The 144,179-nt window shown below is 43.2% G+C and overlaps 2 protein-coding genes across 2 annotated transcripts; one reads left to right on the top strand and one right to left on the bottom strand.

Annotated features, from left to right (window-relative positions):
- Window positions 1–3,560: 3,560 nt before the first annotated feature.
- On the top strand, window positions 3,561–64,601 carry LOC144719651 (unconventional myosin-Ic-like). The gene is made up of 20 exons (XM_078595789.1): window positions 3,561–3,593; window positions 5,932–6,084; window positions 8,076–8,191; window positions 11,236–11,434; window positions 12,540–12,620; window positions 24,443–24,616; window positions 31,268–31,366; window positions 35,784–35,897; window positions 36,605–36,676; window positions 43,678–43,797; window positions 44,623–44,690; window positions 45,543–45,648; window positions 46,099–46,179; window positions 47,421–47,512; window positions 48,956–49,050; window positions 50,462–50,508; window positions 51,825–51,905; window positions 52,069–52,174; window positions 59,716–59,833; window positions 64,508–64,601. The coding sequence occupies exons 1-20, from the start codon at window positions 3,561–3,563 to the stop codon at window positions 64,599–64,601; spliced, it is 2,049 nt and encodes a 682-aa protein (XP_078451915.1).
- Window positions 64,602–87,380: 22,779 nt separating this feature from the next.
- DAO (D-amino acid oxidase) lies at window positions 87,381–104,469 on the bottom strand. Its single transcript, XM_078595419.1, has 11 exons — window positions 104,176–104,469; window positions 99,573–99,810; window positions 98,573–98,687; window positions 97,119–97,195; window positions 95,738–95,803; window positions 93,386–93,440; window positions 91,453–91,554; window positions 90,832–90,914; window positions 90,598–90,718; window positions 89,743–89,844; window positions 87,381–87,909 (listed from the first exon to the last, which is right to left on the bottom strand). The coding sequence occupies exons 2-11, from the start codon at window positions 99,764–99,766 to the stop codon at window positions 87,784–87,786; spliced, it is 1,041 nt and encodes a 346-aa protein (XP_078451545.1). The 5' UTR covers window positions 99,767–99,810; window positions 104,176–104,469; the 3' UTR covers window positions 87,381–87,783.
- Between the last annotated feature and the right edge of the window lie 39,710 nt (window positions 104,470–144,179).

Raw genomic sequence — 144,179 nt, forward strand, 5'->3', positions numbered from 1 at the left:
GTCGTATTCTATTATTTAATTTATTTTCTTTCTACGTGACTTTACCGAAAGAACCAAAGAGTAATTCCTGCAGTCACGAAAGCTTCGAATCTAATATTAGGTACGTAAGTGCAGACGAACAAATAACACACTCATAAAAATGAGCAAAGTTTAGGCAAATTTTGTTTTGTTACTAACAATAGAATAATACCAATTATTTACTCATCAAAGCCTCAATGAGATTCAAGACACGTTTCGGGATGTCTCGCCATTCGCCATGAGTGAGAGTTGTGCAAGTTGGAGAAAATCGCAGTACCCGGAGGAAACCCACAAACATTTTGTGCGGTTCACACATATGGGATTCTACACTTTATATACTGCACTGACATCTGGTCATCTCGCAGCCCGAACAAGTTTGTGAGATTCACGTGGCCGTGATATTCACCAATCCGTGCCTCCAGAGTGCTGAACTACAAGTTTGTGCCAACTGCACCCTATTGCACACTCGTATGTCCAACGACAATCGCTTACAAAATACCTTTAGGCTATACATTTCACGCATATCGTTTACTAATTATTAGTACAGATATAGCAAAATCACCGAGAGCGGTGGTATACAATCTCTCTCAAGTCACGGACGAATTCTAACCCTTGAACAAACATGTTTTTCCAAATTAAAATTACCCTAAAAGCTCTGCGAGTCAATCACCCACCAATGTTGATGAGTCGTGAATACAATCTAAATCGTTGTGCAATGGGCGGTAATGTTTTTTTTTGCAACAGATCCGCAGGCCACTTTGCCGTGGATTTGTGGTCCGCACACCACAGGTTTGGGAGCCACTACTACAGAGAGCCTCCCAAAATGTTCTAAGTGAGCATTGAGTAATTTTTTTAAAATATATATATTTCAGATAGTCGGTAAATATTGTCTGCATTATGAATCTCCTAAATATTTACGTTCATGATTGCCGATGATTGATTTAATATGTATTTGTTACGTTTGATCCAAATGCTGTAATATGTACATATTGTAATACATTATAGCGGTGGCTGTTGATTGTAATGAGTTAAGTTATCTGACAAAAAAAGGTTCAACATTTCAGTCTAATGCCAAATACAAATCAAAATGTCACAATAACATGAGTCCAGTTGACAACTTTAAGGTACAGTATTTTGGACATAATAGCCAAATAACCATGAGGACATATACACATCCTGCACATGACATTATTGTACTTTTATATACATTAACTGTATGTATATTTTGCATTACATTGATGGGAATACAATTGTGCCAAATGTTTGCCCATGTCGACCATAACAGAAATGTTCATTATTTAGTCATTAGATGTAACGAAAAACACATTTATTGATGGACTGCGTGTTATCTTGGTGTGGTCTGGGACTCTGGTTTTGCTGTCTTGCCCAAGCTTGTTAAATCAGACCTATATGAATAACGTATTTTTATTATGTATTTATATTTAGTGAGTTGCTTACGATTTTCTATATTTCGTGCTCCTATCGTCTTTTTGTGTTGTTTGTTGTTGTAACTTCTTGATCCGCCCATACTGGGCATCTGTGGATAAAGAGCTTCATAGCTCATCGGATTCCCCCTACAGTTTCTGATTGTGACATGTGTCAATAACGTCGCCTTAAAACGAGATATATATCACAGGCGACAGTTCAGCCAATAGCCCTTCTTCATAACACATTAACAGAAAGCCCAGAGAGATAGTGGACAAGAGATGGAGACTTGCACTTTACACTGTTGGGCCTGATAACAATGAAACATGCTTCCTGATTAACAGTTTTAAATTTACATATGCATAGTTGCCTATTCGTGAAGTTAGCCACTAAAAATAGATATTACGCGTACGGTCTCAATTTCCAGAATAATCAGAAAAACTCGAAATTCAGGCCTGATTACGACAGTTGAGACGATATCAAAATCGCCCCGTTGTAGATTGACCCCAACCCCGTTGGTGATGGAGCTGATGTGACGCCACCTCTACACTTTCCCCGCCACAAGTTTTCACGTGGCATCGGGCGATGTCACTTTTGTTAGCATGAAGGAATTCTTAAATTTGTGCATCACGGAAGCCGTCCAAAAAATCTAAGAGTCGATACAAATGTCCGAAATTTCCTTTCGACATCTGAAACCATGTTGTTGTTTTTATCCCCACTTCAAAACGCATTCCAAACGGAGATAATAAACAAGTGTGTGGGAGATCAAACACGACACAACCTGGGAGTTCATCGGGAGCTCACAGTAAACATAACGTAGGGCTAAACCTCAATACCGGTATTAAAATAACATTTGCGACAATTGTAAATTATCCATTGTATGCAGATAACCAACACCATGAACAAAACCATGGTATCTGCAAACTGCAGCCACCAGCTGTTTACTGATGGCTATCTCTTCAACTCATGATGTGCCTACTACCCACCTTGCATGCACTTGTACTCAAGTTGCATAATCCCTTAAAACCATTGCTCTTTTTAACTACATCGTTCTTTTAATGTTTGTTTCTCCTGAACCATGTGAATGTTGAACAATATGGTATACATAATAATAGAGTAAATGCCTCCCTGTCTCTACCCAGCATTTCACTTATAGTTTGTAAACGGTTTTGTCATTTTCTTACACGCAGCTTCAACATAGAGAGCAACGTTTAAAGTTAAAGTGGCAAATGAATAACATTTGTACGGCGTTTCTCTTTTTTGTTGCATTTAAAAGACAATCTAAGAGATGCTCTCTTTATTCAATCGATGCGATCTGATGTGACGCGAAGCCATGACCTCGTTTGACCTGACGTGTGTGTGTGATGCGTGCATGCATTGCATCCACCCCTCAACATGGACTTGCATGAATCGCTGTGTGTGTGCGCGCAGTGTATGCCGACTTGTGCCCTTTGGCGGTGTACGTGTGTGTGAGTGGTTGGCACGTGAGTAAGTGGGGAGCGGCGTTGTAGTGGATAGCGCATTGCGCTACAAACATGGAGACCTTGCTTCAATTCCCTGCCATGGATCACATGAGTGATGAGTCATATTGGAACTAATCCTGAGCCCCCCCCCACCCCCCTAGGATGACTCAGGCTTAAATGAGTACCTAGTGCAGGGTGTAAATAAGTGATATTAAAAACTACTTTTTTTTAAACACGCTTTTATGAAATGTACGAGTAATGGAAGAACTCCACGACTCCAGGAAGTGGCCCCGAAGCTTGCCATAACGTAAGGGGCCGTGGCCAATTACAGCCAACGTCAGTTTACCGTGGACAATTAGGCCCAAGCCGAAATTTAACATATAAAAAATATTGTTTAAACATATTTTTTATTTTTTATGATAGAATATAGTATTGTCATCAGTATGACATAAGTATACCGAGTTTGCAGTCTATACCACATTGGGAAGTGGGGTAAAATTGAGTTACAAGATTTGAGGATACAACAACGACAACAACAACAACGTTAACAACAACAACAACAGACAGAGTAAGTTAAATGAAAGCGTGTAAATAAAACACTTGAACTGGCGACACAAAAATGGAGGGACGGCCTACTTCTGCATCATGTGCACTATGCCTGCTCCTACTCTGGCAGGTGGATCAGAGGTCAGAGCGCAGAGGTCATGGGTCTCAGCGCAGTCACCGATGACTGCGCACACAAAAAAAACCATCACGCTAAATTTGAATCTGTAATTAAAATTTGGCTACATTCTAGTAATGATGGGAAAGGGATTCCTGTATGGACGAGAGGTCATTTGAATGGATTTATTTCAGAAGTAGCCATAATGTGCACTTCCATGGGCCGTTTAGGTTTCCACTGCTCGGATGTGTTGTTATTTTCGTGACGCAACGTCGATAACACACGTGGGATGAAGCTGGGTAATAAGATCCGGTAGAATGTTTTAAGAGACGAGTTAGGAAAGTTCACGTATACGCATGGATTCTGTAAAAAAAACATCCAGATATAAATTCTGCCCTCGGAAGTATTTCTTCATCAATATGGAAGCTAATGGGGTGCTTGTCAGGGCAAAACACAGGTTGCATATTTGCAAATAGTAACTTTTGCTCTATATTCTTAGGTTTTTTCGGTAAAGTCACGTAGGTAAAAAATTTAAATTAATAAAAATACAATAAAAATAAAATAAAAATCACGACGTTTCGGAGGCAACACAAGCCTCCGTCTTCAGGTGGAACCGTCATAGCACGATAGCTGCCTCTCACTTGATACAGCTATCGTGCTGTGACAGTTCCACCTGCAGACGGAGGCTTGTGTTGCCTCCGAAACGTCGTGATTTTTACTTCATTTTTATTTTATTTTACTTTTATTAATTTTAATTAAATTTTTTTACCTACGTGACTTTACCGAAAAAAACCTAAGAATATGAATCCTTGCAGTCACGAAAGCTTCAAATCTAAAACTTTTGCTCTGGTTTGCGTGTCCAGGCGTTGGTAAATTCGGCAAGTTTTCAATGGAGAAATTCTTCAATAGTAACTTCTAACGCCGAAGGCTCGTTCACATTGGACCATCTTTACGACCACAGCTCGATCGCCCGTCCCCCTCATTACGGACGGATAGAGCTAACGAATTAACGCTTTCAACCTTCATTGGAAAGCGGACAAACAAAAAGCCCTCAGCTCCGACTCTGACAATGCATGGGCTCAAAGGAGCTCTTTGTGTGTGTGTTTGCCAGACATGGTGCCGATCACCCACCCCTCTCGTATGCTGTGCCAGCCTTCATAGGCTTCGCCCCAAAGTCTGTTAAGGCTATCAGAATCTGAATATTTATTGATACTGGACGAATCCGATTAGCTATAAAGCTCTTTTTCACAGATGTCCAGTAGGAGCGGGTCAGAACATTACAACAAGAAACAATACAAAAACACGATAGGAGTGCAATGTTTTTGTTATTTAAAAAAAAATATATAGGCAAATAAAATTAAACTTATTTTTTTCATCTTACCAGGTAAATCCCACTCAGCTCTTAGCTTCTTTTTAGAAGCCACCTCTGTCACACATGTGGAAATGTATAGCGGCAAAAGTATCTAAATAACACTGTGTAGCAAACATTTGTTGTTGTTGCTGGGTAGTAAGTGTTAGTTCCTAATTGCTTATGCCTAAAAAGTACAGAAAACGGCTATTATTCCCCACAAACTTTGCTTCTGTGACCAGGACAGTGATATTTTGAAATGTATTTCTAGATTTGAAGCTTTTGTGACTGCAAGGATTCATATTCTTAGGTTTTTTTGGTAAAGTCACGTACGTAAAAAATTAAAATTAATAAAAGTAAAATAAAAATAAAATAAAAATCACGACGTTTCGGAGACAACACAAGCTTCCGTCTTCAGGTGGAACCGTCACAGCACGATTGCTGTATCAAGTACTCAAGTACTGTCACAGCACGATTGCTGTATCAAGTACTCAAGTACTGTCACAGCACAATTGCTGTATCAAGTACTCAAGTACTGTCACAGAACGATTGCTGTATCAAGTACTCAAGTACTGTCACAGCACGATTGCTGTATCAAGTACTCAAGTACTGTCACAGCACGATTGCTGTATCAAGTACTCAAGTAATTGATACTCAAGTACTTGATACAGCTATCGTGCTGTGACGGTTCCACCTGAAGACGGAAGCTCGTGTTGCCTCCGAATCGTCGTGATTTTTATTTTATTTTTATTTGACTTTTATTCATTTTAATTTTTTTACCTACGTGATTTTGAAATGTACCCATTTTCAATGAGAAAACGGGCGAATTTGTGTCTTTTCGTTCACAAAAAAGTCCGGGAAAAACACAACATATGAATAAAAATTTACATGTATTGATACTAAAGTAAATACAAAAATGCGTTATCAATCGTGGTGTTTGGCGTGGGAGGAGCGGATGGGGGTGGGGAACGATGGCTGGCATCTTTTGTCTTTGCACAACGCTTTGACGACCGCAGGTGGTGGAGGGGGGCGTGCGAATCGACCCGAGCAGCCGGCTCACAGCCCGGGACCACGTGGGCGTGCAGGACCTCATCCTGCTCGAGGAGTTTTCCAGCGAGGAGGCCTTCCTCCACAACATCAGCCTGCGCTTTGCCAGCGATCTCGTCTACGTACGGGCCGACCACTCTGCACCTCGCCATGCGGCTAAAAGCCACCGCAAACCGGAATTTCGGGCACGAGGAAAAATAATGTGGCCACGTTTTTTGTTTGTTTTTGTTGTTGTTGAGAACGTTACGCCTTCCATGACAACGTGGCACCTGTGCGTTGCGAGCAGCCATTTTTTAATACAGATGATGATATGATGCTCATGGCTTTGTGACATTAATATAAACCCTTTTGAGGCAATTATCCCTTTTTTGAGAGAATGTTAAAACAATGTAGCTTTTTTGAGACGAAGGTTACCTTCACAACATCAGATTCCATTTTGGGTATGCCCCTCTGCATATTGGTCTGGGGTAAAATATGTATAAGTCCTGGCAGTTAAATTTCGATGTAAAGCTTTCGTGACTGCAGGGATTCATCTTCTTGGTTCTCAAATCCCAAATTTCTCAAATCATTCTCAAATCATTCAGACGCTGTCTTCCCGACAGACCTGTTCTTCACTTGAGGACGGCTGCTTGCGTTGTGGCCGAAGCGTCGTGAGAATTATTGTATCATGTTTTATTTTTATTATTTTATTATTTCCCTTCTACGCGACTTTACCGAAAGAACCAAGAATATAATCCTGGCAGTCACCCTGTTTTTAGTAAAGGTGTAGCCCTGGAAGTGCTAGCTAACACCACTACTGGAGTAAGGGCCTCGACTACAGGAAGCTCTACAGAGATCCACTAGAAGTCTTTGGTCTCCTCTTGCATGCTGGCCAGATGTCTTGGAAGAGGTGGGAGTAGCAACATTTTACTCCATCACACACCACCCTATTTGCATTGCTGGGGAGGGGAGTTTAAAACTGTGGAAATGTGTTTCAACTGTGTTGAGATAAATCTATCTAATCTGCGACCATGGGAGTCCATTGTGATAACCATTATTCTCCATTACATTTTTTTTGCTATATTGGCAATTTTATACGATGGGCCAAAAATAAACATTACACCATCATCATGGCATTGCTATGTAACATAAAAATAGCAGGCTTTTATTTCAAAGGAATGTTTTTTTAGAGTAGAAGAAAAAAATTATGTAACTATGCTTTAAGAATGATGCAGACTACTAATGTCTACCCACATCTCAAAGAGTACCAAGACTCAGTCACCATCATGAGGAGACCATCACTCAACAGCATATAGACAGTGGCTGATGATGATGACCACGTCGAAGACAACATTGCTGACTTTCACGAGTGTTTAGATCTTCATCAAGAAAACCCTAGAATAACCCTTTTATTTTGTGAGCAGCCACAAAATAGACCCAACTTCTACGCCACGTGGAGCTCATCAGCGCGACACTGCGTGTGGTTGGGCAAACAAGGGGGGCTCCCACGTGCCACTCACTCGAGAGGCCCAGAGGGCCAGCGACGAAACACCTGAGAGCCGGTCCCGTTCGCTCGGGTGGTGGCGAGCATCATGCGTAGGTCTGGGCAGCTTGCGGGCTATTGCGGTTAATGCCACGTGCAGATGAGTTGATGGGTGGGGTGGGGGCTGGCAGATCTCGTACTCCTCAGGCCCCGGCTTGACTCGCTTGACCGCAAAGCACACGCACGTGGAGGCGCAGCCCAGACACCTGCCACACGTGCGTAGAATGCACCACCAACCTTCCACGTAGCTGCGGGCTAATGCGATGATTAATTAAACGAACTAGAATGTATCAAAAACGTTATGTGTGTATATATATTAAAATAATAAAAGGTATTTGGGCAAGAGCATGTTCCAACCGATTAGGGTGCTGTGGAATTCCGTAACCTAATTTCGCCGAGAGAATATTTCGTTCGCGAGATGCAAATTGTCTGAACATTTTCTCGCACAGGTATTATTGTGCACGATTGTAAAAAAAAGACAATGTTAGAAATCCCGTGATTAATGTAACGTACGGTTTCGTGATGCTCTTAACTTTCATTGTCAGGGATTTCCATAAAAGTTGGCATGAATATATATTATTTCTCTTTCAGACATACATCGGTTCAGTGCTGATTTCTATAAATCCTTACAAGGACCTTGGACTGTATGGACCGGAATATATAAACCGATACCAAGGGGTTCATTTTTATGAACTTGCACCTCACATGTGAGTACAGTACTTTAATTGTGTTTGCTCAGACGAACAATGGTGATTCTATGACTTACAAGCCATCACGTAAATACTGCGTATCCGAGAGGATCAGTGAAGCAAATATAAAATGCACGTATGCAACGAAGCATCGATTCATTGTTCATTATCAATTATTATGCTCAAAATACATTAATTAAATTGTGGGCATGAGAATCAGTGTGGAAATTATTAAGGTAAACCGTGCAGCTATAGAGACCACAATAAAAAAAAAACATAATATAGCCCTGAATTACTTGCCTGAATTGTGGAAATTTATTGAATCACGAGGGGGTTGAATTGTGAAAGGCCTAATACAGAGAGCGTTTAAATCATGCGTTCAAACATTTCGCTTAGATGAAGAATATTAACTCCTGTCATAATTTCTCGTTATTTGTTTACTTATAAAATACAACTAATTAAATTCTGCATGAAAGAAATCCACACGTAGCAACAATGTTCTCAATAACTTTATAGTGTCGCTTTTTTGGAGTGTGTGCATATGCTATGAGACATCTCCTTTACCAGGGGCAAAATATAGTAGTAGGTTTTTACCCTTTCAACTGGTACAAAAACTCACACCTTTATACAAGGCATCATATTTGCAATAACCACAACACAAGCAGTCAAAATGCAAACAAAAGAAACAACTCTGATGATGGTAATGATATGCACTGTCCTTGAAGTTGATAAATAAAAAAAAAATATTTGCCCTTTACCGAGGAAAGCCTCACAGAGTCTCAAGACTATTTTTCAGGAGGGTTCTGCAATGGGATGTGGGGGCCACTACCATTAATTAAATAAATAAATCAAGAATCAGTTTCTGTCATGTCATCTCCTGCCCACCTTACAGCACGTTCATGCTATCTCGTTAGTTTCAAGTATAATATAGCTGCTATCATTCGATCATAAATCGGCATATGTGCAGGTGCTTGCAAGTTAGTAACATCGCAGAGCTGTGAGAGATGGCGACGCCTTGGGATAGGACTTTATCCAGCAGTGGATTGATCACAGCTGCTGCTAATGATGGCGTTATCAATGTGCAAGCCATCGGTTTCTGAAAATTCTGAAGCTCATTCCGTGTAATTTAAACATCTGCGCAATTTGCTTCCGGCATAACAGCGCGGCGATGTAGCCGTGCTGGTCAGGGACATTGTGATGATTTTTTTGTCATTATATGAAAAGAAAGTACAATGTCTTCAGGCCATGTCTTGGAGAGACAGTGTAATACAGTAGTTTCATTACGATGAAGTCTCACCGATCCGGTAAAGCTGCATGCTATGCAGCTTGACACCAAGCGGCTGAGTGTAGATCACGTTTCGAGTTTTCTATTATATTGGAGCATGTCAAGTTCAACTTTCATCATGGGTATCTACACTAGAAGAAGCTTCATTTGCCCATTAGTCAGAGCGCTTTCTTGGGTAATGTCCTTATTTTTTCTGTAGAGTCTTGAAAGGAATCTTGCTGACCAGATGTAACCAGAGACCTGTGTTTCTTGACCTTTTATCTCGGACCTTTTATTTAGGAGGTGTTCGTGGTTAGCTCACTGAGCTGTGAACCTGGCAACCCGTACTCGATTCCGGCTTACAGCCAAAAGCAGTAGCGAGTATCTGAACTAGTTCTAGACCTACCCTAGGTCGACTCAGCCTCGAATGACTACCTGGTGCAGTGTGTAAATATCAGTTTAGGAGCCGAGCGTGGTGTTGGACACCCACTCTCTCGTTTGTCTTCATATGTGCTGGCTAACAGCACTATTGGACATCAGTGAAAAATAGCTTTTATAGCTAATCTGATTCCTCCACTATAAATAAATACAGTATTCTGGTTCTGACTTACCCTGACAGTCAGTTAAAGGCTATACGTGAGCAATTTGTATTTTTCTACCCCGGCAAGAAAGTGACTAAATCGTGTCACACCAAGCTAATGTTACTGTGGTTTTTTTTTTGTTCGAAATTTCTTAACGCTCCTGCCATTTCTATCTTTTGTTTGAGTTGAGAGTTTGACACTTTCGGAAAATTAACAAAATCTGGATATTGTAAAAAAATAAAGTACAGGTAAAGATGCGACCTTGCAATTACTTGCTCATGCCACCTGCTGATAGAAGGCCCTCTACGATGAGAGAGCTCCTCCACTGGAGAGAGAACCTGTGTAATATTGAGAGTGTTTTCGAGTATCATATTCTCCTGCCACGGTTTGGCTTGCAGAAATTCCGTGACAGTCCAGCTCAGAGGTTGTTTGTCTATCCCACAATTGAGACACCGTGCAATTTAAATAGCAATTCTAGATTTGAAGCTTTCGTGACTGCAAGGATTCATATTCTTGGGTTTTTTCGGTAAAGTCACGCAGGTAAATAGCAATCCAAAATGCCGAGGTCCAGGCACGGCAGTTGTATGCTTCTTTAATTCGCCCCCCCCCATCCGTTCACCTCTCTCCTCACAGCAGTAAAACATGGGTTCAACACAATTAGTCGGCCTTCTGGAACGCTCTTCCTTTTGATATTAGGAAGCCGCTGGAGCTATGCACTTTTAAATTTCGATTGAAAATTTACGTCTTCAAAACTGCTTTTTGTGTCTAGTTGGTTGTCCTTCCCACACACCTCCGATTAGCACCGTTGGCTACGCACAACATACGGTACAATCAAAGTCAAATGTAAGATCGTGTGCGGTAGTTAAAGTGTGAGTACTCCCACCTCTTCCAAGACATCTGGCCGGCATGGAAGAGTAGGCCAAACACACCTTCTAGAGGGACTCTATAGAGCTCCCTCTAATCGAGGCCCTTCCACCAGCACAGGCACAAGCAAGCAATTGCAGGGCTGCACCTGCACCATGACAAATACGATGGTAATCGATCGAGACATTCCGTTTAAACGTCGATAGTGTTCCCGCGTTTGAGGATAGGGCATTTGTGGTGAGTGCTATGTTCTGTGGTTTCCAGTGCTCGCAAACCCATCGGCATCATTTACAATGAAGGTCCCACGCAAAGTGAAATCACACCGTGCCCACCTGGTGTTCCTTCCTCGACAGATATGCACTGTCGGACCACGTGTACAGGGCCATGCGCTCTGAGTACCGGGACCAGTGCATTCTGATCACAGGAGAGAGTGGAGCTGGCAAGACCGAGGCATCGAAGAAGGTTCTGCATTTTCTGTCCAACGTTTGTGAGGCCAGCCCCAGTGTGGACAGCCTGCGTAACCGCCTCGTACACTCCAACCCCATCCTGGAGGTCACTACCACCCATTACACCCCCCCCCCCCGCCAGCGCCATTGGATGTATTTGTATACTGCAATCATCAGCGTCACCGCCAGCACCAAACAATCACATTTCATCTTCTTGGTTCTTTCGGTAAAGTCACGTAGGAGGGAAATAATAAAATAATAAAAAATAAAACATAATAAAATAAGTTATATTATTTTATTCTATTATATTATTTTATAATGTTTTATTTTTATTATTTTATTATTTCCCTCCTACGTGACTTTACCGAAAGAACCAAGAAGATGAATCCCTGCAGTCACGAAAGCTTTAAATCAAAATCACATTTCACGTTTACTGTACAACATCATGTATATTGTAAGCACCTATACAGCCCTTTTTTGCCAATCCATTGCTGGATGAGGGGTGAGGGTTGTGGGGGTTATTTGACCATACTTCACCGTGCCGGTCAGTGCGGGTTGGTGAAGACTGGGGAGCATACATGTTGAAGCATAGTACAGCACAACAATGGATGTTGCTGCACTTCTCCCTGCTGACAACGTGGCCTTGCAGCAGCCTCTTTTATGCAAATTCTTAGGTTTTTTCGGTAAAGTCACGTAGGTAAATGTTTTTAATTAATTAAAGTAAAATTTAAATAAATTAAAAATCACGACGTTTCGGAGGCAACACAAGCTTCCGTCTTCAGGTGGAACCGTCACAGTACGATAGCTGTATCAAGTGAGAGAAATTCCAAGAAAACAGTCCTTGTATATATACTGGTTGAGGGTGGGAGGAGCCAAGGTAGGCCCTGAATATTATTTTTGTGAGGTTCGGTGCGGCTGAAGCACGCTTTTATGCATGGCGGTGTCCCATCCGGGCATTATCCAGCTTCTGGGATCTTAAGAGATTGAGTGACTTCTGGGGAATTTGGTTACGGACATTTCAACATTATAGCCACCTTCGTACCATCTGAATCAGCCCCATGATGAGAATAGGCTTAACCCTATCACCAGACATCAGCTTGTTTTTGTCATTGTCATGAACTCTCTACAATAGTAAAAGCACGCAAACCTCTCGTGTGATTTACAAATAAGCGAATGCTACCAATAACCTCCAGTGCTCTCTTTTTTAACAGGCCTTTGGGAATGCACTGACATTGTGCAATGACAATTCCAGTCGTTTTGGAAAGTACATGCACATCCAGTTTGACTTTACGGTAAGGTGTCCGTTGGTGTTTGTCTCCTTCTGCCACAGCATTTTGTAAACGTACCATGGGGTGGTGAGCCCGTGACTCGCCAGCCACATGGAGCTCCCGAGCAGTTCAGATGCGGTTCAAGAGAGACACAGCTCATTTACCCATATTCCATGTGTAGAGGTGTAATTGTGTATGGGAGCGGATGGCAAACAAACACAAGGGGCGTGGTTAGGGCCGTACACATAGGAGGTGGCCACACCGACGTCCGCACCTGCATCCCCCACGGGCCCCTCCCGGGGGGGCCGCGGACTATAAGAGGGGGTGAGCCGGAGGGCTCGAGGTCGAGGTATCAGCTTTAACCAGCGAAGACGGAAGACCAGCTAGAATAGGCCCCGGAGCTCCCCTGGCTCGCTGTCCTTATAAGGGCCGACCAGGGCAAGCCGGTGGCGTGGCCCCGAGAGCCCAGACTGACGAGCAGGTCTGGGAACTCAGGGGGTCGGATCCCAGCTTGACCAGGGCTGGGACAGGTAGCCTCCCCTAGCTCCCTAGTGGAGGACTTGGGCTTAGGTTAGCGGGGCTTAGATGTTGTGTCTCCCTGTTAGCCGAGTAAGGGGACGTTACCCCTTAGGTCCTGTGTATACTCGCTAACTGTATACAAGTTGTGTTAATAAATAAGTGTGCCTCCGATCCCGTCGTCAAGCCTCCTGAGTAATTACTACATCTGGTGTCAGAAGTAAAACGTCCAAAGATGGACACACGAGGGACGACACGTACCAGGGAGTCGGAGAGGGAGGACACCGCGGCCGAATCACCACCAGAGATGGCCGAGGTCGGATCGGAGCAGCCGGGGCCGAGTACACCCGCGCCGCTACGACAGGAGGGGGGGGATGCGTCGGCCGAGGGACTTCGGCTGGCTCACTCCCACCTGGCGGAGCTGCTCTACGCCGCGGCCGCCGTGTTGGAGGAGATCACGCGGCTGGGAGCTGGAGGGGCTGCGCGGGAAGACGGCAGCAGCCGACGCACGCCGGCATTTCCCGCCACCCCGACGCGGCTCGCGGTTAAATTTCCCGCCATCACTACAGTGCGAGCAGAGGGCGGGGCCGGCCTGCGTCAGGTGACTGCTGAGGGCCAAGCACGAGCCGTGACATCATCAACGCCGGCCAGCGCGTCAACAACGGAGCGACCGGCGATGCCATGCTCACAGCCCGCCCACACTGTAACGTCGGCTGGGAACGAGGGAGCGAGATCCGCAGCCACGGACGTCGCCTTACAACAGCGACTGCCGCCTCTCAAGGAGTTCGTGGGAGCGGCTGGAGATTGGGGCGGCTTCAAAAGGCGGTTCATCGCTCATCAAGAGATGGCGAACTGGACGGACGCCGAGGCACTATGCGCGCTGCCGGCGATGCTGGACGACGACGCCCTGGCTACCCTCACCTCGGCGCCTAAGGAGAAGCGCGCCACGCTGCACCTGGCGCTGCAGCTGCTGTCAGCCGTCTATGGGCCGCCTTCGGACTGCAGGCAGCTGTTCCACGATCGGCATCGGGGCGCCAACGAATCGCCCCTGGCCTTCCGAACGGCTCTCCTGGCCCTGGCAAAGGCAGCTTTCCCGCGGATGGACGAGGAGGGAGTGGACGCCATGGTGGCTGAAAAGCTGCTGCTACTCGCCGATGAGCTGGACATCGCCGTCTTGGCTCAAGACGACGGAGAGATGTCGTCCCTGCTGGTCGCGCGCCACATCCACGGGGGCTTGCGGTCCCTGCGTCGAAAGGCTGCCAAGGGGGTGGCCGGCCATGCCATGGCGGCCACCGCCCTCCCATCAGAGGAGGTCTGCGGGGTGGAGCGGCGGGGGGAATGGAGATCGGCGGCACCGCAGGCTCGGAATGGACCGAGCCGCCAGGAGCAGCCCAGGCCATCTGGGGCGCTCACACGCTGCTACAACTGTGGCCTGCAAGGCCACGTTGCGTCAGGATGCCGGGCTCCCCGTCAGCGCGGAGCGACACCTCGTCAGGACGCCACGCCGTCTCCACCCAAGCTCCAGCAGAGAAATACGGCGAGTCGTGGCACCTCACACGTTTGGCCCATGCACACATCCGACACACACTCACGCGCTCAACTGAACAGGGTTCGAAAATCGCCGCCCATCGCGCGCGATTGTTCTGAAATGCGGCAAGCGCTCCAACCGGGTCAGTGGTCGGAGCTCGCCCATCGTGTCGTTGCTGCGTCGGCGGGATCATCGGTTGTGGTCGGTCATATTGATGGGGTAGAGGTGCGGATTTTAATTGACACAGGGGCATCGGCGACCATTATATCTGATTTGATTTATAACATCCTTCCCGTTCAAAGTCGTCCCTTGCTCCCTGTTGACGTGCCATGCTATGCTGCTAACGGGGGCTCGCTGGGCATTATTGGGCAAATCCGCGCCAAAGTTTGCATTGGAGACATTAAATTATCCGGGCCTGTTTTGGTTTCCTCCTCACTCGCGGTTCCGTGCCTGTTGGGGACGGATTTCTTGGCCAAAATGCCCATCCGTATCTTGATTGACCAGGGGTGCATCGAGCTCCCATCGGGCCGACGTGTTACATTTTTGTCTTCCCCCACCACGGAGCGTCGGGCGTTTGCCACCGTGCAGGCGCTCGTGACAAAAACTGTGCGCGTACCCCCGGGGGCTCAGATGCTCGTCCCTCTTAGGTTGCGTCGGCCGTTTGCTAAAGGGGTTGCGGATCGGGGGGTCTTGTTGGGACCATCTCGGGCCGGGGTCAATGGACCCGATTTGCTAGCGGCTCAGACCATGGTGAAAGGGGATGGGGACCCCTTCATTGCAGTCCTTAATGTAGGATCGCGAACGGCCGTGGTTCCTCAAGGGACCGTGCTTGCACACGCAACGCCGGCGCCCTATGAGGAACCACTCGTGGGTCAGGTAACCACCGATCCTCCGTCGCGACCGCATTCGGACTGTGATGACGGATGGCTGGATGCACTTTGCGCGGGATCTGTGGATCTGTCCGACACGCAGCGTGCGCAGCTGCGAGTTCTCCTGAAAGAATTTGCCGACGTTTTTAGTAAACACAAATTTGATATTGGTTGTACTAAATTGCTGCGACACCATATTGACACGGGTGACAGCGCGCCAATCCGCCAAAATCCCTTTCGGCTCAGTCCCGCCGAAAAGGATCATGTCAAATCGGCTGTTGATGACATGCTTGCCGCCGATATCATTTCCCCTTCCAACAGCCCGTGGGGCGCACCGATCGTTTTGGTGAAAAAACACGACGGCTCACTGCGGTTTTGTGTCGACTTTCGGCGATTGAACAAAATTTCTGTGGCAGATGCGTACCCGCTTCCTCGAATGGATGAGTCGCTCGATGCCTTGGCGGGGGCGCGATTCTTTTCCACCCTCGATTTACTATCTGGATTCTGGCAGCTTCCTCTGGATGACGAATCAAAACCTAAAACTGCTTTTCGGACACCGCAAGGTCTCTTCCAATTTAACCGCTTGCCGATGGGCTTACATTCTGCGCCGGCAACTTTTCAGCGGTTAATGGAACTGGTCTTGGCAGGCTTACAATGGGATTCGTGTTTAATTTACTTGGACGATGTCATCGTCTTTAGCAAATCCTTCGAGGAACACCTCCAGAGGCTGCGTGCTGTTTTTCTCAAAATGCGGGCTGCCAATTTAAAATTTAAACCGCAGAAGTGCCATTTGCTCCGCGAATCGGTGCGGTATTTGGGTCACATTGTTGGGCGCTCGGGGATATCCACTGATCCCGCCAAAACGGAATGCGTCAGCTCCTGGCCGACTCCCACCTCGGTGGGAGAGGTCAGGAGTTTCATTGGGTTCGCGTCGTACTATCGACGGTTTGTGGCTGACTTCGCTACGATCGCGAAACCATTGCATGCCTTGACGTCCAAGGGAGTCAGGTTTCATTGGGGGCTGGAGGAGGAGGCTGCTTTTCACGCCCTCCGGAATGCCCTGGTGGGGGCTCCGCCGTTGAATTACCCCGACTTCTCACAACCCTTCTTGCTCGATACAGATGCAAGTAACACGGGCATCGGGGGCGTGCTGTCCCAACTCATTGGGGGCGTAGAGCATGTGGTGGCTTACGGTAGTCGGGTACTGTCTCCAGCGGAACAACGGTACTGCGTTACCCGTCGGGAATTATTGGCAATTGTTTATTTCATTCAGCAGTACCGCCCATATCTGTACGGTCGGCGTTTCACCGTCCGTACAGATCATGCGGCCCTACAGTACGCTCTGCGGGTTCAACAACCATCGGGCCAGTTGTCTCGATGGTTGGAGATTCTCCAGGACTACGACTTTGTCACCACATATCGTAAGGGCGTCCGCCACACGAACGCTGACGCCCTGTCACGGTTGCCACCCACTTCGGAGTGCGCTTGCCTCCTGGGTTCGGGGCGTTGTAGGCCCCCGAACGTCACCACCGATTCGGTCCTCGTGGCCGCCGCCGATGCGCCTTTGGCTTCGGGTCCTATCGAGCAAGAAGGGAGGGATTCGTTGCTGGGGTTGTCGGTCGCGGAATGGGGACGCCTCCAAATGGAGGACACCTCCCTCCTCGCTCTGCGCCGTCGCGCAGGGGGGGTTGGGCAGGGGGTGGCGAACATTGACTCGTGGGGGTTGTTCCAGGGTCTTTTAATGCACTGGGACGGAAAAACCCGCCGCCAGCAGCTCGTGGTGCCTGCAGCATTGAGGGGTAAGGTGGTATGGGCTGTTCATGAGCGGCTTCTGCACTTGGGGGTTCACAAGACCTTTGCCACGCTCCAGCTCGATTTCTTCTGGCCGGGCATGGCAAAGGACGTGGGGGATCTCCTGGGGTCGTGCACGCAATGCGCGCAGCGAAAGCCACCAGCTAGGGGGTCCAACCCTCCGCTGCAGTCCATAAAGGTTTCCCGGGTTAACGAGCTCGTTGCGCTAGACATACTCGGGCCATTTCCCGCTACACCCAGGGGGAATAGGTATTTATTGACAGGGGTCGAATACTTCACGAGATGGCCTATGGCCTGGCCCCTGGCCAACCAGTCGGCAGCAGCCATCGCGGAGGCCTTTGTCCAGGGCTATGTCCTCGACAAAGGTGCTCCGGAACGGCTGCTTACTGACCAGGGTAAGAATTTTTCGGGAAAACTCCTCCGCGAGGTGTGCGACCTCTTGGGTACGGAGAAAATTCGGACCTCCCCGTATCACCCTCAAACTGACGGGATGGTGGAACGGCTACATCGGACCATCACGTCTATGCTGTCCCAACAGGTGTCCGAATCCCAGACAGATTGGGACCTTCGCATAGCCGGTGTGTTGCAGGCCTACAGGATGGCTCCCCATGCGGCCACCGGATTTTCCCCTTTCTTTTTAATGTATGGCCGCGAGGCTAACCCCCCTGTGACGACCCAGCTGAAGCTCTCGGCGCCTCAGGCGAAGTCTACCTTGTCCGAACACGTTAAATTTAACATCAGCAAATTGTCTGAGGCGCGGGAAGCGGCCGTGCAAAATTCTGAACTCCGCCAGAAGGCGAACGAGAGGCTTCGGCTGGGGCGGGTACATGTGTTCAAATGGAAACCAGGGGACAGGGCATGGTTGCACTGTCCCCAGGTGCCACTGGCAACCTCGTCAAAGTTGGTACGGCCGTGGCGGGGGCCAGTGGAGGTCGTACAGGTCTTACGGCCGCAATGTGTTCGCGTCAAATGGGGGAGGCGTCGGTGGTACGTGCACCCCTCAAGGTTGAAACCGTTCATTGCGCCGGCCCGTGGTTCACACACACACACGCATGGCCAAACGTGTGAGGGGTCCGCCGACTCCCCGACGTCGCTGCTCTCGCCTGACATGACATCAACTGTTCCATCTCCAGGTGCAACAGGAGTGACGGGTCCACGCCCGCCAACCCCTCCCGGAGGGGTCGGGGGTCACTCGGCAGCGACGCCAGACTCTCTTGCACCCGGACCGTCACCAACCACCACTGAGCGTGCCGGGTCGAGCCCTTGTGACGGGCCCGCCGCGAGAACGCGCGCCAAAACGCGCAGACTATTGTGAGGTCGGCCGTTGGGGGGCCCTTGCGGACAGTGGGGGAGGGGCATCCGGAGCGCGTGTATATATGTTGGGTTTGCGGAATGGGGTATTTATTCGGGAGGGTGCGCCGGGTTATTTTTTTTTCTCTTTCTTCTTCTACCTGTTTCCTGTTGTTGTTGTTGTTATGACTGTTCTTGTTCTTGTTAAATTTACGCGAGGCACACACGGTTTTGGGGAGGCATGCACCTTTATTCTGGTTTTTTTTGCAGCCGGGGACGGCTGCGAGCTGTACAGGGGGGGGTGATGTAGAGGTGTAATTGTGTATGGGAGCGGATGGCAAACAAACACAAGGGGCGTGGTTAGGGCCGTACACATAGGAGGTGGCCACACCGACGTCCGCACCTGCATCCCCCACGGGCCCCTCCCGGGGGGGCCGCGGACTATAAGAGGGGGTGAGCCGGAGGGCTCGAGGTCGAGGTATCAGCTTTAACCAGCGAAGACGGAAGACCAGCTAGAATAGGCCCCGGAGCTCCCCTGGCTCGCTGTCCTTATAAGGGCCGACCAGGGCAAGCCGGTGGCGTGGCCCCGAGAGCCCAGACTGACGAGCAGGTCTGGGAACTCAGGGGGTCGGATCCCAGCTTGACCAGGGCTGGGACAGGTAGCCTCCCCTAGCTCCCTAGTGGAGGACTTGGGCTTAGGTTAGCGGGGCTTAGATGTTGTGTCTCCCTGTTAGCCGAGTAAGGGGACGTTACCCCTTAGGTCCTGTGTATACTCGCTAACTGTATACAAGTTGTGTTAATAAATAAGTGTGCCTCCGATCCCGTCGTCAAGCCTCCTGAGTAATTACTACACATGTACAGGGGCTCCTCTACTTACGAACGAGTTAGGTTCTGGAGGTCTGTTCGTAAGTCGATTTGTTCATTAGTCCAACTTTACTCATGTCGATTCCAAGCACACTAAACACGGGGAATGGCTTTAAAAGTTTTATAATCTCTTATAGATGTAGATGCCACTGGTTTTTCATGTTCGGCAGATTTAGATGCCACCACCGCCATTTATTGCGCGGTGGTTTAACTTATGACTCTCGGTCCGAACAGGCAACTGGACATATGGACAGATTTGTTCGTAGCTCTGAAAGTTAATGAGTCAAATGTTCGTAAGTAGAGGAGTCCCTATAACTTCATTTCTAGCAGGAAAAAAAATCTGCAAAAACGGGAGCGGCCCAGGGCACTTACCCCTGACAGTGGAGCCAGACATTAGTTCTCCCAGGGGCACTCCCGCTGATATCTCAATTAAAAACTGCATAGCCAACCGGCGCCAGCGAAGCCGATCATAGGGTCAGAAACTTGAGCCATGCCTCTACTATACATTGTGAAAAAAATGCCCTCAAAATAAGTCAAAAAAATTCATGCATTTTGTGTTCTTTAAAAATGTTTTCTTATTTCTAAGCATATATATTTTTCAAATTTCATAAATGCATTTATTTATTTGCTGTACCTGAACTTCAGAAAATAAGGAATGTCGATTGCAATGGTTTGGGAAAATATCGGGAATGGATGTTGGAAGGATACCACAGCATGGCGATGCTTACCAGAGTAGACCGAACAAGCAGTAGGGACGGAGCAAGAAAGCGCCGGTTAGACAAAATGAATAAGGACGTGGAGTAGAAAGGTTCAGACATTAACGATGCATTAGAATTAGTACAGAACGTACACCATTGGAGGGACTTTATTCAGTTCCACCATCGTGGAAGCTGACGCAAGGGATGGGAATAATATTTGTTTATCTGTGTGTGACTAATCCAACAAGACTTTGTGTGTGTTTTATAGTAAAATGTTGCCTTGTTTGGATTCAGAGGGAAAGCAAAAACGATCATTTGTGCAAAGCCGTCTCTAAATACAGAATGACAGGAAGGCAAACACAAATGAGAACTAATGCAGTTTTTATTGTGCAAGATAATGTCTTCTGCACTTACATAGTGCCCCTTGCATTTTTATTTCATGTAAAAGGCCATCAAATGCACAAGGTTTTGCAGCAATAAAGATACAACTTTGATTATGAGCATGTGAACCTTTAAAAGTATATAAACCTGTCCACCTAAGTACAGAATACTGGAATGGAATCAGAAAACAAAACTGCGTTGCGCAATTATTTTGAGGAAATGTGTTTATTTGCTTCAAAGGACAACCTTTATTCTTTACAGTAAAGATATTACAACATCCCACTCTATAATTATATTATCCGATCACGATATTGCTCACCATTGTATTATTATTAATGCATATCGTTTTCTCTTCTCAAATTTATAATTGAAAAGCCACAAATGAGTTTTTTTTTCCTGATCATGTATGTTTGTTTAAAAAAAAAGGTTGCTGTATCTTCAGCGACAGCTTCTTTTTTTCATGCCCGATTGAGATGATCAATTCATAATGAAAAAATATTACAATACTTCTAAAGTTTAATACTGTACATTCTTAATTGGGTGCCACTGAAACTTCAAGTTTGTTATCTTCAAGGCCACGCCTCCTGTTTTTTTTTATTTGCCTATTAAAAAAAGTTTTTTTTTTATTTTACAAGTTAAAACCCACTGAGATATATAGCTCTTTTTTCAGAAGCGACCTGGCCACAAATGGTAGCTGAACGAAGTGGCTTATGCCGTGGAAATGTATAGCAGACAAATATACGAAACCCATGTCGATTCTAAACGTGGAGGGGAAACCCAGAGAACCCGGAGAAAAATCCACGCGACCACGGGGAGAAAATGAAAACTCCACATATACAGCAGGTGTCAGGGTCGGGATCAAACCCACGACCTCCTGTGCACCGTGCGAGATAGTTAACATATCACCATGGCGAGTTTAAAGACAATCCCTCAATATTCACTAGTTGCTCAACGGAGTTAATGCATTACTGTCAATTACAGTCAATACATAGAGCCATGGTAGAGACAGAGACGCAGAGAAGAAGAGGAGGGTATTCTGAGCAACCTGTAAATATGAAAAGATTACAATGACATTCTCGTCCGTTGACTTTGAAATGAACAAGTTGATAGCAGACACTTACACCACAGTGCGTAGAGCAATAGAGCGTGACATAGGTTAATCCGCTATCATTAGACCTATCAATCAAATTCGCAAAAGTCTTCCTCTGCTCTTTGCGGTGTCATGCCAAAAGGCGTCATCTGGTCCAACCCATGTGAGACTAGACTCTAAGGAAAGCTGTCTCGGGTGTGGACCAATCAACTTCAAGGACAGTGCATATATTATCAGAGTTATGTTTTTTGTTTGTATTATGGCTGTAGGTATTGTGGTCTATGCAAACATGACTCCTTGTAAAAAAAAGGTGTCAGTTTTGTAGCCAGATAGAAAGGTAAAATAAACAATTATCATATTTTTTACTGGCAAATGAGGTTCCAATGGTGTAGAGGTGACTCTTTTTAAGCAGATGAACGTGTCCACAAAGTTCAGCCAACTCTCACGACCATTTGAACATTAGCATTGTGCACTTTTGAAAAACTAAATTCTTACTTTGTTTACATTTGTAAAGGACACTTTAGTTATTGTTTGATTATTATATGGCCATAATCATGTACTGCCTTGCGTTGCTGGATGAAGGCTGTGTTGTTATTCATGCGTGTGGCCACAAATCGCCGTTTTGGTCAATGCAGTTTGGTGAATGGGGTATGACCAAGACGGGGTCAGATTTCATTCCGCCCTAATGTTACTTGCTGCTGGAATTTTATCTCATATTGACCTGCATTGACCAATGTGGTGAAGTATGGTCAAACGACCCCATTCAGTGACACTGCATAGGGAGGTGATGCAACAGTGCAAAACCAACTCACCACTGCTGCCCGACTATATGGATGACATCTGATTGCATATTGGGTGGCCTTTAGAATATTGTAGTAATGTAAATGTACTCCCCAAAATCTCTTTTAATTGCGATAAATGTCTTACTATTATTATTTGGTTTTTATTCTCGCAATTTGATGCGTTAAATATAGCAAACATTGTCGAGGTGAATTGCAGTAAATTTACATCGTCTTTCACGACGATCTTTTAGCGAAACGTGAAGGTGAGTTTCAGAGGCGCTGCTGAGCCCGCTGTGTACGAGCTGGGCTGGCGATTATGCTGGCCCACTCCAGCTGCGCTGTTTGATGTGACTCACCCAGGCAATTACCCAGGCTGACGAGGGCTATTGGCACTCACAAAGGATTACCCCGGCTTCCAGAAACAATTTATGATTTGATCCTTCCCTATGGCAGAAGCAGCCTGAGAACTTGGCACAGATGGTTCTAAAGTAATTCCTTGACAACCCCCCCCCCCTCCGATAATTGTTTTAACAAAAGCATGTTTTGTTCACGCGGTTAAGTTTAAGATTTTGAATTTCACGTCGCATTGAATGCACGTCCTGTGCACGGAAAAATGGGTCGACATTTTTGTTTTACAAAACAGGTCATTGTAAGGTTTGAATTTCGTTTTTCAAAAGTGCACAATGCTAATGTTCAAATGGCCGTGAGAGTTTGCTGAACTTTGTGGACACGTGCATCTGCTGTCACAAAGCGAAAAAAAATCTTAAAACGAGTCACCTCTGTTAAGTGACACCGCTAAGAGCAGAGGAGGACTTTGCGAATTTACATGTTGATTGATAGGCCTAATGATAGCGGATTAACCTATGTCAGGCTCTATTGCTCTACGCACTGTGGTATAAGTGTCTGCTATCGACCGACGAAGGAAAGATGTTGGCAACTGTAATCGCAATGGAAGCCTCCAATTGTAGTATCCAACATACCTCAAGATTTGTACAGGTAACACATTTATTAAAATATCGGTCCTAGCGATAAGTTGGCAATTGCACAAACCTGCGGTAGAAGTTGGCAAATCCATCAAGAGACATTAATGAAAAGCATTCTTGGACTGAAGAATGCAACATGTTGGATGCCTACACCATTCGTGCTCTTGTGCAGTAATTCAAGAATATGACAAGATTATGCCTCGTAAAAAATCATGCTACATTACTCCAAATTTATTTTTTGCGCTTGCACTTCGGGTCAGCTTGGGCATGATACGTGATTTCTTTTACAGAAAGCCATCGCTGTTTAAACATTTAATGCAGGATTTGTGTTGCACACTATGGTGAATTAAAGAGTTTTATTCCTACACAAAATCCATATACAGTACAGTAACACAACACTATCTCAGAAAGTGTTTTTTTAAATTATATATTTTCAGAAATGTGTTAGTTGTCAACGTCCTGCTAACGTTGTGCTTATATTATATTTTATAATTGCGCGAGTTATTTACTTACTTCTTTTAGCTCTGTGCAGCGTCTTGCGACCTCTGGGTTCAGCACGCTTTATAAGTTTTCATTATTATGATTCGCTTGATTCCCCTACACTTGTAGTCGAGCTAGTGAGATGATGCTTCCCGTTTTTTTACGTTTGTCAAATTTGAATCAAGATGAAGATAACATTCTCACGACGTTATCGATGTTTCCAAAATTAAAGCCACCAATGAGATACTTATTGGTATGCCTGGTGGGAAATGCTACGTCTGTAACGAATTGGCATGTTCTGTTTACGTGACAACCCTTACTAATTGACTGTGTCGGGTATGGTGGCGGGTTTAACTACACATTTATATCAACGTAATCTAACCGCCCCAAAGAACCTGTATTATGTATGTCTGTCTTGTTTGCCTCTCACGTCTCAGACGTTTTTCCAACCAAGCAGACGGTGCGATGGGAATTTTAGCTGCGGCAACATCTCCCCCGGGGCTCGGCACGAGCAGCTCTTAATTGTCCTGTGTTCACGTGGTCACTGGTCCAGGGCACGCCCGTAGGAGGACACATCCTGAACTTCCTACTGGAGAAGTCACGGGTGGTGCTTCAGCACGGCGGGGAGAGAAACTTCCACATCTTCTACCAGTTGCTCGCTGGCGGACGAGAGAGCTTGCTCGACCGTCTGGGACTAGCGCGGGATCCAGCACGTTACCGATATTTGGTGAGCGTGCGGTGCATGGATGAGTGGATGGTGCGCGCGCCGCGGTGGTGAGATGTTCGCTGCCTCGCCTGGTATGAAGGAGGTTGTGGGTTCGATCCCGACCCTGACGCCTGCTGTGTATTTATAGTTTGCGTGTCTCTCTGTCTCTTCCCGCGGTCGCGTGGATTTTTCTCTGGGTTCTTCGTTTTTTTGCTCCACATTTAGAATCGACATGGGTTTAGAGTATTTGGCTGCTATAAATGTCCACGTCATAAGCCACTTCGTTGAGCTATCATTTGTGGCCAGGTCGCTTCTGAAAACGAGCTCGATAGCTCAGTAGGTCTTACCTGGTAAACATTCAATTAATTTAATTTAGTTAAATCAAACACACATTTTGTTGTGATATTTCCACTGCCCAGTGGTGCACAAGCAACAATAACTCAACACATTACATTTCGATTTAAAGCTTTCGTGACTGCAGGGATGCATCTTCTTGGTTCTTTCGGTAAAGTCACGTAGAAGGGTAATAATAAAATAATAAAAATAAAATACAATTCTCACGACGTTTCGGCCACAACGCAAGCAACCGTCCTCAGGTGAAGAACAGGTCTGTCGGAAAGACAGCGTCATTCATATTTTTATTATTTTATTATTTCCCTTCTACGTGACTTTACCGAAAGAACCAAGAATATGAACTAACCACATTGGTCAATTAACACTTGCTTATAATGAGGAATATATATATATATATATAGCACAGCTGATGTTTTGGGCAGTGACTGAGAGATGCTATGAAGAAAGGCCATTGTCTAAAATTTGCCTATGAAATATAGTCTCTATATTTCTTTAAGAGCGGTGTTAATGATGTATTGAGTATATGTAAATTACATACTTGTTCATTAAACATTTGATTACAGGAATGGTGTTACATTGTTTAAGACAACTGTTGTAAATAAATTTTCGCCATTGGCAATGATGTCCAATTGAATAAAATGTGTTTAAAGTTATAGGTAACTGGTAAAGGTGCAGCCCATAAATTACTTGCTCATGCCGCTACTTGGAGCACATGCCCTGTATACGTTGTCTGAAAGTGCATATCTGCCAAGGAAGGAGCACCAGTAGACTCGGTATGATTTTATTTCGCCTTGGACCTTCATTACCAATGATGCACATGGGAGTTTGCCAGCACTGGAAACCACAGAACATAGCACTCGCCACTAATGCACTATCCTCAAACGCAGGAACTGTATTGCAATTGAAACGGAATGTGTCGATCGATTTCCGTTTTATTTAGAAGGGTAAAGGGGCAACCCTTCAACTGCTTGCTAATGTCACTGCTGGTGGAGGGGCCTCCAGCAAATGGACCTCTATTGAGCTGTTTTACAGAGTTTTAGGCCTACTCTTTTCACTGGCCAGCCATCTTGGATTAGGTGGGAGTAACCCACACTTAATCAGTGTATCTAATTAAATGCTGTAAAGCGACATTTACAGTAAACGTGTTTACTGTGCATTGTAATAACCCAAATTAAAATACAATCTGTTTGATACTGTTAAACATTATTTTTTATTTCGAATTCACTTTTATAATATTGTTCTTTACATTGATTTAAAAAAAACCCATAATTCTTATCTTGACAGTCGCTCACACTGTTGAGGGAGATGATTCCATCAAAATGCTTGTGCTTGGCATAATGCATGCCAAGAAATGTCCCGTAACATTGTCTTGTCCAAACAAGCTTGCTAAATACCTCTCAACATTAAAGAACGTTGCGGGTAAGGCCGAGCAGTTAAATTCAAATTATGTAAACACCCATACATTATATTTGTCTGTAATCTCAAGAAATATTTGTTTTCCTTTAGCATTTGCACATTTTTGGACAACTAATATATTTTTCGATTCCCCACACTTTGTATTTATTGTAACACGAGAGCTTATGTCACATCTACATTTTAAACAGTGCCCTACGCTTAAGCAATTTTTATTTACAAGCAGAGGTGGTGTCCAGACGGCTCAGATTTCAGAGTGCTGAGCTGGCACAGCGGAGATCATCCTTCCTAGGATTCGAATCGGGGTTTCAGCCGCCCGTGATAAAACTAGATTCTCAGGTGTAGCGAGTTGATGATCTCAACCTGGTTTACCAATGCCGACATACAAAAAAGATAAAAATCCCTTTAAATTGTGTTAAGCATTTTTTTTAAACAAGTGTCATCATCATTACTTGCATTTGGCAGGGTGTGAACGTTCTGCCTCGCTACTGTGTGGAGCAGAGGCCATATGAACAATTTTCAGACGTCGTAGGGGAGAAGGCAGTGCGGGATTGGAGTTGGGAAGGGAAGCGGTCTTGCAGATACATTAGTCATCAAGTGTAGTGGAAATAGCGCGAAGCTCTGGTACTAATCCTGGGCTGTGACGGTACCACAGTCTTCACGACCTACAGTCCTTGACCTCCCAAGGTCCACCACTTTACGATTCAAAGCATATGCAGTCGCCTCGTGTTTTACGCACGCGTTCGATTAATTTGCACGTATTTTTGTTATGCGCGCACTATTGTTGAAATCACGTGCTCTTGCGCATTGGCCATGGTGTACGGAACACGCTGCGAGCTAATCGTTAGTCAGGCAACAAAGTTCAGTGGCGATGCTGCCTGAAGTGCAGTACGACAGCAACAAGCGTGGGCAGAATTGGCATCTCCTTCTCGCGCGCGTGCCGTTGTGAAGATCTTGTCCACGTGAATGTTGTCTTGTGCATGAATTTGCCTACCAATATGTCTGGTAAGCATTTCACTTCGTAAAAAAAAAACTATTTTTTTACTCGTCTTTTTTTCTTTAAATAGGCTGCTACTATCTTTAATACATGTATGGTAGTATTGTAAATATATCTCCTGTAACCGGTGAAATATGTAGACGTAAGAATAAGGTTCGATCGCGTGCTCTCCCTAACCCCAACCATTTACTTTATTTCATATGGGAAAATTATGTTTAACTTACACGATTTTGAGTTTCGCGCCGTTTTAAAAGAACACAAGCCCCGCATAAAACGAGAGGTAACGTATGAGCAAAACTCCATTCTGCGTCTTAAAATAGAAATGTTTTGTCCGGATATTTATTTTTCAAACCCTAAACATATGCTGCTAGATAATAATGGTTGGCAAGCCAGTGTGGATACACAGAAAGTCTATCTGCTCATACATACCTTTTCCCATAACGGTCTCCAACAAGGCATAAAGAGTTGTCATGATTGCCGATATTTCCCATGAATAAGCAAACGAAGCCACTACACGCTGCATTCACCTGATGGTGGGCAGTCACAGACCAAGGTGCCATGGGCGATTTGACGGCACCGGAGTTGAGAAGCACTGGTCTGAGCATTACGGTGAGCTTCCATACAATATACACCTGCTTTTACACGTGCAGCTTGCGTCAACAAAAAAAAATAGACATCCTGATTTACCACCGTGCCAGGTATCAATCAACAAAAAACTGCAGGTGTGCGTCAGTCAACATTGAGGCACCTCGATGGACAAAGTGAGGGCACGCCACAAGCTTTGCATGGCAGGGCAGAGCAGTCGTGGATTAAAGACCCGAATCCACAAAGCAGAGGTCGCAAACGGGTTTTGATTCCTTACCCGTACCCGTACCCGGCCACACCAGGGTCGCAAATGGGTACGGGTACCCGTACCCGGCCGGGTACGGGTACCCGTTCCCTACCCGTACCCTACCCGAAATGAGTGACAAACGGTGACTCACCAGTGACTCACGGCCTACCCGTACCCGTACCCGGCCGCACCAGGGTCGCAAACGGGTATCGGGTAGGGTACGGGTATCGGGTACCCGGTTGCGACCTCTGCCACAAAGCCTCCAGGCTGAGTTTCTCTGACAGAGGCCACACCCCCAGATAACACTCCCCCAGAGGCCACGCCCCCAGAGGCCACGCCCCCAGAGACTACACCCTCCTCAAGGTCAAGGACAAGAGCTGGGCACATGTCCTCAGGCCAGCATAGGGGTCAAGGATTGACCTCAGGGACCCGAGACTCTGGCGATTGCACCAACACCTCTGAGAAAGTGTGTTCATATATCACCGGAACACAGGTAGTGTGGTCTGTGACACAACCACGGAGGCGAGGGTTTCAAAATGAAGCTACGTACTCTTGGAGTGAGTGCTGTTCGTGAGCACCTACAAATGGGCAACATGTTTCACAATGAGGTAGTGCTGCAAGGACTATGCCTGGCTGCCACTGCCTCTACAGTATTTGGGTAAATTTCGATTTTAAGTTTTCGTGACTGCAGGGATTCATCTTCTTGGTTCTGTCGGTAAAGTCACGTAGAAGGGAAATAATAAAATAATAAAAATAAAACATAATAAAATAATATTTTAAAACATAATAAAATAATATTTTATTATGCTTTATTTTTATTATGTTATTAAAATAAAACATAATAAAATAATATTTTATTATGTTTTATTTTTATTATTTGATTATTTCCCTTCTACGTGACTTTACCGAAAGAACCAAGAAGAGGAGTATTTGGGTACCTTGTTGAAACAAGGTACCCAAATAACTTGCTAATCTCGTCGAGGAGCATAAACCATCGCGTGAATTCCGCTCATCCTCGCCGCGGCTACTGGCTGTCCATCGAACTAAGTGGTCACCGCATCGCGCGCTTTCAGATGCGCTTCTGCGGCCGTTTGGACTGGAGCTATGGACTTTAATACGTAGATTGAAAACGAATTTCTCCAGCACTGCTTTTTGTGTTTGGTTTGTTGTCCTTCCCCCATCACCTCCAATTAGCACGGTTGGCTACGTACGGTGTCAAAGAAGTTCAACATTCATACGTACAATTCTGTATGTATTTTCGGCTGAGTAGACCGAGAGGAAGTCCAGCACTTAATCCACGTGGCAGCGATGTGCATGGCACCAATACACTACCACTGCACCGATACTCCCCAGACGCTCACAAAGCCCTCCCCCCCTCCGCCTTTAGCCTTATAGGTAGACTCCACGCGAACACAGCTTTTGTAAATCTAGATTTGAAGCTTTCGTGACTGCAAGGATTCATACTCTTAGTTTTTTCGGTAAAGTCACGTAGATAATTTTTTTTAAATTTAAATAAAATAATAACAAAATTTTTTCAGATAATTTTTTATTTTATTTTTTATTAATTTTAATTTCAATTTTTTACCTACGTGACCGAAAAAACTAAGAGTATAGCTTTTGTAAATAATCTTCTGGTGACATCTTTGTTCAAGATGCCTACCTCGCCACGGTGTTCACTCCCATTACCCGCTTGTTTTGTCAAAACGAGTTCACATTACGTGTGCGTAATGGCGTAATGGTTCTGACATCATCTTACTTCAGCCACAAGGGTCAAACCGCACATTAAAGATGACATGATTTATGTTTCAGAGCGTTTTTTTGTGATGTATCGTAGATATTAATGCGGACAAATAGTATATATGAAATGTTTTTTTTTTACAAGATGTGGGATTTATGTGAGTTACTTTCTTAATGTTTCCCAGTCCTCTGTGTTTACGAATAAAGATGGAATTGTGCTCTCTATATATACACACACATTTTATGCATACACCCCTCTTTTAAATGTCTGTTCGAAAAATTGTGCTTTTTTGCAGCTACGAAAGAGATGCCTCGTTTGAATAGATGAACGGACCACGTTATCTCCGCGTTTATCCTACTGCCTGTAGAATTCACATTGTTTATTTCATCCACGTTTTTTTTTATTCTCCCAGGGTACATTGCAATTGAAATATTGCAGTTATGTAATGAGACGGAGAAATATATTTGTTGAACTTTCAGAGAGAGAGAGCGAGAGGGCGCAATGTTCCACCTTGTGGCAGTCGCTTTCACACTTGGAACATACACTTTTACACTTATTTCTTATTTTACTCGCTGAGCTATATGGCTCTTTAGTAGAAGCGACCTGGTCACAAATGCTGGCTCAAATAAGTGGCTTATTACGTGGAAATTCATAGACAAAACGCTCTAAAAGCGCGTGTTTATAAATGTGGAGGGAAAAACTGGAGGACCCGGAGAAAAATCCACGCGACCACGGGGACAGAGAGACACGCAAACTCCAAATATACAGGGGTCAGAGTTGGGATTGAACCCACGACCTCCTGTATACCAGGCGAGGTAGTGAACATCTCGCCACCACCATGGCACCCCGACGACATGCAGATCGCCTTTCTTGCACATTGATCCAATTGGCTTTAATTCTCACGTATAGAATACGCTCAATTAAGGGAATACTGAAATCGAATGTGAAGTTGTTGTACAGTCATGCAAGACGGTTCTGAGACCTACACTTGAACTCACTATACTTGAGAACCAGGGCTACACTATCAGGTGGCTGCTGGAATTTGAAACCAAGATTGCAGGGGGTGCTGGCTGGCTCCGTGCCCTGACTCCTGAGCCAGCTACTCAACTTCCCGCATCGGTGTTCATCTTCGATTGGTGGCAAGGGCACTGCCATAGCATTTCACTCTCGCTCGCTGTCGTTTCATCTTCATGCTTCAACGTTCATAAATGTGACGCTCGATGAATGTACGTCCGCGCGTAGAACTTCTTTCGCACCGTACGTAGCCAACCGCGCTAATCGGTGATGCGGGCTGGGTGGAGGAAGGACAACAAACTAAACACACATGTCTCTCAACAGGGCGAGGAGGCCAAGGTATCTCCGTTGAACGATGTCGAAAATTGGAGGGTTCTCCAGGAGGCCTTCCACACCGTTGGCTTTGATGAACCACAGATCGAGGTACAGTATAAGCATCACCCGTATTTATTTATTCATGCATGGGTACAGGTAACCTAGGAGGATGTTGCCGTCATGAAATGGCGACAACTCTGGACTTGCAGAGTTGTCGCTCGATCTCCCAGCGTGACAGCTGCAAACAATAGGCACGTCTCTTAACTCCCATGCCCACCAAAACTTCCGCGCACCTATGAGTATAAATCGGTACACCACAATCGATCGGCGGGTTGTGTGTGGTGGGGTAAAGTGTGGGGACTCCCACCTCTTTCAAGATGTTTTTCTTGCCCAGTGTGGAAGAGTCGGGGAAATAAACTCTCGAGGGGGGCTCTCTGGAGCCAGAGGCGTAGCTAGGGGGGGGGCAGGGGGGTACATATGTCCCCGGGCGCCAAGGTAAGTGGGCGCCAAAACGAGGCTTACAACGTTACATTATAACTTATTGCGGCAGCCTGAAACGACTGCACAAATTTCGATTTAAAGCTTTCGTGACTGCAGGGATTCATCTTCTTGGTTCTTTCGGTAAAGTCACGTAGAAGGGAAATAATAAAATAATATAAATAAATATTAAACTAAACATATTATATTATTTTATTATGTTTTCTTTTTATTATTTTATTACTTCCCTTCTACGTGACTTTACCGAAAGAACCAAGAAGATACTGCAAAAATCTACACCTCAACCTAAAAGTTTATATATCCCGCCACACACGTCTGGAGCTGTCTTTAGTGGAGATCCTTCCACCAGCGGTGACGGAAGCAAAGCAATTGCGCGGCTGCGCCTTTGACCTTTTACGCGTGCAGTGCTGTATACTCACGTATGCATATAATTGTATTGTGCTGACAAATGTATGTTGGTGCAGACGCATATGTGTTAGCCACCTGGTACACTACAATACGAACAGCCACGGTTTTATTTTTAAATCCTTTATATTAAGTTCACTTGCTTGCGTGCTTACGACCGTGCAAATCTTTCGGTCGTTTTTTAACCCACTTCCCGTGATCTAATCGAGCTGACATTTTGCACACAGACTCGTTGTGCGTGACAATTTATTTTCGTGAAAAAAAATTCCAAAATTTTCCACTTTTTAGGATTTTTTTTTTTTATATTTAATTTAAAATACCAATGTGATAAAAATTAAACTCTTACTCAAGAAAAACAGAAATGAATAATAAAATAAAACCGATGCCACGCATATTAAGGATTTATAGTGAAAAACTTTGTTTTTACGGGTACATTTTTTTTAATACCTTAAACCAAAGATCAAAATGGTGTGAAATGTCAACGGCCGCAGTTACAATTCAAGCAGACGCAAGTCAGTCGAACCATCAGTAGACGCGAGCATAGAGGGCCACATCGCGCTGTGGATACCTCGTTCCCTCTGTGTAGTAAAGGAAGGCGGCGAGGGCGTTGGACTGCCGTGGGTGGAATGGGATTGTTTAGTAAGGGACTCGGAGAAGAGAGAGAGAGTGCAGAAGAGTAGCTCGCGGAGCTAATGAGAATTCGGTAGAGCATGGGCTTCTTGCGTGACTCACCAGTTGCTGGCTCGCTGTGCGCACACACGGTGCATCACAACGAAGCCCGCGCCCCTCTGCACGCATGTACATGTTCTCCGATCCAGATGCTGGATGTGTGACACATGACACGGGCATAAATTTTCTTTTGGGACTAACTCACAGGGAACAGCTATCCATTTGTACTTTAATCGCGGGCGCGTGCGCGCGCGTGTGTGGGGGGGGGGGTAGAATGCCTGGACATGCGCCGGCACGCTGAGCTGATGACTCGTCAGTGCACCGATATTTAAAAGTGATGGGAAGCTCCGCCCGAGGGCTCCGTTTTGTTTTCGTGTATCCCGAAGAGCCTCTTGTGCCAAAAGAACCGTTTGCCATTTAAATCTGGAGGAGCGTTTTCTCTCCCAATGCGTTCAGATGGAACCTACATATTCATCTTTGGGTTATACGTTACGTTTCAAGCGTAAAAGTTGTAATTACAGTTTAAATAAAAACAACAACTTCATTATGAATACGGTAGCACGGACAACCTTGCAAAGGTGATGTTTCATCTCAAGGAATATTTCCAGGTAAATTATGCAATAAGACAACACAATGAGAAGCATCCACATGGGGTTTGTGCGTTAATTAAATGCTTGTATTGTTACGGTGGGGGAGCGATGGCCCATTGATTAGCGCAATGTACTTTGCACTGCACCCAGGTGATCCGAGTTAGATAATACGAGTGTTGAGTGATATCTAAACCGGTCTTCCCTTTAAAGCTTTCGTGACTGCAGGGATTTATCTTCTTGGTTCTTTCGGTAAAGTCATGCAGAAGGGAAGTAATAAAATAGTAAAAAAAAACATAATAAAATAATATTTTATTACGTTTTATTTTAATAAAATAATAAAAAGAAAACATAATAAAATATGATTTTATTATGTTTTATTTTCATTATTTTATTACTTCCCTTCTACGTGACTTTACCGAAAGAACCAAGAAGACGGTCTTCCCTTCACCAACACCCACTTAGCGGCATGGTGAAGTATGATCAGACCACCCCCATGACCAATATGGTCGGGAGAGACATTCATCCACAAGTGGAATTAGCATAGTGCTGTGGATGATTACACTGGTCAAAACATTTTTTTCTGGCATAAGGTATTCCAACAGTTTTAAAGGTAATTTTGGGGTGCTGATTCCAAATCTGTCATCAGTTTTTGTCTATCACATCAGGTTTTGAGATATCAAATATTGCATTTTCAATAAAAACTGGAGAAAAAATATATTAAATTAATGTGGATATCTACATAAAATGATATTATAAACACACTATCCTAAAAATACAGCACCATATTTTAACACTAAAGCAGTCACTGACTCGCAACAACTTGCAATCATAAGTGACAGAGTTAATTTCGGGTAAAATCAATGAAAATGGGGTATGCCGATAGCATAAAAATGAGATGTGATAGAGCAAATCTGAGATCAGATTTGGAATCAGCACCCTGAAATTAGTCTAAAACAGCTGCAACAATCCAAGCCAGAAAAAAATGTTTTTTTTGTTGTTGACCAGTGTTATTATTGTGAGTACGGCAGTTGGCTGTGAATTTGTTGAGATTAATATTGGTGGTACAGCTGTTGAACATAATAATAAAAATGGAGGTGTATTAGGGTGCTGGGACCATTTATACGTGTTCACTTTTATTTGGGGTCGTAAACCCTGGGGTGAACGCAACCCCCTGGGCATGCGAGATTCTCTTTCTGGGGGGTGCGAGACATGGGGGTATTTTTTTTTTAAGGTAAATTATCGAAACATAAATTAAGCACGCACGGGAACGTAGGTACAACTAGCTTGCTTAATCAAACCTATGTATTTATTAAAAAAAAATTTATATTCTTTGGATCTTTCGGTAAAAAAACTACGACGTTTCGATCGCAACGACCGCTTGTGTTGCGATCGAAACGTCGTAGTTTTTTGTTATTTTCTTTGAACCTATCTACGTGGCTTTACCGAAAGACCCAAAGAATATGAATTCCTGCAGTCACGAAAGCTTTAAGTCAAAAACATTTACTGATTGAGAACCAAAGGGGTGCAAGACTGCATTAAATCTTAAGAGCCACTGCCATAGATTAACTATGAACAACTGCATGTGTGTATCCTCCACAACCGCAAACACCTATCTGCCAGATCAAAAGCTAATTCATACTGACATGTTGGTCCTGGTTTAGACAAATTATAAATAAACAAATGACACTGACATTTGCAATGCATATCTTGAATGTATGGTTGTTGTTTTTTTTTATCTCAACAATATGCATCCAAAGTAAATTAATAGCTTGGTCATTGTGGTATCCTATGTTAGAAATAACGTATTTACTGGTAGGAACCTCTTGGTTGCACCAGCCCACAGGCGATTATTGTGTCCGTCGTGCAGGGAGGGGCTGGGTGGGGAGGGGAGGGTGGGGAGGGGCTGGGTGGGGAGGGCTGGGTGGGGAGGGGAGGGTGGGGAGGGGCTGGGTGGGGAGGGTGGGGAGGGGCTGGGTGGGGAGGGTGGGGAGGGGCTGGGTGGGGAGGGTGGGGAGGGGCTGGGTGGGGAGGGTGGGGCTGGGTGGGGGGTAGGAGGGGTGGGGCTGGGTGGGGAGGGGCTGGTCACCCCGTGGTGCCCTTATAAAACTCAACGTTTAACCTACTCACGCCGGCTTGTGCCCGCCCTCACAGTCGAGCATATTTGCGGAATACACCACGCCGCCGTTGACCCTGGCCATTGACCGAGCAACCCAACGTTCCTACCAGCTCCCTCCGCAGGAATGTGTTACACTGTGGGCTCTAGCGTATGTGTAGTCAAATTAACCATGAAGCATCTGCTACTCGTTTATTGCAGTGCTGCGGATGTTCTGGTTGTTGATGTTCTGGTTGTCCGGTGTCTGCAGACGCTATTTGATGTCATCGCCAGCGTGATTCACCTCGGCAACACGACGTACACCACGAGCACGACAGGTTACGCGCTGATTACTGACAGCACTGAAATCCACGTGATCAGCAAGGTAAGAACCACAACGTCCCTCTTCAAATAAAATATTACCGCTGGTGTAAAGTTACAACACGTGCATGCGGTACGTGTTCTTACAAGATAAAACAACTGCGCATGGCATTACTTCAGCTCTCTTTCGAAGTGAACCTAGCCTGGCGCAGGTGCTGTGGCAGACATCGCCATTCAGTGGCGTATTTGCTTCGTGAATTTACTTGATTCGTTTTTGATTTTGTCGTTTTGGTGACCCAGGTCACCCTGTCTCTTGTGTTCTCACCTGGTGACTCAAAATGAACGTGACCAGTAAAATGACAAATTCATCTCATGCGTTTTAAAATAGACCTAATGTAAATAAATAAGGACGCGTTTCAACCCGTTGTCAATCCACTGCTGGAGGAAGTCTTACACACGCACCGTGTCAGTCCTGGAAATTGTTTGACCGGACTTCACCCAGCTGGTCAGTGTGGGTTGATGTAGGGGAAAGGCCAGTTCACATGTCACCTCTAAGTGATGTTAGCTATAGCCAGGAATCAAACTCAGGTTAACGAGTTGATCACACAGTGCACTAACTGCTGTGCCACCGCTAATTGTTCATGTGCTTTATTAATTGATATAGATTTATTAGAATATATACTGTATTATTGCTGTGATGCTATATGGCACCGAGGTAGTTTTTTTGTGCATCAAGAATGTGTGGTTCGCTGTGTTTCATGTGGAATTCAGCTGTTGGACATTTCAGAGGAAACTCTCAAAAGTGCACTCACCAAAAAGACGATATCAGCGAGCGGAGAAGAAGTAAGAATCACTTTTAAACAAACCACCGGTTGAAGTGAATCTTAACATCTCGATTCGTATGTTCCATATTTAGCATTTATGTAAATGTTCAAATAAATGTCGGTGTCCTTTTCCAAGGTTGCTTCCCCATTTTTAGATAACAATCAAATTAGCGTATACAGTTTAAGCATTGCACGCGACTTCGTGAAATAACGGCCCTTCGTTAACGTGACGTCCAGTTACGATTGCACACTGTGTTAGGCTGCATCAGTATGTCAAGGGGCACAGTCAGGACAACGACCTTTCCATGTGTATCATAAAATAAAGTAAAATGTAAAAAGGTCTCATTTGCAGCATTTTGTTATGTAGGCTAGGCGTAGTCACAAACCGCACCTCTCCATAATAAAGGCTCAGTCATTTGTTATGTAGTCTATTCGTAGTCTCAAGCCGCACCTTACCATAATAATAAAAAGTGGGCCGTTCCTGGCCCCCCCCCTCAACCATTATATATACGCAGTGGTATCTCTTGTAATCTCTCATTTACTTGATACAGCTGTCGGGCTGTGACGGTTCCACCGGAAGACGGAAGCTTGTGTTACCTCCGAAACGTCGTGATTTTTATTTTTTATTTTACTTTTATAAAATTTAAATTTGAATGTTTTACCTACGTGACTTTACCGAAAAAACCTAAGAATATGAATATAAAATGTCCCCGTCATATATCGTTAAGTAGACATATACACACACCACTGCAGCTCTAAACACAATCGCTAATTATTAACTGTGCACGGCGTTGTGGTTTGCCTGCTGCATCATAACGGTGACTGTGGCATTTTTCCATTTTGGAAAAATCGCTACTAATTTGAACATTCCAAAACTAATAAGTTAACAAAACAGCACGCTCCTCGACATGATGGCGCACCTCAAAGTGGCCGACATGTCTGCAAGACTTGACGTGCATCAGATGAAATTAAATAACGATTAAAGGCACCCTTCTATCTTTAAGAAACGGCGTATTATGTGGCATGGCACGCGCGCGTGTGTGTACATTTTTGCGGTTTGATCCGCGCTGATCCATTTAATTCTTTAGCTGCACTAAATACCTGCACAACGTCTCTCTCTCTGCCTCTGTCCTGTATTAACCTGTACCTTCAACACCCCATTTGTTTAGATTTCTCCCTCAAACAATTCTCGGCTTTTACATTCGCATGAGTTGTCGCGTCTCACGGGCCACCCGTAGCTTTGTAAACGTTGCAGCTCTCTGGCCTGTCGCACCATTTTTCACTTTTCTGTTTTACTGACGTTACGGACCAGTTGGTGGAGCAATTTCTCCATTTAAAGGCGGTTGAGTCAGACAAAATGGACGAACTCATTTGACCCCCTTAGCTAACCACAATGTTCTGGCCAGCTCCCTCCAACTTTTGTGAAGCAGTATCTGTATCAATAACCTGCGTTTTTCACCAGTAAGTCAGTGGCGCATGGGATGTTGTCACAGTGCTCAACGGACAGCAAGCATTCTAATTATGGTTACATTTAGATGATGATTTCATGTTCATATTCTATACGTGAGTGCACAACACACATGTAATTGGTATATGCATATATGCAGTGTAGCCAGTCACAAAGTAGTACCCAGTAAACTTGCATTTGGTTGGAGCTTTTGGACTAACGTTGGCCCAATGTTCCATGTTTATTGGGTAGTGGATCGACTGGCCAGACTAACGGTACTTTTAGGATTTGTAGGGCTCATCGTTCATTGCAAAGGCTCAGAAATCCAAAGGCACTTTTAAAATTTACGGGGTTCAGTGTTAATGTGTGAGGCTCGGAGCCAAATATACGTTTGGGGGTTGTTATAAGCCACTTAATGCCTGAGGCTCAAAGAGACTATTCAGAGCAGCAATGCCATTGGAAACACCTAGTATATATTAACTTTGCATATATGCATTGTACGCTCAAAAAGTGATGTACGTACACAATTATGGGACCGTTTTTGCCAGGATCAAAATGATGAAGTAAGAAGAATAGGTTGTTCAAACACCATCTTGACGTTCAAACGCCATCTTAACTCCTGTGTTATTGACAGAAATGGTAAAGCCTATTATTCTTCTTCTTGGTTCTTTCGGTAAAGTCACGTAGAAGGGAAATAATAAAATAATAAAAATAAAACATAATAAAGAAGAAGAAGGGATATAATAAAATAATAAAAATAAAACATAATAAAATAATTCTCACGACGTTTCGGCCACAACGCAAGCAGCCGTCCTCAGGTGAAGAACAGGTCTGTCTGAAAGACAGAATCTGACAGACCTGTTCTTCACCTGAGGACGGCTGCTTGCATTGTGGCCGAAACGTCGTGAGAATTATTTTATTATGTTTTATTTTTCATTATTTTATTATTTCCCTTCTACGTGACGTTACCGAAAGAACCAAGAAGATGAATCCCTGCAGTCACGAAAGCTTTAAATCTAAACCTATTATTCTTTTTTCATCAATTTGTTCATTCATTTCTCAATCCGCTTGTCCTGGTGAGGGTCGCGTTGGCAGCATGTTGAGTAGGGTGGTCCAGACCTCCCTTTCCTTGGCGATGGACTCTAGTTCTTACTGAGGGGTTCCCAGTCGTTCCCAGGCCTGCCGAGTGATATAGTGTCCTGGGCTGGCCCCGGGATCTGGCAAAAATGTCCCGTATATATAACTGCTCAACCCGAGTTAGTTGTGGTTTAATATTCGCATTGCCCTTGTCCTGTTCGCTTTTTGGTGTTCTCTGGTCTAACACTGCAGGTGAGACAAGGTCATAATGAAGGTTGTCTCGAGTGTAGGCCAATCAGTTTCAAATACAATGCAGATATTATCAGAGCATGTCTGTTTGCATGTTTTGCCATAAGTATGTGAGGCAATGCAGACTTGATGCATTGCAATAGGTATCTATTTAGTGTTTGAACATCTTAACACCTGTTTTATTTCCCGAGCGACTAAATCCCATTCTTCTTACGTATAAGAAGATGTAAATGTAATAGTTAATAATACGGACAGAAAACGATTTTGAAATAGTGGAAAATATGTTTTTGTATTTTAATTTAGAAACTCTCTCGGGTTTGGGATGACAAGTTTTCCTGCAGTAGTATGTGCCATGTGTTTGCACGGTTCAAAGTAGCATTTCAGTAAAAATTTAAGGTTACGGGGTAATGCTTTGTCCATAAGTTAACAATGAACATTGTATATTATGTATTGACGTTACGCAATCTTTTAAGGTAATGTTGCATTTTGCCACTTGAACACACAGTTTGCTCGCATAGTGTCAAGATTGGAGTGTTATATCATGGGACCTCTTTTGCCAGTACCAAAATATACTAATAGGGGTTTTCCCCTTTTTTGGCGTCATCTGGTCGAACACCATATGAGACGAGGCTCCAAAGAAAGGTGTCTCTGGTGTGGACCAATCAGTTTCAAAGACAATGCGTAAATTATCAGAGTATTGTTTTTTGTTTGCATTTGACTGCAAGTATTGTGGTTAATGTAAACATGATTCCTTGCAAAAGGTATCAGTTTTGTTGCCAGAAAAAAGGGGAAAACCCCTATTAGTATTGGAGTGTTAATTAGTTAAAGACCCGAAACCTTGTCTTGAGTGCTGGTAGCAGGAATATCCAGCCAAGCCTATGGCCATGGGGCTGCCAGGGGAGCATGGTATCTCTAGAGAAAGCACTGGAGCTCATCCACACCCACTCATAGCCTGCTGCCATCAACTCCATCAAGTGCCTTGCTTTAGAGCATTACAAGCGAAAACAAATATAAGCGGGACTCTATTCTGTCTCCACGTATAGATATAAAATATATTCCTCAGTCCATTGGCCTATTGGCCATCTATACCAACATTATCAAAGAGCACTTGTCCATAATAGAGGTTTTTTGGGTTAGATCACGTAAATATATAAATGTGTCGTTAAAACCCGCCATCACCCGACAGAGCCAAGCCATAACATTTACAATGTTGTGGCTTGGCTCTCCAACGCACTGGTTAGTGCTGTACTATACACTACACTATACACTACACACTAGTGCTGTACTAGTGAAGAATTGGCATGTTCTGTTTACGTGACAACCCTTACTAGTTGGCTGTGTCGGGTGGTGGCGGGTTTTAACGACACGTATATTTACGTGCCCTAACCCAAAAAAACCTCTTTTGGATGATATTGGTCGCGAAAGCCTACGTGAGCACGTGTCCAAGCAACCAAACTCTAGACTGGTGTTAAAAATCATACGTGCTCCCACCTTGTGCCCCATGTGTAATTGTTCCTGTCAAATAGGATTTTTTTACGTGGGGCAAAGGTTGAATAATGACCACTGTCGTGATCAAAGTGCGTTTTACTCACCATGTAAAACCCAGTCAAAGCGAACTTCGATATCCACCTCAGTGATATCCACCTCAGTGGATTGAAAGAGGGCTGTATATTAGTATTAGAATGTAAGGGTATGTTTTTCTCATTGTTTTAGTTTGCTAGCGAAATCGATATTGGGAGGGACAGCGTCCTCGTGTTTTAAAAATGTTAAATTTCCATCGGCTATTTGTCCTATTAAAAATAATAATAATTGCGTGACCGGATAATCTCATAGTAAGTGTACTAACCACTTATCTGCTTTGCATTGGGGTAAACAATTTGATTGCAGAAACATATCGAGGCATTCTCAAAGCAGAAAATCTGAGCAATGATAATAATTACTCTTTGGTTCTTTCGGTAAAGTCACGTAGGTGAAAATAAAAATGAAAATAAGAATAACAATTTAAAAATATAAATAACTAAATTAAATCACGACGTTTCGTAAGCAACACAAGCTTCCGTCATCAGGTGGGACAACCACAGCAAGAAAACAAAATTACTTGCTGTGGTTGTTGCAACTGATGACGGAAGCTTGTGTTGCTTCCGAAACGTCGTGATTTAATTTAGTTATTTATATTTTTAAATTGTTATTCTTATGTTTATTCTTTTTTTCACTTACGTGACTTTACCGAAAGAACCAAAGAGTATGGATCATTGCAGTCACGAAAACTTAAAATCTAGAATGATAATGATTCTGAAGAGAAGGGCACTTGTTTAATATCCAAGTCTCAAAATTCCACAATGAAGTTCCGATTCTTGTCTGGTCCCCAGACTGCTAATCAAAATGGTTACTGCACATGAATTAAGATTGGGTGACCAACCACTAATTAAACATTAAAACATCGCACGATTACACCATTGGTACCTCATTTGCCAGTAAAAAACATGATAATTGGTTCTTTATCCTTTTATCTGGCAACAAAACTGACACCTTTTTTGTGGTCTATGCAAACATGACTTCTCGTAAAAAAGGTGTCAGTTTTGTTGCCAGATAAAAGGGTAAATAACCAATTATCATATTTTTTACTGGCAAATGAGGTACCAATGGTGTAAATGCTTACCCCGAGCTCTCATACTCTGATGGTGCATTGTCTTTGAGTTGTGCACCTTTTGGCGTCATCTGGTCCCACCCATATGAGACTAGGCTCTAAGGAAAGCTGTCTCGGGTGTGGACCAATCAACTTCAAGGACAGTGCATACATTATCAGAGTTATGTTTTTTGTTTGCATTATGACTGCAGGTATTGTGGTCTATGGTAACATGGCTCCTCGTAAAAAAGGTGTCAGTTTTGTTGCCAGATAAAAGAGTAAAGAACCAATTATCATCGCACGATTACATAATACGAATATCTGAAATGAATTTGCTAAAATACAGGGCGACTCACTGTTAATCTAAACATTTACTGCTACTGTTATTTGGTTATCATCTGCAGTTAGCATATTTACGTATGTCAGCACTATAACAGATAGGTCGTAAATTGCATCGGCAGACACGACAGTGTATTAAATCTTAATTTGGAGCTTTCGTGACTGCAGGAATTATTCTTTGGTTCTTTCGGTTAAGTCACGTCTAAAAATAAAATAATAAATTAAAATAATAGCGACGTTAATCTAAACATTTACTGCTACTGTTATTTGGTTATCATCTGCAGTTAGCATATTTACTTATGTCAGCACTATAACAGATAGGTCGTAAATTGCATCGGCAGACACGACAGTGTATTAAATCTTAATTTGGAGCTTTCGTGACTGCAGGAATTATTCTTTGGTTCTAAAAATAAAATAATAAATTAAAATAATAGCGACGTTTCGATTGCAACACAAGCAATCATCATCAGGCATAAAAGAAATAGCAATAAAAATCTAACTAGAAAACTATAGACAGACATAAGCAGACAGACATCACAAGGACACACAGAGAGAGGACACATATCGGCACAGAGAGAGGGGTCGTTTCTGTGACGGTCCCTTAAATATAGAGAGGGGGGGGCGGGGACGGAGAGAGGGAGGGGGCAGAGAAAATTATCATATCAATGAGTGTACGGCAACGTGTTGCTGCTGCGCAAGCAAGATGACGACGTGGCACGTGACTTAACCGAAAGAACCAAAGAATAACGACAGTGTATTGCCACTTGTCGGGACTTGCCCAGTAGGCAATACCCATGTTTGATACCTGCGGATATTTACGCAGGTGTGGCTGGTCTTGAGGGCTTGGATTTGTACCAAGGCAGACTATGCCTCGCAAATAAAATGAATTTGATTTTTCAAGAAGCATTATTCAGGCGTTGTTACTGACCAGTCGTTAAAGTATTACCTCGAGGTTTTCACGTGCATCGATAGCAGTTTAGCTAATGGGGAAGGTTATAGGGCAAAACTTTACGTGATATTATTACTAATGAAGGTGGGGTGGCTTTTTTGCACACTGCTTTCGTAATCTTCGCAGCTTGTCAAATCAAAATACCATAACCTCCAAAATTATTCCCTTTGATGCAACTTTCAAACAAATCGGTTTTCCTGGACCAGGTGATTGCCTTCTGGAACAGTGGCACCTGGTGATTTACCGAAGCTAATTTTAAATCTCAGCTGGGTGTAGCAATGTTGTCCATTGATGGACTCGTGGTGATTGATTGAAGAGCGGAATATCTTGCAGGTGGTGAGTCCACTGGAGCCGGTACAAGCTGCCCATGCCCGGGATGCTCTGGCAAAGGCAATATATGAGCGAGCTTTCTCCTGGCTGGTGGGCCAGCTCAACAATTCACTGGCAAGCAAGGTAATCACAGAACACTTGTTCTGTCCCCTCAGAGATGCGTCAAGGCGATTGAGCCATTTATAAAGCACATCAGCAGCGTGCTGTGAGACTAAATGATCATGATTTGCAGACCTTTGTCAACACACTGTTGGATGGAGGCCTCCCCCATGCCATGTCTATCATGAGGATTGTTTGACCATACTTTGCCGTGCTGGTCAGCGCGAATTGGTGGAAAAAGGGAGCAGGAGTCGTTCAGATTTCACTTGCCACTGATGTTGCTGGGTGAATGTGCGCGGTGTGCGGACAGCTGCACGACTGCTCCACCGCACATTCACTCGGTCTGCAGTCAGAATATTTAATTCTGAATTAGAAGTTTGCCCTTTTGTACACCACGAGAAAGGGGGCAGGCGGGGCAAATTAACCGGGAAAGGGAAGGGATGCCACGTCGGGGAGAAGGAAAATGACCGGACCAAGAAGTCGGGGATGAGAGGGTGATGATGAGCGGGGAGGTCAGAGAGGGGGGAGAAGGAGCAGCTGCTTTCACGGGGAGGGTGAGCGGCGGGGGATTGAAGGGGGATTGAAAATGGGGGGTGACACAAGTTGCGTGACTTACAGAAGGCTTGAGTTGTAGGGTATTCTCAATGCTCGGTTTAACCCATTTTCTGTTTAACAGAGAGTCATCAACACAGTATTTTGTGTATGGTTACATGCACATGATTGAATACATTCGCCACAAATGTGCTGTAGCAGTGGGCTGTATACGGCACTGGTTTCTGTACTGTTGATTAGGTTTGATTTTTTACTATAACTGTAAATGCAAAAAAATCTGACCTTGCGGTTTTGCAGGAAGGAGGGAGACATGCGGTCATTGGTTTTCTAGACATTTATGGATTCGAAGTGTTTCAACATAACAGGTGAATAATCCTTTCTTTAGCTTTTGCACAATAATAACAATCGTCATCACAGACCTAAAGTGACATTGACAGACTTGTTCTATAAATACAGAATCTGTTTCATAGAAATACAATCGGCTGGTCAATTTTTTGGAGGAAAGTGTCCAGAAAAGTGCTGTACGTACGATTTTAGCTGGGGGGGCAGCCTTTATACCGTGCCCCCTAAATAATATCTTTGATGAGCTACTTGGCTGGTGGACACAAGCCCCCCGGGTCATGCATTCTCCAAAATACTACACAATTGTTCACATGTGTTTTCAAATGTTTCAGCAACAACAGCCCCCGGAGTCAAAAATAAATGCATCCGTACATTTTGCAGGAGTGGCTTGAAACTAAAACGTGTGGTTTGCTCAGTTTAAAGAATTTTGAAAGTAGTTTCCCATTCTCAAAACACATGACCACTAATTAGGTGTATGGCTTTGTCTTCATAGTGTATGTGTGGCTTGATAATGTGACGCACGGTATTTGTGCTTGTGTGTCATGCATAGCCAAAGTCACATTGATTTTAAAATTGATCCCTGAGGCGGTGCTCGTATCTTGTTGACAGCCCTCAACTGGTCGTGGAATTTCCACATTCCTATGGCTGGGGCATGTCTGTCCGTAGAACAACCACTCTTAACTTCGCCACAAAGTGGTGGTTATTTTATCGATCCTGGCGGGATGATGGGCTGAGTCAATCCAACCAGGATTTCATCTCGTAACCTTCTGATTGCGAGGCCGCTCACTTTTTTAAATCAGCTGCGTTATATTGTGGTTTAAGGGGCAATTAGTAAGCCAGCATTAATCTGCTTTATTGTCTGACCCTCTTTTAAGTTTTGAGCAGTTGTGTATTAACTACTGCAACGAGAAGCTTCAGCAACTTTTCATAACTCACACGCTGGGTACGGAGCAAGTCGAGTATGAGGCAGAGGGCATTGAGGTGAGAGACACATTTTTATCCATACTCTTAGGTTTTTCGGTAAAATCACGTAGGTAAAAATTGTATAAAAATAAATAATAGAAATAATAGAAATAAAATAATAAATGGTGATTTCTTATTTTATTTCTATTATTATTTCTATTACTTAATATTATTTATGTTTTACCTACGTGATTTTAATAAAATAATAAAATAATAAATATTGCTTTTTTATTTTATTTCTATTATTATTTCTATTATTAATTATTATTGATTTTTTACCTACGTGATTTTACCGAAAAACCTAAGAGTGTGAATCCTTGCAGTCACGAAAGCTTCAAATCTAGAATACATTTTATCCAGTCAATGTGTTTTTTTTAAACCTCAACTCCACCTTTGATTCGTGATATTTTCCTTGTGTAGATAATAACAATGTTGATAATGTGCTCTCCGGTTTTGTGCGTGGTGAAGTGGGAGAGCATTTTATATTTCGACAACAAAATCATTTGTGACCTGGTGGAGCAGAAACACGAAGGCATCTTGGCCATTCTGGTAAGTGTCCTGGTGGTCTCCATTGGTCGATGTAGCCGGAAGTGCCCAACGGCTAAAGTGACTGCGATATGGCGATGTAAATAATTACAATATAAGCAATCATTGCAATCAATTAATTGTTAGACTTATTCCGCAGTAATTGACAGCATGGTGATTATTACGTCATGTTCGTAACTTGTGTGGTTAATGGACTGTTCCTCGTGTAACTGACGATACATGCGTTATAGGCATTGTAATCAGTAGAAGACCTAGGGGCAGGCTGATGTCTACGGGATACGGGACCGTCCATAAATGACGTCACGCACCTAGGGAGGGCGGGGGGTCAGACATTTGTGACGATGTGTGACGAGGGGGGGGGGTGAGAAATGTGACGTTACATCAAAATGCGCAACTTTTAATAAATATAGACAACACGTTCTACTTCATTAAATAGACTTTTTAATACATGTTTTCTCCTACAACATCAGAGTGCAGCACCACATTAAATACGCACTACAATGACAATAGTTTAAAGCGATTTGAAACATGTTTTATTTGGGGGGGGGGGGGGGGCAGAGCTTTGTGACGTCATATTTGAGGGGGGGTCTGACTTTTTGTGACGCCGTGTGACGAAGGGGGGGGGGGGGGTCAAAAATCGTCCAAAATCACGTGACGTCATTTATGGACGGCCCCTACCCAGAATTCCCATACCGCTCAGCCACGCAGCTCAAAAAAGTAGTATGTCGTTGACGGCTGATAGGCTGTGTTATAATGGTTTCGCGTTCCGCGTGAAAACGGTGCCCGTTCCGCATTGTGCGAAAAGTGTTACGTTGTGGAAGAACCGGGCTATAGCAAAAGTCCGTTGTGTGAACACGACGCGTTAAACGAGGATTTGCCGTACACAGTTCCGGGAAAGTTGATATTGTGATAATCGTCATATTGTGAAATTCGTTATCGAATTGTATCATGAAACAATTATATTCCAGCAACCCTACGAACAATTGCTTCAGGGTTAATCTCGTAATTTTTTGCACAATGTTCAACAGTTTCATCTGCCGCCACATTTACACGGGATGACAACACATTTAAGCGTTTATTTATCTGAGCTCATCTTGGCCGTGGGAGATGTCTCAAAATAATATGATGTTGATGACCTCACCTCTTGTAGCTAGACAATAAACCAGTGCTGCGGCAGCTTTTTCTAAATCTTGCACAATTGCTCTCGATGTATTTTCTAACGATGCAATATTCCTCTATCTAAGGATGAAGAATGCCTTCGCCCAGGAGAAGCTACTGACCTCAGTTTCTTGGAGAAACTAGAGGGGAGAATTGGAGGCCATCCCCACTTCTTAACGTAGGAAACTCATCCGATCTCAAAATTGATATATTGCATATTGCGCAGGATAACCCAAACAATATAGGGGTAGAGTGTGTGTGTAAGTCTGTGATAGTGGTATCTTTGTCACGCTTATGTGTTTATCTATTGCACAACAAACTATCGCATTTGATTGTTGAAACGAAAGGAACGTGAAACACAGCCACGAGGGCATGAGTTTCGAGAAATGGGATCGGCTCCCTATTTGGACCGGCTAAAACTCCGATATGCAATGCAGTCTTCGTATCGTCCCTGACCGACCCACCCACCCCTGTATACATCTATACTCTAAGAGAGTGATGACGTTTCAGGGGGTGACATTGAAATGTATATGTTCGACGTAGTTTGCCCGTTAAATGATTTTTGCCCACGTGTTTACGTCAATTGTGGTGTTGTTTTGAGGATGTGCTCCTTAAAGCTATTTATTGAGGTGCCATCGTGGTTCAGATGTCAAGAGCCCTGAGTTGGCATTGATTAAATCCTCGATTCTGGGCAGCCATCCCATGATTCAAACTGGGTTCTCAATGGTATTACGTTATGGATTGGTCTCTCCTGGTCACCAAAGACTGCACACAATAAGTATAACCCGTAAAAACAAAGTTTTTCACTATAAATCCTTTATATGCGTGGCAGCGAACTTAATATAAAGGATTTAAAAATATATTCGCCTGTGGCATGGGAAGCGAGGGCGCTACTAACTGCGCTACTCCGCCACGGCCTGTGGAGGGGTTACGCTCTGGGCTCTTATACTGTGACGTTCAGCCAAAGCCATGAATGAGTTCTATTTGAATATATGTAAAATATTTTTTTTTGCCTAAAAAGTGTAAAATTTTGGGAATTTTTTTAATTGTCTCGCACAACGAGTCTGTGTGCAAAATGTCAGCTCGATTGGATCACGTGAAGTGGGTTAAAAAAACGACCGAAAGATTTACACGGTCGTAAGCAAGCAAGCACGCAAGCAAGCAAGCACGCAAGCAAGCAAGCAAACTTAATATAAAGGATTTAAAAAAAGCATCATCTTGCATTTGGTTTTGCACTTGATTTATCTAAATCAGAATAAGAATCTTTATGTTCGAGGAATCCGATGAGCTATGAAGCTCCAGCAGGGGTGGGTCAGAAAGTTACGATAAATAATATCAGAATCAAATTCCACTGCTGAGATTTTAAAATCAAAATGGTTTTTATTGATGTCGACCTCGACAATCTCAAAGCTTGTGAGAAGGCGTGCATGGTAAGAAGGTCACTTTAAGGATGTATAATAAATCCTTGGAGCTATTCCCTGAACGCACAAGCTCCACTGCTCTAAGATTTCTGAACTGAATCTTAACCTCACGTAACATAAGTGATCGAACACATGGAATAAAATGGGGAAATGTCAGCATATGTGAGACAAAATTTGTTCGTTTATGCATTTACTTGCAGCCACAAACTTGGCGATCATAAGAACAGAAGAGAAATCAAACGAGATGAATTCCAACTGCGGCATTATGCTGGAGAGGTTAACTACAACGTGAAAGGTCAGACAAGCAGAGGTGTGGACTCGAGTCATGTGACTTGGACTCGAGTCAGACTCGAGTCATGAATTTGATGACTTGCGACTCGACTTGGACTTGCATAACAATGACTTTGTCCCACCTATGAGATGTGGACTCGAGTCATGTGACTTGGACTCGAGTCAGACTCGAGTCATGAATTTGATGACTTGCGACTCGACTTGGACTTGCATAACAATGACTTTGTCCCACCTCTGCAGACAAGTATACAAAAATAAGTACCGTACCATTTAAAAACTGTTGAATTAAAAATGTGGTACGTGAACGCCACTGTACATCGAATTACTTTATGTTACGTCACATCTTCGTGCTTATTCTACTGTGGTTATTGACAGACTGAACATGTCTTTACATTTACTTTATTTATCAAAAGCTTTTAGCAAATGCGTTAGAATGTATAGTTTATGAAATTAAATGCAGTTTAATTGCTAAATAAAATTAGCACACAAAGTTAATAATCATGATAATTTATCGACATTGGAAAATTGGATGAAGGCCTGCTCATGCCATATGGTTAACGGGGTTGTTTTTACCATACTTCACCATGCTGGTCAGTGCAGGTGGGCAAAGGGGGCCCCTCGGCTGTATCACACATCACTCTCTTGTGATGTTAGCCCAGGCCGGATATCAAACTCAGGTCACTAAGTTCATAGGACAAAACCGGTAACCTCTTCGCCTCTGCCACAACGAGCTCTGGTTGGCACACAAGTTTATTAGCTTGCAGTGTAATGTTTTGTCAGTTTAACACGTAGGCTTTCGCGACCAATATTATTCATAATCAACGTTTTTGGGTTTAGATCACGTTATTTATAAATGTGTCGTAACCCTCCACCACCCGACACGGCCAATCAGTAAAAAAGTGTCACGTTGACAAAAGACAAATAGTTCACTGCTTTAGCCCACCGGTGTGTTGAAGCGTGAAACCACAACATTTACAATTTTACCATACTTCACCAACAATTTTTTTTGTAAATGTTGTGGTTTCACGCTTCAACACACCGGTGGGCTAAAGCAGTGAACTATTTGTCTTTTGTCAACGTGACACTTTTTTACTAATTGACCGTGTCGGGTGGTGGAGGGTTACGACACATTTATAAATAACGCGATCTAAACCCAAAAACGTTGATTATGAGTGTAATGTTTTATTTAGTTCACACCTAAAACAAGTATACAAAATAAATTGATATATTGTTCTGTATCGCCATCATCATTACCTTCGACAACCATTATCTATCAACTGCTGGATGATAGTCTCCCAATGCCAGTCTCTCGCAGCATTTCGATGTCATAATTCTTACTCATTGTCATTTTTAATGACAAACAGTAATTTGTTAGAAAACTGTATGCGTTGTAACTGATCATTCGTGTTTAACAGGATTCCTGGACAAAAATCAGGACCTACTCTTGAGAAACCTAAAGGAGGTTTGTTTTTTTAATGTCATTTTGTTTAAAACTTGGTTGTGCAAATTAATGTCTTCTTCATAGATGATTTGTAAGTCACACTTGTGCAGCACATGGCGAACAAAGGGGTGTCAGGTGTAAAGTGAATTATCAAAACATTTTCTGAGTCTGGGTAACCACATATTGTGCGTGATAAAACTATACTTTCACGGGTTATTGTTTTTAACATTTCGTCATGCACGTTAGTACACTTTGCGGTATCTATAATATTTTTTCGCAAGCAATGTTCTTACTGCAGTGTTCTTAATTGCTCGCCAATGTATACACCTTGGTGCCGGTTTGGTTAAAGGTGTATTGTGGATTTTTTAAATTATTATTTAAAAGGGAAGGTCACTGGGTAAGTAATCCGTACCACCTAATCCTGTTGTAAAAAAAAACATGAAACTGTAGTAAATGGAGGCCCCTTTTTTGTCATTACATCACAGCTAATTGTAACAGAATACACTTAATGGGTATTCATATTCTTTGGGTCTTTTGGTGAAGTCACATAGATAGGTTCAAAGAAAATAACAAATTAATAAAAAAACTACAACGTTTCGATTGCAACACAAGCGGCCGTCATCCCGATCGAAACGTCGTAGTTTTTTGTTATTTTCTTATTTTCTTTGAACCTATCTATGTGACCCAAAGAATATGAATTCCTGCAGTCGCGAAAGCTTTAAGTCAAGGTTTCATGGGTATTGTATTACTGACAATTTTCTGAAGTAATGGGAGTACTGGCTGTTATTTAATAATGCATTCAATTCATTAACTTGAGATTAGAGGGCAAACAAAAACGCAGTCGTTTAGTTGTCTGGAAAAATGTATTGTTTATAAAAATTGGGCAATCCTATGTGAAGTTAGTTAATTGGTAGTGGCCTTTTCCTGATTTCCATCAGTTTTAATGTCACTCTTCACAGAAGGCAAATGACTCAGTTTACTGATGGTGGGGATGTATGTATGTTGAACTTCTTTCGCATCGTACATAGCCAACCGAGATCATTTATGTGTATGTATTTATCGCAAGACTTAACGCAGTTCAGCACCTGAATATGACTATGCCCTAAGAGTGATACCAGTCAACCTTTGGGCTGAATATTTGGGAGCCTTAATAATCCAAAAATGGTTTAAAGATTGTTTTTAAGTTAAAGGCATTATATTCATAACCCTTCTGGAAAGACATTTACAATTTTACACCAGCCAGCCACGATCATCTGTATATGTTATTCGTGTCAACGATGTCAATAATTTCCATATGTGCATGTGTGTGTATGTATGTGTGCCTTCGCCACAATTAGGTCATGTGTGGAGCTGGAAATGTGATAATCAAGGAGTGCTTCTGCCCCCAAGAACTGAACGAGAAGAAATGGCCAGGAACTGTAAATACATAATTCAATTTTATAATCGAGCAAAAGTTATAGATGTTTGTTTACGCGAAGCACACTTGAACCAGTTCTGCACATTTTCATCTGACATATTTCATGGTAAATTTTGATAGCGGCATATCTGTGGGATGTTTTGAATGTTCTTTTTTCAAATTAGATTGGTGCCCAGTTTAAGAGCAGTCTGGGGAAACTCATGGAGATCCTGATGTCCAAAGACCCTTCCTACGTTCGCTGTATCAAACCCAACAATGAAAAACAAGCTGGTAAGTAAACGCCCACCCATTTCATTGCCTCATGTATATCTTTATCATAATACTGGGTAATTCAGTCAATTCAACGCCATTTTGTAATTCTATAACGTCTAATCGAACACGTGACTAATGTACCGTTTCATAGAGCACGCCCTGAAGGGGGTTCTCTTCCCTTAATGAGGACGTCCAGCGAGGAGATTGGAGCTATGAAATCAGTTTTTACTGGTAGGAAATCCTGGTTACACCAGCCCACAGGGGATTATTGTGTCCGTCCGTCGTGCAGGGAGGGGCTGGGTGGGGAGGGAGGGGCTGGGTGGGGAGGGGCTGGGTGGGGAGGGTGGGGCTGGGTTGGGAGGGTGGGGAGGGGCTGGGTGGGGAGGGGCTGGGTGGGGAGGGTGGGGCTGGGTGGGGGGTGGGAGGGGTGGAGCTGGGTGGGGAGGGGATGGTCACCCCGTGGTGCCCTTATAAAACTCAACGTTTAACCTACTCACGCCGGCTTGTGCCCGCCCTCACAGGCGGGCATATTTGCGGAATACACCACGCCGCCGTTGACCCTGGCCATTGACCGAGCAACCCAACGTTCCTACCAGCTCCCTCCGCAGGAATGTGTTGTGCATGTGCCAGGTGTATTATCACATCACAGGATCGTGAGAGGTGGCGGCAGCGACTTGGGGGGAGGGCTTCATCCAGCAGTGGATTGACCATGGTGGATGATGATGAAGGATCGGTGCAAGATACGCTTAATATGACAACGCGCGGGTCCGTGACACAATGACAGTTTTGAGTTGTTAACTGCTGCCCTAAGGCTTACCCCCCTGAACACTCTCAGCATTACAGAATCGTTTGACACATTGACTCACTGACTGCCTGCTCGGTGCATGAGGACAGTTGAATTGGCTGCGAAAATGCCGTTGCACAGTAGATTTTGGAGATTCACACTCCAAACCCACTCCACAACTTTCACCTTCCGCTCAACTTTGTTCATATCATCTAATTTCCCGAGCTTGCTCTGTAAAAAATTAAAACGCATGAACTATGATCTTTCACAGATCTGATAGTGGTGTTTGTTGTTGGCCACTTGGCATTTTTGGGGCCTTTGGGCCTGGGGTAAGCAACTGCGTATTCATAAAATCGAAAGTCAATCTTCTGTCTGACATGCGGCGATGAGAATGATGTCAAGTTATAGTTGCCAACTATAGTGTAAACAAAACGGTGACGTGTGCTCTCCTTAATCGCAAGTGGAGTTGTTGTGGTAGCTCTTGTAATTGTTATTTATTCAACATGTTTTTGAAATGTTTCCTCAATTTTTACTCCAATTGTGCTATCAGCATCGAGTCGCGAGATGAATAATCCTTTCACCAGAGCAGAGCAACGCTTTATTTGTGTTACCATTTTTAACGTTAGAAGTTACATGATTACTTAGGTGGTGGTGAATTGATTAAAACACGCCTGTACAAGATCCTCAATTTCTCGCACGCGCGTGACAAAGTCAGCAAAATGTTTTCTGTTAAATATTTCCCGCCGTGGCGCATAGGGGCGATAGAAATTGAGACGATGCCAATTGAGTCGTGAATGTTGAACCCATTCTGCCTGTTCCGGTGTAGATTTCGCTCGGCTTTTCAGAGTAAAGTTGCCACCTGTCCTAATTTTCCCACGATCGTCCTCGATTCAAAAGCTAGGAAGTCTCCCCAGGACTATAAAAACCCTGGTTTTTGTCAGTTGCGTAATCATGTTGCGCAAACTCGAGACAATGTGGATCTCTCCTCTTCTGGTTTTCTGAGATATTCTTCTTCCCATGACATGTCCCGCTTATTAAATCCTTTATATTAAGTTCGCTTGCTTGCTTGCGTGCTTGCGTGCTTGCTTGCTTGCTTACGACCGTGCAAATCTTTCGGTCGTTTTTTAACCCACTTCCCGTGATCCAATCGAGCTGACATTTTGCACACAGACTCGTTGTGCGAGACAATTAATGTTCGTGAAAAATGTTTTAAAAATGTTTACACTTTTTAGGCAAAAAAAAAATATTTTGCATTTATTCAAATATAACTCATTCATGGCTTTGGCTGAACGTCACAGTGTAGGAGCCCAGAGCGTAACCTCTCCACAGGCCGTGGCGGAGTAGCGCAGTTGGTAGCGCCCTCGCTTCCCATGCCAAAGGTCGCGGGATCGATCCCCGCGTCCTCCACAGGCGAATATATTTTTAAATCCTTTATATTAAGTTCGCTTGCTTGCTTAGGACCGTGCAAATCTTTTGCTCGTTTTTTAACCCACTTCCCGTGATCCAATCGAGCTGACATTTTCCACACAGACTCGTTGTGTGTGACAATAAATTTTCGTGAAAATGTTTTCCAAAATTTTACACTGTTTAGGGAAAACAAATTAAATATTTAATTACCAATTGCTTAATACTGGCAGACAATCATCTGACCCATAGGTGGCAGCCACCTCTAGCCAGAGGACAAGAAGACTCTAGCCGCCACGCATATAAAGGATGTATAGTGAAAAACTTTGTTTTTACGGGTTTACTTGTTTTATGTCTCAGAGGTGACAACTCTATTCAATAGCAACTGCTGTTGACTTTAAATATTCACGTATTTCTCGCAAACATAGTAGCAACCATGGGCACGTTCAGAACATTTGTAGTGGCCAGTGGAACAAATGTGCGAACAGTGTTTGGAAATATCCATGGGCAGTAACGTGGCCCAGTGGCATCATGTTCGCTGCTCGTTGCAAAGTTTTGCGGTTCAATCCTGGCGGCCGCCCTGGTTAATGCTGCAGTTGTTTAAACCGTAAAAAATATGCCGTCTAATTCATAGTGGACGTTAAATATCCCTCATGACGTGTGAAATGAGTAGGCCATTGTATATCGGTATCATGGTCCAAATTTGCTCAAGTTTTGAATTTGCCCTGTAAATTACTCAATTGGCAATACGCATAGCAATCATTGCCCCCTAATTGCAGACTAACGCACATGAGCAAGCCAGGTGCTGAATCACCTTCTGCCCCACAGTGACCACTGCCACTGGGGGTACCCCTTTCAGAAGTGTTGAAATTAGATATGAAGTAATTTGCTTATCTATATATATAAAATCGCAAATCTGTCTGTCTGTCCGTCTGTCTGTCTGTGTGTCTGTCTGTCTGTCTGTGTGTGTGTCTGTCTGTCTGTGTGTCGCCGGACCATACGCAGTTTCATTGGACGGCGGTTGCCCCTAGCAACGGGTAGCGACGCATTCGCTGCGGGGTGGACGCCATTTTTAATTCCCGTTAAAAATATGCGCACGCATTAACACGCGACTCTGAGGTAAATTCATCAAAGTTTCACGTCCTCTTCACTCCCCCCCCACCACAATGTGTGCAATTACTATTATAGGGTCGGTAGATAATAAAATTATAGCGATTAGACAGTATTATTGTAGCGCGGGGGGGGGGGGGGGGTAACGGCCCCTGTACCCAGCCTCAGCCGGGTGGGCAATTTAGGCGAGGCCGGAGGCTCTGCACGGTACTAGGCCTCGACACCCCACCACACTATAGGCCGTACATATTACTGCACAGCGGCCCAGGAGATCGTGGCTGGGGGGGGGGCAGGGGTAGCAGCCCATCTGTGTATATATGTAAGGTTATTAAGAAATATATTTTTCACCCGGGCAACGGCCGGATACTTATGCTAGTTGTGTGTAAAGCACTCTGAGACACTGCTGCGTAAGGGAGGGTGCTCTATCAAACACAACTCAATTATTATGCATTATTGTTGCATGACTATTACAGTGCACAATGTATGCAGACTGCTCAGTTGACAATGTGATGAAACAGCATCATGTTCGCAATTGAGCTTCCCCAAAGGACAACAACTGAACGAAAATTGTACTTACCGCCTCCATGAATATCAATTAGCATCATCACCCATTATGGGGGCTCTCTATCTCTCTTTTTATTTTTTTTAAAACGTATTTTGAGAATTGTGACAGATTAGTTTGACTTCATAATGAGACCGGTGGGACGTCATGTTGTATTTCTCCCTCTTCTCCGCTGTGACTGACAAAAGTGGAATATATTTCAGCAACTACAACGATTCCCAGCGACTCTTGCCATGCGAATGTTTCACAAGTGAAAGAAGAATAATAATAATAATAATAAAAGTTTCTCGCTGGGTGGGGCAACACCTGTTTAATTTGTGGCAGTGTTGTGGTCGCAACCACAAGGACACCTGTGTCAAGATGCGGATTGAGCAGCCCTTGTGGCGATACGTTCAGCGGTATCGCAACACGTGTTGCATTTTCGGGACCGTCGAGATGCATTTGCTATTGATGTATCACGCCTACGCCTTTAGAGATTTGAAAATCGTTCAACCTGTGATGGTGTGTGTGTGCGTACAATGATACGGTGCGACGGTGTACGTTTTGACTCGCTGGAGACTGAGGTGTAGACAGATATGCGTGACAAAAAGCGTTGGATTTGCCAACATCATATAGAAAGATCATGGTTACAGCATAAAACAAATACTGCAGTGCGTGTGTGGGCGGTTAATCGGTCAGGGCGGATGTGCGACGTTGTTCTGTATGCTATGTTTGTGTTTGCAGTATGATGTTGGCAACTTCATCGATAGTGTTACGACATGTTGTTATTTTTTTGTTACCAACTAGGGCGTTATTGGGAGCATAGGCAGAGTTTGGCTTCTATATTTGGGGGGTGGGGGACAGGGGGTTCGCTTTGACCCTCACATTAGTAATCGTGGGTGCATATAATTGTATTTATTTATAATCTTCATTGTAAACTACTCAAATTAAATTAATAAAAGTGTACAGTTTGTAAAGGTGTCCAGTTTGGGGGGAGGGGCGTTGCCGTGCCCCCCCCCCCCCAAAAAAAAAAACTCCGCCCCGTGATTTGGAATCTACCGCTGGATACCCAAAGTATAATCAGGGATGCCTGGGGGAGGGGGGGTACATTGGGTACTGACGGGCATGGAAGCTCATGGAAAGGGGAGGGGGGTGGGGGCATTGGGGGGGTGGAGTTGTGGGGGGTGGGTGGATGCGTCACAACTAAATATATTCAGGTGCATAGTAACCGTCAAATAAGTCTCACTCTGAAGTTGATTTGTTTTACAATTTGAAAACCCAAGAGATCAGGATGAGTGTCATTTGCGAGAGTGACCTGTGTCAATATACAACAACAACATCACCAATGGAACCTCATTTGCCAGTAAAAAATATGATAATTGTTTTTTTTACCCTTCTATCTGGCAACAAAACTGACACCTTTTTTTATTTTGACAGTGCATACATTATCAGAGTTATGTATTTTGTTTGCATTATCACTGCAGGTATTGTGGTATATGCAAACATGATTCCTTGTAAAAAAAAGGTGTCAGTTTTGTTGCCAGATAGAAGGGTAAAAAAAACAATTATCAACAACAACATCAACAACAAAAACATACCATTTAACTGGTAACCGGTATTGGACAGACGTTGCAATGCTGAAAAATTACCTGGAAATTACTCAATTGGGATGACACACAGCTATATCGCCCCCTATTGCGAAGACCTGGTAGGACACGCCCGACAAATATTATTGAGACTCACTGAGGTTTTGCTGGGCACACAAATACTCTTAAACAGGAGAACCCAGAGAAAAATCCACGCGACCACGGGGAGAGACACATGCAAGCTTAAAATATACAGCAGGCGTCAGGGTCAAAATCGAACCCACGACCTCCTGCACCCTGACCAATTTTATTTTCACCACTACGCTATCGTGTGTCTCCAGGCCCTTTTAAAGAGTTAATATGTAACTGTCGGTTACTGCCCTTTTTTGTGCAGCTCACCAAGTTCATCCCCATATAATAGAGTAGATACTTAAAAGGGGCCATTAAAAAAAAAACCAAAGTATCAACTAATTGGCATTAAAATAAATAACCAACAGCGCCTTTGACGCACAGAGCAAGGCACTGCGGGCAAGGGAGCAAGGCTGTTATGTGCCCCTTAGTTGCCCACAACAACATAAAGCGGCATGCGTGGGGCGGTCTCTATCTGCTCTATTCATGTTGCACCGCACTCTTGGGACGTTGACAAAGTTGTCCTTTGTGCTGACGTCTCTTTTGTTTCAACTGCTATCGTATTCTTTGGTTTGTGCTGCGCTTTACGATCCCTTTTGGCGCCCTAGGTCACTTTTGTTGCAAATGAGAATTGAGTTTGAGCGAAAGGACACTTGGACACTTGTCACGATAGCTTCGCTGCGGCGAGTGGGGAGGCATTTTGTCCACGTGGGTCACCGGGGGCCACGACACCGCCTTGTTTTGCTTCCAAACACGAAGAGATCCTTATTTTTTTTATGAAACTTGCACTTTGTCGCGTTTGAGATGTGGATTTTGGAGAAGGATGCCGAGATGAAAAGATGGACAGAAATGAAGAGCAAATTGGAGAGATCTGGAAAGGCATCAGTGAAAGAAGAATGGCAAATCGATGTCAGCGGAAGGAGTGAGATGAACCACATTGGACTCGTTCTGCGAGGGGGACGGTTCGTTGAAGAAGGAGGTCATGGAAGGCAGAACGGAACAGGAGAGGAATTGGAGCAAAGCTGGAGGACTGGGATGTCGGAGGAGTTTAAGGAAGGGTCACTTGTGGAAGTGAAGAGAAGGGCAGAGAACAGTGAAGGATGATTGATCATGGGTGGCAGCCAAAGGACCTGCCCTCAAGGCAGAGCACCAGAGGAAAATAAGGACACTTCATCCAGTCCGAAACGTAACATAACATGCAGGTCGTGAACTTTAACATGTGCAAGTATTGTTTTTTTTTTCAATTGTCTTTTTTCCCTCTGTGGTCATTAAGGTCCCCACCCACCACAAGCTCCTAATGAGCAGCCCCCACTGGGAAATAACAGTAATACAAATCTAATTGCAGTAGGGGGAGCAGTGGCATTGTGGTCAACACGCTGCGTGAAAGCATCCCCAGGTTCATAACAATTCCGTGAATGTATGGTGAACATCTACAGGCCCCCCACGCCCCCCCCCCCTCGACGACCTCTCCTCACTTGTTCCTAACATTAATTGACTGGTCTGGTGAAATACGGTAACACAAATCTCTGCATGATATGCATCCCATTCTCTTTGGTTCGTTCGGTAAAAGTCACGTAGGTAGAAAAAAAAAAGTATGCGATTATTTTTTGTTTTATTTTATTTTTATTTTATTTCTTTTTATACCTACGTGACTTTACCGAAATAACCAAAGAGTATAGATTCCTGCAGTCACGAAAGTTTCAAATCAAGATACATCTCATTGCCAATCCACTGCTGGAAGAAGGCCCTCCCCTCGATCTCATCACCTGTGCAGGTTTTTTGTACCATACTATACTACGGGTTCGTGAAGTGGGGGAAAACCCAGGACCAGTTCGGATATCGCTCGCCAGCCACGTCAGCCGTGGCCGCGAATCGAAAACGCGTTGCGCTAACCACTGCGCCACCGCTCCACCAAATATTATTATGATTAATATAGCACTGTGTATAAAGCGTGTGTAAATCACTCTGGTTAATTCAACGTTGAATTGCGTGCGTTTCACCGTAGATGCGTTTGACGACACGGTGGTGCGGCACCAGATCAAATACCTGGGTCTCGTGGAGAGCGTGCGTGTCCGGAGGGCAGGCTTCGCATACCGCCGCAAGTACCACTTCTTTTTACAGAGGTACTGCCGGGTGCCCGTGTGTGAAAATAATCATCGTCGTCGTCATTATCCTTAGGTTTTTTCGGTAAAGTCACGTAGATAAAAATTTTAAATTAATAAAAGTAAAATAAAAATAAAATAAAAATCACGACGTTTCGGAGGCAATACAAGCTTCCGTCTTCAGGTGGAACCGTCACAGCACGATAGCTGTATCAAGTAAGAGCTACTTGATACAGCTATCGTGCTGTGACGAAACGTCGTGATTTTTATTTTATTTTACTTTTATTAATTTGAATTTTTTTATCTACGTGACTTTACCGATAAAACCTAAGAATATGAATCCTTGCAGTCACGACATCTTCAAATCTAGAAGTCGTCATTTTCATTATTATCAGATCATCATCCATCCCTGAACCGCAGTACTCATGGGGTTGCCGTCGCCGATGCCTCGGCTGTCAACTTTCATGACTCTTTCCCTTCGCAGTCATTGTCAGTTGTTGCACTGGCGTCCTATCAGTCCGTGTTGTCACATTTGTCATCCAATTAGTCTCGGATCGTCTTCAACTTTTTCCTTCGGCCATGCCACATGAGATGATGGCGGTTATGATGTTGGATCCCCCCCCCACCCACCCACTTCTGCGATGTGTCCATCAACAGTACCTCGTTTCGGTGATTTCAGCTCAGATCCAATTTGATCTGTACGACATATCAGGATGAGGATGATGCTGGTGGTAACTGTAGAACGCAGCATAGCTGAGGGAATGTGTCGGTGAATTTCCTCGCTTATTTGACATTATAAGTAGGTGGCCGCCGCATTTCTACCAACAGGTCCGGAGCATATTCCAAAAGCATTAATTCTAGATTTGAAGCTTTCGTGACTGCAAGGAATCATATTTTTAGGTTTTTTCGGTAAAGTCACGTAGGTAAAACATCAAAATTAATGAAAATAAAATCAAATAAAAACAAAAATCACGACGTTTCGGAGGCAACACAAGTCTCCGTCATCAGGTGGGACCGTCACAGCCGAATTAGCTGCTGTGACGGTCCCACCTGATGACGGAGACTTGTGTTGCCTCCGAAACGTCGTGATTTTTGTTTTTATTTTATTTTATTTTCATTAATTTTGATGTTTTACCTACATGACTTTACCGAAAAAACCTAAGAATATCCCAAAAGCAATTGAATCCCTGTGTGCAATTACGCATTTTGCTTTGATGGTATTTTAAAATCCTTTATATTAAGTTCACTTGCTTGCTTGCTTGCGCACTTACGACCGTGCAAATGTTTCGCTCGTTATTTAACCCACTTCCCGTGATCCAATCGAGCTGACATTTTGCACACAGACTCGTTGTGCGTGACAATTTATTTTCGTGAAAATTTGTGTTCAAAATGTGACACTTTTAGGAATTTTATTTATTTATTTAATTACCAATTGCGTAATGGTGGCAGGCAATCATCTGACCCATAGGTGGCAGCCATCTCAAGCCAGAGGACGAGAGGACTCTAGCTGCCACGCATATAAAGGATTTATAGTGAAAAACTTTGTTTTTACGGGTTAATTTTTTATGCAGCGACTACAGCGATCGCTACCCGCCATATCAAAAGGGGCATTCATGGTGTTGGTGAATTGCTGATGACTCCTTCATAATCGTTGGCTCTCGACGTGCTATACGCCTATGGTAAGTTTGTAACTAACTCAGAAGCCTTCCCTTGGGCGCGTCAAGTCAGAGCAGAAACAGCGGAGTCTACATTGGCATTGGCGGTGTTACGGAAAAATGTTCTCAACCACAGTGGCATGCTTCTGTGTATGCTTGTGTATGCAAACACACGCGCACCCACCGCAACCCGGGGGAGAGTGCCAGGGCTGTTTGTGCTCATGTCTGTTTTCCAGTCTTCCGTTCGTCGTCAGGTCAGTCAGTATCACCTTATTTAAACAGGAGATGAAATCGAGGCACGTGAAACAGCGTTGCCTCTTTTGTATGGGCGATCTGGGTGAAATCATAACCTAAATGCGACCCACTCAGTTCACAATTTCACGGGGCAAGTGAGAAGCATTTACGGTCTTAATTTCAAAAAACATGTTTTTCACCGGCGATTATGAATTTAATTATCCACGGGTCATTATAGCGTGTGTTTTTAGATGTGTATACACTCATTGGAATACAGGTTTGTTTGTGTTTTATTCCTGCTACTGACCAGTAACACGACAGACGTATATCTACCAGGATAAACAAGTGTAACATATTATTTGGGTCTTTCGGGTAAAGTCACGTAGATAGAACAATAAAATAATTAAAATGAAAATAAAGTGAATAAAAATAGAAAATTATAAAAACATCACGACGTTTCCCCCCACCCCCTCTCGAAACTTCGTGATATTTTATTATTATTTTTATAATTGTATTCTATCTACGTGACTTTACCGAAAGACCCAAAGAAAATACATTCCTGCAGTCACGAAAGCTTTAAGTCAAGATTTAAGTGTAACATAAGCATAAGAAAAATCACAATCCCTTTATAAAGGATGTACAAATCCATACTTTATTTTCTTTGCAAACGTTTCTAGGTTGAGACTTATCCAGGCAAGAATTGTTAATATTTCATGCTGCCTCTGTGGTACGGTATGTTCTGGTTATTAATATGGAATTTAAAACAGGTTGTCACATTTGTTTAGCATATTAATTTTGAAGCCACTTGTTGACACTTTAGATATTTTGTTAAATGGCCCCTTTCTAGTATCTACTCGATTATTATTTTCATTATATGGGGATGCACTTTAGTGAGCTCCACAAAAAAGGCAGTAACATATAGCTACATATTATCTCTTTCAAAAGGCCTGGAGACACGCACGATAGCATCGTGGTGAAAAAAAAGAAACAAAAATGAAAAAAATATATATGACCCCTGCCAAATCTTATACAGCGTCTTTGGGGGTTTGAGCACCTGCGCAGAGCAGCGGAGAAGGCATCGTCAGTGCAATAAAAGAACAGAGATTGCCTGCAGCCTTTCAGAGCCACCACAGATATTACGTGAAGATCATAAACTCCACGATACTTTTACAATATTTCTTTAAACAATGGTTCACAGTTCTTTTCTCCTCGGATATGTTGTACAATCACAAGGTCTGGTATGTATGGTATTACATTCACCTGTTATCCGGGTTGCTCATCTGACCCAAAAATAAGCCCGGGTGCAGCTCCTCTTGGGACAGGGGGGCCATGAGATGCTTCTGGTGTGGTTGAGCTTCCAGAACAGTCATTTACGCCGCAAAGGAAAGTCGACTAATTGCTAGATTTGAAGCTTTCGTGACTGCAAGGATTCATATTCTTGGGTTTTTTCGGTAAAGTCACGTAGGTAATTTTTTTTTTGATACAGCAAGCAAGCTGTGACGGTTCCACCCGAAGACGGAAGCTTGTGTTGCCTCCGAAACGTCGTGATTTTTATAGTTTTTTTTATTTTACTTTTATTAATTTAAATTTAAATTTTTTACCTACGTGACTTTACCGAAAAAACCCAAGAATATGAAAGTCGACTAGTCTGTGCCCATGGGATATTTTGTGGTGCAGTGCACACCTCAGCACCTCCAGCATGATAGAATATTCACAAAATGTGTTATATACAGGGTGTTTTAAAAAGATGAACCAATTTTCAAAGTAGTATATTTCACGATGGCAACATGTTACAATTACACGAAAAGTTACAAACGGTTTAATAAGTTATCAAGTTTTACTAACCATTTTATAAATGCTCTATGTGCCCTCCACCTGCTGTACGGACAACATCGAGACGATAGTTGAATTCGTCCCAAACGCATCTCAAATTGTATTTTTAGACTGAAGTCACCGCTGCCATGATTCTGTTTTTGAGGTCATCCAGATTAGTCGCTAATGGTGGCACAACAACACGGTCTTTTACGTATCCCCACAAGAAAAAGTCGCAGGGTGTGATGAAACGCACGCTGCACCGCAATAATGGATTCAGTTTTGCTGAACTGCAGAATGCAAAACGCCCCTTGTGTGTTGCGGGGTCGCCATCTTGTGAATGACTGAGGCTAGGGGCTGTTTGTGCGCTGGAAGAGGCATCTAGCGGTCATCATTTGAAACTCTATGCCCCGCCCTCTTTCTATGCCCCGCCCCACCCTCTCTCTATGCCCCGCCCTCTGCATGCCCCGCCCTTTCAAGTGGTAAGAGTTTCATTCATGGGCGGTTCGTGGTTGCAGAGATATAGCGATTTCAAATCGGGTCCATGTATTTCAAACACCCTGTATACAACTTCGATAACTGTATTGCCTTCATTATTGGAACATTATACGGCAACTGTCTACACACCGAATATTTCAGAATAGTTGCCTCTCGGAATTTCACTACGGTTGAACAGTGGAAAGAATGCATTATTGCAATGGAAATGGTGCAAGCTTAAATCTCGATCAGGGTCGACTCAACACTTCATCATTGAGGCTGATAAAAATGAGTGACAGTGTGGGATATCAAGAGTGATTTTCATGTGTACAGCCTCGGTCCTGGCAGACGAATGCACTGAGTATACGAGTGTCGTTCCATACTTGTTTGACATGGAATCCCCTTCGTCTTCAGTCTAATGTATTCATCTTTGTACTGATTATTTATTACAATAACGTAACAATGCCAACTATTTTTCACTGGAAAAGCGTCACTCACTCTCAAAACTGCTTTTCAGGAACGTCCTGGATTGGGATGTTTTGGAATGGGGGAGTAAACTGGAGTACCTGAAGAAAATTCACGCATACAGGGACGTGGCACTCAAAAGCTAAACGCGTGTCGATTCAATAATCTCCACCACGCAGCCCCATGTCCACAACACCTGGCATGCCCCTTGCTGGGCTCCCTTCCAAGTTTTTGCCAGGCCCAAAATATCTGCTTAGCTTTGTGAGATCCTCAGAGGTCAGTAGTGTTGAGGATCCATGTTATTTATATGGGTTTATTATATTGTGTTTCTGTTATACAGGGTGCGTCAAAAAAAATGTTAACACTTCTGAGAATTTGCAACAATACCACAAAAAAATGTGCCTCCGGGCTCTGGAGACCACTTGGAAAAGATTCCAGGCACGTGTTGACAACGATGACGAACAAGTGGAGACCCTTTGACTTTTTGAAGCTATTAACATACATTTGTTATCATTTCGATTTAAAGCTTTCGTGACTGCAGGGATTCATCTTCTTGGTTCTTTCGGTAAAGTCACGTAGAATGGAAATAATAAAATAATAAAAATAAAACATAATAAAATCATTCTCACGACGTTTCTTCCACAACGCAAGCAGCCGTCTTCAGGTGGAGAGCAGGTCTGCCCTCCATCCCAGCTTAAATAGTCGCTCCAAGCCTGGAGTGTGTCATTCAGACTGCCTACTCGACAGACCTGCTCTCCACCTGAGGACGGCTGCTTGCGTTGTGGCCGAAACGTCGTGAGAATAATTTTGTTATGTTTAATTTTTATTATTTTATTATTTCCATTCTACGTGAATTTACCGAAAGAACCAAGAAGATGTGTTATCATGTTACAGTGTATTATCCGTTATGTTTCCATTACAAACGACAGTCCCATATAAGTGTCAAAAACATTGTAATCACCCTGTATAAGAATGCACTGTCATGGCAATCCCAGATGGCGACATGGGGTTCGGATATACAGCAGGGTACATTTTGCTATCCAGGTCTCTTTCGATCTCCCAGGTACAAGTCGCTCTGTCCGGAGACGTGGCCCCACTGGAGAGGCTTGCCGGCAGAGGGGGTAGCCAAGCTCGTGAAGTACATTGGATACAAACCAGAAGACTACAAAATGGGAAGGTAGTTTTTGGAAACTTGTCATCGTCAAACTCAAGTGGATTAATGTCAGATTTTTTTTCCAGTTGCGTACAACATCGCCGCATGCTCGCGCATTACAGACAATCACAGACTACCTTTTTGTTTGTTGTTGAAGCTGCTCTGCACAATATTGGGCAAATGAAAAAGCTCGTGTTGTGGTGACGTTACGTGAACATTTAGCACCGACACCTTAGTAAGGAGTGGCGCCGCCGTTCATGTACTGCACGACGAGGCTGGCAGCTTGAATTCCATTCCAGACCCACGGCTAGCATCAGTGGCAAGTGACATCTAAACCATTGCTTGGCCACTCGCCTTCACTGACCCGTCAATGACCAGCGCACAGCATGGGGACGCTTTCATCCAGCAGTGGATTTCCAACATGCTGATATTATTATTTGGATTCTTTCTAAGAAGGTGCACGTTTTGTTCGCTTGCTCCATCTTCAAAAATCTTCTGCAGCGATCACTGCAGGCATTGTGCTGCCACCTCCTGGAAAAAAACGGAAACCCCTTTAACTCATTCTAGATTTGAAGCTTTCGTGACTGCAAGGATTAGTTAGTTTTTTCGGTAAAGTCACGTAGGTAAAAAATGAAATTAAAATTAATAAAAAATAAAATAATAAAATCACGACGTTTCGGAGGCAACACAAGTCTCCATGTCCACGTACACGTGCACCCCGTGCTCTCTTTTAGCCCTTCCAATACGTCATCATGTGCACCAACAGGGACTTGCGCACAAACACGTCCACGTCGACGTCTACGTGCACCTCGTGCTCTCTTTTAGCCCCCCCCCCTCCCGATACGTTCCATTTATTGGCTACCACATTCTGATAAGCCCCCCCCCCCCCTCTCCTCCCTCTTAACTTGTATTTAAGAACTTGCATCTTGGAATCCCTGCCTCACTTGATAAAGCAAATCTGGCTGTGACGGTCCCCTTTAACTCAACCAAACGTCCTGCCAGCCAGGCAAGCCACGTGGCATATACATAGAGCGCGAGACTCGGGGCCAAGATGTTTGTAGCACACGCGATAATGTGTGATCCACCCTGTGGTTGAGTTGCATTGGATGTGCGCACGTCCTTTTTGCGATGATGTTGATAAGTCAAGCATCCCATTGGAGACAACGTGGTCGATTCGAGCATAGATAGAAAAGCAGTGCAATTTACATATTTGTACGATTAGATGCAGATTTGTGTCTTGTTCCCACTCACAAATTTGGTTGAAATTTATTTCCTTATGAGCACATGATTTAGAGCCGCAATATCGCATGCCATTGTGGTATTTTTTTGGTCTTGCAGAAAATGTCTCTTCTAGGTCCGTGGAATCCCCACGACTGGAGGTCTGCCGTGTTAAAGAGACTTTATATCTAAATGTAGGGCTCATTTGAAGTAATCTATACGAGTGCTGACCTACGTTAAATGCATTATCATTAAAATCTCGTAAAAGTTTCAGGGTTGTGCTCTGTTGTTCGGCGTGACGTCGTTCCGCGTAGCGGGAGCTTCTTCAGGATCTGTGGGGAATTTAACTTCTCAACGCAGGTTAACTTTTTTTAAAAAATTTCTGTTGCAGGACTAAAATCTTCATCCGTCACGCCAAGATTGTTTTTGCTACAGAGGAGGCATTTGAAAAAAAGAAACAGATTTTAGGTAACATCGAATTCACTCGAATCCAGCCACTGCACTATCACACGTTCAGGGTGGCCATGATTCTACAGCATTCATAACTCCACGTGTGGATATTGAGTGATCATCAACGGCACACTACAACACTGGATATGGATGCGTGTTGAACTTCTTTCGCGCCATGCGAAGCCAACCGTGCTAATCGGAGGTGTAGGGGAAGGACAATGAACTAAACATTAAACACAAAAAGCAATTCTAAACAGATGTTGGTTGAATTTGTCAAATCTTGAGATGCCGTTTTCGCCAATGCCATGGCATACATGAGGATAAACTATTCATCTCCACCACTGTGTGTGAGTGTGGGTGTTTTATAGACATAGCTCAAAATGCTGTCTAATCATAGTTATTTAATAATGGATGATACCTCTGTATAAAACCTATGTTTTCACGATGCATATTATATTTAATCCATTCATTTCACGACTATGAATGCTTTTTTTTTAAAATCACATGTGAATGTTACATTGAAGTTAACGTAAAAAACAATGAATGGCCCCACCTCATGACAATTTCTCAATCCACTGGGAGGTGGTTTAATCGATTCCTACTTTTTATATGAAATGCTATTTTCCTATCATCTACAGCAGGGGTGGGGAACGTCCGGCCCGCGGGCCGTGTAAGGCCCGCGAAATCATTTGGTGTGGCCCTGCCAAGGCAACCGCAGGCGGGACTCGAAATTCAATAAATCTAGGAGCAAACATGGAAAAGCAGTTGCGAGTAGCAACATCATCAATACCAGCTAACATCACACGTCTCACCAAAGAGAAGCAGTTACAGCCATCGCATTAGGGGTGAGTTAATTCAAATGTTTGACCAAATTTAACAGGCTAATTTTTAAGTTTATAATTTTGTATGGCCCGCGAATGATGTTATAAATATCCAAATGGCCCTTGGCAGAAAAAAGGTTCCCCACCCCTGCTCTACAGCCACACGTGATCAATTAGTCATGGCATTTCTTATTAACACACGTGGCATTGCTTACACACACGTAACATAATTCTACACTGAATGGACAAAAAAAACTTTCTTTAATGTTATTCCCGCATTGTAAGAGACGAAATAATGAGGACCGGTTATGTAAATGAGACTCAAACACCGTGTGTTGATTAAAGGCCTTAATTAATTCAGGCAGTGGCTTAGTTCTAATGAGATTTAAATACCATCACTCTCTTGTTGAGCCTTCAAGCAGTAGTGACAGTGCCTGGAGGTGTGTGTTCGATTGCCGACAACGTGTTTGTTGTTTTGTGTGGTATATTTCTACCTTATTTGACATTTCTGGCATACAGTTGGACCTTTGGCCGCTAGAAAAGTACATGGCGTTTACGGATTAGCCCCCAACGTACACCTCCGTAACAATCCGATGCATGTCTGATAGTTGTGAACCTGTGTATCGCCATGGGTGTTTCTTTCAGCAAAATATTACGTGGAAAGAGGGGGGGTCCTATTTCTGAAATGTCACAACATTGGCTATTCCCGAGTTACTTCTTCCCCTATATCACAGTGTTTAGGGTCACGTTGTATGCACTGCCTGTGCAAAATCAGACTCCTTGCATAGGCGGAGTTTGACTTCTATATTACGGGGGGTGGGGGCAGGGGTTCGCTTTGCCCCTCACATTAGGAATCGCGGGTGCATATGATTAATATATATTTTAAAAAATCTTAATTGTAAACTACTGAAAAAAAATTCATAAAGGTGTCCAGTTTGAAAGGGGCATTGCCCCCCCCCCCACTGCCGCCCCCCCCAGAGGCGTAGCTAGGGGGGGCAGGGGGGTACATATGTCCCCGGGCGCCAAGGTAAAGGGGGCGCCAAAATGAGGCTTACAACGTCACATTATAACTTATTGCGGCGGGCGCGGCAGCCTGAAACTACTGCACAAATCTACACCTCAACCTAAAAGTTGAAATATCCCGCCACACACAGCCTACATGTCATGTAATTACATTTTGGTACGCGCGCCTATTAAGAACTTACATGGAAGAACGTCCCAAACAACAGACAGGCGCAGTCTTTCAGCCTTAGTCACTGGCCTGTTTTTTGGTGGCAGAAACTACGACGGCCTGAAACACGCTGGAGTGCACAATCAGAAGCTGTTAAAGCTATTTATGAAGGACTGGATGAACTAGTAGGGCTGCTAGACAAATTATCGGAGGACGTAACTATGACGCCTGAAACCAGAAGTGATGCAGAACATAGTAATAGGTTTTTACCCTTTCAACTGGTACAAAAACTGACACCTTTATACAAGGCATCATGTTTGCAATAACCACAACACAAGCAGTCAAAATGCAAATAAAAAGATACAACTCTGATGATGTTAATGATATGCACTGTCCTTGAAGTTGATTGGTCCACACCCGAGACAGCTTTCCTTAGAGCCTAGTCTCCATTGGTGTTGGACCAGATGACGCCAAAAGGCGTACAACTCAAAGACAGCGCACTATCAGAGTATTGAGAGCTCGGGGTAGGCATTTACACTATGAGACCTCCTTTACCAGTGGCAAAATATAGTAATAGGTTTTTACCCTTTCAACTGGTATAAAAAACTGACACCTTTATACAAGGCATCATGTTTGCAATAACCACAACACAAGCAGTCAAAATGCAAACAAATATAAACAACTCTGATCATGATAATGATATGCACTGTCCTTGAAGTTGATTGTTCTTTTTGTTTGCATTTTGACTTCTTGTGTTGTGGTTATTGCAAACATGATGCCTTGTATAAAGGTGTCAGTTTGTTGTACCAGTGGAAAGGATAAAAACCTATTACTATATTTTGCCACTGGTAGAGGAGGTCTCATAGTGATGCAGAACAGTTATAGGCATGCGTATTAAATTTTAACTTCATAGTTTTATTACATTTCTGGAATGTCATTCTTGGAAAAATTGATCGTGTTCAGAAACGCTTACAGGATCCTACTATGAATTTGAAGGAAGCAGCAACTGATCTTGAATCTTTGGAGCATGAATTTGTCAAGCTTCGTGATGATTTGAGCCAAGTTGCTGTAGTAAACGCCAAAACAAGATGCACAGCCTGGGGGATCGATGTGGACAGAAGAATTAGGCGACGTCGGAAGATGCCAGGGGAACTGGCAAGAGATGCAGGACTTTCAGCAGCAGAAGAAATTGTGCGCGTTATGAAGAGCGTATTTGATCGACTTCAACAGGAGATGTCAACACGGTTTTTACGACTAAAAGACCTGAACACAAAATTTTCATTTCTGCTGGACGTCAAAACTCTTCTATCCGACACAGATGTCGATGCAATTCGTCAAAATTGCACAAATTTTGGAAATTTCTATGACACCGACATCAATGGCCACGAACTTTTCACAGAAATTGGAGATTGCAAAATGCTGCTCAGTAACCGGAATGAAGTTCTACCAGAAACTCCTTTGGATCTTCTTGGTTTTATTGTGTTTTATGGAGACGACATATTTCCGAAATTCACTGCAAATTTGATTAACAATAGCAGTTTCAATTTCAAGCTGTGAGCGGTCGTTCAGCAAATTGAAACTTATTTTGTCGTATTTGCGTGCTTCAATGGGACAAGATCGTCTCAGCGATCTTGCTCTTCTTAGCGTTGAAAGATAAACATTGGAAAAAACAGATTTTGATTACGTGATTGACCAGTTTGCCACAGTGAAATCAAGAAAAATTTATCTTTTGTAGACTATGTCAACTAGTCTACGACAGTGACTGAGTGAGCCATGTAATATAATTTCTATAAATTTGCTTCTTTAAATGCGTTGAATTAAAATTTAAATTGTTATTCCTTATTCAATGTAATAGGAAAATGTGATTAAACGGGGGGGGGGGGGGGGGGGGGCGCCAATTTTATAGTTCGTCCCCGGGCGCAAAATATCCTAGCTACGCCTCTGGCCCCCCCCCCCCCACAAATTCCGACCACGACTCCTTGTATATATGGAACGTTGGGCCAATGGTTAGAACCACACACCAACGTTGAGCTCAACGTCGTCGCATGCTTACTGGCCTTGCGCTTGCTGCTTGGAACACAGCAGAGGTCGCAAACGGGTTTTGATTCCTTACCCGTACCCGGCCGGACCAGGGTCGCAAACGGGTACCCGTTCCCTACCCGTACCCGTACCCTACCCGAAATGAGTGACAAACGGTTACTCACCAGTGACTCACGGCCTACCCGTACCTGTACCCGGCCGCACCAGGGTCGCAAACGGGTACCCGTACCGGCCGGGTACGGGTAGCCGGGTATCGGGTAGGGTACGGGTATCGGGTACCCGGTTGCGACCTCTGGAACACAGGCCTCCCACCATTTTATTCAATTTATTTCCTTTTCTTGCTCGTGTTGTCAAGTCGTGGCGTCTGAACGATGAGGTGTCGTTTCGCCACTTCTTACACCGTCTCCCTCCGCTTATCGTTGCCGGCTTTCGGTCTCTGTTGCAAAGTTACATTTGTCTGTGGCGCTCGGTTATTCTCACGATGTGGCCTGCCCATATTTACCCGTGATTTTTCAGACGATCCGAGTTCCACAACGCACTCACCAAGACTTGCCACGTTGTGGCACACTTGCAATTTTGTTTATCAACGGCTGAAATGAATGTAAAATGGAGCTGAATGCGAACTTGCGTTATCCCCGTTGTAATTTGAGTAATCGGGGAAACCAGAGGTTATAATACTGGGATCGCAGAGCAAGTGGAGACTAGAAATTATTCTAACACCAACACCAATCTCTGGCCATGTCTATGTAGCTCGATTGACAACCAGTTATGCTTCTGTAAAAATAACCAAATCATCCTGAACGGAGTGGATTTAATCAACTCTATAAAAAGCTAAGCAGTTTGAGCCTGGATCGGCATCAGATAGGAGAGTGCCTGGCAATAACAGGCATCGCAGGTTCGGGCAGTAAGGTGGCTGGGATATGCCAATGAATTCATGAATCTCTCTGTGTGGAGCTTTGAGTCCTTCCTTCTCGTTTGAGTGGTGGGTTTTCTCCATGTGCCTAAACGCTCGTTAACGGCATTGGCCAAACATTGCCATGCAGGACCATCCTGAGAAAAAAGAGGTCGTTCTATGGGCATCATGGGTAAATAAATGACATTATTTTTACAGTATAAGCTGGATATAAGCACACCTTATATAAGCACCGTTGTCATATAAGGGGAGGCAAAGGGCTACTTCTGATACAAGCACACTACTGCGTATATAAGCAACACGCGGCCTTGCTTCCAAGAGGTTGTGCTTATGTCCTTCTTATGATACAGTATAATAAAAACATTCCCTCTTGAGCACACCTGTCTCAGGCATATGATCGCAACTGCACTCGAGTGGTCGGCGTGGAGATGATGCGCGTGTTGCACTGCCGCATCTTGCCTGCGTAGCCGTGTCGCTGTTTTGCCTTTTCAGCGGCCAAGATTCAGGCACGCTACAAGGGCCACTGCCAACGAGTGGAGTTCAAGAAAACAAGAGGCGCAGGTTGTAACAGCGCTGCTGTTAAATTTCGATTTAAAGCTTTCGTGACTGCAGGGATTCATCTTCTTGGTTCTTTCGGTAAAGTCACGTAGAAGGGACATAATAAAAGAATAAAAGTATTAGATTATTGTATTATTATTTTATTATTCTATTATATTATTATATTATAATAGAATATTTTATTAAAATATTCTATTATATTATTTTAATATAGTATTTTATTATATAATTGTATTATTATACTATGTTATTTCATTATTTTATTATGATTTATTTTTATTATTTTATTATTTCCCTTCTACGTGACTTTACCGAAAGAACCAAGAAGATGAAGCGCTCCTGTTGTTGGGAGTGGCGTGTTTTTTTGTTTTGCTTCGCCGTGATGCGGGTTTTCTCGAAGTTGTTCTCAAGTTGCTCTGAACGACACTCGTTGACGAGTCTCACAATCGCGCACTTCGGCTGCTGTACCGTCAAAAAAAAACATCCTGGGAAAAAAGTGAATGGCTTTCAAAATGAATTTCAAATGTCTGCACGTGCCTAGCCTTTGTAGAATCCTGACGAGACACTCAACTCGGTGGGAATTGATGCAAGAAGAGGTTTTCCCCCTTTTATCTGGCAACAAAACAGGTGTTACAATTTTAAAACACCAAACTGAAACCTTTTACAAGGAATCATGTCTGCATTAACCACAATACTTGTGGTCAGAATGCAAACAAAAAACGTACTCTGATAATATATGCATTGTCCTTGAAACGGATTGGTCCACACCAGAGACAGCTTTCTTTTGAGCCTAGTCTCAAAACGGTGTTAGACCAGAGGACGCCAAAAGGCCAATCAGTTTAAAAGACAATGCATATATTATCAGAGTATGTTTTTTTTTGTATTCTGACAAGTATTGTGGTTAATGCAGACATGATTCCTTGTAAAAGGTTTCAGTTTGGTGTTTTAACATCTCAACACCAGTTTTGTTGCCAGAAAAAAGGGGGAAAACCTATTCTCATATTTTGGTACTGGCAAACGAGGTCCCATGATGTAATTTATGCAGTCAGGCTGGCTCTCACAAACCAAAGCCGATTGTTTTAATAGAAACAAATTTATCGTACAAAAATGGAACGGCTACGTTGAGATCACATAACATGAAAGCATACAGTTTTTTAGAGAACTCACTCTACATTAGTTGCACATCTAGCAGTCGCGTACAACTGTCTTCGCTGTGTTTGTCCCCACCTGATGACGGACGCTTGTGTTGCGCCCGAAACGTCGTGATTTAATTTAGTTGTTTTCATTTTTATTTCATTTTTTACCTACGTGACTTTACCGAATAAAACCAAAAGAGTATGGATTCTTGTAGTCACGAAAACTTCAAATCTAGAATTACAATTTTAATTTTCAAGCTTTCCTTTGTGTGACTTACGAAATGAAAAGTCGCAGACTCTGTAATCGCTCCTCGTGCGCCGTTAATGAATTGGATCGGCGCAGCAACGCTGCTTATTACAACAAAGGAACGCATTTAATTTCAAAATATACACCCACACAAACGCTCGCATCTGTTCACAGCTGTCAAGCTGGCGGCTCGCTGGAAAGGACACATGGTGAGAAAGATGATAGCGAAGCGCAAATGGGCTGCAGAGGTGATTAGGAAGTATGTGCATACAGACGCGTCGCATTGCACTGCTGTACGTCTCACACTCGAACCCGAACCGCAGTTGACACCTTTTTCCCATGACACACACACTTCTTAATATCGTTACGGTGCCGTGCATATAATCTTCACGATTTGTGGCACTCCTCGCTGTCTGTGTGATCTCTGCATTCGTAACATTATCACCATGGCATGCTCTACTATCCGTTATGGTATCGCATGTGTATATCATTGCATTAATTACATGACGGTGATGTTTCTTATTGTCTTCAATAATCGTTACCGTAATAATTTATCGTCGTTATTGTTACCATATGGCATTTTATATATATACATTTTTTTTTAAATAAGTGTTACGATTGGTTAGAGTTGTAACGATTCACCACTCACACTGCAGATGCCGTGGATTTTGTCGCAATTCTTTTTTTATTACATTGGTGAATTATAATGGTCACGAGCGTGACGTGTATGAAGTTCGCTTCTGAACCGATGTTGCTCGATGAATAGATGCGTTGACACCTGCAATAATAATCGCTGCTTGTAAAAAGAATATATGTTCCATGCCGACGTCAGACAAATGTGCTTCCCAGGTGTTTGTTTTATATGGTTTGTAACCCAGTAACCTGAGCGTTATTTCTGCTCACGGCCGACATGAGTGGCTGCACCTCTTATCTTCAGGAGCACCTTATTCATGAGCGTACGTGCATCTCTCTGCAGCTTTGTTCAGGGTTTTAGAAATCGCCACAAGCCTCGATCGGAACAAAACGAGGAATACTTTGTGGGTGTGCGCGTCATGTACCTCATGTATCTCAAAAAGAACCTGCCCAAGTCCGTTCTGGACAAGTCCTGGCCTGAACACCCCACGGCCCTCAAAGAGGTACAAACGATTCACTTCATTCTCACCTGCACCGTGAATGCCGTATTCGCTGCAGCATTGAGGCACTACCTCAGCCCTCTAGCTTCGAGCGTATATTACACCGTGGAGAGGAAATGATCACGGTTAAGGCATGAGCCGTTGTAGAGTCGGTGCTTAAGTGTCATTAGCAAAGCAGCCATGCGCCGTGAAGTCGAATGCCCTCTGGGCAACCGGCGCCGTTCGCTGGCCAAGCCACAGAACACTGCACCTGAGATTTAAAAAACCCTGAGCTTTTAGTTCTCGCAAGACTTCGGTAATAGCACAAAGGGGGGTCCAAGAAAACGAACTCATCCGTGTGAATGGTTCCACGGCACCTTGTCATGATTGTTGTAAATGCATTTGAAGATCGATCTTTGTTGATCGGCGAATTGCGACCGCACCCTGCAACCCAGCTGCAACATTCACCCGGTGGGAGGTCGCCGTTTCTCCACTGCTACCCTCCATGGCCAGGAACTTCCTCCCCCAAGTCCGTGCTATTGACTCGCTCTGCCCCTATTTAGAGTCTCGGCACAAAACCCTCCTCTGCTCTGTTACTGACTTTCAGTTTTTTTCAAGGGGGATAAATAAATGCATAAACCTCCTTTCCCCACAGTCACTGGCGGAGCCAGTGAGGGGGGGGGGACAAGTGGCCCCTCAATGATCATTGGGATTTATTAGGAATACATCGGCATTTTGCGACCCCCACTGCCACTGTGTAGCATATTGAAACGTGCCAGGGACTCTATGAGATGATAGGACAATAGTCTGAGTCCATAATTGGCAATAATAAAGCAGTTATAAGTGACTCACAGAATTGTGCGCAGTTGCGTATACAGGACACGACTTCCCTGAAGGCATTCACCTTCAGCGAGCGCGATGCCGATCACACAACGCGGTTCGAATTCGACCCTCGATCGATGGCTGCGTCACCGCCGCACACGCCTCGAATAAAAATCAAGGGACAAGTCCTTACTCACTAACAACTCCTCTATCATTTTTCACTGCTGGAGCTGTTGCCCCCCCTACCTGAAAATCCTGTCTCCGCCAATGCCTACAGTACTTCCCATTATCCCATTGCTTTGCGAGGCATCTTGAAAATGCATCGCCATGTGCAAGCTACATACGTCAATTGTATTAAGCTGCGCCAAGAGGCACGCAACTTGCATGCATTGCATATTCACTGAACGGTATTTAATGACGATTGGATGTTTAAATTCACTGCAATCTGCCGTGCCATTAACATCACAGTCGGTCGTCAGCTCTGCTCGTCAACTCGTCCTCATGCGGTTGCGTTTACTCGAAAGCGAGGTGCAGGTGTCAAAACGTCGCGTTGATTTTTTTTTGCCTAAACATATACATGCACGATAATTGTTTTTTTTACCCTTCTATCTGGCAACAAAACTGACACCTTTTTACAAGGAGTCATGTTTGCATAGACCACAATACCTGCAGTCATAATGCAAACAAAAAACATAACTCTGATAATGTGCACTGTCCTTGAAGTTGATTGGTCCACACCCGTTGTGCGCCTCTTGGCGTCATCTGGTCCAACCCATGTGAGACTAGGCTCTAAGGAAAGCTGTCTCGGGTGTGGACCAATCAACTTCAAGGACAGTGCACATTATCAGAGTTATGTTTTTTGTTTGCATTATGACTGCAGGTATTGTGGTCTATGCAAACATGACTCCTTGTAAACAGGTGTCAGTTTATTTGCCAGATAGAAGGGTAAAAAACCAATTATCATATTTTTACTGGCAAATGAGGTTCCAATGATATACATGCACGTATATTTCGCTTTTATGGATTTGCAATTTCAGACCTCGGATCTGCTCAAGAAGCTGTGCATGAGAAACATGGTGTTCCGATACTGCAGGCGGCTCCCCAGTGAGCATCGCTGCCAGGTGACAGGTGCCACGATGCTCGCGAATCCGAGGAGAGCTGGGACGAGTGGTCCATTAGTCGACCACGCATTGTCCATCAACTTGTTACTTTTTGTGGTCAATTACTTGGAACCTGATTCAAAATGTCACCTCCCCCCTCTCTCACGACACTTCCTGGTCCATCAGCCAATGGGTATTCAGCTTGAGCAATGTGTTTTTTTCCCAGCTGCGTTAATTTAAATAAGAAATTAAGGGCCGGTTTTGGACTTTGGGAGTTTCATCAGCAGGGCATGACCTCTTAAATAAATGCTACTCGGTGGCATACTGTTACGAGGCAAGAGCCCTGTTTTATTTGTGGTAAAATTGAGCCTCGTCTTTGTTTATTATTAAACTATACACAATCCACCACAAAAATCGCACGATACAATTTGTACAGTGTTGGTGTGCTTCGCTGAACGAACGCCAGTGTTCATTAAAACCTTTTGTCTAGAACGTCAGGAGACTCAGCGACTGTTGTTTTACAGGCCACACACTGCTGAAAGAGGCTTAGTTGAAACTGTTCCGGAGTTCACTATGATGTTCAAAACAACATTAAAAAAACTATATTTGTTATCAATAATTTCCAAATCGTTGTGCTAATTATCTTGTGCATTGGGTCATAGGTCAGTGCATGCTATCAGTATGTTGTAAATCAGTTGGCTAAAAATATATATTTTATGATTGATTACACAAATCAAGATTCTAAATAAATCTATTCGATACTTTCAATTGCCATTTTATCTGCGAAGCGTAACATTAAAGCTCACCACGTACCTCAAAAGCAAGTGGATGTAATGGGCTGTCAACAATAATCCAGTTAGTGCGTTATCTATGATAAGGGGAGCTTTGACACAAATTGGTACTAATCGGTATGGAAAGTAAAATTCAATAACCCTTATATATGTCGCATGAGTCTGATTACAAGGATACCTTGGGCAATTATTTAAGGTGGGCTTTGATCAAAAGTAGAATTGAGAGGCTAACGAGAACAGCTTTCAGAGTTTTTTTTATACATATATTTTAAATTGAGTTTTTTTTTTATATATGTAATGAAAAGCAAATGTGCCCAGAATAACGTTTTCCATTAGCGCAAATCACCTGCTGTGATATATCGATCGGAAACATGAACTGAAACTACAATATGCTTTTAATTACCACAGTTGGAGCAGAAGCTGGTGGCAAGCCAGATCTTCAAGGGCCAGAAGGATGGATTTCCCCAAAGCATTCCCACACCATTTGTGGACACACGACTCAGTAAGCCTTCACAACATCCAAACCGGTACAGGTGTAATAATACTCTGGAGACGGCTTGTGGAATCGGTCCTTTTATTTACTTATCTCAGTTCACAAGCACTCCCCGTTGCTGGCAGGCAACGGGAAGTGGGCAGACAGATCGCAAGAGATGCACCGCCACGTGGCACTCGGAGCCCCGCTCGTGCGTGGCCCCTCTCTCTCTTCGTTCCTTGTCTGACCACGTGTCCCTCGGCTCTTCCCTTATTTAATGCCTGGGTCACGTGGTATGCTCCAGCCAATCCTTAATAGCCTGCGCTGAATGTTCCAGATTCCCCCATCAACTCCCGGGACCACGCCCCTGACTTGTCTTCCCATTGGCTGAGGCCAAGACCAGCAGAACCAATCACCCTAGCTGACATCCCTCGATCACGCCAGGGCCATGCTCCCAGGCTCTCCCCCCATTGGCTGTAGAGCAGGACCGGCAGAGCCGATCACCACGTGAGCCGGACATAGGCTCTCATTACACAGGTATTAGATTGACCGTACCGAATATAGTGACCACTAGTAGCTGCAAAGGTTATATGAACTAATCACGTAGAAAATATCTGTGATGTTTCACATTTCAAGTATGCTTTATACTGTTCCCCATACCAATCAAACGGTGAATAATGCGAACACGACTTTGAAAATATTGTGCAGCTTAATAAAAAAAATACAAATTAAATACTACTCAAAACCGAAGCATGTCCTCGCATTCAAATTAAAGTGAGAGGCGCTCACCGCCACTGAATGTCAGCGTTGCCTCCTCCCTCCCGGTAAGTAATTACTTTCGAACGTGTAACATCAGAGGCCTTATTTTATTTGCTGTGGTTTTCACACCTGATGACGATTGCTTGTTTTGCAATCGAAACGTCGTGACAATTTGATTGTTTTATTTGTATTATTTTATTATTTCCCTTCTACGTGACTTTATCGAAAGAACCAAGAATATGAATCCCTGCAGTGACGAAAGCTTTAAATCAAAATCAGAGGCCTTGGTAGAGTAGATCTCATGACAAATTACAGTCATAGGGTCGATCATTACATTTTTTGTGTAATCAATCATAAAATACATATGCATATTGCGACTCGTTTTAACCAAATTTACCAAACCCGCATCGACCAGTGTGGTGAAGTATGGTCAAACAAGTCCCATAAACTGCATCCGCTCCCATTCGAACGTTGTGTGAGATTCTAACGTTCTTGCTGAGTTCCATTATCACATACGTGTCAACCCCACCAAATGAAGTGATCGGCTGACGATATAATTAAGCTTTTTTTTTTACCCACAAACCGTTTTTCAAAACTCATCAGACCACTTTTGTAAGACGTTTGAAAAATAAAGATGTTGACGCAATTTTTGTGTTGGATATCAGTGTGCGGTAAAAGGGTAACATAATTGATAGCCAACTGCCTAAAATGGTCAGATTGGCAAGTATTAAGTATCGATTTAATTACTTGGATCAATCCACAGCTGGATGAAGGCCTGCCCCAGCAGTCACCATCTCTCACGATGATCCTGCAATGTAATCACCTGGCACCTGCACCCAAGCCGATCATAATTATATACTGTACTTGTGTCTTCATGTCCTATCTTATAGGTAACTCAACCATCAATAAAGTTGTCCTGCAAGCAGTGGGCCAAGAGAGGATAAAGGTATGTAGTGCCTTAAGCAGATCATCCCTACTTGAAACCAGCCTAGCAGTGGAAATATCGAGTGAGAAATCAAGGACTGGTGAAAACTCATTGGCATTACTATTTTTCTTTATTTTGTACCGAGATATATAACTCTTTTTCAGAAGTCACCTGGCCACAAATGAAAGCTCAACGAAGTGGCTTATCACGTGGAAATGTATAGCAATCAAATATTCTAAATGCATGTTTCTAAATGTGGAGGGGAATAACCAGAGGACCTGGAGAAAAAAAATCAACAGGACCATGGGGAGAGAGACACACAAACTCCAAATGTACAGCAGGCATAGGGGTCGGGATCGGGATCGAACCCACGACCTCCTGTACACCAGGCGAGGGCGTTAACATCTCACCACCGTGGCACCCAGTGAATTCAGGGAAGTTCACATTAAGCCCTTGGATTGGTGGTGGATGCTGGGGGCATGGGGGAGAAGTGTCCTTGCTCATTATTGAGACTTTCTAACTGGGCTGGCCTACTTTTTACTCCTGTAAGCAGGGTGCAAATTGGACTCTGAGGATAGCTTTATCAGACTTCTGGAGAAAAAAAGAAAATAGAATGCTTTATAAAGGTAAAAATTGTATGTTGAAAGGTCATTTTTGTGTTGTCGATACGCAGTACGCCTGTCCTGTGATGAAATACGACCGGCGAGGATTCAAGCCAAGGACTCGCCAAATGTTGCTTACACAGGGCTGTGTGTACATCGTGGAAGAATCCAAGATCAAACAGACAATACCTTACACCAACTTGAAGGGTAAACCTGTTGAATATATAAATCGTGATTTTAACACAAATGTCCTGTAATGATTTTAAAGTAGATAAATATAGGATTGTAAATCACTCCAGAGTGATCAAGTGAAGTAATTAAGTTTTGCATTTAAATAATTGCTGGGTGCATTGTTAATGAAAAAAATTGTAACCCTTTTCTTCCAATTTCTATGGCTAGGTCCTTCTGCTAGCATTGGAATTAGCAATTAGTTACAGGGCTGCACATTTACATTTTTCATAGTAATCCACAAAATAATACTTCTTGGCATGAATTGGCATGTTTTGTTTAAGTGACAAACCTCACTATTTGGCTGTGTCAGGTGGTGGCGGGTTTAACGCCACATTCATATTTACACGATCTAACCCAAAAAACCTCTATGATGGATAATATTGGTTGCGAAAGCCTACGTGTTAAACTGATAAATACGTCTATGATTATTACGTGACTTTACTGAAAGATCCAAGAATATGAATTCCTGCAGTCACGAAAGCTTTAAGTCAACGTCTATGATTGTTCAATATGTCCATTAACAATTTAGCTGGTTATTACACCGATTTGCACGCCACTAACCTGTTGACTACTCATATACGGTATGAGCAATATTATATATGAAAAGCCCACAGTCCGAGAGGCAACAAAATATGTTATTTTATGCGGAGAAACTAACAGAAGTATATTGATGTTATTACTCGCAATTTTCCACAAGAGCTCAAAATGAATAAAAATTTTTTTACGAATTGTCTACCATGAAAACACATGGCCTGAGCTTTCTGAATTATAGAATTGTATATTTATTATTATGTACTGGACGGTAGTGAAGCACGCCTGTAATCACGCACTCTGAAAGCAACGGTTGGGGGATCACGCAAATTGTTGTAAAACCCCCTTCCTATGGGCATTGAAGAGACACTATGCCCTGTTTCACCAAGAGCAGGCAATACAGCAAAGTGCGGACTAATTATCTGTCCCTTCTGTATGGGATAAAGTGTTGCTCACTAGCACGTGTGGGTTTTCTCTGGGTTCCCCAGTCAGTTGGATGTTAAAATGTAAATACATAAAGGACTGCAGAGCTTGGGTAGCATTCAGGCTCACCGCTTGGATGCTGTCTTTCAGCTAGGATGTGGTTCGTCAGCTGTTGTGAGTTGTAATTTGCACAAACAACGCTTCATAACACTTGACATTATTATATGGCTTGACTTGAAGCTTTCGTGACTGCAGGAATACATATTTTATGGGTCTTTCGGTAAAGCCACGTAGATAAAAAATAAAAAAAAAACATCACGACGTTTCGATCGCAACACAAGCAATCGTCTTCAGGTGAAAAAAATATTGCTTGTGTTGCGATCGAAACGTCGTGATATTTGTTTATATTTTTTCTATCTACGTGACTTTACCGAAAGACCCATAGAATATGATGATGTCATTGGGAGCAATCTTTACGCAAACTGTTTATTGCTTGATAAGGATACATGGATTGCTTGATTTCAGTCTGCTCGAGTAGAGCCGTGAGCGTTCTATGTTTCCCTTTCTCCCTTTGCTTTATGGAAGATGTGTCATGCAGTTCACTGAGCGATGGCTTCTTCATCCTGCACATGTCATCGGAGGACAAAAGACACAAGGTGGTGATTCCTCACTGCCAATTGGCTGGTGAAAAACACGTGTTTGGGTGCTGTAACATAATTAACCCTTTGCGTTTAAACGAGGGTTTGTTAGCATCGTTTTGGTTACGTTGCCGTTAACCGAATGGATAGAATCGGTCATCGGTTTGCCACACCCGTACAAATGTTCATAGCGACAAAGGTAATATGTAACTAAGGGACACACGGAGGGAGCTGCCGTGGTGAAATGGTTAGTAAACTGGACTTGCAATCCAGAGGTCACGGCAGTTCAAATAACGGGGGCATTTATGAACACCCCCCCCCCCACGACTACCCCCCTGTCCAACAAGTGGTATAATGGATACTTAACAGTTAATTCTAGATTTGAAGCTTTCGTGACTGCAATGATTCATATTCTTGGGTTTTTTCAGTAAAGTCACGTAGCTAAAAAATGAAAACTAAAATTAATAAAAGTAAAATAAAAATCACGACGTTTCGGAGGCAACACAAGCTTCCGTCTTCAGGTGGAACCGTCACAGCACGATAGCTGTATCAAGTAAGAGCAATTCCAAGAAAACAGTCCAGCTATCGTGCTGTGATGGTTCCACCTGAAGACGGAAGCTTGTGTTGCCTCCGAAACGTCGTGATTTCTATTTTACTTTTATTAATTTTAGTTTAAATTTTTTACCTACGTCACTTTACCGAAAAAACCCAAGAATACTTAACAGTTAGTCTATTGTGCAGGTTGCATTAAGTGGGGGCAAAGTGTTGGTACACCCACCTCTTCCAACATGTCTGGTCCGTGTGGAAGAATAGAATGTGTACTCTTTAGAACTGCCTCTAGTGGAAGCCCTTCCACCACCGGTGGCATGAGAAAGCTATTTCAGGGCTGCACCTTTACCCTCTTACCTGAACTGAGAAGAGAATGGAGTTATTGAGGCTGCTGTAGGTGCTTGTGAGACGGCTGCCGCTAGCCAATCAGAGTCCGCGCACGCCGTGCCGTTTGTATGTTAGTGCGTGCCAATTGGTGGATTCATTCCTACAATTCCACAGGAAATGGTTACCGGTTCCTGACATTTGGAACCTGTAATCGATACTTCGAGAGGTTCGTGTTTTTTTTACAGTTGTTATCTCACGATACTAATTTAGATGCATGAGGTGCCCTTAACAATTGGATCTCAGAGCGCCGTGAATATAAACTAAACTGTTTTTATTTTAAAGGAGGAAAATAAATGAGAAGTAACCAGGGAGATAGAGACTAAAGAGACAGGTAGAGAACTAGATAGAGAGAGGAGGCCTTGTTATGCAGCTGGTGGGGGTCTTCAGCCCGGACTTAAACGCCTCCATTGGGACAGGGAATCCCAGAGCCTGGGCACTGTGCTGACAAAAGCCATGGTGGTCACCCCAGGTCACACTGGGTAAGACACGATGAGTGGAACTCGGAGATCTCAATGGAGTGTGCGGCTAAAGCAACTGCTGAATACATGGTGGAGCAAGCCCATTAAAATCCTTGAGCAGCCAGCCACAGTTTAAATGCGGAGTGCTGTAGACGGTCATACGATGTCATGCGGTGTGCGGCGTTATGCATCTCGACTGCTTTGTCCATACCGAACACGTTTTTTTGGAGTCTGAAGTAAAGTACAGTGTGCGAACTGTCAAAGTTGACGTTGAGCATGCTGTGACTGTATGCTTGTGTTTTTCAGGGTGACATGATTCTGCAGAGCAATTACGTGTTTGAGACTTTGACCAAACTCGCACTTCTCGCCAATAAAGCCACATGCGTAAACATTTGCTCAGGAAGGTAGGGTGAAAACTTGCGTGCCGTTGTATGAAGCATATTAATGTGCGTGTGTTTATTTACATCTATTGCAACTATCCCACTTGTGTAACGGATCATTTGCGACATCATGAAAGAGTGAGTGCCCCAGTAGAATTTTTTCAGTTACCAACGTAACATGCACACTGGGTATAATGACTGAGCTCGCGAGTACCTTCTACTACTCTTTGAAAAAAATCTGAGAAGAGAGTGGGTGAATTCAAATTTCCTTGCCTCAATACTTCAACGTTAAAGGGGTTCCTGGCAGAGGTGGGACAAAGTCATTGTTATGCAAGTCCAAGTCGAGTCGCAAGTCATCAAATTCATGACTCGAGTCTGACTCGAGTCCAAGTCACATGACTCGAGTCCACATCTCATAGGTGGGACAAAGTCATTGTTATGCAAGTCCAAGTCGAGTCGCAAGTCATCAAATTCATGACTCGAGTCTGACTCGAGTCCAAGTCACATGACTCGAGTCCACACCTCTGGTTCCTGGGCATAAAGGTGAGCACAACTGGGCTTGCAATCTTAGAGGTCGCCATTTCAATCTCCAGGTATGGCAGTGGAAGCAATCTGGGTCACGTTTCTTAAATCCGCCCCCCAGCCCACCCACCCACCCACCTGTCTCTGTCCGGCCAGCAGTCCAAAAAATATTCACCACATTTGGCCGATCGGCAGGTCCTGTGCGATGGGCGTAGAGCGCGGTTACTCCCACCTCTTCCAAGATACCCGCGGATTAACACCGTTGGCTACATATGGTGCGAAAGCAGTTTAACATACATCCACGTGGCCAGCATTGAAGAGAAGGCCAAATGGCCTCAAAGAGGGGCTCTTGAGGGCACCATGTAGTGACGGTTGCTCTGCCAACAGTAGCGTGAAAACTCAATAGTAGGGCTATATATTTACCTTTGAATGTTAATGCATCGTCTATGTATTGACTTTAAGACTTTGTATTCTTGGTTCTTTCGGTAAAGTCACGTAGAAGGGAAATAATAAAATAATAAAAATATTAAACAATACAATTCTCACGACGTTTCGACTGCAACACAAGCAATCATCATACTGTGGATTTCACACCCGATGATTGCTTGTGTTGCAGTCGAAACGTCGTGAGAATTTTATAGTTTTATTATTTTATTATTTCCCTTCTACGTGACTTTACCGAAAGAACCAAGAATATGAATCCCTGCAGTCACGAAAGCTTTAAATAAAAATTTAAGACTTTGTTTGATAAAAATGAACTTGTGTTTTTTTTACAGTATCACCTTCACTGGGCCTCAATGCAAGGAAGGCAATGTTGATTTTTCTACAGGGCCTCAACACCTTGTGTTTAAAGACAAACGTGGACATCTTTCTGTGGTAAGAAATATCGTCTGAATTGTTGTTATTTTAATACTTTTCAGTCGATAAATGGGTCAAAATCAGTGGAATTGGCACAATGGTGAATTAATGGTATTTTTTGGGACAGCCATTGCTTGTAAAACACGTGATGGTATTTGAAGTTGCAGAAAATGCACTTTTTTCTCACAAATATCTGACATTTATGATTCAATAGCTAGATGTGCATTTATATTTATACATATAAATAAAAACCTGATATCTCAAAGCCAGCTATTATCTTAAAATGGCATAGGTGATGTCAAACCTGATATCATGACAAAGAAGTGTTATTCTAAACATGATTGTACTTTCTATGGCTCTGGCAGGTGGTTCCCAAGCCCAGCTGAACCGTCTTCCTGATAACAAAAAACCCTCATGTTGTACATTCAGCGCTGTACACGAAAAGCAGTCGGACTGGATTTTTACATTTTTCATTATTTTCCCCATGAGATGCAACGCTTTGCCTCTTTGTATTTGCAAACCTCCGATGTGTGCGCCTAATTAATTTCACGCACTCAACCGTTGCTATTGGAGCATTATGGGGAAAGAAAATATAAGCAAAACTCCGTTCCGTGTCTTCATGTGTAAATATGAAAAAGTTTTCATCCATCAGTTTTCCAGACCGATGTTGTCAAGCGGCATGTGTTTACACATGCGAAACCTTGAGCAGTTTCGAACTTCTGGGTCTCATCAGCAGAGCTATGATTGTTAAACATTGTTTTGGATTACCAGATGCTATTGGTGAGATCACTCCATGTAATTGTATGTTAGATTGTCAAAGTATGTAGAGTGAGCGGTACGTGTTCTCTGTTTTGAGTTTTATTCAAATGTGTAAATTCCTTTTCTGCTCTTCTATAGGCCAAACAAGCCGCACGTGAATGTGATGGACCGCTCACTTATGCTTTCCAGTAATGAAATATGAACTGAAAATGGTTGATTGGTGTTTTAAATTGTAACGTTATATATTTTTACATGTAATACTTTGTACATATTGTCCTGTATATTTTTTTTCATTAGAACTGTATATGTGTAAGCACACTTTGTATATGCGAGTCATTCGAAAAAATATCGTACTACATGCTTCCGTTGTGGTCATTTGTGAATGTAAAAAACTGCGATAATATTCAGTATATTAACTGTTCGCTAAATTGTTTGATAATTGTAGATTTTGCAAATGTTGAAGTCATGTATGAAATATAATTGTAATTTGGCAACGGTGTTTGTTTAGAAAACGTATAAATATAATTATTGGGAACACTTCAGATTTAACCCAGCAAATATTTGTTTAGACCTTGTCATTATTTAACATTTAGCCACATTGGTCTATGTCAGGGGTCGGCAACCTACGGCTCCGGAGCCGCATGCGGCTCTTTACGGGCTGCTTCTTGACGATATTTACGCATAGATGCATTGCGGCTCTTGAAATACTGAATTTTGTACCGAATTGGAAAGAAATGGCTCTTCTTGTTATTTTGGTTGCCGACCCCTGGTCTATGTATTATTGTTTATTATTGTGTGTTAGTGTGAATTATTGTGTGTTAGTGTGAATTATTGTGCGCATTGACAACCAAAGTGACTTCCACTTAGGGGTGAATAAAAAAAAACAGGCAAGCAGTAGCTCCGCGGAATGTATTTTTATTATTATTAAATCTTACACAGTTTTAATTGCACACACAGGAATATTGCTGACAAACTGATCGTGATGGGACCATATTAGTAGTGTTTACCGTTTTTCACAAAACTAATTATTTATACGTCAAAGGCATAAAATAATTAATGTGAAACAATAAAATCACCTTGGTAAATACTAAAACAACTTGACATTCATTATTTTCTCTGTTTTTTCAACAACAGCGATGTGAGTCGTGATGCACAGCATCGTTACATTGGCGTGTGGTTGTGCGAATCATTTTACGGGACTAATCACTCGCCTTTATCAATGTCCCATACGTTCGTGACAGAGCGTGGGATTTGCTCTTCAATAATAAAACTGCCTTTGATCGGGACATCATTGCAAAGCGGTCACAAGCGGGAGTGAGGACCGTGCTTCTTCTCCAGTGCTATCTGACGAAAGATGTTTGCCAGCTCCAGGGCACAGCCCCAGTGGATTGTCACCCCATAGCCACCGTGGCCGTAGTTGTGAATAATCTGAAAAACAAAAACACAGAAATGTCAGGACAGACTCAGGCGTGGTTCGTCCACTCGGGGTGTTGGGGCGCCGCCCCACCAAGCAAATGGAGATGGGAAAATATTTTTCTAATAAAAAAAAACTTTTCTATAAATTATTTAGTCGTGTTTTTTTAATAATTAATGATTATTTCAACATTTTAAGTTGTTTGTATTAGAAACCACTGCAACAACACAGTCTGATGTGTGCCTCAGGGAGGTCTCGGGGCAGCTGTGAAGGTGTGTCCGAGTGAGAGATATCCCTTCACTCATTGAGAGCAACTTCGCATTGTAGCCACGCCGTTTGAGACCCATTCAGGGCGGTGAAAAAGGTGACCATGGCTGCAATGACGATGTCACAACGCTAGGTTGCAGTGTGCAAATATAGCAGGGCACGGCTCTAGGTTGTGTAGTGTGGACTTTGAGGGTGGTGGGGACAGCATTTTAGTGCGTATAAATGCCTACCGTTGGTAGATAAGACAGTTACATTACTTTCACGGGAAAGCCAATAACATGACGAGATTTTTCTTAATCAGACCACCATATTTTCAGAGGTCACTCACAACAGCCCCACCTAGTGGCAGTGTCACGAGCCCCCACCGGACAGACAGCCTTGTAGAACTGATAGCTGTGCATGTATAGTGCATTTTACAGTGCACTTTTTATGCAGCTACAACTCGTATGTATGTAAGTATATTGAACTTCTATCGCGCCGTACATAGCCAACTGTGCTACTCAGGTGAAGCAAAACTTGGTGCAAAGTGAAATAAAAAAAATGGACAGCATTGATGTTTCGAGTGACAGCATCTATATTTTGTAATGAGAGCAGCAAACATTTGTATCATTCGCGTACATTTTTTGAATGCTCAAAGATTAAACCTGCATTGCCTCGAACCACGCGTCTTGAGTGCGTAACTGCGTTGCTACCCACTGAGTTGGCTGCCATATTGGGCTGGAGGCCCCAATTCTTCAGGCCAATTTCTATTTTTTTATAGACACGGGGCATGGCCTGAATTCCAAAAGCAGAATTTAGGTTGAGCACGGAAACAAACGCTTCAATCAAAAATGTTATTAATCCTCCCTCCTTCCTCCTCCTTTCTTCTCCTTAAAATCACCTTGTAATATTGTCAGCCAGCGCAGTATTGATCGTATACGAACAAACATTTCTGGGAAAGTCTATTTCCAGGAAAAACACAAACCAATTCTTTAGCGATAAGTATCTCAGAAGATTATGGAAATACCATATTATTAACCAACTTGAGTTGTTCATTGAATCGAGTTGGAGGAAAAGTCAGGCCAATTAGATTACCTTGGAGTCAACTTAATTTGGCTGATCATGGAATTAAAGCAAAACATTGCGATAAGTGGGAACACTATGAGGACATATAATAGCCCTCCGATTGTATCAAATTAGGATGACTTTGCGAGGTCCTCATCCAGTAGTGGATAGTCAATAATAATAATACTTGCATTTTTCACAGCATAATTCATGAGAATTGCATTCCATAACGCTGTACATTTATTTTATATCAGGACGAAATCCTATCTACAGAAAAAGCGCCCTCCCAGGTCTTCATCCAATTAACCGCATCACCCATTACCCACGGCATTTTACATAATTAATCTGTCAGTTCGGAACACCTACCGGCGTGCAAAAATGTGATGAAATTGTAATTGTCATCACGAGTGAGTTTATTATAATTCATTTTTTTTTTACAAAACTGTAGTTCGTTACTAACGTGTTGGATTTTTTTTGAAGAAAGTAACATGGCCGTTTTTTTCCCCTCTTCCTTTAATTGTGAAACGCAACTTCACCTCGGAATGTACTGCTCCTCCTTGCCTGAGGCTTTCTCGCTCCAGGCGAATCGCATGCCTGGCTGGCCGCAGTCCAGCCCATTCTTCCACGAGGCGAGCTTTCTGAAAAGTCAAATAAATGACCGTTTTAAGCCAGCAAACGTGTCTGCTCACTGTCAAGCTACAAAGCCGATGGGTTTGTCATCACAGACCTTTTTTTTTGCTGTAGTTCTACGCTCGTTATTTTGTTTTACCTGTTGTTGGCTGTCCTTATAGTATGCACATTGATGGCAAAATGTTACACTCTCTAAAAGAAAGGCATAACATGTGAAGGTGCAGCCCTGCAATTGATTGCTCACATCACTACTGGTAGAAAGGAAGTATTAAAGAACCCCTCTTCCATGCTGGCCAGACGGTTTTGAAACATTGGTTAGTATCCACACTTCCGTATTTCATACTGCATTTTAACTATGCACACACTTCTGTTTCATATAAAAACTCCCAGCACTGGCTCTAAAAATGTTTCATTTAGTTTCAAAGTAAGACGACAGCGCGAGGCGGAACAGTCATTTTTTTTTATCGAACTATAGCTGTGTCCAAAATCTATGAATTCATATAAACCGCGTTATCTCAATTATAACACAATCTCCCCCACCCCCTCCCCGTCCCATATTTTAAAGCAAAAGTTGGGGGTGCATGATGTGTGTCTTGTTTGACCAGATCTGTTTCACTTTTTTTGACACCGGGTATAAGTTTTGGGTGCCTCTTTTATTCAAGTGTATCTTATAATCAGAAGAATATGGAACTAATGACTGGCAACAATCATTCTAAAGGTGTAAAGGCCACGCAACACAAGAAAGGACGTTTCCAACTCACGCTCAGGCTTGGCACGAGGTTGCAGCAGCCCTCCCAGATATTGGCTCTGTCTTTCTTGTCGATGTCTTGATTCCAGTTTCCCACCTGAAAGCAGCCACCCAAGGCAACCACGCCAGAGCTCCTGGACAACGCAATTCACAAGAGCACTCTATGTAATTGGCAAGCTTTGGGCAAAAAAAAACAATGTGCAGAAACGTAAGTTGTATCCGTGTAATGATATTGGCGTTAACTTACCCTGGCAAGATGTAGGGAGTTTCATACACGCCTTTATTTGTGTCGTGGGTGACGATGAAATGTTTAATCCATGGAGCAAAGACCTTTTGACGTGAAACGAACACAGTGCATTTTGACTATTAGGAATCCATTTTATAAATGCTGTTTTAGAGAATAGCATAGACCGGAACATACTCTCAAGCAATCAAATTTGTACCATCAGACATTACATTTCACGATTATTCGCCCACTTTCATGAATTGCATGCAATCTACCACGTGTTGACACATCTGTAGGACTATAATGAGTTTTGAAATTGCCTTCAAGAAAAGTAGCAGGTTATTGTCCACAGCAGAAAGAAACAATTGGAACCAATTTGTCTATTGCATCCGTACCTTTCACCCCTCCGGTTGATCCTCCCACACTCGATTGTCAGATCATTTTCAAACCAATGTACAGCATATTCACCTTCCCGTGTCTTGGCACGTATGTTTTTTTTTGTCCACCTGTAAAATGTGTGGCGACGTCATTCATCGTGTCCTGTCTGCGCCTTTGCCAGGCGACCCTGTCCATTGATGCATTGTCTTCCGTGTCCCTCAGTGTCCCGGCCTTTTGTGGATGTCGAGCTCCGTGTGTCCGTACCTTCATCAGCTGCCCGCGAGCGGGCTGGAGAAGGGGGTCGGGCTGTAGGTCTCCTGCCCACACGCCGGTGCAGTTCAGGATCACGTCGTAGCCCGCGCTCAGCTGTTATTAGAGCCACGCAATTGACAATTGCCGATTCATGCACACGACAAATAGTTGCAACGTAAAAAAAAAAATTGTTCAGTTTATCATGAAACAAGGGTACGATATACTACGTGATTCGTGAAAATTAAATGTTACCATTTGAGAAAATTACTAATCGTGTGCCTAAACTACTCATGATGTGCAAATTAAACGCTTGTACAAGTGGCTTTTTAATTTGTTTGGCTAATTTGGGTGGTGGAGCGAGGGTTACACAACAACAACTTGGCAGGATCTTTTAAGTATTTTGACACAAATCTTAATTTTGTTTTATTTTGTTCAATGCCTTATGAAACACTAGTGGGTAATAAGAGCATTTGTATGTGTACGATATTTCAGTGGGTCACTGCATTGAGTTAATTTGACGTTTGAGGAATGATTTACTGCATGAAGGTGCCCTGCTGCATTGTGTGTTTGCTATATTAGATTGTTTTTATTTATTTGAGTAGAAAGGACCGACTAAGCTGCTCGGCTGTATTCCATGGGTGATACTGGCACAATACAGATGTTGTAAAATACAGATGTCAATTTAAATCGTGGTTACATACGTCACAAAACTACACAAAACGTATCTCTATGCGCTGTACATGTTACAAGAATTGTAAATGTTGTGGGTTACTCTCCAACACAACCGGTGTGCTGAACTAGTAACGAATTGGCACGTTTTGTTTACGTGTGGCTGTGTCGGGTGGTGGCAGGTTGAACGACACATTTATATTTACACGATCTCACCCAAACGATATTATGGAGGAATAGGGAACCGGTCGAAAACATAAAATATGAAGACAGTAATATCCTGATTTATGCTGTCCCTTTGTACGTACTTTTCGCTATAACATACTCAACGTATTGATTGATGCCCAATCCCGTGTTTACATACTGTGTGGTTACCTCGCCTTAACGTACTCGAGATTGTTCGAACCCTACCATAAAGACCCACCTTTTTATGTTTAGTTTCACAGCGACATGCATGCGCCACATGTGAGCCGTCTCTTGCACGTGCACACGTACCTTATCAAGATATTTTCCCCACATACCGTAATTATAGAGACTATATTTATAAACGTGTAACGTATTTTTGTTCATATGATAAACAACTAATGATAGGTATAGTATAAATAGACGAGGCAGTTGAGCTTGATATATCTGTAATGTGAGGATATATCCGGGTAGTTGACGGATCACAACTCGTCACGATGATTGGCTCTGCCGGTCCTGGTCCATAGCCAATGGGGGAAGCCTAGGGGCGTGGCCCAGACGTAATGGAAAGGTGATATATCAATAACATACGCTTACTTATTCTTATTTTTTTTCGGTAAAGTCACATAGGTAAAATTTTTAAATTCATAAAAGTAAAATAAAATAAAAATCACGACGTTTCGGTTGTGTTGCCTCCGAAACGTCGTGATTTTTTTTTTATGTAATTGTACTTTTATTAATTTTTATTTTACATTTTTACCTACGTGACTTTTCCGAAAAAACCTAAGAATATGAATCCTTGCAGTCACAAAAGCTTCAAATCTAGAAATATGCTTACTTTTCACACCCACGGTTGTACAGTATAGATGCGCAATGAGTTACTCGGAATCCTCTGTTTAGGTCTTGTACCAGGTTAGGATCGACCATCACATTTGTTTGTTGCGATTAAAGTACTTTCGATGTATGTTCTGGTTTTCAGGAATGCATCTTGGGCGTAGTCCCGGGGGTATGTCGGTATATATATACAGAGCGTGACGACTCAATTCTTTTTACGAACAAAAAGAAAATGACGTGAATATTCGACTTGGCTTACCTCACTAAATGAGTGGATTTTCTTCTGAATAAACTGGACTCCATAACTTTTCAACCTAAGGGTTTTAAAGGGAAATATTTTAGTTAAGTAAAATAGGTTTTAGCATAATAATAGGGGTTTTCCCCTTTTTTCTGGGAACAAAACTGAAACCTTTTTACAAGGATTCATGTCTGCATTAACCACAATACTTGCAGTCAATTGTGGTTAATGCAGACATGAATCCTTGTAAAAAGGTTTCAGGAGGTCTAATGATACGTTTTAGCACTTATTTTCTCCCGAATGTACCGATTGTTGTTATTCCACCGTGCAATGTTATCTGCGAGCAGTTTCTTTAAATTCCATTATTTGTCGGGTTACAATGAAACATTTTAAGAATGACACAGGAAAAGCTAAATTTCACATTTTTTTCAGAGATATTAAGATCGAGCATTGAACACCTTTGTTGATTCCATTTCCCAGACGTGTAAACTCTTGCTAAATTTTAAAAGTACGGACATGACAACGTGATACATTTTCCAGCGAAGTGATCACTTTCCAAAATTGGACGTGAATGTGCCCTTCATGCTTAATTTTTGTTTATTTAATGTTGGTCTTAATGCACGACTTAATGAGTGAGGGAGGGGGGTATCTCTCTACACTTAACAGCGCAAGATGTAAACCCGTTCAAGCATGAGTCACCTACTCTTAGGTTTTTTCGGTAAAGTCACGTAGGTAAAAGATTTCATTAAAAGTTAATAAAAGTAATAATGGAAATAAAATAAAATAATAAATCACGACGTTTCGGAGGCAACACAAGTCTCCGTCATCAGGTGGGACCGTCACAGCTAAAATTAATGAGTCACCTATCATGAAAAATAACATTTAATGAAAGGACGAATGGCTTATTGACCTACCCACATTATGTCTCTCCCACGACGTCTGGCCAACGTGGGCAAAAAATAAAATTAAAAGTTAATACAAGTAATAATGGAAATAAAATAAAATAATAAATCACGACGTTTCGGAGGCAACACAAGTCTCCGTCATCAGGTGGGACCGTCACAGCTAAAATTACTGAGTCACCTATCATGAAAAATAACATTTAATGAAAGGACGAATGGCTTATTGACCTACCCACATTATGTCTCTCCCACGACGTCTGGCCAACGTGGGCAAAAAATAAAATTAAAAGTTAATACAAGTAATAATGGAAATAAAATAAAATAATAAATCACGACGTTTCGGAGGCAACACAAGTCTCCGTCATCAGGTGGGACCGTCACAGCTAAAATTAATGAGTCACCTATCATGAAAAAGAACATTTAATGAAAGGACGAATGGCTTATTGACCTACCCACATTATGTCTCTCCCACGACGTCTGGCCAACGTGGAAGAGTCGACAAATATCCCCTCGGGGGAGGGGGGAGGGGCTCTCGTGGAGCCCCTTCCATCAGCAGTGGCACTAGTAAGCAACTTCCAGCGCTGCACTTTTTTACCATTACACTGGTCAAAAAATAAATAAATTCAGGCCTGGACTTTTTGCAGCTGTTTTAGACTAATTTCAGGGTGCTGATTCCAAATCTGATCTCAGATTTGCTCTATCACATCTCGTTTTTATGCTATCGGCATACCCCATTTTCATTGATTTTACCTGAAATTAACTCTGTCACTTATGATTGCAAGTTGTTGCGAGTCAGTGACTGCTTTAGTGTTAAAATATGGTGCTGTATTTTTAGGATAGTGTGTTTATAATATCATTTTATGTAGATATCCACATTTTTGGGTTTAGATCGCGTTATTTATGAATGTGTCGTAACCCTCCACCACCCGACACGGCCAATCAGTAAAAAAGTGTCACGTTGACAAAAGACAAATAGTTCACTGCTTTAGCCCACCGGTGATGCTGGATGCAATTACCAGCGAAACGTCGTACTCAAATTGTAAATGTTGTGGTTTCACGCTTCAACACACCGGTGGGCTAAAGCAGTGAACTATTTGTCTTTTGTCAACGTGACACTTTTTTACTGATTGGCCGTGTCGGGTGGTGGAGGGTTACGACACATTTATAAATAACGCGATCTAAACCCAAAAACGTTGATTATGAATAATATTGGTCGCGAAAGCCTACGTGTTAAACTGATATCCACATTTATTTAATATTTTTCTTCTGCAGTTTTTATTGAAAATGCAATATTTGATATCTCAAAAACCTGATGTGATAGACAAAAACTGATGCCAGATTTGGAATCAGCACCCCAAAATTACATTAAAACTGTTGGAATACCTTATGCCAGAAAAAGTGTGTTGACCAGTGTTACACTTCATGAGGACTGTGAATTTACTGGCCTGAAGCAAACCTGGTTTCCACTTACTTGTTCATCAGCCAGGGGAGGTATTTTTTGCATTCCAGCATTAATGTAGTGTTAAACCACCCGTAGCTGAAACGAGAGGCGAGACATGACACGATGGTGGTGGCTGTGCACGCCTCTGCTCCGGCACCGTGCAGGCAGCGAACATCGGTTGACCGCGTAAATGTTGTGAAACTCCCTGGCCGTGGGCGTCGAGGTCCCATACCCTGACTTTCCAGAAGACGATACAAGAAAGTGTTTTTTTAGAGCGCTCCGGTTTCCTCTCCCATTTAAACACTCATTAATTGGCCTGGAACATCTTAATATAAAGAGGACTGCAGAGCTGGGGCGGGGGGCGTCGAGGTCCCATACCCTGACTTTCCAGAAGACGATACAAGAAAGTGTTTTTTTCAGAGTGCTCCGGTTTCCTCGCCCATGTAAACACTCATTCATTGGCCTGGAACACCTTAATATAAAGAGGACTGCACAGCTGGGGGGGGGGGCGGATTTGGTGTCAGCTCACCCCCCTGCTACCTCTCCCACTTGTCTCTGATTTATCACACCTCTGAGTCGTTTTCTCTCTTGAAGAGTGAGCGAATACTATGCAGCGGCGCGTTACAAGCTGGAATTATTATAATAAACAGAGCAGTGAGGTCACTGTCCTGGTAAGAATCATACGAGGCATAGTGCTCGACCAAAGTTCGGCAACCTGCCTCTCCGGAGCCGTTCTTGAAATATTGAGGGGTTTTTTGTTGTTGTTACCGAATTCGTAAAAAAATATCTTGTTATTTTGTTTGTCGACCCCTGACCATGAGAGTCCAGTTCACCATCGAAGTCCAGTTTACCATGGGGGTCCAGTTTACTATGAAAGTCCAGTTCACCATGAAAGTCCAGTTTACCATGGAAGTCCAGTTTACCTTGGAAGTCCAGTTTATCATGGAAGTCCAGTTTACCTTGGAAGTCCAGGTTACCATGAAAGTCCAGTTTACCACGGAAGTCCAGTTTACCTTGGAAGTCCAGTTTACCATGGAAGTCCAGTTTATCACAGAAGTCCAGTTTACCTTGGAAGTCCAGTTTACCATGGAAGTCCAGTTTACCGTGAGAGTCCAGTTTACCATGAAAGTCCAGTTTACCATGGAAGTCCAGTTTACCATGGGCAGGAGCCGGCAACCTGTGGCTCCGGAGTCATGTGCGGCTCTTCAAGGACTGTTTTGTGACGTTTTATTTTTTATTAAGGATCGTCTCAAAACAACATGCACTGCGGCTCTTGAAATATTGAGGTTTATTTTATTTTTTACAGAATTCGAAAAAATGTCTGTTCTTGTAATTTTGGTTTGCCGATCCCTGTGGTAGAATCCATTACATTTCACAGGTCAAAAAGTATAAAATACAAAAGAAACTGCACCTCCACCCTGGAAACATCTTCAGCTCGTCGATTGTGAGGTGTCTGAATCCCAAGACAATGTCCTTCCAGGCAGGATCCTAGTGATACAAGACGAGCATAAATTATTATATTTCGACTTAAAACTTTCTTGACTGCAGGAATTCATATTCTTTGGTTCTTTCGGTAAAGTCACATAAAAGAAAAAAAATAATACAAAATAAAGTGAATAAAAATAAAATGATAATAAAAACAAAAACCGCTAATGTAGACTGTAGCCTGGTTATTAAGCTGAGTGAGTATACTGGCAGTCTATAATGTAGACTGTAGCCTGGTTTTTAACCTCGCGAAGCGTACTGGCAGTTTATAATGTAGACTGTAGCCTGGTTTTTAACCTCGATGAGCGTACTGGCAGTCTATGATGTAGACTGTAGCCTGGTTCTTAACCTCGGTGAGAGTACTGGCAGTTTATAATGTAGACTGTAGCCTGGTTTTTAAGCTTGGTGACCGTATTGGCAGTCTTAATAACCATTGCTACAGTCTACATTACAGACTGCCAGTACACTCACCAACCTTAATAACCAGGCTACAGTCTACATTATAGACTGCCAGTACACTCACTCTGATTAAGATACAGGCTACAGTCTACATTTTGTTCTATCTACGTGACTTTACGGAAAGAACCAAAGAATATGATTATATTTCGTGGCCTTGGACCAAACACATGTTAAAATTAGTTTGTGTGCACTAATAATACAGCTACTGCAGTGATAGGAGGCCTCAATAATAAGTCGGAATTAAATTGGCAATTTTCCTGCTTCTGTGCGATTTGTAGTTGTCATTGTAAATGGATAAATTATGACATTTCTAATCTGCGAAGTTGACAATGCATGCCAGTATAACAATTGTCACGTTCAGTATAAAATAATTGTTAAAAACTTTCAAGCATGATCTTGAAGTGCATTAATGGCATTAAGAATTCACGTCTTGTATGGTACTGATTTGCTGCTGATTGGCTGTCATTATGTTAGTTTGTGTTTTGATGGCAAAATGTCACTTAAAAAAAGTAGAGTACTGCATATAAGGTAAAGGTGCCGCCCTGCAATTGCTAGCTCACATCACTGCTGGTGGAAGGGCCCGCACTAGAGGGAGGTCTAGAGAGCCTATTACATACAACATATACACATCTAAAACATATATTATGACACATTCAATTGCATGCATCGTGAGCTTAGATAATTTAAATGACAGTAATTTATTTATTCGACCAGTCGCTACAATCCCAATGATTAGTACCAGGTGTGATGACATACGTATCTATAATCTGGCACTTTTGAGGATGGGGTTGGTGAATGGTGCTGAGGTCATGTGCACGAGAGATCCATGTTGCAGGAACAGTGATGCGCTTGTATAAATCAGTCGAGCAAGTGAATTGCTTAAGTATCTGCAGCAGAATAAAAACAATGTGATGTCCTTACTGGAACTGGGTTTTCAAACAGGTTGTAGCCAGACTGGAGGAAAAGGCCCATCTCGCTTGCTTCAGGAGAGTTGACCAAGCCCAAAAGATAGTCAAATGTATCTTTGTTCCATTTCCTGAAAAGGTAAAGATTATTATGGAAAATTACATACGAGTGACTGCAACATGAACAATCTATCAGGTATCCCTTTTCTGAGACTCCAACAAAAAGCAATCAATAGAGTAATTTTCTTAACTGTGATCATCCCAGACCAATGCCTCAGCTCTCGGAGGGCTAGGCAGGGTTGTGCCTGGATAGTGCTTGGATGGGTGACAACCATGTGCGCCGGATACTCATAGGTGACTGCACGGCACCAAAAATGCATTGTTGCACTGTACTTCTATGCACCCACATCTATGCCACTATATACCTTCACCAACTCCCACTCGCCGGCATGGTCCATGGAGTACGGTCAAATCAACCCTACGACCTGCACAGCGTGGGGAGGCCCTCATCCAGCAGTGGGTTGAGAAAGGGATGTATATTATTATTTGTTTTATCCATACAATAATATTCAATAGATTCGTATTTGATCAAATGGCAGTCGACGCTTATTCGGCTGCATTATGCATTTGTAATGCGCGACAACGCTTCACTTTACTTCATATAATAAGCGGACGACGGTGTGTTTCACCCACGTAAATATTCAATTTCGACCCGTGTAACGCCGTCATCGGCAAAACTTCTTGCCAAGTTTACCGATGACAGCGGGCACATTGGAAGAACAGAGCCACGGGGGCAGCCGCCGTTAACCCTGCGGCCCAGCACGGTCCGCGAAGAAGAAGAAGACGAGTTCGCGAGTAACACGCTCGCCGACACACGACACATTTCTCCCGCACTGCGATCGGCGCAAGAGTCGTCAGTCGCGGCCACGTTGCTGCCATCGGCCGTGATTCACAGCAGTCGGGGGGGTCGGGGGTGAGCGGTGTGCGGTGCGACTCGTGTGTCCCAGCAGGCGCACTTTTCAGCGGGGGACATCTCGCCCAGGGCGTACGGCTGCCAAAACCCCGCCGAGCCGTCGCCCGTGGTGTGCGGGGAGAAGGCTTCAGCGTAGACGGTGATGTGGAGGTCGGGAGCCTCGTGCCGGCAGCGCTCGTAGATGCTTTGCGCCGACGAGAGTCCGATGACTCCCGCGCCCACCACGGCCACTCGCATCGTGGCCGGCCTCGGAGCGTGGGCGGATGTTCTCAAACGTTCACCTGTGATTTAAGAGATTTAAAAAATTAACCCGTAAAAACAAAGTTTTTCACTATAAATCCTTTATATGCGTGGCGGCTAGAGTCCTCTCGTCTTTTGGCTTGAGATGGCTGCCACCTATGGGTCAGATGATTGCCTGCCACCATTAAGCAATTGGTAATTAAATATAATTAATTTTTTCCCAAAAAATGTTAAATTTTGAAAATAAATTGTCACGCACAACGAGTCTGTGTGCAAAATGTCAGTTCGATTGGATCACGGGAAGTGGGTTAAAAAACGACCGAACGATTTGCACGGTCGTAAGCGCGCAAGCAAGCAAGCAAGTGAACTTAATATAAAGGATTTAAAAAAATTATATAAAATGTTCTGCTCAAATGTGCATTTTAGGCGGTGCTCGTGCCAGCCTCGGAGCGCGGGCGGATATTCTCAAACGTTTACCTGTGATTTAAGAGATTAAAAAATTTATATAAAATTTTCTGCTCGAATGTGCATTTTAGGCGGTGCTCGTGCCAGCCTCTGAGCGCGGGTGGATATTCTCAAACGTTTACCTGTGATTTAAAAGATTAAAACAATTTATATAAAAAAACTTTGCTCAAATGTGCATTTTAGGCGGTGCTCTTGGGATTGCCACCTGTTCAGTGCCGGATTTTCCGAGTGGAAAAAGCAGTGGCGGGCCGGGTATTTTACGCCTAGGCCTTCAGTGCTCTCCTCACGCAATTAAAACGGCGATTGTGCGTCAAAAAAACCACAGGGCTACTAAGTAAAGGTGGAAAAAAAAACGATTATCATATTTTGGTGCTGGCAAAGGAGGTCCCATGATGTCGGGCAAAGTAAAAATCTAAACAAAAAATCTAAAGCACGACATCTAAAAATCTTAACGTCACGAAAGAAAGTTTCAATAAATCTTAGATGATGCTATGTTACGTGCTAGTTTTACTTCAGTTAGCTAACTGGCCCTCCGATCACGCCACGCGAAAATGCTAACGTCGGTGGCTAGGCCAGCTAGAAGGCTCAGGCGTGTCGAAGAATACGCCCAACATGGCAAACTCGAAATCTGATTGGTTAAAGAATATGACAATCAACAACATCGTCCCCATTTGCTTCAACAGCAGAGGGGATTCACTCGACGTTCTGAAGGCCTCAGGGTAGATTTTTCACCCAGTGACAGCACAGGTGGAAAATCTGATTTGATAAATGCTCTAATTTATATGAGCTGCACTGGAAGCAGCGCAACTGAGGGAGAGATATTAGCAATGAAATGACGTTAATAGACTGATGGGAACGAACTTTGTAAAATACGTAGAGCGTTAATGAAAATATATATTAAATTATAAACATATAATTTTCTGATTCTGACAATCTCTAGGCCAGCAGAGAAGGCCTTGATGGCCCTGATGGTCCGCCTCTGCAAAAGTAGCTACATATGTAGCTACGGGCCCGCACTTTCAAGGGTCCTGCGCTAAACGCTTTCAAGCTATAAATTCCGGTTTAGTGATTCTGCACTTGCTCTATTACAATAGTACAATACTGCCTTCAACTTTTATGAACGACTGGGTGTTCATGGTTAGCGATTTGTCATATTGTCTGGCTGTATAGCAAATGAAAACATACAGTTACTTTACTATGCAAGTTAAAAATGTATGTTTTAATACTTGTGTTTTTTTTATTTAGGGCCCTTTATAACATATGCTACAGGCCCTGCTCTAGCTTAATCCGGCACTGCAACTGTGTGCGGGGTTTGACCTCGGCAGTCTAGGGAAATGCCGTCTGATTTTTTAGGGGAGCATAAAACGATTTGTAGCAAGATCTGATGGTATTGTGTTGAGCTTTATCACAGTATACTGCATAGTTGTGATATAGCTAGGCTGAGTGAGAAATGCGTCCTAGTTTGGTCTGTCGAGGCGCTCTGCTCCTGCTTACAGCTCTCAGCCAGTGGTGGAAATTCTCCATTCCTGTGGCAGGGACGAGTCTCTTCAGAGGAGAACCACTAATAACCTCCCTACAAAGTCGGACAATATTTTATAATTCGATGCATACGCATGATAGGCTGAGTCAACTCACGACCAGGATTTGAACTCAACATTCTGATTGCGAGTTGCTCACCCTATGGCCGAGCCACCCGGCTGGCAATAGTGCATCATCATTCATCACCGATGCATATAAATGCCCTTCAAAAATACCAATGAACAGGTTCATTTTCAAATATCAAGTGATTCTGGAACGTAAAGCAACTAAAAAACAAGACGGACAGTTAAAGGTGAAATCTTAAAGGCACAGCCGTGCAATTGCTTGGCAATTCCACCACCCTTCAGATACGCCACATCGAGTCATCTTCCACATTGAAAAAACGCCTAAAGACGCAATTCTTTTGGCGAGCCTTCGAGTGACACTGAACTGGGCTCCGCGCCTCCGAGGCGTCTCTCGAACGTCAGTCCGTTTGCCAAAATGGTGCGCGTCACAAGTTGTCTCGTCGTCAATAACAACATGGACACGGACAAGCAATAATTGGGACAAATTTTGAATTTGGGCAAGCAAGCATGGAGGGAGGATGCGCGGCTTTCAAGTACGTACAGACAATGAGTACAAAGGATCAGAGAACAAACACAAATTAAGGACATCAACATTTACCCCGAAGGAAAGGAGGTGGGCAGGACAGGTTGACGGGTGATGGATGAGACTGGTGATGGAATAACAGGCCAAAGAAGGAAAAACACGCTCGATCGGACGCCCGTCGCGGATATGGGGCAATGAGATTGACGCCTCTGAAAAACTGATAATTTTTTTTCATCAAGTGACTGTGTGGGATACCGATGGCATTACGGGTGGCCTTCATCCATCAGTGGATAGATCATGGCTGGTGGAGAGCAAGACTACATGGTGCTGTTCGGACCATCAGTCGCTTGTCACATGCTGGGAATAACCTTCATGTGTCCTTGCATGTCCCCAGCTTCCAAAACAGCCTAAGCCCCTTTTAAAACCAAAGTTAACATCGCGTTATCCATTAACTACTTATTTCTCACTTCAAGGCATTGCAGATAATACACTGTATGGACGCAGAATATGTTAACCATTACTAACAGTGTTTTAAACCTACAGAGAAGTCAACCTGATAATAAAAAGTAATATTGAATTAATGGCCACACTGAGGTCAAACAATGGACACGTTTATCTAATCTACCCCCCGCCAAATGTTAACCCAGCAGTACAATGGGTTAGGCTATCGGCAGGTTTATGTGTGGTGGGGTAAAGTGTGGCTATTCCCACGTCTTCCAATGTATGTATGTTGAACTTCTTTCGCACCGTACGTAGCCAACCGTGCTAATTGGAGGTGCGGGAGAAAGACACCAAACTGAACACAAAAATCAGTTCTAAAGAAATTAGTTTGCAACCTACATTTAAAAGTGCATAGCTCCAGTGGCTTCCTATCATCGGAAGGAAGAGCGTTCCTGACGGCCGCAGAAGGGCATCTGAAAGCGCGCGATGCGGTGAACGTCTTTGTTCGATGGCTAGCAGGTAAAAGCCGCTGCTGTGAGGATGAAAAGACGTCTTGCCCGAGTGGAAGAGTAGACCAAATGCCCTCCAGTGAGGTTCTCTAAAGCCCCCTCTACTAGTGGAAGGCCCTTATGCCAGCAGTGGCATGCATGACAATTTAATTGTAGGGCTGCATCACTACTTATACTGCAAAATAACATGGGGGGGGGGAGATATAAATAAAGGATGCTTTCTTATTATCATGCTGTAACAGTTAACAATACGAGGCATTACTTGTTTTCGTGCCCTCGTGTACAAAGTGCCCCTTAGGCAGAGGTCGCAACCGGGTACCCGATACCCGTACCCTACCCGATACCTGGCTACCCGTACCCGGCCGGTTACGGGTAGCCGTTTGCGACCCTGGTGCGGCCGGGTACGGGTACGGGTAGACCGTGAGTCACTGGTGAGTCACCTTTTGTCACTCAATTCGGGTAGGGTACGGGTAGGGAACGGGTACCCGTACCCGGCCGGGTACCGGTACGGGTACCCATTTGCGACCCTGGTGCGGCCGGGTACGGGTACGGGTAAGGAATCAAAACCCGTTTGCGACCTCCGCCCTTAGGTCCCAGAAAAAAGCCCTGTCTGTTGCACAGGTAGCCACTCATTTATTTCTGAGACAGGCACGAACAAACTTAAACATGACCTCCGCCAACGCGTCTCGCTCGGTCATTTCACAATCTCGGAGATAATTAGCTTAATGGCCCTTACTCTTTCTGCTTGATGACACGCTTAAGTTGATAGAGCCTCGTGTGCGTTTCACACGGGGAAGACGGCCGTAAAACGACGGCAGCGGCGTGAAGGCGACTCGGACATGAATGCAGGTGAGGGAGGCTTACCTTGGTCCGAGCAAAGCTGACAGCACAGATGGACGACGTGTTACTCTCCCGCTCTGAGTGATTGCTTTGCGCGATTACAGATTTGCAACTTAAGCATCCGTGTTTGCCCAACGGAGACAAAGTCCGTTGCTTTTTTTGCGGACTTCCACCGAGCCGTTTGGCTGGAGAATGTTTTTTTTAACCCATTCGACGGCCCCCTCGCCTCTTTGTAAGTGCGCCACACAGCCGTGCAAAAAAAACAAGCACACTTGCTTGCGAAGGATTTGGCCGTAGTTAGGCCACTTGAGGGAAATCGGAGCTGCAAGTAGCAACACAAACAGGCGGATTTTATTTGCCCGCGTCCCCCAAAAAAGAACTAATAACGCATGTCACGTACCATCTCAATTCAAAGGAAGGGGGCTCAGAATTAGCATTTTAAAAAAACGTGTTGGAAAACTGGGTCACAAAGGCTTTGTGCACAGCGTGATTTTTCTTTTGCGTATATAAAATCTCGACTGATTTGCATTTGAAAGTAAATGCAGTAAATAATCTCCCTTTTAATTTTACAACACAGTGCTCGTTGTTTTTTCATTATTTATTATCTGCCAATTCTTTATTACGTTTGATAAATTAACACGCTAAAGATGTAGTAATACATGTACAAGTTCTGCCCTGTAATATTGCTTGCATTCTTCCGCGCTGGCAGAAGCTCTCCTCCCCCCCCACTGAAAAGAGGCATCTCAAAGATGGCCCCTTCTAAAGGGTAGTTGGCCTACTCTTCCACACTGACCCGATGTCTGTCTTAAAAGAGGTGGGAGTAATCCACACTTCGCCCCACCACACGCGGCCTGTCGATCGACTTGTCTGACTGGTTGTTACCCATGTATACACTGCTTGTTTTAGCTGCCGCGCCTGGAGATCGAATCTAACCGTTGACCTTTGGATTGTAAGTCCGGTGTGCTCAGCGTGACACCACGGCAACGATATAGTGCCGTTTCATCATCGGTGGGTTTCATATTATCTCTCTTACTTTGGCATGAAAGATTTGTCCCCCCTTTGATTAATCTTTCAACAGGGGGCATCGTGATCACACAACATGGCAATGGTAAGACTTTCACAACCCTCATCTACTCGCTGTCTTTAAAAGCAATATATTCAGCTTAAAGCCGGGAACTTTGATATTTTGTGGATTCATTATCCGTTTCCTGCATTAAAATTTCATTGGAGTGACTTTAGCTAGATTAAAGTTTTCACAATGGCCAGAGTTTTCACGCGATAAAAGTGCGTCATGAGAAGCTTTTAGATAATCACGCTAATCGGAGGTGTGGGGGTAAGACAACAAACTAAAAACAAAAAGTAGCTCTGAAAAAAATATTTTCAATCCAGATTTGAAAGTGCATAGCTCCAGTGGCTTCCTAATATCGAAAGGAAGAGCGTTCCAGACGGCTGCAGACGCTGTAACGGTCTTTGTTTAATGGTTAGCCAAAAGCCGTTGCGCCTTGACGAGGTCAGCAAGGTATTGTGGTTCATTTGTGGCAAGCACGTTGTGTGTGATGGGTGCGACCTCATAATAATATATTCGTTCGGTAACCGGAAGCCAATGCAGCTCGGCGAACACTGGGCGGACATGGTCAGATCTTGCGGTACTCGTCACGACACGTGCCAAATAATGTTGGTAATGTTTTTTGCCAGACGTTCAATAGAGTATTGAAAGTTTAAATAATCGAGCCTTGTCGATACCATTGTAATGACGATGGCACTTTATTGAAGACACGTTCACTTGACATCAGGCGGAGACCCCCACTGTAACAGCCCCGAGTCTTCCGCGCATCTCCCTTATATCTCAGCATGAGGCCATGCCCACCTTCTCCATCATTCTCGCTGACTCTGGGTGCTCGCTATACCGGCAGACTCCACCGTCCTCTTCCGTCACCAAATCACGCTCCCTTCTCGAACATTCCCGTAGACACCAATCCCATCACACTCACAACTGATACCCGTCATTACCTCCCGTGGCACTAGTAAACTCCCCTGACATTACCTCCCGTGGCCACTAGTCCCCTCACACTGCATGCAGGCTCTGTTGTAATTCCTCTTTGCTAAACGCCCACCACCATGTTGGCTTTGTCACCACTCAATAATGGTTAAATGTGTCGAAGAGCCTTGATATGAAATATGCAGGACCTCACTATATATTTGCACGGCGTACTCAAACGACACATTCTCGTCAAGTATGGTGCCGAGGCTCTTTAGATGAGTAGACAACTGAATCCTGGAGTCTGCGACCACCACACGTGATACTCCCACACATTTTTCTCGCCTAAGGTCGAGTGCCAACCAGCAGAACCTACAATTTTTCGGGATTAAGCAACATTTTGTTTCGTGCAAACCACACATCCATCGCCCGCGTGCATTCTTCAAGGTTACCGTGGCTCTCAAAAATGTATCCACTTCCAAAAATATTAATTATCTTGGAATTCAATTAATTTTCACTTCTATGTAAGACACTAATTCGTTACTATGCAGTGGACAATACAATGAACATAGTTTTGCCCTTGAAATATGTGGGGTTTTCTTTTTTCAAAAAAAGCATTTGAGAAATGATTTGCAATAGTGTGTGTCTACGGAATCATGTTTAGTATTATTGAAACTATATGATCAAGAGAACGTGTGAAGTGAAAGCAAGTTATGTAATGTGAGTGGATTATATAATGAGTAAGAAGAGTCGGGAAACATCGATTTATATTTTTTCTAAACAGTTTGTGTCAGAGCGGTAGAGATTAGAACTAATTGAGAATGAGATCAATCTTTAAAACACAAGCGTGTCAGATAAAAGGTAAAATTACATGTTTGTCCATATTGATGCCACTGGCTCTTCATGTTCTGCAGATGCCACTGGTTCTTCGTGTTCTGCAGATGTAGATGCCACTCGTTCTTCATTTTCTGCAGATGTAGATGCCACTGGTTCTTCGTGTTCTGCAGCTGTAGATGGCACTGGTTCTTCATGTTCTGCAGATGTAGATGGCACTGGTTCTTCATGTTCTGCAGATGTAGATGCCACTGGTTCTTCATGTTCTGCAGATGTAGATGTCACTGGTTCTTCGTGTTCTGCAGATGTAGATACCACTAGTTCTTCGTGTTCTGCAGATGTGGAAGGCACTGGTTTTTCGTGTTCTGCAGATGTCGATGCCACTGGTTCTTCGTGTTCTGCAGATGTGGATGGCACTTGTTCTTCATGTTCTGCAGATGTAGATGCCACTGGTTCTTCATGTTCTGCAGATGTAGATGCCACTGGTTCTTCATGTTCTGCAGATGTAGATGCCACTGTTTCTACGGGTTCTGCAGATGTAAATGCCATTGGTTCTTCGTCTTCTACAGATGTAGATGGCACTGGTTCTTCGTGTTCTACAGATGTAGATGCCACTGGTTCTTCGTATTCTACAGATGTGGATGGCACTGATTCTTCGTGTTCTACAGATGTAGATGCCACTGGTTCTTCATGTTCTGCAGATGTAGATGCTAATTCCCTTTAGTGTTCGTGTTTCCTCTCTTGAAAAACTCCAAACAAGCAACTGGACATACGGACAGGTTTGTTTGTATGTCTGAAAGATCGTAAATCGAAAGTTCGTAAGTAGACTAACTTTAGTACGTTCATCTTTAGATGAACCGTGATGCTGCCGTGACGTAAAAGTCAGCACTCTGGACTTGCAATCGAGAGGTCGCATGTTTGATCTCTCAGCACGGAAGTTGTAAAATGGTTCCAGCTTCTTAACTATCCCCATTGCCCCTGTGCCCACAGCAGTTAACAGAATCAGAATCTTTATTTAAACTGGAGGAATCCGGTGAGCTATGAAGCTCTTTTTTCACAGATGTCCAGGAGACATTTGGGCACCACAGCGAGTCGATCCACAGGTCGCACGTGGTAAGGTACCTCTTCAGCATAGAAGGAGTGGGCCAAAATACCGGGTGCCCCAGAGCTCCCTCCAATAGAGGGCCCTACTGCCAGCAGTGGCATGAATGAGAAATTACAAAGTGGTACCTTTACAATTTTGCCTTTTACCTATATCATAATTATTGCTCGTTTTACTTTTCAAAATCACTTGATATGTTTAAGTGAACATGCGTGGCTCAACTGCATTCTGAATGGATTTGTTTTTATTGTGTATATTTTATACCTTCCTGACTTTACCGAAAGAACCAAAGAGTATATATGCATTGTTGATGAATGATAATGCAGGCTAATGACAATTTTAATCAGAAGGAAGTTATTGTTTCAAGTGTCCATGATTGGTACCAAGCACAATCAATATATATACGTGAACAAAATACATCTGTTGTAACGCATTCAATTTTCAAGGTAACGATAATTCCGGCCAAAGCATGCCTGGGGCTGTCATTTGACATGCTGGTGGCATTTGAATCACTCCTGTGAAATAAATGTTGTGATCTTGTGCTATCAATTAGCGCAAAAAGCACGTCTCAGTGTGATAGCCGTGGCTGGAACTAAAGCAGCTGCCTTTTAATTGGCGTCAGTGAGCCGTGCCGTTTTGCCTTCACAATGAGTAACTAATTGATGTTAATGCTCTCTCCGTTAATGAAAGCAATTGCTTGATAGTCATAGACAGACGGACCACCTGATGACGGTCGCTTGTATTACGATCGAATCGTCGTAATTGTATTATTATTATTTTATTATTATTTTTGAACCTATTTACGTGACTTTAACGAAAGACCCAAAGAACATTAATTCCTACAGTCACGAAAGCTTGAAGTGAAGATTGAATCAAGGCTCACTTTTCTGCAAGCAGCTAGGACAAAGTGGGCTAATTACGGCAATTGTCAAGACAAAAGCCAAGATCAATGACAAGGCATTGTCATTGTTTAAACTCATGCAATTACTTGGTTACTAAATAGAGTTGAAAGGCTTTCAAAGATTTCCTCGTCTAAACGTTTTTGTGTTAAATAGTTGACGGCACATCCATCAATACTCCAGTTAGATATGCAACAAGTTTGGGTTTTAAGTGACGGCTAGCGTTTTGAAATGTTAACCGTTGCTCCGTAAATTGTGAGAGAGTAGTGAAATGTTATGCTGCAGTGAAATTAAGTAGCGGAAATGTTACTCAAGACATTTATGTAATGATTTCTTCACATCAAAGAAGGTTATCGTATCGATTTAAAGCTTTCGTGACTGCAGGGATTCATCTTCTTGGTTCTTTCGGTAAAGTCACGTAGAAGGGAAGTAATAAAATAATAAAAATAAAACATAATAAAACAATTCTCACGACGTTTCGGCCACAACGCAAGCAGCCATCCTCAGGCGAAGAATGAAACACCCCAAGCTTGGAGCGTATATTTAAGCTGGGTTAGAGGGGGGGGAGGTGGGAAGAAGAGCGCCTAAACAAAATAATTTGCATATCAAGAGGAATTCAGCATATGGAAAATGCGTAGGAGGTGGGCGGGGGGGGTTCCAAATCAATACTATGCCCGTGCATTATGCAGGATTAGCAGCATCAAAGGGGGGGGGGGGGGGGAAGGGGGGGAGCATTAACAAAGGAAAGGAATGTTAATAGTATGTAGCTGTAGTTACTAAACAACCACGTAAAAAACTACAGTATAAACTGCATGACAAACTAAAGTATAAACTACATAGCATCATCAGTAAACTTACTATACTCTACAATAAGCTGAGTTACTAACAGTAAGTAATACATGAAAAATTCTACGTTGTAAAAAATTATATAATATGCTTCCATCTAAACTTTATTCTCTTACATCACACGCGTCTATACCGTACTATATACTTCCATAGGCAAAACCAACATTAAATTAGCAATACAGTATGTAATTTAATGTTGGTTTTGCCTATGGAAGTATATAGTACGGTATAGACGCGTGTGATGTAAGAGAATAAAGTTTAGATGGAAGCATATTATATAATTTTTTACAACGTAGAATTTTTCATGTATTACTTACTGTTAGTAACTCAGCTTATTGTAGAGTATAGTAAGTTTACTGATGATGCTATGTAGTTTATACTTTAGTTTGTCATGCAGTTTATACTGTAGTTTTTTACGTGGTTGTTTAGTAACTACAGCTACATACTATTAACATTCCTTTCCTTTGTTAATGCTCCCCCCCTTCCCCCCCCCCCCCTTTGATGCTGCTAATCCTGCATAATGCACGGGCATAGTATTGATTTGGAACCCCCCCCGCCCACCTCCTACGCATTTTCCATATGCTGAATTCCTCTTGATATGCAAATTATTTTGTTTAGGCGCTCTTCTTCCCACCTCCCCCCCCTCTAACCCAGCTTAAATATACGCTCCAAGCTTGGGGTGTTTCATTCTTCGCCTGAGGATGGCTGCTTGCGTTGTGGCCGAAACGTCGTGAGAATTGTTTTATTATGTTTTATTTTTATTATTTTATTACTTCCCTTCTACGTGACTTTACCGAAAGAACCAAGAAGAAGGTTATCGTAGTTTTACGATACTTATTCTGAATGGTTGTTTCACGCGGAGGTATGACCTGTCTGCAGCTGACCATCCATTATGATAATGAACATTGAAAGCTTGTTTGGTCACGGTAATTAACGCAATGCATTTGGATAGTTTCTATGCAAACACTGTCATCTTTTCAAATATAAATTGCGACGGGCAGTCTCGGGGGTCGATTTAACAGGGCTTCACGGAGATGTGTTGGAGTGGTATATAGTTAATATTGAAAGTGCAATGAATATAAAAGAGACGCAATACATTTGATGGGCACTGGATTTGAATGCCAAATATATACACTTAATGCTGATAGACAACAAACGTAGCCTTTAAAAAATGTATGATGTTTGCAGTGCTATGGTTAGCACACTGCACTTCCAGATAAATACGCAGACAATACGTATCCTTCCTAGATGTGTCTCTCCACGCCAATTTTTTTTAAAAAATATCTTGGATTTCCAGAAATCGCCGGCGTGGTAGTTGAAGCCATGGCCATTTTCTTGATTCCTTCCACCTCTGTCCACCCAGTGGTACAGTATAAATAAATAAAGTACAGTTAGTCGACTGGCAGATCGCAAGATATCTGGCCAGCATGGAAGAGTAGGCCAAATATCCTCCGCTCCCCCCCCCCCCCCGAGCGAAGGTCCTTCTGCCAGCAATGGTGTGAGAAAGCAGTTGCAAAGCTGCATCCTTACTCTCATCTGCTGCAGCTATTGGATTGAAATAACGGGGTTCGTTTATTATTAATTGAATTGTGAATTGAACGTGAAAGATATGTACGTGGCCATTGCACTCTATGTGTTACTTTACACCTACAATACTGCCCTACGTCTTCTTTAATATGTTAATGTGGTCTTCCTTTTTTTTCTATCGTTAATGTGCGTTATTGTTTACCGACGCAGAAAAGCACGCTTTATACCGCGTTGAGCAATAACGTAGCTACACGCGTTATATCACTTCTGACATTTATAAGTTTGGCTTTAAGATTGTAGGTGGGCTGTGAATTTTCATTCTGCTGTGATCGCCTCACAGCTTGCGGCTCTCTCCCTAAAGGGTGAGAATAATTGGTAACCAGCTGCCACTATCAGTGGCATTTTGCCAATTTGGAACTTGGAACAGTGCCTGCATATAATTGGCAATTTGTCACGTTTTATGACACACTCTAAAACAACACGACCTGTTGTTCGTAGGCCTCCCCACTTCAAACTCTTTCTAAAAATCCAGGTTTAATAGCAGCGCGAGTGAGAATGGAATTATAACTCAACTGGGACGGTGTATCAGGAAACATTTATTTGTTTTAATTAGAAAACTGGAAATGACATTAGCACTGTAAAATGTTATCGCAGTTAAATTCATTTCACGTCCGTATTTTGAAGTAATGCTTCGATTAATTCAAGTGTTCTCTTGTTTTAATAATCCGCTTTTATCTACAAAATGGAGGTTAGTCGTTTATTTCTGTGAGATAAAGTGATGAGAGAATAAGACAAATATATTACGCTGCAAAATACCTTTAACCTATTGTAGTTGTGATCTTAATGAAATTAAGAAACATCCAACAGAAAAGGTAACCTTTAAAGCAATCATAAATTAGTACATTATTTTAAAACGAGCAGGAAATGTTGGCAACACGAACTTCAATTTAATATATTACGGAACTCATAAGCAATTCAAACTAGACGCTCTATTTGTTTTATTTATACGGATTTTTCTACAATTTCATGACACATTTTTCTATAAGCATCACGTCAAGAAATTGTAATAAAGGTCGTTGAGGCGACTTCTGGAATCCGTCTTTTATTCAACTTGTATTACAGCTTTCCTTCACGCTGCTGACAGGCAGCGTGAGAGGGATAGATAGAGACGCACTGCCACGTGGCAACCCGGAGCCCTGCTCCCGCGTAGCCACCCTCCTCTGTTCGTTCCCGTTCTGACCACGTGTCGTTCGTCTCCCCCCTATTTAATACCCGGGTCACGTGGTACGTTTCCACCAATCCTGGTTAGCCTCCATGGAATATTCCAGACTCCCTCGTAAGCTCCCGGGACCACGCCCCTGACTCATCTCTCTATTGGCTGTGGCCAAAGCCAGCAGAACCAATCCTTACAGCTGTCACCTTACCATTACGTCAAGGCCACGCCCCTAGGCTTCCCCCCATTGGCTATAGACCAGGACTGGCAGAGCCAATCATCATGACGAGTTGTGATACGTCAGTGAGCCGGATATATCCTCACATTACAAAATGAAGAAACGTGCGCGTAGAACTCTTGCCAAAGAGCGCATCGCCTCGTGTTACGTAACAGTCCGCAGAGGGAGATATCACAGCACTACTTTTGAGATACCTTAAATTAACCGGCTATACGTAAGTATATTTGTTGAATCTCTTTTGCACCTCACATAGCCAACCGTGCTAATCAAAGATGGCAGAGAAAGGACAACAAACTAAACAAAAAGCAGTTCGATAAACATTTGTTTTTAATTTAGATTTGAAAATGGATAGCTCTGGTGGCTGCCTAGTATCGGAAGGCAGAGTATTCCAGACGGCCGCAGAAGCGCATGTGAAAGCACACGATGCAGTGACCATTTTTGTTCGATGGAGAGCCAAAAGTCGCTGCGAGGATGATAGGAATTCGCATGATGGTGTATGCGACCCCTCACACAATAAAGGGGCGCTGTGCTTGAGAGATAGACAATCGTCAGAGGACAGTCTGGACTGCGACCGACATAAAAAAAAAACGCATCTCATAAAGGGGGACCCTACCATCGAACCTCCCGGTTTCAAACCTTCCACCCCGCCAATGGGTCGACCACCAACCGAATCGGGACCGGGCATGGCCGATGCGGCCACCTGATGCACAAATGGCACATCAAAGATTTCGGCGACCCTGCGATTGTGGTTACAACTTTCCAAACTCTCGACCGCATCGTAAACACTCCGCCGTTGTCTTCACTCCTTGGAAGGAGGAATGGATGAGGTCCACTCTGCTTCTGAACAGACAATTGAGTGGATAACAACTCTAAAATTACACACATACAATCTGCTGCTATTCATCCATACGAAAGAAGAACACAGGACAGTAATTTCCAGATGCGTTGTTTTTGTCGGATAGGCAGAGATTCATAATTGTTACACTTGAGATCCCGGTTAACCAACGGCTGTCTACCTGAATCTTAATCCTTGTCGTTGCTCCCACTTGTTGAAGAAGCTCCCACCCGCCAATCTAAGTGAAACGTAAGACATCACGCCATGTGTCCCAAAAACGCATCAGAAAGCTGTACGGGACAATATTTGTAATGGAAACATCGATTTAACCATTTTTTTTACAAAAACAACATGAAAACAGACAGTTGCCAACATGTGAATAGCACTAATTTATCTGTGCATTCTACTCATGCTCAAGAATCAAGAGTGTATTGATGTACACTGCAATCGGTAGCCAGTGGGGATCTCATCCAGTGAATAATAGTATGTGTTGTGTAAATTGTTAGATTAACATAAACTAAATTTTTTGCCCGTCCAAGGACGGGTGTTTCTTGCAGTAAATCTGAAATATTCAATAGAAGAATTGTTCAGCTCATGATTATTAATGAGGGAGGGTTGCCCCATGTGGAGTGACGTCACCCGCTAATGGTTATTGGGGAGGGGTGCGGCATGTGGAGTGACGTCACCCCCTGATGATTATTAATGAGGGGAGGGGTGTGGCATGTGGAGTGCGCGACCTTCTTGTGCGTTCGTGTAAATTTCCACGCGGGCATGAATATTAATGAAGGGGGGGGGGGGGGCTCTTTTGCAGTGACGTCATGCACGGATGTAGCACTGTGCTGCGTAGATTAACTTTTTACCGTCACTTTCTGTAAAGAAACGACTTCGCGTAATCAATTATTTAATTCAGCTCGACCTTCCTCTGCGTTAGTGCAAAAATCTACCCACTCATGAATATTAATGAGGGGGGAAGCCTCATGTGGAGTGACGTCACACGCGGGACGGACAGACATTTCTGGGTGATTATAGTGGGTAATACCATGAGAGTAGTCTTCATTATAGAATGAGTTTCCTGATGTTCTGCAAACTACACATTACAGCGGAACACCTTTCAATTATTTCGAAGTTTGAAAATATTATTCTTAGAGCCAGTAGATGTATTGTGTTTAATTGAACTGGACATATTAGAAAGCATCTTTGATATTGAGGCGACCATAATGCTCAGGGTTCAGAGAGCCGAGCAGCATTTATTCACGGTGTGTACCAAGGCCGTAGCCATGGAGTCAACATTGGGGGGGGGGGGGACCAAATCTTCCAGGGTATATGGGGGTCCCAACCCAGAAAAAATTCTAAATTTTTAAACTAATTTCCTGCCTAAAATATAAAAAAAATTCACTAACACATGGGATGGACTTTTATTTTATTTTTTACGATGTCTAATAGTGTATTATATTACATTGCTCTGTTTGAACTTTTTTACCATTTCTTGTTTCATTGTATGTAATGCAGAGATTAGGGATTAATAAAGTACAACCATAACCACAATCATATAAACATAAATCTATGCATTGATTTATATGAAGACAAGTCCAGGTATTGTGGCCAAGGTTTAGCAAATTGTTTTTATTTACATAGCATAGCAATTATATATTTTTATAGCAATATATTGGGGTGGGGGGGGACATTTTAAGCATATTTCAATATGTGTCCCCCCCAATAAATATTAACAGGAACCCTGCGGGGTGGGCTGGTAGGAATAATACTAATACCGGTACAGGGATATCGACCGGGTATAGAGGAGTTAAAAAGAAAATGATTTGTGCATGGGGGGTGAGCGATGACGTCCACACCCCCCTCCCCACTGACCCGCGCGCCCACAGAGCGATGACGTCCACACCCTCCTCCCCACTGACCCGCGCGCCCACAGAGCGATGACGTCCACACCCCCCTCCCCACTGACTCGCGCGCCCACAGAGCAAGGATTGCAACAAGCGATGTCATTGGCTGCGCCGGATGCAACGGCCATCTTGTTAAGTTCATTTAGTTCACGGATCGCAGGGGGAGCGGGCGGCCATCTTGTCGGACAGACGGACAGTCGGACGGACGGACGGACACATTAATCTATTGGTGGTCTGGTCCACTTCGTTCCTACCAGTATAATTACGGCCTTGGTGTGTACAAAATTTTTCCGCGTTGCTGCTCCACGTTTCTGGAACACCCTTGCTGCTCATCGACTGCCTGGCTCCCTCCCGTCACTTGTGTCCATATAAAAGCAAAGCACAGGGCATACTTGCACCTGCACCTTTCATTCCTTGTGCCTCTTGCTCTCCCACATGTTTGCGTTGTCTTCCCCGATTCGCGTGGTGTGTTTGTGTCACCGTTTGGCTGCATTATAGAGCTTACTTGCAACTATACCTAACTTTTGTTTTGCCACCTATTGCTCTCTTATTATATTTGCACTCATTTTGTTCTCGTGTTTTTTCATTTACGACCGCGAAATACCTAATTTGTTAGATGTGCAATTTTTTTAAATCTTGGTTTCGTTGTTACTGTGCTCAGTAAGCGCTACGGCCCTCCCTCGCACAATAGCCAGGAGCTTGCCTGACGGGGTCATCGTCCGTGTAACAAAAAAAAATCTTCTTGGTTCTTTCGGTAAAGTCACGTAGCAGGCAAATAATAAAATAATAATAAAAACCATTATAAATTATTATTTTCCTTCTACGTGACTTTACCGAAAGAACCAAGAAGACGAATCCCTGCAGTCACGAAAGCTTTAAATCGAAATAAAATAAACTCAACGCTCAATGATATCATGGTGCCCTTACCAGTAAAGCAATCCATGTCTTCTTGAAAACATTCTAAATGTAGCATTGAACGGTGTGTCATCAATCCACTGCTAGTTGCCGGCCCAAAACCACAGTCAGTCACCATTGGAACCTCTGGCAAATTAGGTTCCAATGGTGTAAATGCTTACCCCGAGCTCTGATGGTGCATTGTCTTTGAGTTGTGCGCCTTTTGGCGTCATCTGGTCCAACCCATGTGAGACTAGGCTCTAAGGAAAGCTGTCTCGGGTGTGGACCAATCAACTTCAAGGACAGTGCACACATTATCAGAGTTATGTTTTTTGTTTGCATTATGGCTGCAGGTATTGTGGTCTATGCAAACATGACTCCTTGTAAAAAAAGGTGTCAGTTTTGTTGCCAGATAGAAGGGTAAAAAACCAATTATCACAGTCAGTCATAAGGGTTGTTAAACAGTACTTTACCACGCTAATTGTTGTGGGTGGGTGAAGGGGATTGGGGGGGGGGCTAGACCAGTTCAGATTTTGCTCAGCGTTAATGTTCTCCATGACCTGGAGTCAAACCCACGTGGCCAGCGTCACGGTGCTGTGTGCTGTTCGCTATGCCTCTTCTCTGCCCTCTGAATGTAATTTAAGGCGCTTAAATCGCTTCATGAAAAAGGTAGCGGTAGCCCGGTGCACGCAATACATCAAGTGAAACTTTCCCTTAGCTCGTAATTAAAAGTAATCAATGTTGGTGAGGGGAAAAAATTCGCTAGCCACGGACAGATGCCCGCGAATACTATGCGAGCATAGCAAAGTAAAAATGTACATGAAAGAAATTGATTTCGCACGTAGCATTACAATAAATCTGGAGAGAAAATCTTCGTAAAAAAATGATAGCTGTACCAAATTGCATTGCACCTTCTTAGAATGCAAAGCACATGGCTGTCCAGTTGTAAACTATCTCGAATACTATGCCGTACACATTTGTGTGCGTTAATTCTGTGAGGAATGAGTTATCAAGGATGTGCCGTGCATTCTAATGGCAAGTTGTCTTCTCATCGCGAAACGATGCAGTCTGCTGCCAGGTGCTTGTGTTCAAAAGGACCAGCACCTGATTGCGTTTGTGTTAAACACTCAAGATGGAGCACAGATGTACACCGTTGCTGTCATGCTAAATATGCATTTCCAACACACGCCTCGCGCCAACAAAGGACGAATATGCAATAGGATGATTGCGAGAGGGACAGATGTGTTCCAGTTTGATAAGCAAGCACGCATATATTAAAATATTCATATTAATGCGTTTCTAATGAATAAGGCATTCACTGATATCATGTTACATTCCTGGTTTGCCCTTATAAAAATAGAAGGTCTTACTTTGCTTATTGGAAAATGAATTCAAATTAGAAATGTTGCAAAATGTATAAACGCAAACCACTAAGGTTGGCCCTTGATCAAAATTATGATGAGAGTGATTACTACTGTAGTATTAATAATTAAAATTGTGATTAATCAAATATGTTACTACTCCGACATCATTGTCCAACTTTTCCTTTGTAATACTTTGACAATGGGGTGATTTTGAATAAAAAAAAACCGACACAGTTATCTGGAACGTCCCATATACAGGACATTATGCAACAAGGATGTGATATGTAACGTAACGAAATGTAGAGTGGACGATAGAGAAAAAAAGTGCATCTTATCATCTGGAAAATACGGTAATCGTGGCTGGTGGTTGCAATAAAGTAATTGACTGTACCTTATGGCAATAAAGTAATACCGATCCGGTTACGCAAGTAACGGTGGAAGAGGCAAAGCTGGAAATTGAAGTTGGGTACCACATTAAAAAATGCTCCTCCAACTTTGACTTTAAATTACAAAAAGTAAATGTGGGTCTTATGGTCCAGAGAATACATTCCCGCAAACAGCTATAACATCAAGGTTACTGTGAAAAAGGAAACTTCAGAAGCTAAAAGGAATAGCTCTTCAGAAGCCTGCCTTTTTTGCACAAATTATTTCCTGCTGTAATTCAGCAGAGGGCAAATCAATGGAATGGTATGTCCCCAGCATGACTGATGGTGACCCATCGGGAAATTGTGTTTCATCATCAGCTGCTCTATTAAATTGGAAAACTTTGGTTCTGGCACTTATGTTGTACTGAACTTTTTGGTAATCCTGCAACTTATAATAGACACATATTAAATATTAAAACCTGTACAGCTATAATGCATTCCTTGCAAAGTGGAATGAATCCAGTGCTATTCGGGCTATATATTTATTCTTATGTATTATTCAAAGCTCAGTATGTCTCGAGGTATTTTCCATGGTGCTCGAACAAAGAGCATTTGTTGAACGATCATCAAAAATGTAAACAATGATTTTTTTTCCCCGCCTTTCCTAACATTGTTGCCAGGGGAGGAAAAGCACCGCCCGAGAGGCGGTTGGAGCGTCCGCCGCGGAGATGGATCAGTGACGTCAGTAGGTGCTTGGAAGATCCTTACATAACATGACCGTGAGAAGAATCAGAATCAGAAAGGGGTTTATTCGCCATGAAAGTTTGCACAGACAAGGAATTTACTATGGCCGGAATGTGCATACATTCAACATGTAGGAATCTTCAAACTTAAATAAGTGGTATACAGTCTAACTATACTAAAATTACAAAGTCTAACTAATACTAAGGGGCTAAAGTATGTAAAATTGTGAATAAGTGTACAATATAAAATGTAAACTAGCCGTAATATACAATCTTAAAATACAAAAATACAAATAGGGTAACATGTTGTGAAGATGGCAAGGTGTAATTTTGTAGATAAAATGTTAAAGTGTAAAAGTCATTTTAAGCCCTTGGCCTTGCTGAAGAGGCCAACAGCGGATGGGAAGAAGTAAGGACAGTCTAGATTTCAAGTTTTCGTGACTGCAGGGATCCATACTCTTTGGTTCTTTCGGTAAAGTCACGTAGGTATAAAATAAATTAAATCACGACATTTCGGGCGCAACACAAGCTGTGGTTGTCCCACCTGATGACGGACGCTTGTGTTGCGCTCGAAACGTCGTGATTTAATTTTTTTTATTTTATACCTACGTGACTTTACCGAAAGAACCAAAGAGTAAGTAATGACAGCTTTGAGGAGGGGGCTTCATCCAGCAGTGGATTGATCATGGCTGATGATGATGATGATCAACGTTGCGTATGCAGCAAGGATTATGTTATCTGTGTCTTTCCTCGGATCTCAACTGAGTTTGATTATGTGTTGCTGGCTAGCTGCGCGCACAGGCTGTGTGCTGCTTCGTTTAAATACATGTTTTTCACGTGTATTTTACGTGTAGTTGTTCGTTGCTGTAATTTTTGCTGTGGAACATCTTTTTTTATTTCCTATAATCAAATAAATGCAGGTAGCAAGAATATATTTTAGTACTCTTTGGTTATTTCGGTAAAGTCACGTTGGTAGAAAAATAAAACAAAAAAGAATATATCACTACTTTACCAAGCGGTTATCCTCAGGTGGAAAAAAAATCCAGCAGTGGAACTGCTGAACCAGCGAGAGAGCTGTTACAACAAGAGGTTATTTATTTGGCGATGGGCAAGCAAGCGGGGTCTGAGCTGGAAAGGAATTCCATCCCCGGAAGCAAGCACGTCAGTTGTGTTAATGGGGGAGATTAGGGAAAGAGATATTACAGGTAGGAACAACAGGTTCCACATTGCCCACCAGGGATTATTTGTCTGTCTGTCTGTCGTGCATATCCGGAATTCCGCCCACCCATGCACCTTCCCACCGAACACCGAGCTACGCCGCGATTGGTTGACGATGTCGGGGAGGGTGGGGGGGAAGGGTAGACACGCCCACTCATCCAACTGCCCCCCCCCCCCCCCACCTGAACGCCACGCTGTCCAACCAAGTTCTTACCTGCCCACGCCGAAGGAACGTGTTAGGGAGAGAGATTAGCATGAAATGAGCTTCCGTCGCCACATAAGAGTATCATCCCCGCATATGCGCACAACAGCAATGTTAATGGGAGATTATCACTATGTTGATGGGAGAGATTAGGCAGGGAGATTAGGGGGATTAGTAAGTTAATGTCATGTCTGTGTGTAACACAAGCTGCGGCGCTGCCAACTGCGCTGTGAGAGGCAAGCGCGTCCACGCAAGGGAATCACCGCAACGGTGGTCGCGCCAGTGAGAGACAAAGCCCATCACACAGCCAGAACCATCGGTACATCGAGGCTAATGGAACAGAAGTGGTCATTTTAGTGAGACCCCAGCTCGTTAATGCAGAGGCACCCAACAGGGCAATGCAACTCAGAGAGTCGGAGATAACAGCCAAACGGCAGGAAAGAATCGAAGCACCACAGCAAGTTACGACTTTGCTTGGTTACTAACGTCCTTCCAATGATATTCTGATTCTGTATCCCTGCAAGGTGGCACTATATTTATCAATGTCAGCCAGACAATGGGTTTGAGCATAACTCCAAGCTGGATTGGAACTTGCAATAATTCGATGTCAGGTTGAGCATTCTTTGAGCCGCAGCACCACCCGGCACGAATGTTAAAGGTAAAGGTGCAGCCCTGTATATGTCTTGCTCATTCTACTGTTGATTAAAGGGTCTCTACTAGAGGGAGTTCTATAGAGCCCCGTCCCGACTATAGTGAGTTCTAGAGAGGATCTCTAGAGGGTATTTGGCCGACTTTTCCATTCTGGCCAGAAGTATCCGCCATACTTTACCCCACCACATTCGACCTGATGATTGACTAATTGTGATGTGTCAATTCGTACTCCCGAGTGGACAGAGGTGGGGGAATTTAATAATTCTGCCCCATTGTTTCAACAGCCATGGCAGGAGATCGAACCAGTGTGGTAACCACATTACCATCCACAATATAGTTTTTTTGGGGGGTTAGATTGTGTAAATATATAAATGTGTCGTTAAACCCCCCACCACCCGACACAGCCAATTAGTAAGCTTTGTAACGTAAACACAACATGCCAATTCGTCACTGGTACAGCACAACCGTGTGTTGGAGAACAAATCTACAACATTTATAATCTGAGAACGACGTTTCGCCAGTAATTACAACTAGCTTCATCAGGCGACCGCCAGATTTGTGGTGGCGGGTTTAACGACGCATTTATATTGACGCGAACTAACCGAAAAAAACGATATTATGGATGATATTGGTTGCGAAACCCGACGTGTTAAACACATCACCATGGTGGCATCCTGGTTTTAGTTCATAAAACAGCAACCACTAAACAAAGCATTTGTATATAATACGTCGTTTTTAGATCTATATATATATTTTAACAAAACATCACCCACTTGAACCTTAACATTAGCTTATAATTGTTTTGCAAATGTCTTTTCCGTTGTACCTAAATGCGGAACAAAGATACGTGTTCACAGTCCGCTGTCAGATGTCAATGACCTTGCAGCAGAAACGATTTCAAGCAGGAAATTCCCACTTAACATAACAATGGATGTTGTGCTCGTACTCAACAATACCAGGCCCACCTTAGCCCTCTCTGGTGTCAATTATTAAAAGCAAAACCGAAATAAATTTGTTTTTGGTTTAATGTGATTTTTCGAGCCAGTGCTCCACGTTTTCCATGTGATTTCATACTGGCATCTACTATACATGACAACAGTCCACCACACTGCATTACCAGTGGTGCACAAATACATTAATAAATGCACCAACACATATTTAAATAAACAAATTCACCGCATTCGCCATTAATACCGCCTTCAAACAGAAAAGTAAATAAATACTGCAATGCCCATGCTTAATTTCTCACTCAATATTTTCTGGAATATGTGCTGGGCTGTCTTGGGGTCGCGACTATTGGCATGATGCACTTCCACTCGAGTGCAAGATACACCCGTCCATAGTAATCCTATATTATTGTATCCTATATTCCTTTAATCTTATGAACAGGCACATAGGAATATAGGGTACAATAAGAATAAAATGAGACGAGATGGATGTGGCGTGCAAAATAATTCCCTGAATATCTTTCCACACAGTTCCTGCTGAAATCAAGCACTGCATACGAGAATACTGTATTTCGATTTAAAGCTTTCGTGACTGCAGGGATTCATCTTGTTGGTTATTTCGGTAAAGTCACGTAGAAGGGAAGTAATAAAATATTAAAAATAAAACATAATAAAATAATTCTCACGACGTTTCGGCCACAACGCAAGCAGCCGTCCTCAGGTGAAGACCAGGTCTGTCGGGGAGACAGCGTCTGACGCTGTCTCCCCGACAGACCTGCTCTTCACCTGACAGACGCTGTCTCTCCGACAGACCTGCTCTTCACCTGAGGACGGCTGCTTGCGTTGTGGCCGAAACGTCGTGAGAATTATTTTATTATGTTTTATTTGTATTCTTTTATTATTTCCCTTCTACGTGACTTTACCGAAAGAACCAAGAAGAGAATACTGTAAGCAATAGGCTGAGGATGGATAGCTCCAATCCGTGTTATGACTTGCACTTGTACAGCATGGTCTATGCAGTCGGTTCACGTGAAATGTAATTGTTAAATGGCATGTGCAGCAGCACAAAATCACAATTTTTTATGCGTTTAATGCGACCAGAGCAACCGGTTCTGCATGGATACAATTGATTAGCAGTGGCATCCTTCAGAGTTGAGTGAATGGCTTTGCCTATTTTGTCTGTGGGTATTAAACATTCTAATATCCCTCGCACCGCCACCACCACATCCCATAATGACTTCTTCTTCACTGTAAAAAATATTCCAATTCAGCTCTGAGGTACAACTCTCATTTACAATGCATTAGGCCGGGACATCGCATCCCTATTTGAAATGTTCCATATAATACTGTTACTTTGTCGTCGTATGCCTAAGCAACGTGCTATTTTATTATGGTATAATTTGAGGGTCAGTGAACGGGGCATGAAACAAAAAAGCGCACTGTCCATGTATAATTTCAAATTTAAATAGCTTTCAACTCTGAATGAATTTCCAGTGCCATAGTGATTTCAGTTGTATATATTCCCATTCTATATCATTACCACCGTTGCTTCTCAGAACATGGTGTTTGCAGCATTAATTGAATTTGGCAATTTCATCATTTTGGCTTCCCTTGAATTATGACATTGCCTTTAAATTTAGTGCTTAGAAAGGAATTTGCATTTTTATTTAAAAAAAATATTTACACTGTCAATGAATGCTGTTGCTTTCAATCAACAAAACACTATTTTTATTTCTTATCATGTGACGGCCTTATTATGTGCGACGGCCTACGGAACAGTTAAAACTGCTCCAGTTGAAAGTATTTTTGTTTTATATTTTGTTCTTGTTTCTCCACATTGTCCCAATTTCCACCCCCCCCCATCCCCCTGTATTTTAAAGGAGAATTTAGAGTTGCACCTTTATTATCCAGTAGGATAATGATGGTGCACCTGAAGCATGTGTGAGTGACCCCACATAACTCATAACAACAAGTGGAGCCCCGGGGCGGCTAATACACAGTAGGGGACACAGGTGGTGCATCGGCCAGTCATCTCAGTCAGTCAACCCATGGCACCTGGGTCTGTCCCGTGACCTCCTGTCAGTGGGCGTTCGCCACTTCACGTGGACTTAAGGTGCACATAGCCTGGCACAAGGGCCGTGGTGACGTCATGGCCACTTAGTGGCGAATGGCGGTTGTTGTTGTATCACATTATTGATACTGAGCACAAGTTAGTGGTGCGTCTTACTCTCTGGATCATCTTATATGCTGTAAAATACGGTATTGTATTCCTGGAACAGTGGTTCACTGCTGTTCGAATAAAATCCAGCCTTTGCTAAGAATTTGTTCTGCTCATCGCCAGAAATTCTGCAACTTCATGTATACCTTTCATTTGTCTTCCCGAAAGCTTTCAGGAGCGATGGCATATAAATTGGCGTCGATTGAAGGTTTTTGCGAAAAGTGTTTTTTTTTTGTTAACCGCAGCAGGTGCTGCAACCACGAAACCACTTTTCCGGGCAATCTTTCAGAAAACGTTAAGCTGTCTCCACTCCAGGTTCAGGGGGGGGGGGGGGTGGCGAAAGAAAGAAAAAACAGGACAAATACTTTGCAAGACGAGATGGGAATTGTTGCAGTGGGAAAAGGTGCAATTAAAAACATTTACTTAAACAGCACTGCTTTTCACGTACGAAATTATCTGACAGTAATAATTACATTTAATCTAATGTTTTCTTTTCGTTAAATGCTGGGTAATGTTTATTTTTTGCGAGAGGAAAAAAAGTTAATTGATGGTGTTCAAATTTGTAAATCTCACTTGAGATATTTAAATATTATATTTGTTAATTGTAAATTCACTGGGAGAATAATGAAACATTCTGTACAGGGATTGCAATTTACAGCTCCTTTTAACCTTTCATACATGTGTTAATTTGTTTTTACAAAGTATTCAGAGCATGTCGTGCAGAAACATACCATGGCTATATTGGTCTCAAACTAAATCATACTCTTTGGTTCTTTCGCTAAAGTCACGTATTTTTTTTCTTTAAGTAACGTACATTTTTATTTTCTTTCATACCTACCTGACTTTATCCGAAAGAACCAAAGAGTATGGATCCCTGCAGTCACAAAAACTTCAAATCTAAACTAAATCATGTGAGCACTTATTTTGAGTACTATAGAAGACATACATTGATAACAATTGTAGTTTGTTTAAAATAGTCCACTTGAGTACACCTATACACGAGTCAAGACACAAAAAGGACAGTTTCACCAAATAATGATTACGGTGGTCAATAGTTATGTTGAGGGTGATATGTGACTTGCTTGTATTTCCGTATTTTCTTGATTACGAGACGCCCTGTTTCCCTGTTTTTTAAGCAAAAGTTGCGGTTTCTGATTTCTAATCCAGACGGGGTATTTGTGTATGACCAGATTTGGAAAACTTTATGTATACCAAGCACAAGTTTGTGGTGCGTCTTACTTTCCAGAAGGTCTCATAATCTGGAGAATACGGTACCGTTTTACAGTGGGGGAGTGACGGTGTCAAGATTTTAACTACCTCACCTGGTGTGCAGGAAATCGTGGGTTTAATCCCGATCCCCACCCTCATGCTCGCCGCGTCGGGCGGTATTTACCAGAGGTGGGACAAAGTCATTGTTATGCAAGTCCAAGTCGAGTCGCAAGTCATCAAATTCATGACTCGAGTCTGACTCGAGTCCAAGTCACATGACTCGAGTCCACATCTCATAGGTGGGACAAAGTCATTGTTATGCAAGTCCAAGTCGAGTCGCAAGTCATCAAATTGATGACTCGAGTCTGACTCGAGTCCAAGTCACATGACTCGAGTCCACATCTCATAGGTGGGACAAAGTCATTGTTATGCAAGTCCAAGTCGAGTCGCAAGTCATCAAATTCATGACTCGAGTCTGACTCGAGTCCAAGTCACATGACTCGAGTCCACATCTCATAGGTGGGACAAAGTCATTGTTATGCAAGTCCAAGTCGAGTCGCAAGTCATCAAATTCATGACTCGAGTCTGACTCGAGTCCAAGTCACATGACTCGAGTCCACACCTCTGGTATTTACCCCGTTTGGCGCACGGACACCTGCACCGTAGCGTTAGCCGCACACAACCGGGTAGGGGAAGGCAAAAATGCCACACGGCGTCCGGATGGCAATTCCAAACAGCCGCGGTCAATGCAGATTTCCATTGGCATCCTACCAAGGAAATCGGTTGCAAGTAAACATGGAATAGTCAGGGACGTGGAGACAAAAATGTGTCCCGACAAGCTAACATCAGCGATGCGTACCCCAGCCGTGATCTGACCGACGATGCCCAATAAGCTGCCGTCAGCAGCGACACACAGCGCATCGACAAGGTCGAGAACCTGACACTTAGGGGGCAGAATGTAAAAAATCAGGACCGAAATGATAGTTGCCGATGCACGCGTGTCGACCAGCATCCTTAGTTCCACACCCTCGATAGACGCAAGCACCGTAGATGATCCTGCGGTCGCAGCCACCACTCGATGGGCCAGCTCCGACCATTGATCCGGCCGGAGCTGACGCACCTCGCGATTACGGACTTTTCTGTACCGACACGCGATAGGGTCGCGAACCAAATTGCCTAGATGGGTGAAGTGAGGCCAGGGGTCGAGTGTGGAGTGCGTTGCGACTCGCCTCAGGGTGTAGAGAAGTGCAGGATGGCGGTGATACTGGAAGGCGCCAAAGTGGGATGCGGCAGCCCGAAGCCACGTGGCCCGGCAGGCCGCACCGGTAGCAGGTAACACGGCCGCCTCTGGAACGAGACCACGACCTGGACCGCCCCCGCCCGTCCTTCCGCCGCGTGCCACCGTCACCTCGGTCGCCACCACTCCGAGTAGACGCGCCTTTCGTAAGGGGCCCCGCTCCATGCGGTGGCCCCGGTTCTGTGCGGGACACGGCACAAGTCACCAACGCCCTGTCCCGATGTAAAAGTTGCTTGGCAACTTTGTGGTGCGCGTCGGCCAGAGGCTCGTAAATGGACGCCAGCTGGTCGAAGGCCTGCGTAAGGGTGGATCTCTCCGGCGGCGGGATGGCGAGAAATGCTGCAAGCGCGTCGTCGTCAAGGGCGGCAGGTAGCGCCTCCTCCGACCACCCTGCCAAGCCGGTGTTCGTGAGGAACCACCGCTTGAAGGCCACCCAGTTTCCACTGGTAGCTGTGAAGTCTTCCAGAAAGGAAAGCCGACATTGGAAAGCCGGGTTGTCCCTCGGCGCCAACGGCGCGTCTTCAATTTTGGCGTGTTGTGCGCTTCGCGACAGCGGTAAAATGGCGGCCGAGCGCTCGGGCTGCGCCATTGAGTTTCCCGCCCTGCTCCACCTGCAGCTTCTCCCCCGCATCCTCCGAAACTGTAGGCTGCACGAAGTCCTCATCCTCGCCACCCGACGCCCAGGAACTTGGTCTGCGACGTGTAGACATAATCTACAGCTAGCTAAATAACTAGCGTGTTGGCCACTTCCGACACCAGTTGTAGTGAGTCCAACTGAGTCGTAGACGTTGTTCCTTTTAGAGGCAACACATTTATTGTAACATCGTGACACAAAGGGGTAACGGTCCCTTTACCCGATACAGCCTAGGGTGGTGACCACCCAGCTAACTACATTATACAGAGGAGTTACTGCTACGAAGGGTCGGACCCTCACTCGGGTCTCCGACCACGTGGTTGCCTCGTAAGGCGAAGAGCTTCCAGCTTGAGACGTAGAGCTTCCCGCTTCTAGATGTTGAGCTTCCAGCTTGTAGAATGCAGCGACCCCGGTCCGCCCTCAGCCCTGCCTGCCTTCTCGAGCATTCTTGTTCCCTCTCGATCTTTCTCAAGAGCTCTCCCCGGACACGTGATCACCCACTAGCCCCTCCACCTGGGGCCCCTTGTGTGGACACTCCGGATCACGTGTCTACGGGGTCAACCAGAGTGCCACGGCCCAGGGCAACCCTGCCGCTGGGCTAACAATCACCCACTCCCTCTCGTGGGAGCCCCCACCACACGCTGTGCGTGGTGCCCGCACTATCCCAGTGCTCGCCAAGCCCCACTAGGGCTGGTATTACACAAAGCGAGCCACACAGTGCTGTCCAGGATGTAGGAACATCGAACGGCACGGCCCTTATGGGCCGGCACCACACAGTGACATCCCCGATGTCACTCCACTTGTATGTTTGGAGTTTGCATGTTCTCGCCATGGTCGCGTGGATTTTTTTCTCCTCCAGTTTTTTTTCCTCCACATTTAGAAACGCGCGTTTAGAGTATTTGGCCGCTGTACATTTCCACATGATAAGCCACTTCGTTGAGCTATCATTTGTTGCCAGGTCGCTACTGAAACAAAGCTGTGTAGCTCAGCAGTACTTAGCTGGTAAAGTAACAAAAATGTTTTAGTTTTAGTAGGGGAGCAGGTTGTGGGTGGGGTGGTGTGATATAAGCCCAACATGCCAAATGTTACCCAAGGCCATTAATATTCACGAGTGTGCACCTGCTCATGCCCCATGGCAGAGACAGTGACATCGCGCAGTAACGGCACGCTTGAGTGTCCGCCCACATTTCTAATTAACATTGATGATATGCGTTTTACCATCAATATTAACGAGATTGCTATACGTGGCATGTTATATTCCTATAATTCTCTCAGCGTTTTTAGCTTTCAGCAGCAGTATACAAAATCGTAAGGCCCAACATAATATCGTGGCATTCCCTGGGTGTCAATGTAAATAGCCGTTCAAGAAAAAAACCCACTGCTAAACGCATCTCGAATGGACAGTGCACTGTGGGCATTTGATGCAGGTTTCAGGTCACACTTGAATGAAGTGGGCGAACTGGAGAAATGTAGTAAGCCAGTTTGCGTGGCTGTCTTGTTTTCTTATTGTTAAACGGGCAGATTCAGTCTAATACATGTCTCCGTGTTCTCAACTGGCTACCCATCGCCAGTAGGGTCACATACAAGACCGCCTGCCTCTGCCACAATGCCTTCATATCCGCCTGCCCGCCGTACCTTTCTTCATATAACTAGACAACTTGCAGCTCAGCACACGGCAGATGCCTGCGCAGCGCGACTCACGACCTCCTCTTGATACCAAGATCCAGGATGGTCATGTCTATGCGCCGCTTCTCGGTGGCAGCCCCAACAGTCTGGAACGATATCCCTCTGCACATTCGCAGCATCACCTCAATCGCCTCCTTCAAGAGAGACTTAAAAATCACCTCTAGAACCATGTTTTCGAGCGACTCTGAGCTTGGCTCCGCGCCTCTGAGTTGCGGCCACTACGTCTGCAAATTTATGCGCGTTATAAATTGAACTATTATTATAATTATAATACGTAGGCTTTCGCGACCAATATCATCCACAATAGAGGTTGTTTTGGGATAGATTGCGCAAATATGTAAATGTGTCGTTAAACCCGCCACCACCCGACACAGCCAACTAGTAAGGCTTGTCACGTAAACAGAACATGCCAATCCGTCACTAGTACGACTCAGATTGTATTCGGATTGTAAATGTTGTGGCTAGGCTCTCCAACACACCGGTGTGCTGTACCCCTGTTCTGCAAAGGTTCCCCGTTTGGTTCTGCAGGTTCCTCCCATCGGTAAAAGCACCAAGATGGCATTGGTGTTTGCCAAACATCACAATGTAGCAGGACCCTGAACAAAAAGTATTTGCGCTCTATAGCTTTACGGGTAAATAAGTCATTATTATTTACCATTCTTACATCTACACTACTGTATATGAAATAATAAAATTGCTATAATTGTAACAACACACATATGTGCTGAACTAGTAACAAATTGGCATGTTTTGTTTATGTGACAAAACTTACTTATTGGCTATATCGGGTGGTGGCGAGTTTAACGACACATTTATAGTCACGTGATCTAACCCAAACACCTCTATTATGGATTAATATTGTTATATTCGAAGTTGTATTAACTTGCAGTATTAAGCAGAGTGGCATTACAACGTACTGTAATTGTGCATATGAGAACATATTACTATTGCAGCAAAGTAATGAATAGAATTCCCAATTCCTGAGGTGCAAAAACACCGGGGGATTTATAATGAGAAGAATTATCTGTCACAATATTGGAAGTGGGGAAGTTTAATTACATTCTCTTGAGCGGTGTATTATTCTACCACTGACAGAAACTGTACAATCTTCTGGGCATACGTTCGTGATTTATCAGGACAGCTACCTCGAAAAATGGTACAAACACACGATTCCTGAGAAACCCAGGACAGTTGGCTACCCGTCCATTGAAGCACAGATTGACACGGGCAGCATTTGGCCAGTACCCGATTCTGATTACAAGTGGCGAAATTCATTCCAATAAATGTGCATGTCATAACGCGGGTGGTACATATGAGGATGCGTGTTTGTGTTCATTTTGCTCACGCTAAATGTACCAGAAACATCCAAGGGAGTTGTAAAATTTAATGAGTCATTGAGATTATCAGTTTCTTTGTGAGGCAAGCGAAGTGAGCAGCACTGAATTCTTCAACAAATGGTTAATTCTGCATGTGAGTAAAACAAAGCACAGACTCAAAATGACTGTCCATTAACATAACACCCATGATATATGTCCATGTTAATTGATGTTTAAAATAAAAGTGATTTACAACCCTTTGCCAATGCAATGCTGAATGAAGGCCTTTCCACGACATATTGGTCAAGAGGATTTGTTTGACCATGTTTGACCACGCTGTTTAGTGTGGGTTGGTGAAGGTTGGGGAAACCCAAATTCTGGGCCAAATATCATTCACCACTGATGTTATCCTTGACCGGGAATTAAACTCAGGTTATTAGACTCATAGCGCAATTAGATTATCATCATCATCACTGCTCCAACACTGCCTCGAAATGTTTGTTTTATATCTCTGATTAATTACCGCTGAAAACATTTTAATATAATAATTTGCAGATGTTTTCTGGCATCAGGAAGAGATGCACACTGGTTTTGCATCTGGCAGTCACTCAGCTCTCTTCCGTAATCTCCTGCTGTTGAACCTCGGCCAGTCAACATATGTAAACCTAGCCTGGCACAGTGATACATCTGCCTCTTAAGAGGTGAATGGCAGTTGTGTGTGTCTGTGTGTGATTGTGGGTGGGGTAGTGGCATCACGGATAGCGCACTGCTCTACAAACTTGCCAATGCGAATCGGAAGTCTCGGCCATGGCTAACATCAATGACGATTGTCTAAACCATTCCTGGGCCACTACTAGGTAGCAGGTAACACGGCCGCCTCTGGAACGAGACCACAACCTTTCATAAGTATCTGGTGTCATATGTAAACATCAGCGCTGGGTGAGACAAAGGCAGCCAGGCAAAGTAATGGCCACACTACCCTCTCAAGCACTGTTCCAGCCTTCACAGGTACTCACTAAAACACAATCGAGAAGCGAACGTAATTGCAGAGTGCAGGCTGCTGTCCGTGGTGCTTACTTATTCAAGATTTGGTACGGTTCCAGTTGGAGCATTCCCATTCTGGCTCTTGTACATTATTTACAGCCCTGATGAGCCAAAGCTCCAAATATTGCATTATTCATTGAGGTGGAAGGTGCTCACATTTTAAGCTCCAGCGATCCACTTTAAACGCATGAATGAGGTAGGGAGTGGTGAGCAGGCAGTGACACTGGATTTCTATATTAGGTTTTGTAGAACATATCTCAATGTGTCTGGCTGTGAACAAGCGTGTTGCAGTTGTTTACACAACCCTGCTCGTCTGTAGCCTGTATAATTTGATGAGAGATCTCGCTGATCTTCACATGTACGTGTCTGGGATGTCACACTTCGTGGACTGGTTGCTATGTTGTGATAACTTTTCTTGATGATGCTTTTTGCATTAATGCCGTTTCTCGATTTGTTTATACATTTTTATTTTCTGATTGCTTTTATAAACTTAACTGTTATGAATAGCATTGGGCACGTATATATATAATTATTGTACAGCGTTGTGAGATGCAATTGAATGTATGAATGTATGTTGAACTTCTTTCGCACCATATGTAGTCAACCATGCTAATCGGAATGTGCGGGAAGGACCATGGCATGAATGACGCGATATAAAAATAAATGTATGATTATACCTTTCTTTGGCATGAGGCCTGGGTGTTTCATTTGGCAATGCAGCATTAACGTTAAGACTTAAAACTAGGGATTTCATGATGCGTCGATAAATACACTTACCTCGATTCTGAAGGTTGAAGATACATGCATTAAAATTTCATGTGTAAGAATATATAGTTATTCTCATATGCAAATTGTATGCAAATTATTCGTGAATGTTGCATTTAGGCTAAGTGAGCAAATGCAACTCTCTGAATGAAACGATTGGGAAACAGTATGAACTAAATGGTACAAAATTGCAGAAAGAATCAGTTCTTAAACTGAATCACGATAATTAATTTTATTTGCTGTTGTTTGGCAAATATTTAAACGAGCAAGATTTTTAATAACCCCCTTATCCAAATCCCCGAGACATATTAGACGTAGAAAATATACGGCATTTAATTTAAGAGGCAAAAACTGGAATGGCCCAAATCCACGGTAATAATGTTAAAAACATCTCGCTGAGACACCGTTGGCAGGATTGACATGGACTTATTCATCTTCACGCAGCTCTTGCGATTGGGTATGATGGTGGGGTAGGTTCCTATTCTGTAATTTTGTGGTAGATTTAGAATAGCATTGCTTTTGAGAATTAAGCTGAGATTGTTATTGTTTGTAATCATTTTACTATAAAGAATCAAGGCCGTAATTATGGTATTTATCGCTATGCTGTTTTTAAAAACAACAATTTGCTAAACCTTGGCCACAATATCTGGACTTGTTTTCATATAAATCAATGCATAGATTTCTGTTTATATGATTGTGGTTATGGTTGTACTTTATTAATCCATAATCTCTGCCATTGCATACAATGAAACAAGAAATGGTAAAAAAGTAAAAACAGAGCAATGTAATACAATACGCTATTAGACATTATTGTAAATACAAATACCATCCCATTTGTTAGTGAATTTTTTTAATATTTTAGGCAGGAAATTATTTTTCAAATTTAGATATTTTCCTGGGTTGGGACCCCCAGACACCCTGGAAGATTTGATTCCCCCCAATGTTGACTCCATGGCTACGGCCTTGTAAAGAATGTTCCATGCCCCAACATAGCATTAAAATAATCCACTCATTTGCAAATAACAATAACATTGTAGCCATGGAAATGTTTTTTGTATTTACTTATAAATGAATAAATACACTAACCGATGCAAAAATAGTCCAAATTCATGTACAGAGTAAACAGAATGTAGCATTGTGATATTGCAGGGCTGGGAGATCCTGATAATTATGATTGACACATTGCTCCTTATCGGTAACCAACATTTAAAATCCATTTTCCCCGAGGATATTTAGGTCTTTACATGTAAGATAGCGGGCGCCCAGAAATTTCCTTTAATTTGCATAGATTTGGCTTTTTTTAAATTGCAGCAGTTCTTCAATGTTTTATGTCATGCAGTTTCACATCAAAGTAAGTGACGATTTTTTTTAAGTCCGTGCATACTTAATTGCTTTTACAATATCTCAATCAAAACGCTTGGAGTATTTTTAAATGAACGCTTGAATAAAAACAGTATAGTGCATGCTGCAAATTAAATGAAAGTGCAGTGCATGTCAATGCAGCACATTGAATCAAGGTGCAGCCCCGCAATTGCTTACTGATGCCGCTTCGAGCGAAAGGGCCCAAAGAAACCCCATTTCCAGAGGGTACGTTGGCTCACGCTTCCACACTGGCCAGATGTCTTGGAAGTGGTGGGAGTGACCCACACTTGACCCCACCACGCCACTAACAGTGATTAAACGTTGAGTATTATAAGGGCACCACGGGGTGACCAGCCCTTCCCCACCCAGCCCCACCCAGCCCCACCCCTCCCACCCCCACCCAGCCCCACCCTCCCCACCCAGCCCCCCCTCACCCTCCCCTCTCCACCCAGCCCACCCCTCCCATTTTTGGATGCACGACGGACGGACGGACGGACACAATAATCCCCTGTGGGCTGGTGGAACCAGGTGGTTCCTACCAGTATAAAATGTACACCTATACTATGCGTTATGTATAATGTATTTATCAGTTCAGTTAACTTCTGCATAATGTAGTCATAGGTTATAGAAAAATAATTACTCGCAGAGGTGACCAGATGACTCAGAGGTCTGAGCACTGCGCCAGCATTGCTGATGATCATCGGTTTGATATCTGATTTTTAGCAGCCCCGGGGAATAAATTTGGATCTCAAGTGTAGCGAGTCATTGGTCTCAGCCCGGCATTAAAATAGGTTTGCACTTATTTTGGCAAAAATTCCAACTCTGAGAATGAAAAAAAAAGTATCAGCTTGAATGTCATGCTATTAGCATTTCTATACAGCTGGGTGGCTGGTAAAATGCTTCCTTCTACTTGTGTGTAGGCCAGAGGTCAATCGAAGGAATTTTCAAAGTAGCTCTGTGATCCATACTCTTTGATTCTTTCGGTAAAGTCACGTAGGTAGAAAAATAATAGATCACGACGTTTCGATCGCAACACAAGCAATCGTCATCTGGTGGGAAAAGTCACGTTAGGTAGAAAAATAATCGATCACGACGTTTCGATCGCAACACAAGCAATCGTCATCAGGTGGGACAACCACAGCAAGGAAAACTGCTGAAGTAGGCGAGAGATCTGCCGTGGCACGAGGTTATATATGTACCTGCGTGACTTTACCGAAAGAACCAAAGAGTATGGATTCCAGTCACGAAAGCTTCAAATCAAGATTATCGCTGGGATATCTACCTCCTCAGACCATTCTCTTACATGGAGGGATGCACTGCTCTGCGAGCGATCCTAAGAGATTATTCGTTTCATGATGTGATACCGATAGCGCAATTGAGATACAACTGGGTGATGGGGGCGGGGAGAAAGAAAACACACGATAAACACATGTTATACGTGACTTAGTGAGAAGGAAGATCATACTTTCGAAGAATATTTAAGACACTCTCTGTAAACCACATTTCCTGAAAAAGGCCAATCAAATGCTAGAAAAAATGGTTGTTGTTGTTATCGTTATTAATTAACCTGTTATTTCATACGAATTTTATTAATTAGTTTTTTTAGTTTTGAGACAGACAAATGGAGAGGACAGACTTGGATATTTAATGATTCATCACTATAGCAACACACATTTATTTAAGAATGCACAATTGTTATTTTTAAATATACAATTAAGAATAACAATTGTTTTGTCTGTTCATTGTGCTTGCATAACTACTGTATACATAATCATCAGCATATATGCTCGACTGTACAGTGTATATAATTGACATTATTATTTAAAAAATGTCAAGAGCCTTAGACAACCATTGTCCCCATTAAAAGGTTCACAGCAGTTGTGCTCCCCGTTGTGCTACGGCATTTAAACAAACTAATGTTAAAATCATCTTCTTGGTTCTTTCGGTAAAGTCACGTAGAAGGGAAGTAATAAAATAATAAAAATTAAACATAATAAAATAATTCTCACAACATTTCGGCCACAACGCAAGCAGCCGTCCTCAGGTGAAGACCAGACCTGGTCTTCACCTGAGGACGGCTGCTTGCGTTGTTATTACTTCCCTTCTACGTGACTTTATCGAAAGAACCAAGAAGATGAATCCCTGCAGTCACGAAAACTTTAAATCGAAATTTAATGTTAAAATGTTCTGCAGGTTTGGTCATGAAAATCCATGGTAAGTGCCAAACCTTTAATCAAAGATTCAGCATTCATGCGGCACGACTTTTATTGCCATCGTGTAATGATGTATGCGGCAATTAGGTACACGTACTGCCGGTCAGGCTTGCGTATGCTGAAATACTAACTTTTTTTTCTTCCGTAAGCCACGACGTCTGACCACCGAATGAAAATGCGCGTGCATTTAATCGTCTCCCCCCAAACGGGCTAAAAAAGAAACATGGTTTGTGATTTAAAAAAATGTTGCAATTAAGCGTTAAGCCAATGTAACAAGACAAATGCTTAATCCTCGCGTTCGTCATGGCCACTTGAGTGGACTGCTCTTATTTATTTACTAGCTTCTTTGCCCGTGCTAGGACGGAAGCTGTAATATTTACGAAAAAATTGAGCAGAGTATAATTGTATCTTGTGTAAAATTAACGCCAGTGAATCTTGCACGAATGTCTGTCATCAAACACTTCACTGAATTTCACTGTAGCACTGTATTAATGGAGGTGAATGTGGCACGCAACTAAGTCATAAAACACCTCACTTCATGTCACTGTAGCACTGTATATACCTGACCTTCAATTTGTTCAAATTCACTGCTCTGATACTTTATTCTCTTCTGCTTTTGGTCGCTGGGGTTAAAATGAATTGGAAATCGATACAATATCTGAAAAATCACCAAGAAATGTCTATTTGACCATAATGTAGAAGCATAAATTATACTTACCTTTTGTCTCAAGTGCTGAAGTAATTAAGACACCAAATACATTTTGTTGCTGAGTAGAATTATTTATTACATTCACTTTCAATAAAGAAACATCAAACTTAAAGCAAATTTGCGAAAATTTCAATTTCCGCTCGACCTTCTGCATGAGTGTATTAATTACGGAGGGGGTGTAGCATGTGGAGTGACGTCACGCGCGGGACACACAAACAGACATTCTTGGCTCATTATAGTAGTAACTAGCGTTTTTTCCCGTCCAAGGACCGGTGTATATTCAATAGAAAAATTGTTCAACTCATGACTACTAATGGTTATTGGGGAGGGGTACGGTATGTGGAGTGACGTCACCCACTCATGATTATTAATGAGGGGGGGGGGGGGGAGTCTTTAATAACATATTACACAATGCTTCGGGCATAATACGGTGACATAACATCGTCTGCATTTGATGTGGTACACAAGCACACGTTAATATGAAAAGTAAACAAACGTGTCATCCACAATAGAGGTTTTTGGGTTGGATCGCGTAAATATAAATATGAATGCGTCGTTAAACTCGCTACCACCCGACACAGCCAATTAGTAAGGTTTGTCACGTAAACATAACATGCTAATTCGTTACTACTCCACAAATCTGTCTGTCGCCTGATGATGCTAGTTGTAATTACTGGCGAAACGTCGTACTCGAATTGTAAATGTTGTGGGGTTACTCTCCAACAAGCCGAATTGGCATTTTTGTGTACGTGACACACCTTACTAATTGGCTGTGTCAGGTGGTCGCGGGTTTAACGACACATTCATATTTACGCGATCTAACCCAAAAAAAACCTCTATTATGGATAGCAAGCGAATGTTCTGGGCCATGGCCCTTCTTGAGTGGAGAAAGGGCGGAGAGATGATCAAGATTATGTATATACTTGGGAAGTCATACTTTACACGCAGCAGTGCCTGGAATATTTTATCTTGACACATATATGTTTTACGTTCATATTTATTGAATAGCAAAAAAAAAATGAATGCATTATGTGATGTATAATAGTAGAGCATGTGTATATTTGAGACTGTCGAATTACAATGCAAATTGGCAACTCATGGGAAGGAGGTTGGCTACATGAGCTTGGAGTGAATAGTAATTCCACCTTCAAACTAAACCCATTGCAATGCTAACAAATCATCTATCCAGTGTAACTGCTTTACTCTCAGCACACTTTTCGATTTAAAGCTTTCGTGACTGCAGGGATTCATCTTCTTGGTTCTTTCGGTAAAGTCACGTAGAATGGAAATAATAAAATAATAAAAATAAAACATAATAAAATAATTCTCAAGACGTTTCGGCCACAACAGCGTCTGAATGGCTGTCATTCAGATGCTGTCTTCTCGACAGACCTGTTCTTCGCCTGAGGACGGCTGCTTGCGTTGTGGCCGAAACGTCGTGAGAATTATTTTATTATGTTTTATTTTTATTATTTTATTATTTCCATTCTACGTAACTTTACCGAAAGAACCAAGAAGATGAATCTCAGCACACGTTCACGCACACCATCTGTGTAAATATTAATTATGATATTTGATAGCCTGTTGTCAATCCACTGCTGGATGGATGCCTGACTACACTATATTGGACATGGAGGATGTTTGACTGTAGTTCACCGTGCTGGTCAGGGCCATGGGTGTATTTCTCTTACACACACACACATATATATATTAGCACAAGCTCTGAAAACATAAAAACAACAACATAAAACAAACAAAAAGTTGTAAACGTCGGCTCTACTTGCACGGAGCCTACCATTTAAGTTCAATGGAGTGGCAACTCTTCAAAACCATGCCACGTAAACAAAAACATATAAACAGTGTCTACAACGTGTGAATACAAACTAGAGCAAGCTTAAGTTTGTTTCTATTCTCGGCAGGTTTCCCGCTATTTTTTTCTCCTGATGACGATTGCTTGTGTTGTGATCGAAACGTCATAGTTTTGTTGTTGTTGCTATTTTTTCTTATTTTCTTTGAACCTATCTACGTGACTTTACCGAAAGACCCAAGAATACAGCTATAGCCCAGTAAATATGCAACGTTGATTCAACGTTGGTTCACGTTGAACCAACGTTAGTCTAAGGTCAACAACGTTGGTTGACCCAACGTTTCATATTGACTGGGTAGTCCCTTCACAAAAGTATGTGGTGAATCTAGGGGGGAGGGGTGGGGAGGTGGGGCGATTGGGTCAATTGCCCCCAGCCCTAAGACCCCAAACAATGGTATTCAGTTTGTAAATGTTGTGGCTTGGCTCTGCAACACACCGGTGTGCTGTACTAGTGATGAATTGGCACGTTCTGTTTATGTGACAACCCTTACTAGTTGACTGTGTCGGGTGGTGGCGGGTTTTAACGACACATTTATATATTTACGCGATCTAACCCAAAAACCTCTATTATGAATGGTATTTTATTGATATTTGCCAAAGAAAATACGTAGATTTGTCAATTTAACACGTAGGCTTTCGTGACCAATATTATCAATAATACAGGTGTTTTGGGGTTAGATTACGTAAATACATTTACGATCCCACCAAGCAACCTCTATTATGGACGTAGATTTGTATTAATAATAATGATTCATCGTAATGTAGAGCCCTATTTTAAAGGCTTGAATATTCTGAAAACCCCGGCCCATTTCTTGGGGAACTTTTTAGATCAACCTTTGAGAGAAGTGGTGAATAACAACTAAGTTATCACGGTGTGTTTATGCTCGTATAGCAGGCAACATGTACCGTGTATATGAACGTCACTGGAGCACACTGTGGATCGAATGGTGAGTGTGAAATGTGTGTAGATGCATACATTCAATGGTAACAGATTGCTCATTCTCTTCCACTCTACTCTTGCCCACACATTTGGAACCCCGTTGGAACTATGTAACATTTAATGGTAGCAGGCTGCTCATTCTTCTGCACTTTATTGTTCCCCACAAATTTGGAACTCCGTTACCCCATCCATCCATGCTATCGATTTTCTTTCACTGTTCACGTCTAAGACCTTCCTTTTGTACTCTGCCTATGACTGACTGCTTGTCCAAACTATGTAAACATAGCCACTATTTCTGTGCAGCGTCTTTGAGATTCGGTTTGCATATAGAAGCTATGTAAATCAATACCGTATTGTATAGATTTATATAAAGGAGGTGTTTTTTTTACGTTGACCTTATCATTTAGTGTATATGCATTTGAAATACATAGGCAAACTGAGAGGCAATTGAATGAATCAAGATACAAATGTGATTGCATCTGTTATGGAGATTTAGCTCATGCAGTGTTCACCAACTGCTTAAAAAAAACGTTTCAATTACTTTATCAGTGGGATTCACTGCTTCCTGATAGATTGGGCCACACACTGGCATATCAGATACATGCTTGGCTACCCTTTTACTAAAGCCGTTATCACGAGAAAAGAATGCCCCACTGACATTTCACACCAAATGCAAACTAAAGTATGCTTGAGCTGAAGACAGGCCGGTCTGACTGCACATTTTTCTTTTTGAACGACAATAACAAGGCTGGCAACAGGGCATCACTCCACTCAGGAATCGTTGCAGTATTGAATGGTTTTTTAAATGACCCATTGTGTTTTTTTGATATGTTGTACTTGTAAGTACTGTCGCTGCTTTTGGCCTTGTCCCATAAACGCTATTACTGGTTTTACAGCATGACGTCATGTCATTCTACAAATCTTGCAGAGCAGTGTGATCCTGTGCATCTGAGAAGAGATTTTCACAAAACATCACAAACACCCTTCATTGGCATTTTCTTTTTTTTATATCCGCACAAGAGCGGGGCACACTTTCCAATAATGTTTTCTTGGAGGTGTGTTTGTTACATGACAATCACGCCAACATTTCAATTCTCAGAAATGACAATGCAGCCAAATTGAGTGAAAACCTAAATTGTCATATTGATAACACGGTTATTTGTGAAATCATTAGTGGTCGGACTGAGACCAACAAACGAACGTCATTCGTGAACCTGGTTTTTTCACGGACGACTTCCCAGATTTGAAGCCAAGATCTCCAGCAGTGCTGGCTCAATGCTTCAACCCCTGAGCCCCACCGGTCACCTCTTTAGTATTGTTTCTTACAATCATTTAAAAGGCGTCACAAAGCACAGTATGTGAATGCAGCTGCGTAAGGCAAGTGGTGATTGAAACTTAGGCAAAATAAAAAACCGATGTTCACAGATCGGTAACGACACAAATGGAGCGGAGTCTATATTTTAGTCGTTAAATATTTTCGTCCATCAAGGGAAACAAGTGGTCGCAGCTTACAATGATGAATAATAATAATAATCAGACGTCTGTTTCTTTCATTGCCAAAAAAGGAGATGAAGCTGACGTCTCAGTTCATCAGCCGAAAGGCCACGTATCCTATTTGTAACAATGTCTGGCACCGTGGAGGCGAGACGTTAACTCCCTTGCCTGGTATGAAGGAGGTCGTGGGTTCGATCCTATGTATTTGGGGTTTGCGTGTCTCTCTCTCCCCGTGGTCGTGCGGATTTTTCTCCGTGTCCTCCGGTTTCTTTGCTCTACATTTAGAAACGTGCGTTTAGAGTGTTTGGCTGCTATCAATGTCCACATAATGAGCCACTTCGTTGAGCTATCGTTTGTGGCCAGATCGCTTCTGGAGAAGAGCTGTATAGCTCAGTGTGCCTTACCTGGTCAAATAAAAACGAGTTTAAAAAGTTATACTCTTAGTTCTTTCGGTAAAGTCACGTAGGTAAAAAATGAAATAAAAATTAATAAAAATAAAACAATAAAAAGCATGACGTTTCGGAGGCAACACAAGTCTCCGTCATCAGGTGGGACCGTCACAACCAGATTTGCTGCATCAAGTGAGGGAGGGATTCAAGGTGTAAGCTCTTAAGTACCAGTTAAGGGGGGAGGGGAGGAGGGGCTTATCAAAATGTGGTAGCCAATTCTGATAAGCCCCTCCCCCCTTAACTGGTACTTAAGAGCTTACACCTTGAATCCCTCCCTCACTTGATGCAGCAAATCTGGCTGTGAGGGCCCCACCTGATGACGGAGACTTGTGTTGCCTCCGAAACGTCGTGATTTTTATAAATTTTTATTTCATTTTTTACCTACGTGACTTTACCGAAAGAACTAAGAGTATGAATCCTTGCAGTCACGAAAGCTTCAAATCTAGACTTTAAAAAGTTAGCTTAATAGTCTCTGCCTCCCATCTGAACGTCACGAGGTTTTCTCAATCACAGCAGTAAAGACCGTCTGTCAACATCTCCTTGACCTTTACGCGAATAACAAAAACAGTGAGAGGGGAAAAAAAACCCGCCACATTAACAAACACTTTCATGTACAGCCAACTCTGAGGAATTAGCAACAACAATTGAGGACTCCTTTCATGTCCGATCCCCCTCGAAGTCGGCCTCTCGGTGCACGTTGAGAGCTGGAGGTGAACATGGGACAGGAAAGTTCGGGCAGCCTCTTCCCAGGTCCAGGATGTGTCCCCGTCACGGAGTCTTTGCTTACAGTCGGAAGATCCCCTCCCGCTCATCTCAAAGGCTTCCAGCTGAAGTGAAAGTAATTTTTTTTTTGCATTGTGCTCTGGAATAAATATGGAGCACATTTTGAAAGCAACATGTAGATTGGAGATGAGTTGCAAGAGGCACAGACTGACAAGCAATTGTCACGTGGTCACATTTTGATACTCCAACTGATGCTCCTGCTGTTGTGGAGTGACTCATGCAGCCAGCTATGGCTGCAGGGTCTAGTGGTACATGTTGTTTATGTCGTTTATTGTGAAAACTCGGTCACAGTTCCTATGATCACTGTTACATTGCTTTTATGGCATTATTTTGGTGATTTCGAAAAGTTTTTTGGTTTGGCCATGTTTGTTTGTTGTAGTACGGAGTTAGACTGATGGCCTTAATCGAAGTTGTCTTGTGGTTGTTGTTATTTGATTTGCATCCCACTGGGATTTTTGCACACATCGTTTGTGTACGGTGCTTTTTCTGCAATAATTAGCTGTCTTTACTTGGATTTTCTGTTTGCACATAGTCACATAGTCACTTTAAGATGTTTTCTTGTTAATTTTTAGTTTTTTGTTTGTTGCGGTTGCACCCGATTCAAGAGCCGAATGGCTTACAGGGCTATACCAAATAAATGCAACTGAAACGTCTAAATGCGTAGTGATTCACCCTTCACCTTATGTTCCTTGCAGTAAATTAACATAATTGTTTTTGTTTGCGATTCAGGGGGCGTGATTTGTACACAAAAAATGTTCATCCTATTTTTGTCCCTCTTTTAATATCTCATTTGTGTTGCTTCTCATTTTTCCCACAAGTGTGTTTTCTCAGTGGACCTACATATTACATTAGACTCGACACATTCGTCAATAGCACTGTGGCCTTAATAGGAAATATATATATAATAGGAAACGTTTCGGGAGATGGCCCTTCTTAAGAGCACATGAACAGATAGGCCAGAGAGACAGAGTGGATATAAGAATTGAGATTTCACTTCGCACTGTGAATTAGATTTTACAAAAATGTGTCCTGATTAACTATTTTTTAATTGGCATATGAAGTTACCTAATGGTAATTATTATTTTAGCATTTAATTTCCATTCCATTTGCACGAAATAGAAAAATACGCATCAATTCTTACACACGTGGTTGGATGCATGTGTAATGACCGCCTGTAAGGGTAATTACAGTTATGGCTGCATTGCATAATGCTTTATTATGAAGGGACGTATCTGGGATACAGGTTAAGGGCGGTGTCAGTCGAGAAGCTCCGGGAACCGTCCCGAAGGGTCTAGTAGGTTCTAGAAAGGGTGCGTGGCCAGAGGTGGAGCTTGGCCATGCCAGGCAGATATAAGGAGCACAGAACCAGAGCTTCGGGGTTGTTCGTGTGAGCTCTTGGTCCTTGTTGCGTCGCTGCCATCGTCATCTCTTCGTCTTCGACCACGCGGCTGCTCTTCTGCAAGACCATCTCCGTCGCCGCCGCTACGCTCGTTAACCATATTCTTAGGTTTTTTCGGTAAAGTCACGTAGGTAAAAAATTAAAATTAATAAAAGTAAAATAAAAAAAAATAAAAAAAATCACGACGTTTCGGAGGCAACACAAGCTTCCGTCTTCAGGTGGAACCGTCACAGCACGATAGCTGTATCACTTGATCCAAATAAAAATCACGTCGTGATTTTTATTTTTATTTTACTTTTATTAATTTTATTTTTTTACCTACGTGACTTTACCGAAAAAAATCTAAGAATATGAATCCTTGCAGTCACGAAAGCTTCAAATCTAGCTCGTTAACCAGCCACCGTAGCGCAGGACGGAGATGGGCTGCGTGTTTGGACAGCCTAGGTGTAGCCGCGTTACGAAGTGTATCGCCCTGTGTGCTCTTAATAAATAAGAAGCCTTCTCTACTGGACGTGTGTCGGAATTCGCTCACTACACATGTATTGATGATGCATTGTTACAATTGTTACACTCCATACCCCATTTTATGTGCACGGTGTCTGTCCTGCTGTGGAGCACAGCTGGTAACCATGACAATGCCAAACTCTATCTCTATGGATACAGAACACTTTACTAAAATTACAACTTCAAGGTTTGGTCAAGGCCTCGTCCAAAATACTATTATTGTCATTGTCTGCAAGAGCGTGGCTGTTCATTCTCTTCACAGTCTGCTCTTGCTGTGATTGTTAAGAACATGGTTTAAAAAAAAACATTCCACTGCTGGATGAGGGCCTACTTATGCCGGTGCAATCCCTCACGGTGCTTCAATGGAAATTATTAAATTCACTCC

This window comes from Lampetra planeri, chromosome 6 (genome assembly GCF_965212315.1).
Source record: "Lampetra planeri chromosome 6, kcLamPlan1.2.h2, whole genome shotgun sequence".
Taxonomy (NCBI): Eukaryota; Metazoa; Chordata; class Hyperoartia; order Petromyzontiformes; family Petromyzontidae; genus Lampetra; species Lampetra planeri.

Coding starts and splice junctions, on each gene's coding strand:
- DAO (XM_078595419.1), bottom strand. CDS start 99,766: ATGCGAGTGGCCGTGGTGGGCGCGGGAGTCATCGGACTCTCGTCGGCG. Junction 97,196..98,572: donor TGTTTGAAAACCCAGTTCCA/GTAAGGACATCA, acceptor TTGTATCACTAG/GATCCTGCCTGGAAGGACAT. Junction 87,910..89,742: donor GAGGAGCAGTACATTCCGAG/GTGAAGTTGCGT, acceptor TTTGTTTTTCAG/ATTATTCACAACTACGGCCA.
- LOC144719651 (XM_078595789.1), top strand. CDS start 3,561: ATGCCTGCTCCTACTCTGGCAGGTGGATCAGAG. Junction 6,085..8,075: donor TTGCCAGCGATCTCGTCTAC/GTACGGGCCGAC, acceptor TTTCTCTTTCAG/ACATACATCGGTTCAGTGCT. Junction 52,175..59,715: donor CAACAATGAAAAACAAGCTG/GTAAGTAAACGC, acceptor GTTTCACCGTAG/ATGCGTTTGACGACACGGTG.